The sequence below is a fragment of the Protomyctophum bolini genome (assembly GCF_963924005.1).
Source record: "Protomyctophum bolini genome assembly, chromosome: 19".
Classification (NCBI taxonomy): domain Eukaryota; kingdom Metazoa; phylum Chordata; class Actinopteri; order Myctophiformes; family Myctophidae; genus Protomyctophum; species Protomyctophum bolini.
In genome coordinates this window covers 18,371,539-18,493,434 of record NC_137880.1, presented here as the reverse complement: position 1 = coordinate 18,493,434, position 121,896 = coordinate 18,371,539, and the positions used below count along the sequence as shown (strand labels likewise).

Here is a 121,896-nt window from a genome sequence, read left to right as displayed (position 1 = left end):
CTCAAAAATGATGAAAAACGGCGTGCTATAGTATGCCGTACGGTAGGGGCTATAGCCCATGTTCAAAAATGATGAAAAATGAGGATAACATTTTTTTCAAAAATTCAAAAAACGATGGGCTATAACCCATGTTTTTTGAAATTTTGAATTTTCTTCAAATCCTCAAAAATGATGAAAAACGGCGTGCTATAGTATGCCGTACGGTAGGGGCTATAGCCCATGTTCAAAAATGATGAAAAATGAGGATAACATTTTTTTCAAAAATTCAAAAAACGATGGGCTATAACCCATGTTTTTTGAAATTTTGAATTTTCTTCAAATCCTCAAAAATGATGAAAAACGGCGTGCTATAGTATGCCGTACGGTAGGGGCTATAGCCCATGTTCAAAAATGATGAAAAATGAGGATAACATTTTTTTCAAAAATTCAAAAAACGATGGGCTATAACCCATGTTTTTTGAAATTTTGAATTTTCTTCAAATCCTCAAAAATGATGAAAAACGGCGTGCTATAGTATGCCGTACGGTAGGGGCTATAGCCCATGTTCAAAAATGATGAAAAATGAGGATAACATTTTTTTTTTTAATTCAAAAAACGATGGGCTATAACCCATGTTTTTTGAAATTTTGAATTTTCTTCAAATCCTCAAAATTGATGAAAAACGGCGTGCTATAGTATGCCGTACGGTAGGGGCTATAGCCCATGTTCAAAAATGATGAAAAATGAGGATAACATTTTTTTCAAAAATTCAAAAAACGATGGGCTATAACCCATGTTTTTTGAAATTTTGAATTTTCTTCAAATCCTCAAAAATGATGAAAAACGGCGTGCTATAGTATGCCGTACGGTAGGGGCTATAGCACATGTTCAAAAATGATGAAAAATGAGGATAACATTTTTTTCAAAAATTAAAAAAACGATGGGCTATAACCCATGTTTTTTGAAATTTTGAATTTTCTTCAAATCCTCAAAAATGATGAAAAACGGCGTGCTATAGTATGGCATGAATTGAACAAAGGGCATTGTTCAATTCATCAAAACATTTAGAGACAAACAAATAGACACTTATATGTAGTTAAAGCAACAGAGTTAAGCAACAGAAACAAACAATGGATTCTACAGTGTAAAGACACCAATTTAATTATAAATGTCAATAAAGTTGAATATCTAATAATATCAATTTAAAATGTATTATCCAATACAAATTTCCTTACCATTTTTAATGTTTTAGTTTTGTATTGCTATTTTTATTTGCTAATTGTAGATTGACCTACTTTTTGTTTCTGGCATTCCGCTGCTTGTTATTTTTTATTTTATTTTCATGTGAAGTACTTTGAGTTGCATTTTATGTATGACATGTGCTATATAAATAAAGTTTAATATGTGAAGTACTTTAGTTGTCAAGGATGCAGACAGAGTTGAACCCAGGAGCAAAGTCACAACAAACTAGAGTATAATAATAAAGTATTTAATAAAGAATTACGAGATATCTTACACAGGGGAATGCAGGTAGGAATCAGGCATGAATCAGAATGACATCAAAGTCAACACATGAACAGGCAGGACATCTGTGACACAGGTTATGAACTGACAATGAGTGTTTGTACTGAGTCCAGTTTTATAGTGAGCAGGTTGATTGGAGAAGTGTTCACTGCTGGGCTGATTAGGTAGTTGACAGGTGTGTAAATGGAACTGGGTGTGCTGGAATGGGATATGGGAGGCCAGTGTGGAGACTGAGGGAGAGACAGAATGTGACAGAGTTGCATTTTATGTATGAAATGTGCTATATAAATAAAGTTTACACCACTGACTGTCCCTCCATATAAAATAAAGGCGAAAGTCACAAAAGAAAATTGATCAGTTATAATTCCAGACTATGAAGAATCATTTAATAAAGGAATACTTCCAGATTCAGTTAAAGATTAGCTACAATAATTGTGATATTAAAAGTTAAATGCTCGTCATATGACATAACAGAGAGGAATGGGCCGGACCCTGCGTGCTTAGCGCTGTTGAGGTCTTCTTTTGTATGATAGTGTAACAGCCGGGAATCGAACCCTGGTCTCCCACGTGGAAAGCCAACATCTTAACCACTACTACAATTAGAGTTATCCTCGTTTCTCATCATTTTGGACCATGGGCTATAGCCCATATCGTACGGCATACTATAGCACGCCGTTTTTCATCATTTTTGAGGATTTGAAAATAATGAAAATATGAAAAAAACGATGGGTTATAGCCCATGTTTTTTGAAATTTTGAAAAAAAAAGTTATCCTCGTTTCTCATCATTTTGGACCATGGGCTATAGCCCATATCGTACGGCATACTATAGCACGCCGTTTTTCATCATTTTTGAGGATTTGAAAAAAATGACGAAATGACAAAAACGATGGGTTATAGCCCATGTTTTTTGAAATTTTGGGAAAAAAGAAAATCGCAATTTCCGCAATTTTCCGCAATTTAGGCTAACTTTTTTTTCCAAAATTTCAAGTTAGCCTAAATTGCGGAAAATTGCGGAAATTGCGAAATTCAGGACATTTCAGAAATTGAAAATTGCGGAAATTGCAGAAATTGCGAAATTGAGGAAATTTGAAAAAAATGAAAAAAACGATGGGTTATAGCCCATGTTTTTTGAAATTTTGAAAAAAAAAGTTATCCTCGTTTCTCATCATTTTGGACCATGGGCTATAGCCCATATCGTACGGCATACTATAGCACACCGTTTTTCATCATTTTTGAGGATTTGAAAAAAATGAAAAAAACGATGGGTTATAGCCCATGTTTTTTGAAATTTTGGGAAAAAAGAAAATCGCAATTTCCGCAATTTTCCGCAATTTAGGCTAACTTTTTTTTTCAAAATTTCAAGTTAGCCTAAATTGCGGAAAATTGCGGAAATTGCGAAATTCAGGACATTTCAGAAATTGAAAATTGCGGAAATTGCGAAATTGAGGAAATTTGAAAAAATGAAAAAAACGATGGGTTATAGCCCATGTTTTTTGAAATTTTGAAAAAAAAGGTTAGCCTCGTTTCTCATCATTTTGGACCGTGGGCTATAGCCCATATCGTACGGCATACTATAGCACGCCGTTTTTCATCATTTTTGAGGATTTGAAAATAATGAAAATATGAAAAAAACGATGGGTTATAGCCCATGTTTTTGGGGGGGAAAAAAAACGCAATTTCCGCAATTTAGGCTAACTTGAAATTTTGAAAAAAAAATTTGCCTAAATTGCGGAAAATTGCTTTTTTCATTTTTTTCAAATCCTCAAAAATGATGAAAAACGGCGTGCCATAGTATGCCGTACGATATGGGCTATAGCCCACGGTCCAAAATGATGAGAAACGAGGCTAACTTTTTTTTCCAAAATTTCAAAAAACATGGGCTATAACCCATCGTTTTTTTCATTTTTTCAAATTCATATTACTATGAAGACTGCCATGACCATTTCAATAAAATGCAGAACCGTTACAAATATGAGCTCAGCATCTGTGTGGTTATTTATTTCTCTAACCCGTAGTCATGTTTTCAGAAAACTTTATTACAAATTTCACAAATTAACCCACAAAGGAGTTTTCATCTATCCACATATGCCACTAGAAAAAACTTAGGGCTAACGTTTTATCTACAAGTAAGGATACACTTTTGTAAAGAGGGACAAACTATGTCTACATGAATCCAAGGGGCGAAAAGGCTATCTCATTTCATTTGTAAGGCAGGAGTTCTGGATAATTTTTTCCAAGACAGCCCATGAATTAAAATAAATGGTCAAGAAATCAGTCAAAACAAACCAGTCAAAATGCCTCTTTCCCTTCTGGCATGGATAAATATACATCTTGGCCAACTGGAATCATATCAAGTGCAATGAAAACAGCCAATTAATAATGATACCCTCAACAATTTCTACTCTTGTCATGATACTAGTGTGAAACATTAACGGCCATTGTGGAAGAATGTTTGCTAAATATTCCATGATAACAACTTTACTGTTGACAGATTTGTGTTAATCTTTCAAATTGAATCGTTAAATTCACTTTTAAATGTATCATTTGCAGTTCTTTAACAAAGGCAAATAATTGCATATGGGAAATATTTGAAACATACAGTGTATTCTTTACTAATGCTAACCTTCAGTGATGACATATACAGTAGACATAGTCAAAGTCTTTTAGAAATACCCTGTTTAAGCCCCCCTGAGTGCTGGAATGTACAGACGATAAGAAAAGGCTCCAGTGTCCAAGGTTTTCAAAGCCGCTTTCCTTAATTCAGAGCACATTTAGAGTCCTTTATACAGATTTTCATACAGTACTAGGAAAGACAATCCACAAGTGTAATAGTCTCTTGATAAGAATTAAGTCACATTAGTTCTTGGTCGGCTCAGTAGCATAGGTCCAACAACTGTAATTGTAGTCATCTTCGACTTCAAGTACATCCATGTACCAACCCAGAGCAAAGGGTTCCCAAAAAGAATCACAGTAAAATGGTCTTTCTTCCATTGTAAGACAAAGGGAGAAAGATAAGCTTGAATTATCTAAATTATTTTTGGACAAAGCCAAGTGCCTTTGTTTCAGTAAAGCTTAGGGGACGTTTTAAGACGTCAAGACACGGGCAGTTCCATCGGTTTGGCTTGCTGTAATATTAAGCCTCATTCTCTGCTAACCTGAAAAGATCGGCCAGGACGAGATAACTGTAAACAAATCTTCTGCAATTTTTGTTTGATCTACTTTTGTATATCACTTTGTCTAGTAGAGTCCATTTGTGTTCGCTTGAACCCATTTCCCTCTAGCTTATTATGAGGACATTCACATTCCTTAACTCAGTCGTACGAGAGAGGGAAAAAAAGCCTTCGTTTCCACTAACTTATATTCATCCAACCAATCTCATTAGATTTATGTGGATGTGCCAAAGGGATATCTCACTCCATCCCTGACACCCTCCTGTTCATTCTGTTCTTTGCAGACAACCTTTTGTAGTACTTGACCACTTCAGGCCATGGCTCCATCTTCTTCAAGGACCCTGTGGATTCCGTTTCCAGGAACGCTCTGAATGGTGTGGGCAGTGTTGCTAAGGTCTCTGATGCTGCTGTGACGTGACTGACTCTCCAGCCGCTGGGTGGAGCCATGTCGTGATAGGCCGTCCAGGCGGTTGGAGCTGCAGTTTTTGGACAGTGATTGGTCGTTGAGGCGAGGCATGCTTCCATACGGCAGCCGGTCTTCTGCAGCCCGGAAACTGCAGGCGGTGTATCTATGAGGAAGAGGAGTACATGTACCTTTATTTAGCAACGGAGATGGGAGACAATAGACGCAGATAGAGCCATCACAGATGTCACATGTTCAGCCATTTGTACTTTATTAGACACAGAAGTGGTACAATGCCTATCTGCACCCTCGTGGTCAAATCCATGCAAACATCCCCAGTCATTACTAAAAAATGCCATGCTACACTATGTCATCCAATGTAAAAAGCATAACAAATGCCATGCAACAGTTAAGGCTGTCCCCGAACATTCGGGGTTCGAACGTTTGCTTGTTAGAGTTGGCACTCGCATTAATTAATGGACTTGAACCATTGGTTTGTTTTTTTGTTTTGTTTTAACTCGAAAATGTATCTTGGCGAGAATGCGATATGCATAATAAGAGTACTATGTTCATGTTGTGTTTACATGATACATGTTTATTCAGGGGCACACAACCGGTGCGCTAGTGTGCATACGTACGTCGCCAAAATGTTTTCTGCACGGTAGATCAAAGGCATGCAAGGCGCATTTCTTTAATTAATTAGAAACGAATGGTTCGGATGTTCGCTCGAAAATGCAGGGCTAGGGTACAGCCTTAGCGACAGTACACTATGTCCTCCAATGTAAAGAATTAATACAAATACAAATAAAATACATGTTACACTATGTCGTCCAATGTAAAAAACATTCAAAGAGATGCCATGCTATACTATGTGGTCCAATGTAAATGACATGTGTCATGACATCCACCCCCATGCATTCACACTACTCCCTACCTGTGCTACACACTGCAGTGCACAGTGTGTCATGACATCCACCCCCATGCATTCACACTGCTCCCTACACACTACAGTGCACAGTTTGTCATGACATCCACCCCCATGCATTCACACTGCTCCCTACACACTACAGTGCACAGTTTGTCATGACATCCACCCCCATGCATTCACACTGCTCCCTACACACTACAGTGCACAGTGTGTAATGACATCCACCCCCATGCATTCACACTGCTCCCTACACACTACAGTGCACAGTGTGTCATGACATCCACCCCCATGCAGTCACACTGCTCCCTACACACTACAGTGCACAGTGTGTCATGACATCCACCCCCATGCAGTCACACTGCTCCCTACACACTACAGTGCACAGTGTGTCATGACATCCACCCCCATGCAGTCACACTGCTCCCTACCTGCCGTCTCGGGAGCGGTGGAGGCTGCCGTGGTAGCTGCTCATCTTGGAGCGGGCGCTGCGGACCGAGCCCGCGCGGCTGGTGCTGCCGCTGGGAGGCTCGTCCAGCATGGCCAGGTGGGTGGAGGAGGCCTGGGTGGACGTCCCCTGGGTGGAGGTGCCCCGAGACTTCCGCACGACGGGCGCACCGGGGTCCCGAAGCAGCAGCTGGGCGAAGTCGGGCTCCTGCAGCACCTGGCGGCTCTCATTCACCATCCGGCTAGTAGGGGAGGGAGGGGCGGGAGAGGGGGAGGGGCGGACGCATGAATCGGAGGAGGAGGAGAAGGGGAGCGGCGGGAGGGAGGGCAGGGAGAGACGCAGGAGGGTGGGGAGAGACAGGGAGAAGGTGGCGGGGCGCGGAGCGGCGTGGAAGAACAGGAAGGAGGAGCGGGTGGAGCAGGGGGCGGGAGAGGGAGTTAATGCTCTGAATACACGGAGGGTGGAGGTGGGAGTGAGTGCAGAGAAGGGTCTGCGGTCACTAGGACTACACAGAACCTGGAGCCATGTCACCCACAAACCGAGCCCTAAGCCCACACAGCCTAACAGAACCTGGAGCCATGTCACCCACAACCCGAGCCCTAAGCCCACACAGCCTAACAGAACCTGGAGCCATGTCACCCACAACCCGAGCCCTAAGCCAACACAGCCTAACACGGCAGACATGGTCCCACAACGTACGTTGACTCCACATTTTCATTTCAACACAGGAAGCAGTCACAACAGTATTTGTAAATCAGCATTTGAAACCGTCAACAAATGCCTTCTAAATCAGCAATTATCACACTAATGGGTTAACCATTTAATCAAAAATAGTTATTCTGTTATTTTTGCTATTCGTCATATGACAAAGTATATAGAGCTTAGAGCAGTGAGAATACCAGACATGCGGTAAAATAAATTCCAATATCACAAGTATAACTAATAAGTCTGCTACATGTCACGTTGCAGTGTGTAATTTCTGACAACATACAATAATAACCACGTCGTCCATGCGGGACGGATTTAATACGTACTCTTTGCGGCGGCGCTTGCCATTGAAGAAGCTGACCCATTCAAAGCAGGTCTTCTTGCTGCCAACCCAGAAGACAGAGGGGATGCCAGCGGTCAGCATCATGAGGTACTTGATCAGGAATAAGACCAGGTCTGGACGCTTGGTCCTCTCCACCTACAGAACAAACAACAGCACAGTATGATGAGACAGTGTTTAAAAAAAAAAAAAAAGCTATGACAAATGTAGGTCAAATGAATGAATAAGAACTCCATAATTTACATGCAAAATTTTGTAGAAATATAATTCCATCAGAAAACAATCAAGCGTCCCATGTCAAAGACATTGTGCTTTCATTCAAAGGTGCATTATTTGTTACAGAAAAGTAGTCTTTCATGTTAGTTTCCAGAGTCAACAAGGGTGTGACTACCCTGTAAAGTCCAGAGTTCTCATTTAACTCAGAGAGTGTACAAATGTAACAAAATGGAGGCTTGAGGCTCCATTTGAGGCTTTTACTGTGGATGTGTATACATAGTAAACCCCCTGCGGGTCAATTTTTACACTCTCAGCGTTAAATTAACAATCTAGATTTTGCTGCATATGCAGGGAGGAATAGATTTGTGTGTGTGTGTGTGTGTGTGTGTGTGTGTGTGTGTGTGTGTGTGTGTGTGTGTGTGTGTGTGTGTGTGTGTGTGTGGTGGTGGTGGGTGGGGGGCTGCAAATGCATGGGTACTGAATCGAAGCCCAAAATGCACCTTACTAATGTTAAGCAATGACAGTGAAATAAACTGAAATAAAGTAAAGATTGAATCCCTCTCCATGAATGCCTAAAGGCATTGGGTTAACATAGCGGTCATTTGGAGACATGTCTGTGGAAGGGAGTAGAAGAGTAACAATATCGTGTGAGCCATGCACTTTAGAGTTATTGAGTCATGAATGTACACTACTGTAAGTACATGTTCTGACGTAAGTTCACGCTTGTGGACAATAATGACATCAGTGTGTGTGTGTGTGTGTGTGTGTGTGTGTGTGTGTGTGTGTGTGTGTGTGTGTGTGTGTGTTCGCCCACATCAGTGCAACTGAGCAAGCTTTACGCTGGAGGCATCAACACAGAGACAGCTGACCCGGTGCCATCCCTCCATCTCTCTCTTCTCTCCAATCCCAGCGCACCTGTGCCGTGCTCCTGTACTGTCGGGTGGGAACCTTGTATGTCCAAAACCGTTCCCGTTTCACTACTTTTCTGTGACACTCTTGTATGTTCTATTCATTTCCAAAAAAACTATATGGAGATTGCCCGACAATGACGATATGCAAGCTCTGTGGCATAGTTTCCACCCTGTGTTTCTCAGCTGCTTAATGAAATGACAGACATCAGGCTCGGGTTATGGATAGGATATATAACTGTGAGTCACTCATCATCACACCCATACGTGCTCCAGAAGCACTCTGAATTTGAATTAATCGATGTAATGGATTATAATAAAATGTTATGTTTTTAATATACGGTAATGAAATGACAGTGAAGATAGCTGATCTACAACCTCAAAAAGTGTAGAAATGTAGAGACTCATCAATCAGACTAATCAATTTAGAAGATTATAAAATAATCTATTTGATTGATCAACAGAAGGAATTATCTTCGCTTCTCGATTATTCGACTAGTCAAAAACATAACATAACATAACACCGTAGTAATCGCTGAGAAAACAATTGATATTTGCAGCACTAAATCACTTGCAAAAGAGTAATTTGACATACCCAATTTTAACATCCAGAGTAGTAGCATAGCTTTGAGCTGCTATACTTGGGGTCCCACAGGGATCTGTACTTGGTCCCCTCCTTTTCTCACTGTACACTAAATCCCTTGGCACTATCATCTCTGCCCACAATATATCCTATCACTGCTACGCCGATGACACACAACTGTTTCTATCCTTCCCCCCTTCTGCCACTCAGGTGGAAGAGCGCATCACGGCATGCCTGGCTGACATCTCACAGTGGATGTCCTCCAACCACCTCAAGCTGAACCCAGACAAGACTGAGCTTCTCTTCTTCCCAGCTAAGTCCTGCCCTATGCGGGAGTTAACTATTTCCGTAGACAACGCCCTGGTAACATCTGTCCCAACAGCCAGGAATCTTGGTGTTGTCCTGGACAGTCAGCTCTCGTTCAAAGCTCACATCACAGCTGTCACTCGATCCTGTAGGTTCACACTCTATAACATACGACGAATTAGACCGTTCCTCACCCAGGAATCAGCCCAGCTCCTAATCCAGACAACAGTCTTGTCAAAACTTGACTATTGTAACTCCCTCCTTACTGGCCTACCAGCATGTGCACTTAAGCCTCTCCAGCTGATCCAAAATGCCGCAGCTCGCTTGGTCTGCAACCAGCCAAAATTCTCACATGTCTCCCCCCTGCTCCGCTCCCTCCACTGGCTCCCGGTCGCTGCCCGCACAGAATACAAAAATCTGATGCTGGCATTCAAAGCAACCAAAGTTATGGCTCCCCCATATCTTGCAAGTATGATTGAACCCTACAAACCCTCCCGCGCACTCAGATCAGCTAACGCAGGGAAGCTGGAAGTACCCTCACTAAAAACGCCGGGACAACGCTCCACACGTCCCAAACTCTTCTCCCTTCTGGCTCCAAAACTGTGGAATGCACTTCCCATGGCAGTCAGAACTGCAGCATCACTCCCAATCTTCCGCCGTAGTCTGAAAACCCACCTTTTCAGACTCCATCATGGCCCATAGCACTTACTCTACCCTAGATAGCACTTCTGTAGACTTAGATAGCATTTGAAACAGACTTATAGCATGTTATGTAGACAGCACTAGAATTGCATTGTATATAGTCATAGCACGCCATAGTACATATGTATAGCATAGTAGTATATATGTAAAGTTTATACGTATAAATTTCATTATATAGATATTCCACTGTTACTTTCTTAGCTTACGCATGTTTCATGATGAATGTTTTTATGTGATGTATTCCCATGCTTTTGTTCTTGCTTAATGTAAGTCGCTCTGGATTAAGAGCGTCTGCTAAATGCCTAAATTGTAAATTGTAATACTGGGTGCAACTCACCGTACATAAAGTCTGTTCCCATTACAGAGCCTGTACTGAAAATAGCTACATGAAACTGGAAACTCAGCCTAAGCCTTGGTTCTTTTGTCAAATCCCATCTGGTTCTAGCCAACCGCAGCTACTACAGTGCTGTATGGAGAATGTGTGTATGTGTGTGTGGGTCGGGGTAGCGAACTGTAGTCTGTAGCAGTGAGCTGCGTGGAAAAGTGAGTAAAGGACAGCCTGCAGGAGAAGCTTTTAAGATAAATATAGCCTCTGCAGTCTCCTGATGGACCTTTGCTTTGTGTGGGCATTTGCTTTTGTATGTGTGTATAGTGCGAGAGTGTATGAACATTAAAGTGTGTGTGCGCGCGCGCGCCATAAACGCTGCGTTCACGTGTGTGTGTGTGTGTGTGTGTGTGTGTGTGTATTGATATATTACGGATCAGACAAATCTCTACATACAGTAGCCAACATAGCACGTTTCATTCACCACACTGACACACCCTGACAAACGCTCCACAATCTGCTACAATGCTTTTTCAGGATCATTTTCTAACGCTCGTGTCCATTTTGACATTGCATCTTCTTGTCATTCATAATTTCCTATCCAGCTGAGCTATTATCACAGGTTTATCACAATCCTTTCGATTGTTTTCTACTTTCTTCCCTTTTATTTTTGGCTGTGGTGTTTAATAAGCGCCTTGTTGTTTTACGTTTTTAATCTCTCCGGTGCGTTTCTGCATTATTATAAAAAATAATTCTCACTTTGTGCATTGGGTTTAATCAATTCCGCTCTATTTATTCATTAATTAATCTCTTAAATAACCAACAATCACCCTTTCCAATCTGTACACTGCAATCTTGTGGGGTCCAGGCAGGGACCCCCCACCATTATGACATGTGCAAGCAAATACAACTATACAGAATATGGGGTGGCAGATTGAGAACTAAATAGTATAAAGTATATATAAACAATGTAGCTGACATGTCTGTGTTGTATGTCAGATGTAGTGTGGTCTTAATGTGGTTCAGCTTGACCCCAGTGCACCCATTCTATTCCAATAGAAAACACACAAAGGATTACTACTACTACTGAATGCCACGGCATTGCTCTTATTACGCAGGGTTTGCGTCGCAGATTAACTGACTGCATGTGAATGCACGTCCCCTCCTCCCAGCGTGAGGCTCAGCTGTTTGTTTACGGCTGCATGTATGCACACACAGATGCACAGATGCCCAACATGCAAACTTGAGTAAATGTACACACAAACACGAGATGACACGCCCCGAATATTCACGCTAATGCAGGCGCATGGAACACAAACACACACGCACACAAATGTACACACTAACACACACATCCCTTGTAAGCGATCTAATGCATTGTTGTGACATCATAAGCCATATTATCCCTGTTGGGGGGACAAACACACACAGATGTTGTGGTGGGTCATCATATGGCCATGTCTCTGTTCTCGGGGGTTGTGCAGCTACATAAGGCACTGTGCCAAGTCTCCTAAACCTGAACCACAGGGGGCGGGGCAGTAGGAATCAACAGAGACCATTCTCATGATAATCTACAAGGTCACAACAATGGCCTAGTCTCTACAATGTGTTGCAAGGCAACATGTTGTCTCAAATTGGTTGCAGAGTTTCTATTTTCGCTACTTTTACACAACACTGTCATACAGTACAATGAAATATAAAAAATACATAAATTCATGGAAAAACTAAAATAACAGAATTTTCTTATAAGAGAAATGTATTGTATTTGCATAACTAGATGCTTTGATGTATTGTATTATATTGTATTGCTTTTACCTTTCTTTGTACAAAGTAAAAGGTAGAAAAAAAAACTACATTGCTGGTTTAATTACATTTTGTTACATTATATTTCACCAAATACTCCATACATCTGGCCAGCTCCACACCAGCATCTTTCTTTAGCAAGTTCACGTCGTACGCCATCAATGCCTTTCCCTGAAGATGAAGTACTTCCAAGCTCACTCAACATTGGATGTTTGAATAGAAAGGCAACGTGGTGGGCTGGTCCCATGAGTGGACATGAGACCTGTCTGCGTCCCACAATGCTAATTCACTTCACATGACAGTCATTCTTTCTTACTGCACTGTGCCCCGTCTTTAATGACTCAATGGACATCGTTTGGTCTCAGTGTGTGGTATGTAGATAATCACCACAAACAGAGGCAGGATGTGGAGGCAAAAGGCCACACAGTAAAATACATTTTCATTTAACCACTTGAACCCAGGCATCACTATTCCGGGCATGTCATAGAGACCAACAATTTATCTGATCTACAAGCTCACAACGTGTTGTGAACTTCCACGTCAAAAGACTCTTAACATGGTTATCAGTTTAGGAACTGGCTTGTGTCCTACTGGCCATACACTTGTTTTTTACCCAGAATAAAATTACCTACTGCATGACCATGCGTCAACAGACTCAATGGTCACATTAAAAAGCATGAAAATTGGCAACAACACAGTATTCTAAAGATATCATAAAGCGTGAGACTGTGAGCAACATCTGGTGATCCACCTGCACTCTCCTCTACTGCCCAAAAACTACAAAACAACATCTGGTGATCCACCTGCACTCTCCTCTACTGCCCAAAAACTACAAAACAACATCTGGTGATCCACCTGCACTCTCCTCTACTGCCCAAAAACTACAAAACAACATCTGGTGATCCACCTGCACTCTCCTCTACTGCCCAAAAACTACAAAACAACATCTGGTGATCCACCTGCACTCTCCTCTACTGCCCAAAAACTACAAAACAACATCTGGTGATCCACCTGCACTCTCCTCTACTGCCAAAAAACTACAAAACAGAAAACAGTTAAAGCGAACACGGTGATGGATCTTGTGCGGAGTGGTCGCTGGCGGAGTGAGACGTACAAAGAGGAAAGGAAAGCTGTTTGAATTATTCACAGCTCCTTCACGTGTGAGGGAGTGAGTGTGGTACAGCCGTCAGCCAGAGGCCAAGTGCAGCTCTCTGAATCTATTTCAGACATGCAACCCGCGTTACCACTGGGTTCTTTCTCTCCCCGCCTGCTATACGTGTATGTTTACATGTTTGTATGCATGCATGTTTGTTTGCACTTATGTGTGAGAGAGAAACGTGAGAGAGACATGAAGACTGGGTAAGAGAAGGAGTAATGGTGTGCGTGCGTGTGTTTATGTATGTCTGTGCGTGCAAACACCTGTGTGCACACAGGTGTTTGTGAAAAGGCATCTGTTCTTGTATGTACAGCAATCTGTTCTACTCTAGGTGGGTTGGGAATAGAAACTTAGCTTAGGGGCAGATGGACATGCCAAGTTATATTTACCTCCTTTTAGTTCATGCTTGATGACATTCTGAAGCGCTGCACGCAACCTGAATATAGAAGGTTGACCTGCGGCACCTTGTGTGTTAACTATCTTCTACACAGTGCCTCTGGAGAGTGTTTGAATTACAGTGGAAAGTACAACGCAATGGCCTGATATTAGATCAGCACAATCACACACCTACTATACCATATAAACATAGCTCATAGGCACCGTACAATTTTACATACACATATAATTTATGTAAATAGATGCTTATATACATACACTGGATACAGTGTATTCAGTGTATGGATTACATACTGTAATTATGGACATACTATTTAGAAGTAGGACGCGTGCCTACAACAGGTCTTCAAAAGCACATCAAAGTGTGTTACGATTAATTTACATACTTAAATATTCTTCACCTTACTACTTGTTGTTACTAGTCTTAATTATTTGTTTTGTCATTGTTGCTATTGCTGGCAGAATATAAATATTGAGGTGAGAGTAAAAAAGATAGTGATATACATTTTTGTCCATATGACCCAATCCTACGGAGACAAAATACTACTACTACTACCACCACTAATACTAATAGTACCAGTAAGACGCCTAAGGGCGAGAAGCGACCTCACCATAAACGCTGCGTTCACGTGCACGCATCCGCCTGGGTGACAGCAGACTGCTGGGCGAGCGCTGGCGCTTTGGCATGGGGGGTCAGATCAACATACTGTATGGAATGAATTCTGTATTGGCCATATAGGGAGAGTCTTGAGTGTACAGGGTTTGATGAGGTCAGATCAACGTCACAACGTATGGAATGTCAGAACAGGTCAACTCCATATGGAGATCTAAGGGTGGCAGCGGAGGCAGTGTCTTGAGTGTAGGGGGTTTGATGAGGGCCCGGGTAGGGCCGACCGGGCCAGTTGAGAACTATAGTTGTCGCCGGCTGCCAGGCACGGCTGCACAAATAACTTTAGGGCAGGCCCGTCTAGAGTTTAAATGGACACGTATCAGTCAAAAGGGAGACATCGAAGAGGAAGGATGGATGGGGAAGGATCATCATATGGAATGTCAGAAGAGGTCAGCTCCATATATGGAGATGTAAGGGTTTGAGGTCAGATGTAGAGTTGCTGGTCAATATTGATGACATGATTGACATCAGGGACCTCCATTTATTTTTTCATAGTATTTGATTTCATAGTAAATGTGTCGCCTTACAAGACCAATAATACAAACAGCTTTATTGGGAAAAACTAGGTTTTTAAAAAGGTTCAAATCTACAAAAGAAAGGTAATCAAAAGGGGATTGGGACATAATAACAAATGTGTTTGAGTAGAGATGCAATCACCTGGAAGGGACAGGGGATGTGGTATTCCCGGCACTTCTCCTGCACCCACGTGGTCTCCCAGACGCTGCGGTGGGCGTTCTCGTACAGGAGGCAGGCCAGCACGCTGAGCAGGGGCACCAGGTAGAGTGCAGAGAAGACGCCGATGCGGATCATGAACTTGACCAGCTTGTCCTGGTTCTCCTTCTCCAGCGGGATCTCCATGCGCACGCGGTTCAGAGCCAAGATGCCCGCCAGCAACAGGCCCACACCCACCTGAGAGGGGGGGAGGGGGAGAGGGACCGGAAAGGTTTAGTCATCAGAAAGGTTTTGCTTTTAGTCTAGTTTTAGTCGACTAAATATCGTAAGACTAAAGCTACAGTTGATTTTGTCGACAAAACAATAGTTTGTCGGGCCGTGATGGCGTTGAAATGCCTGATTTATGCTCAGCTGCGTGCCGAAAATAGCATATCTACAAGCTCAGCACACACGTTGTGAGCTTGTAGATCTGTTATTTTCGGAGAGTGACACACCTACATACAACCAAGCATAAAATCACAAGATTAGTATTACTGGATCTCTTCTCCACTAGTCCATTTTAGTCTAGTTTTTATTTGTTGGCGAAATAGTCATTATATTTAGTCATAGTTTTAGTCATCATAGCCTAGTTATTATTTTGTTATTGTTTAGTTTTAGTCACAGAAATCAACACTGTTGCAGAGATGACTATTGAGAAATGTTTTAGATTATACAATTAATCTGCGATTGATTGAGACCATAAATGCAGGTTAAAAAAGAGGGAAATAAAGTACAAAATAACGGTAAATGCTCCTCAGAAGGCATCTGAAGTGAACCCTAACGGGGACATCTACAAACCCTGCAGTCCAAAACATGACTTTATTAAATGGAACAAAGACAAGCATTCACATTCTGCCAAAGTTGTAAATAGCACATTTGATTTGATTTGACTTTACTATGCCTTGGGGAAATTTGTCCATTTAATTTGATTTGATTTGATTTCATCAGACGTCATACAGCCAGGAGAAATACATGTTACATCACAGAAGCGTCAAGGATACAAACCCAAGAAAGTTGGGCGACTTATTTCCATTGCGATCCTTTGTCTGAGACAATTAAGCAGCATTGATCCTTGGTCTGAGACAAGCAGCATTGCAACACAATACATACAGCCAGACAGTAGGCCGAAGCAGACAGCCAGACACCATGCCTACAGCCACCTTTTTGCTGTGAGCCGATGTTGCTAACCACTGTTTGTGTGTGCATACTATAGATATGCACACGTGCGTGCATATCTATAGTATGCATAGATATGCATACTATAGATATGCGTGTGTGTGTGCGTGTGTGCGTGCGTACATGTACTGTATGATGTGAATGTTATTGTTTTCCATCTTCTTGCCTGTACTCTTATTTTATTTTATTCCCTCTGTAGATTTTGCAAAGCCATCTAGTGGTCATACTCTGCAGGTGCAGTGAGTACATTGGATTCTTGTTGTCAGATTATATTATAGCTCTATGCGGTGTTGAGAGCCATGCCCTAAGGAAGACCGTTTGTGCTGCTATGCAGGGGTTGTACAGTTCTGATTTAACATGGAACAACATATTTTCAGATGGGGGTCGGCGACCAATTACATATCCGTTTTGTTGTCCTTGACATTAAATAGTTTGAGAACCACTGATAAAGAAACATAGGTTTTTCAGAAAACCGTCTCAATGAGTTAACCATGCCTCTTACCAGCACGTCCAGGCCGAGTGGCAGCAGCAGGAACCAGCGCAGCGCTGTCGCGTCGTAGAGCCCCACGAAGCACACACCACTCACGCCGTCACCCTCGATCTTGTTGAGGGCCAGCAGTGCGATGGTGAGGGCCCCTGGGACCCCCCAGGCACACGCGTGGAATAGCAGGGCCTTCTTCTCGATGGCCTCGCTGCCCCACTTGGGCACGGCGGCCAGGAACCAGGTGATGGTGAGGATGACCCACCACACGCTGCCCGCCATGGTGAAGAAGTAGAGGACCATGAAGAGGAGGGTACACACCTGTTGGGTTGGATGAGATGGAAGAGTAGTAGAGGTTAAGTAATAGAAAAGCAGGCCCCTCAGTTATAAAATGGTAAATGGTGCATTTATATAGCGCCTTTATCCAAGGCACTTTACAGAGATTGTGCATTACATTCACCCAGTCACACACATTCATGCACCAATGGCAGCTGAAACCATGCAAGGCACCAACTAGCACATCGGCAGCAATTAGGGGTTCAGTGTCTTGCTCAAGGACACTTCGACAGTAACTCTGGGGGAGCCCGGGTTCGAACTGGCAACCTCACGGTTACCATCCAGACACTCTACCCCTGACCCACCGCCGACCCTATAAAATAATAAATAGTTAAAAAGAAATTTGAATTTTGGAATTCTGCGATTGGAAACTTACTTTTCTGTGTGATTCTGTGGCATCTAAAATATTCTGAGGAACTTTACTTTTGGGCAAAATGGGGCAAATAAATAACATGGCCAAAGTATGTTTAACCAGGTTGACAGGGGCCCTCTCCAGGGGTCTGTACTTTCCGCTCTACACCAAATAGGCGACGTACAAGCTCACAATGCATTTCGTTTCGACACAATGACAGATTGCAGATCATCTATTTTTGCAAAGTGTCCACCTATTTTCACAGAATGTTCTACTAAGAAATAAGAAAAGATTGTGTTTAGTAAATTTTGGGGCGTCAAAACAGTAGCAAAACAAAAACATTATTGCTCTGAATTACAGAACAAACAATTAACCAATTAGCCAAAGCGGTCTCTTTACCTTGTTGTGGGAGCCCTGCGTCACAGTGGAGGCTCTGAAGCGGCCTGGGCTCGCGGCGTTGCAGGAAACCTTGTCCTCCAACAGAAAGCCCAGGAAGAACACCAGGGACACCATCATGTAACACACAGCGTAGAATATAATCGGCCGCTCTGGGTATCGGAACCGCGACACATCGATGAGGAAGGTGAGGAAGGTGAAGAGGGTGGCGGAGAGGCACACGATGGACACCACGCCGATGAAGTAGCGAGCGAGCACCAGCTCCTCGTGCTTGAAGTACATGTTGGGGCAAGGCGGGGAGCAGTCGTGGACCCCCATGAAGCTGTAGCCCAGGTCGGGGTCGATTTTGAGCTCGCGAGGGCACCAGAAGCCGTAGTCCCGCTGGACGGAAACGGGAGATTCTGTGGTCTCGGCGATGGAGAGAAGGTCTACTGGGCGGGGGTAGGTCTCGTCGCAGTCTGGGAACCTGGAAGGCGGGAGACATTTCAAGATTGATCATCATGGATTCCTATTTGAATCGCTTAAACCCTATATGATGGCTTAGTTGAACTGGGTCTCCCAAGACTCACTCCATATTGGTCCGCACCTTTATTCCCTCAACACCAATCTTGGGCGTGCCTAACCCTTTCTCTCTCAACTTCTTTGCCATATTTTACCATCTTTTTTTTTTAATGTTTTTTTTTTTTAATGTTTTTTTGTGTGTGGCTTTCGCAGTTTTATTTAATACTTTTTATGGAGGGTAAGGCAGTAGGCTGACAGGAAATGGGGAGAGAGATTGGGTGGGTGACATGCCGAAAGGCTGTCGGGATCGGGAGTGGAACCTGCGGCACACTGCCAGACTGGATTACCAGCCAAGGTGCCTGGACTGCTGAGCCACTGCCCAGGCTTTACTATCTTGAATAACATTTTAAAATAGTTCAACTAGCCGATCTACACCGAGACGACGTGAGCTTGTAGATCGGCTATTTTAGAATGTTTTTCAAAATAGTAAATAATGGCAAATAAGTGGATAAGGGGTAAGGGCAAGAAAACAGCTATCTATTCTAAAAGCTCTAATTTTGCTGAATATTTCACCCAGAATAGGGACACTTGGGTTCATGTGGTTAATTGGCTGGCGGATGGCGACAAGAAACAACTTGAACCAAGAGGCCTGTCATTGCCATTACTGTAAGGGGCCAAAAACAAAATCAAGATTTTACAACATGCTCTTTATGCTACTGGAACTGCTGTCCAGCTGCATATAATTTCTTAATATTATCAGAAGTAAACCTTCGGCCACAGACGCAGTGTAAACACGATTATATAACAAGATTAGCTATATTAAAATGATCTTCTTCGCCTCTCCATCATCCATCCAAATTAGTTGTGTGATGTCCATCGCCTCAAAGCCAAGTGAAAATTGTTTAAAAACATTTATACTACAAAGGGATGGTAAAGTCTGCATAGTAGCTAGACCATGAGTGTACACAAATACAGACCTATGGCAGTCCATCTCATCAGGCCAGGTGACTCCAAACATGTCCATGAGTTTGTAGCAGTCGCTCTTGGCTTGCAGGCAGAGGCGACGGCAGGGTAGGGTCATGCGGCCATACTCTGTGCACACAGGGGCGTACAGTGCGCACAGGAACCCCCTGAGCTCTGGAGAACACTGCAGGTTTACCATTGGATGGAACGGCTGCAGGGGAGAGAGACAGAGAGGGAAGAGACAGGGAAAGAGTAAGGGGAGAGAGACACAGTTTACTGCTGTGCTTTATTGATGGGTTTGTGTGTTCTGGCACATCAGTCTGGGAACACAGAAAAAGAAAACTAATAAATCGAGGGGCGCTGCGGTAGCCAAGTGGTTAGAGCGCATACCATATGCGCACATTCCCAGATCAGAGAGTCCCGGGTTAGATTCCCGGCTGTCTGTCACTCCCCTGCTCTCTCTGCATTTCCTGTCTCTCGCCACTAACTATGTCAAACATAAGTGCCCCCAAATATAACACAAATGGGTTTTTTTCCAGTGATGGGGTAGGGATAATATTAACAGTACTCTTATTAACGACTTAGCCACGTCAACTTAATACAACATTAATACTGTTGTAGCAATGTTTTACTTTACCTAAGCACAAACTGGCGGGGTGCATACTTAGTTTAGACTAGTCATTGGTTAGACATGGGTTAAGGTTAGGTTTAGGTGTGTTGCCCCGTGGGAGGTTAGGTTTAGGGTGAGTGTTTGAGATAGGTCGTAGTTGTAGGACTAATGACTGGTCTAACCAATGACTAGTCTAAACCAAAAACTGTCTAAACTAAGTACTGCACCCAGCCTCAGCAGACAGTTCATATTCAGTTCAGTAGCAGCAGGTTAAAGGAGGGATTCTCTAGAATAGAAAATGCTGCACTCTTTTGTTTGCATCATCTTGCCTCGCTTTGCATTTTCAACATTTACTCAACGTGTACTCTCGCCCTACATCTCTAGGACCTACAGTAGCAGCACATATTGCATTTTACCATTAGTTTGTTCAATTTAGTCATGTGTGCCAACACTTTTGAATGGGCAATGTGCCATGTTGACTAAACAAAGTGGGCACTCACGTTTTATTACATCATCCTATTTTATAAATGATTACATAAAAACTTGCACACAGGAGTTGTAGAACGGAGGGCAATTAAGGACAAAATAGATAAATATACAGAGTGACAGAGAGAGAGAGAGAGAGAGAGAGAGAGAGAGAGAGAAATGAGCTCCATGTCATTCACCTCTAAGGAGTCTTTGAAGGGGAAAACGATTTGAGAAGGCGATTCATTACACTCAGCTTAGGAAATTTGTGTATTTTATTTTATGAACTTGGAACCAGTTCAAACAACTGGCTGGCAGAACCCAAGCCTTTTCCACCCACTCCCTTCTCCTCTCCTCCACACTCTCTCCCCTCCTCTCTTCTCCTTGCTTCCATTTCCTTCTCTAGTACAATACAGAGATAGAGGAGGTGTAGAACACGCCAAGTAACCCCCACCGAACCCCAACACCACACACACACACACACACACACACACTGTGGGCGGGGTTTCCAGTCAGAGGGTCTTTGTGTCAGAGGGAGGACCACGCTGTGTGACTGACTGGTTTGACACACGGATGTAGCGACACACACACACACACACACACACACACACACACACACACACACACACACACACACACACACACACACACACACACACACACACACACACACACACACACACACACACACACACACACACACACACACACACACTTTTATGGTGAATATTATATACTCGCATACACATCCAAGTATGAATGGACACAGGCTTCCTGAGCGTAGGGGGGGCATGTCTTTAAATATGTAAATCCCCAAAGGATGGGGTTGTGTGTGTGTGTGTGTGTGTGTGTGTGCGCGTGTGCGTGTGATGAGCAAGAGAGAGGGAAATGTCTTGTATGTAGTACTGTATTCCCCCACATACAAGCATTCATCTGCCTGCACTGCATGGCTGTGTATGTTTATGTGTGTAAAATGAAAGCCACACCCAGGCAGGGCCGAAGTAGACACACGTCCTTCTCCTGCTGGGGACAGAGGTCTTTATGACAGAGGCAGTGTGGGGGAGGGGTGGAGGTGGTTGTTTGAGTGGGGGGGGGGGGGGGTACTACTACTGAAGGGGACTGCACTCACTGCTGTGTTAAAATACAAATTAACATGAATGTGTCCACTCTACCATCTGTTAAGCAGAGATCTATGAGAGCATGATTGGATTTGCAGCAGCTTTTCTCTGAATAAATACAAAATATAATAAAGCTCATGATCCAGATAGCATCTTTTCTTTGTCTGCTAAAATAAAACAAAATAAAATAAAAACACAGAGAATATGACAATGTAATGACATTGGATACTGCTCTAAAATAACATTTATATTTAGAAAGTAGCCAAGCCAATAAAATTGCAATTTAATGCAACTGTGACAATGACGTCATATATGAAGGATTTCACATCAGTCTCTCTGCTTTATGTTCGGCAGCATACTTGGAGATGAATCTAGATAAAAGCCTCACAATGTTTGCCCTCGCTAATGCCTGATTTTTACTTGGTTGCACGTATGAATCAGCTTTAAGCCATGGACATTAATGACAGCATTACATGACACCTCGGCACTAGTCTTTACAGTGTGTTTGAGCCCAGCATGCCACCCACATGTGAGCTCTGTATGCAAAAAGGATTATAATGGCTGTTAGGCTTGGCCCCGCCAAGCACAAAACATGCACAAAATGCAGCCTTTGTTACACAGCTCACACGTTACTGACAAGCAGGATTTTTCAAACGTCTTGGGATAGAGACACATTGGGGAAAAGCATCAAGGTATTTAAGCGAGATAATTCACCTCGCGTATGAGGGATCAGCCGTTTTCCTTGAGCGATGACAGGGAATGTGATGAATGGGATCTATGTTCAGAGTCTACAAATGGAGGGCTATCTAAATGCACACTATTCATGTATAGTCTCTTGCACAAGGGAGGCCATTGATTTAACCACTTAAGATCTATATACTTTGACAGGGGTGCCCAGCCCACTCCCTTTTTACTTCTACCAGTACCAACTACCAACACCAAACCTATTAGGCGAAAATAGTATATCTATTCTACAAGATCACAAGGCATCGTAAATGCAAAACGTTGTGAGCTTATAGATCAGATATTTTCTCCCAATGTTCACCTATTATGACATGCTCAGAATAGGAATGCTAGGTTTCAAGTGGTTAAAGGTTCAACGCAATCTGACCTGTATAGGAAATAACTGCATCTACGGTGACTGGCGCGACTAGTTGTACTAGAACACACGAACAGTGCACTGTTTTGCACCTGCATGAGAGAAAATAACTCTCCATACAGGAGGTGGCGTCCGCACAGAGGATACAAACTAAAGCCAGGCTTAAGCCAGGCTTTATACTCCATCGTACGACAGTGCCAATACAGCCGATCTACAAGTATACAACGCGTGTTGTGTGCTAGTAGATCAGCTATTCTTTTTGCTATTCTTGAAATGACAAGCCAAAGATAGGGATACCAGGTTGAAAGTGGTTAACAGGCTATGTGGTTACATTTTAAGTTGTGAAAGATTAACCTTACTGACCAACTTCTAGGCGCCTTTGCCCCTTGTTGCCAGGCTGCAGTCCTGTGACATCCATTACCTCCTCAGTGGTGTGTTGTCAGGGGGAGCTAACCACTCGGACATGATCTAATGCAGCTCAAGTAAGTCTACATCTGCGCCTTCCCACTGCATTTACCCTGAAGGCCACAGGACGCAATGTACCGTACTATACAGTATACTGTACTGCGCTGTGCCCAGATAGTGTACAGAGATACAAGTTATACAGTATATAGTGTGTGTGTGTGTGTGTGTGTGTGTGTGTGTGTGTGTGTGTGTGTGTGTGTGTGTGTGCGTGCGTGACTGTGTGTGTGTGACTGTGTGACTGTGTGTGCGTGTGATGAGCAAGAGAGAGGGAAATGTCTTGTATGTAGTATTCCACCACATACAAGCATTCATCTGCCTGCACTGTATGGCTGTGTGTTTATGTGTGTAAAATGAAAGCGTGTGTGTGTGTGTGTGTGTGTGTGTGTGTGTGTGTGTGTGTGTGTATGTGTGTATGTGTGTGTGTGTGTGTGTGTGTGTGTGTGTGCGCACACAACAAACACCGGCATCGCCGGATAGTGAAAGAGAAGAAGGAAATTCCCTCAGCATCCATTTGCCCTCTTGCATTTATCTTGCTGTACACCATCTCTGCCTTTTTCTTTCTTTCCATTTTCTTCTTATCACACCTCAGCTCATTCATCCATCCATCGATCAATTCAAATGCCTCTTTCTTCCTCCCTCTCTGGTCCCTCCATCCCTCCCTCTACCGCACCCTCCATCCTCTCCTGTCATCTCATCCATCCCTCCATTCACCAGTCGTACTACCATCCAGATTCCAGGCATCGGTCATAACCAGCACATGATTCTGTGTGTGGTGCATCTCTGGTGTGAAATAGAGCCTGACCGATATATCAGCCATACTGTATATCGGCCGACTGCGCATATATATGCAGTCGACAGGCTCCAATTTCTAAATCTGGCGTCGCCATTTTTGACATGTGATTGACTCATTATAGGCATGTGCGATGCGAGATCTGCTTTTCTTTTAATTCCATTTAGGACTTTAAATAAAATAAAGTTCAATGTGTATTTTACTCGTTTGCGGTAAATTTCAAGTCAAATGTTCTTAAAACACCATCGGTCGGACACTCCACTGTTAAATGGAACATATGGTCTAGTGATGTCTTCACCCACCCAGCAATACTAACATGGCGAGACCGACATCTTAAGGCCATATATATATATGCATACATACACACACACACACCCTAGTGCTATTAACCCCTATATCCACACACAGCAAACAGCTGGTGAGCCTCTAGTTGGTCGGTCGGTGGCTGGATGGATGCTGTTGCCCCAGAGCCCATGTACGGAGAATCAAGCGTGTAATACAGAATTCTGTGGAGTGCTGTAGGCCTAGGGGAGGCTATGCTAATGCAATTTCCCTTTGCAACGGTCTGCCAACGTCGTTACATATTCATGGGAGTTAGTTATGGGATTTTCTGATCTTCGTATGGAATATAATATGCCACAGAGGAAACACAGCCTGGCTCACACGCAGTCAGACATATAAATGAACAGACATAAAGCCATAGCATGTGCGTGCGTACGCATGTCTGTGTACTGTACATGCACGCGCGTCTCCTCCGTAATGCTAACGTAATTAGAGTTTGATGAGAACCAGCTTTGCAGAGTGCTGTCGACACCGGTCGCTGCAGTCCGGTCGGTGATGGATGAATCATCCACAATGAAGGCCATCACAACCAACTGGTCTCCAGTGATCTACTCTTCTATAAATGCATCGGAGTCACCTCGCTTCTCTTCGCCTATCGCCTCCCTCCCTCCATCCATCCCTTGCTTCATTCCCCCTCCCCTCTCGGTTCTCCAATTCTCTGCATTCTACACCTCTGCACCATGGCGACGGGTGATGCATCAGCAGGGAGGAGAGGTGGGGGAGGGGGGGGGGGGGGGGAGCAAGGGTTCGAGGAGGTCAGCATGCGGGGCATAGGGGGACCACCTCCCGGCAGCCAAGAAAGCCCCTGCCTCCCTTTGTTAGCAGTACAATCAGGAGTGTTTCCTGGGCAACCGGTATGCCTCACGTAGGGGGGAGGGCAAGGACAAAAGAGAGAGAGAGAGAAATAGAGAGAGAGAGACAGAGAGAGAGATAGAAGAGAGAGGGAGGGATGGGCCTTAGCGACTCATCCGTGTCATTCACCGCTAAGGAGTGTTTGAAAGCCAAGCGCACTGATTGCGTGTAACAAATGCACACGGCTGGCCGGACACACACACACACACACACACACACACACACACACACACACACACACACACACACACACACACACACACACACACACACACACACACACACACACACACACACACACACACACACACACACACACACACACACACACACACACACACACACACACACACACACACACACACACACACACACACACAGTATAGTTGTAGTGCAGCAAAAGGACTCACTGTCTTCATTGACTTGGAGGCCAATAAACATGGTGTTGGACATTAAATAAAACAAGAGGTCGCTTTATGCCACGGGTCACGCTGAGCAGGATTTATCAGACCACAATGTGTATGTGTGTGTGTGCGTGTGTTTATATGTGTGTGTTTATGAGACTAGTCTACCGCCTACTTGCTAGCTCTTAAACTGACCAGTGGATTTTGCTCACTGCACTGAGCATGTCTGACAGACTGACAGCCAAGAGGGAGCCAAGTCAGCATTTTAAACACGCGCACACATGCACGCACCACACACACACACACACACACACACACACACACACACACACACACACCTTGCCTCTTTAGAAATCCATTCACACCACATGGGTGGGGTAACTAGGTTATCCTATACAACAGCTGTGAAACAGAACACGCTTTATCTGCAGTCGCTGTAAACCTGAGACAAGCAGCTAATAACATGACCCCAAACGACAAGGAAACGGGTGTAAATGGGGGCCGTTTAGAGACCATGGACTAAACCTTTGTCCTGTCTGTGTACATCCTCTGCTGTCTGCGACATGATGAACATTAACCACTTAAGCCCTAATATACACACAAAAATAAACAATTTGTAAGCTTGTAGATCTGCCACTTTCGCAATGATTGAAAATATCAGAAAACTGTGAACCGATGGCCGAGAGGTACCACATGGGATCAAGTACCAGCGAGGCCCCGGATTGATTCCTGGCCGGATCATTTACTGCCTGTCATTCCTCTACTCCAGTAGTTCCATGTTCCAGGTGGTCCCCAGCTAAATGATGGAGATTTGGTATCCAAATGGACACACATAGATCTTTATCTCTTGAGTGTAAAATGAAACCAAATGGACCCGTTTTACGCTCTTAAGAGATACATTATTGTTAACATGTGCATTACTTAATTTACAAGAAGTCTACACAATTATAGAATGTATAATAATTGTTATTTTGATCAACGTTTGGCTGTTCCAATATCCTATGGTACTAACACTTCAACCACCATCATATTAACATATTCTAAGTCAGAGACTAAATGTCATCAAATGGTCGTCCGTGGCTCAAATGCCGAATAAATAACGGGCCTTGATATGAAAAGGGTTAAAAACCACTGCCAACTCTGTCTCCGTGTTAACTGCCTCTATCAAATAAAAACATTTGGAAACCTTTCACCTATAAAATGACGTCATGTCCAAAACAGCGAAGGCAGGTCTAAAGTGGTTAAGTAAATGATCACAGAGCAGCGCATGGCATGCATGGCGGTTTGGGGTGTTGTCCATTATTCAGTGTGGTGCCCTGGCTGTAGGGCTACAGGCCATATGCCAGGTGCCATGTGCACACTGAGCTGACAACAAAGGCAATCCACTTGCTGGAGAATTACCACTGTAAACAACTCATTGTACCGTGGTGTGTTTGCCAAATCTATAGTCATAATGTGAGCGGAGGTGGGCGCCCGCTGGCCAAGTGTTCCAGGCACATGCCACATATAGGCTTTGGCCTGACAGCGCGTCGCGTGTTCGAGTCCCGTTCATGACGACCTTTGCTGCATGTCTCTCCCCTTCTCTCTCACCCTCTTTCCTGTCTCTCTTCACTTGATACTATCAATAAAAGGCGGAAAAGCTAAATAAATAAATAATAATAATGTGAGTGGAGGTTTACTTGCACTAATGTACAGTACATAGATAAACAAAGTGTATTTTACTTGATGTACCTTACATTTCCATGCATTCTATTCTATTCCCACCTCTTCTGCACATTCCCTATTGATGATTGAAGAGGTTTTTAAAGAGGGTTAGAATGCATGATGTGCAGATCAATACTCAGTATCAATATATCGATATTCACAAGCTACTCATTTGGTATCGATTTTCATTATAGAAAAACTCTGGCTGCCTCATGACGTCACATGCACTGTTTGTTTAACTGCGATAAAGTCCATAGACTTGGCTACCATATGAGGTCATTTCAAAAGCCAGACGTTGGTTTTATGCACGACAGTGGTGAATCATTTTGTGCGGCACAACCTCCAATCACCTATATAGTCATAAGCACAGTTATGACTGACAACTATTTTACCATAAATGACGCCAACATACTGCTTCACAGCTAATGCTAGCTGGCTGGATGAAAGCTCACACATACCACAAAAAACTGTAAAATCCACAGTGTTACAGTCATTTAACCACATTAACCCTCTCGTTCCTATTTTGAGCATGATGTCATTATAGGAAAAGTTTTAAAAAACCTTTAAAAAATGTTCACATTCCGACCTACAATCTCACAATGCATCGAGATGCAGCACATTGTGAGCTTGTAGATAGCTAAAACTATGAATAGCCCAACTATAAAATAGAGCTTCAGTGTTTCACTTTCAGTGTTAAAATGAATGCTCCGGATTTAGGACCTCTTACCATATTCTTTCCATGCCAAAATCAGCACACACACACACACACACACACACACACACACACACACACACACACACACACACACACACACACACACACACACACACAGACACAACTACCCGTTTACTATGTACTGCCATGACAACTGAATTTCCCTCATGGCATCAATAAAGGTCTATCCCTCTATAATCCTTAGTTTTAATTGAACTGTGATTTGGTTTAATTTGTACACCCTCAGTCTATTCTCCTGTCCCCCACAGCACTTCAGTCAATTCAAGACCAACACCTATACAAGGGAGGTTCTATCCTCCTTCTCCCCATGTGCCACTCAAAACAGCACTTATTACTAAAGGAGAATAAACAGGGGGTGGGGTGAGGTTGATGCTCCATTTCCCTGTCCCCGTGTACCACTCAAATGCGCAAACAGAAATAGCAGATTCCCATCCCCACAGTCCCTGGGGCGGCGAGGCCGCTGTCCCACTTCAGCTAGGAGGTCGTTCAACGGTCAGAGATGAGAGACAAGGCATGGATTTACACCACAGAAAATCCTGCTTTTTGTAAATAAATCTTTCTGTGTGGCTCCACCATGTTCAGACAGCCATGAGAAGAGGAGATCTGTGCAACAAAAGAGTTTAAGAGGCAAGAAGAAAATCCTGCCAGTGTTTAAATCAAGCCTATTAGTGAATTTCCATGCATGCACATTGTGTTGCCAGCAGTCATAAATGTATCGTGCCAAAGCACTAGATGAAACAAATAATCATTTGAATGGCACCATTCAGACAATCAGTACACTTTCAATTTCCCTCGAAGATACTCTAGTAGTGTTTAAATGGACAAATTATCCCAGGCTCGTCAAAAAGTGTTCTTGAAAACCAATAGGCCTGGAAAAAAAAGAACACATTCAACAGAGGGACACCACTTCAGGGGGTTTTGACAGAAACTGTGCAAGAATGGCAGCCGTTGGTTCACGTCCAAGTCCTGGTCTCTCCATGGTGCGAGGCATTCATCATCATTATCATGGCTATTCAGCAGACTTAATTCCCTTTAAAATCGGCTGTCAATTCTCATTTGGCTGCATTCTCCCTCTCAAGGGCTTTGAATTCTCTCATGGACTTAGTCTAGAGAGAGAGCTGTTGGTGACACAACGGCGGGAGAGACAGAGAGACAGAGAGAGGCGTAGTGTCTGTGATTTGGAATCCATTTGGTTTTTTTCTTTTCTTTTTTCTGGTTTCCTAACCCAATGAGCGCTTCTCAGCATTAAAAGAGTCTTAATTGTGTGTCCATGACCAATCAAAGTGAACAGCGTTTAAAACCAGAGGCGCCTCTCTATGTTTAGCATGTCCACAATTTTTAATCAGGCATAAAAAGCTAACCTGGTCCGAAAACACAGGATTGGGTTATTACATGTCTCAGGGACGTAGGGCCAACAATGCGAACAAGAGTCGAAAAGCTAGCACACCCCTAGGGGCTGTACTGTTCCTCACACCCAACGAGACAAAAGTGATTTGAACCAACTGACAAAAAAGCTGAATTTGCTATTATTTGGAACCAACAGATTATTTATTACACTGCACTAGAGGCAAGGTGATGAGGTCACTCAAAGAGCTATAGGGTTCTTCCTAAATGGAGAATGATCAACCAACTGACAACTGCCATTGCAATCCTTATTCCCAATCCTTACAGTGCGTTTTAACAATTAGACTATGGTGATACCATTTATAGTTTGGTTAATTGTAATTATGATTGCAAGTTATTACAGTAGCTTACACAGCCATGGTATAACAGTTTGTTTCGTTGAGGTGTATCATGGATGTATTATTATTAGCTATTGTGTAATTTGACATGTACGATGTAGCATTGAAGGGTAATTTTATTTCTGCCTCTTGGCCAGTTCCCACTTGTAAAAGAGACTCAGTCTCAATGTGTTTTACTGGTTAAATAAAAATGTAATAAAACAGCGGGTGACAGCCGACAGCCTGCCATATTTATATTTTCCAGAGTCGCCGCTGTTTTGAAATTTAGTCTAAAACTTTATTCACCAATGTCCCGACACTGGATATAATAATGATAAAATAAAACAATAAAACTACTGTCACCGTAACAGTGTCGCAGTGTACCGTCAAGGACCTGTTCACAACCGCAGAGTCTAGACTCTAGTCTAGAGATTACAATGCACCGCAGTGCATTCGGGTAAGCAGATCGCCTGCCCTATTATGAACACAATTGGCCCGTGTTCAGGGGAAGAAAGCCGGGTGGGGAAGGTGATCTTTGTCGCTGCACAATACTCTAGGCTAGGGCGACACCTATCAGTGGGTTGTTGTTGAGTTGAACGGGAGGAGTGGGATGGAGATGCTACGTCCTCTCGGTAAAGGCTCCTCACTGGCAGGTGAGCCAGTAGGATAAACAGCAGTAGCAGTAGTATAAGTATGCAGAGGATTAATTGGCATAATGACAATCTTTTTAATTGGGAGGTAAAGGGGCAAAAAAAAAAAACCTTCTCTCTGCCATTCAAATGATTGGTTCTTTTAACATTTTCGACGCGTCGCATTGCTTATAGGTTGGCTATTTAAAAAACAACTTTTAATTTTGCATGGAATCTTTGCATGGAACACTCTTATTTGTACAGTGCACTCTGAATAAAAGGCTGCTCGCCTCTGCTCTGCCAGGCTCAGTGAGTACAGATGCGTGCTATGGTGTAATGTGATGCATGTTCACAGGGGTTACATAACCCCTGGATTTTAATGGCACAAAACTCCTCCTCCCTCCATCACTCCATCTCTCCCTGTGTAGCTGGAGTACAGTTGAGCACAGAGCCAGGCACAGATGGTCGGGCAGACATACACCATAGAGGTCAGAGGGGAGAGCTGGGAGAGGAAGGCAGCATACAATACGGATGAATAGACTAAAAGGATGGATGGGTGAATGGAAATTAATACGAGGACATAACGGATGGATAAATCAGTTCGGATGAATAGTTTAGACAAATAAGATGAGGAAAACATGGACGGATGGGTAAACAAATAAATAACATGGACGGATGGGTAAACAAATAAATATTTTGAAGTACGGATGAATAGTCACAAACAGTGGCAGGTGGAAACAAAAGCCTGAGTTATACTTTGCTCGCAGGTGTCGTGCATTGAAAATAGCCGATCTACAAGCTCACCACGTGCAGCAGCGTGATGCCCTGTGCGTAGATTGAGCTTGTACATCTGTTATTTTCAGTGCACAACCAAGTATAAATCTGAATAGACAAAGAGTGTGAAAGACCTACAGAGTCAGACAGAAAGGGAGATGGACAGAGAAACAGAGAAAAAGACAAGACGTGGAAATGTGTATCATGTCGACCAGTAACTGCTGGTCCATGGGACCTGCATACATAAAAGATATGGGATTAATCTAACGAGGTGATGCATCTGCTCCGTAATTGAGTTCAAATGCCTACATCGACGTTTCAAAGAGGATAACACTAAACTACAACATTCAAATACTATGAGCCGTAAATCTATAGATAATCTAGGAGAAGCAGGAGTGAGACAATAAAACGTGGGATCATTTCAGGAAACCAGGCTTAACTCTATCAGAAGCAAAGAGAAACTAAAATAATGCCGCGTCTTGTTGGCAGTGCGTTTACTAACTTTACTTCGGCCCGTTGGAAAGAAAGCCATGTTAAGTCGCCACAGACTGCTATAAAGCCTGTTATGTAAAAGGTTTTAGACTAGAGACATTGATTTTAACAGCCTCTTCTAGATCAGTGGTGCCCACACTTTTTTTTTTAACTTGAGAGCTACTTCCAAAACGACCAGCTCAACAAAATCTAACCACTGAAAAAAATATTATACCATTGCTGAAAATAGTTTAATATGCATCTGAGGGGGCTTTGGAATAGCGGAGCTGGCATTACATTGCTGACACTTGGAATGGGAAATAGTTGTACATTTACAACATCTATCTAGAGTCTAGAAGATGTTGTAAATCACCATCATTGCAACAAGCTCACCGGGACTGGATACCATTTTGGAATAAAAAGATGCTGCCTTATATACTGTAGCACAACAGTGTTATATTAATAATGCACCACCACCAACTGAAAACGCCACACCCCTATCCCACACAAATACCTCCAAGAGAAATCTAAATTTCTACTTAATGATTTGGAAATATGCTCACAGTCCCTGAGGCCAGATGAGCCATATGAAAAGTAGGCTAGCACGAAAGGAGTCAGCTGAGGTGGTTCGGGCATCTGGTTAGGATGCCTATCGGGCACCTCCCTAGGGAGGTCCTCGAGGCATGTCCCACTGGGAGGAGACCCCGGGGCAGACCAAGGCGCAGTTGGAGGAAATACATCGACTCACTGGCCTTGGAACGTCTCGGAATCCCCCAGGAGGAAGTCACTAATGTTGCTCTGGAGAGGGAAGTCTGGAGCACTCTGGTGGAGCTGTTGCCCCCGCGACCCGACTACGATTAAGCGGTTGAAGATGGATGGATGGATAGCAGAAGCCAGCTAACCATGGTGTGGAGTGAAGTTATCTAGGCGGCTACGGTGCTAGTGCTATACCAGGATGTCCATGGGGCAGAATGCACAGCAAAGAAAACACCCTTGACCTTTAACTCGATCGCGTGTGTGTTTGAGTGAGGGAGTCAGTGAGAGAAAAGGAATAGGCCAGCGTCTCCCAGGCAAATACAGATACAAAACAAAATGTCTGTGACCACAACAAATGTCACGTTCCTTCGGTTCTTATATAAAGCAAAATGTGAGCGACTCAGAAGAAGATAGGGGTGCCTCAAAAGGTCACAGAGAGAAAAAAAACAACAAAGCAAGTAAAAGAAAAAGGGGAACAGAATAGGTCACAGTATGCCAAACAAAATTAAAGGCACTATTTTCAGAAAACCCTGTATATTTAAGATAAAACAGCAATACTTTTGGATGTACGGTCGGTCTTTGTTTAGCAGCACACTGTCACTTTGTGTTGTGTTTCAGGGCTCAAGTCACATGTCTATGACTCAAACATAAAGGCGCATTAAAGCTTCTTAACCTACTTCTGCTTGGACCCAAATACAAAAAAAGAAAACTCTCTCCCCATGAGACCCAAGCTCATTAAAATTTTAGTTGTGCATATGCAGAGGCCCATCGGATGCCAAAGGCCAGGGGGCCTATTTGGGTCACCAACTATAGTTTTAACAGTCTTAAACCTAATATTCAATATGCAATTAAGTTGGTCCCCACCTTTTTTTTTTACCAAATCGCTTTCTCTTCACTGGAAATGGCATACTCACAACAGCTCAGTACACATCACTTTGTGGATCAGATATTTTTGCTGAAAGTCTACCTATTATGACCCAGAATAGGGATGAGGTAGGTCAGCGTAGACTAGACTAGAGAGACAGGACAGAGAGAGAGGAGAGCAAGAGGAGTCGGAGAGGAGCTCACAAGGCACATATTATGGTCTGTGTGTATACCATTACTGACTTGAGCCCCCAGGCAACCAGAATCTTGGCTTTATATGAAAAAATAAAACAAACAAAAACATCAAAACTAGTGTCACATGCTTTCCCTGTGTGAGCATTCAGAACCTTACCTCCATGGCGAGAGCTGCAGTCTGCTGGTCATAGTGGTTCAGGATGTTGGGCATGAAGGTGGCGTTGTATGGGAGCCCCTGGCACATGCGTAGGGTGATGGGCTCGCAGGTGAACGTGCTGTGGCTGCCTGCCGCTGCGTCCATGGGTATGGCCACGCACGCCGCGAGCATCGACACCGACAGCACCCACAGGAGACCCATGGTGGGTTCGGTCAGCACAGCACAGGGTACAGACCAGACCACCAGGGAGGGGATCAGGGAGACGGTTGGACAGTACCAAGGTACAGCATCGGCTTTGTTCAGCAGGAATCGCTGCAGAGTGAAGGCCAAAGGCTGGTTTCACCAGAGCTCAGCGACGGTGATGACGGGACACCAGGTTTACGGGCCGTCTGTAGCGGCGAGTCTGTGACCGCTCCTTCTCTTCGAATCAGAAAGAAACCGTCGACATCGTCGGTAGGCAAAATCCAAGATGGCCATGGCTGAGGGTGTTCACATCCATCACCAGCAGACTTTCATTCACCAATGAAGAAAATACATTTCCATCAACTGAGAATTATGAAGGTCCCTTGTAGTTGCAATATATAGATTGGACTTTTCTTCCTTCGTTTTCTTGGAGACAGACCAAGACCATGGAGGCAAAGAATTGAAGACAAATGCAGAGTGAGATGATGTTTGGTCTGGGATCTGAAAAAATAATACATACAGAAATCTAATTTTAAAAATAGCAAAATACGTCTCTTCAGTTATTCAACATAGCCTATGTTGTACTTGACCTGAAAATGACACCAATTTCATAATAATTGTAATAAGCTAATTAGATTGAGAAAGCAACCCACAATGGGCTGCTGCATGTTTAAAGAGGGTTGGTAATTGCTTTCATGGTCTGTTAGGGGGGGTGGTGATATGGATTAATGACTAAACATTATTAATTAATATACTATTCTGCTCACAGCTTAAAAATCATACATGGTTAATTGCATTAATGATTGCAAGTCATTGCAGTAGCCGGCATAACCCTAGCCAGAATAGTATAGGCTACTGTATAACCCATAAAGTCAAATATAAAATGTAGATTGGAATACATTTAAGTTTGAGTCAACAAAACCTTAAGCTGATAAGCAAAGCAATATTATTAGCCAAATTTGAATTGATGGTTAGGAATAATATATGCATACACGTAACACTGTATATAAATATATCCTATATTATATAGGCTAATATAAATATAAGGTTATTCAGTGCGCCCATTACCTGTGCGTAATGTTATGGGCGTGCTGGCTATTCCTGTTCACGGACCGCTGCTGCTGCCGGGCAATTTACGAATTAAAGCGCTCGTGTGAAACGTGTAACTACTATGGATCATGTATGAATCATCATAGGTAAAATTGTGTCCTATCTATCGGTCATAGCTGTCGGCTCATCATCGGCTCGATCAAATGCGCGTACAGAGATAAACATTGAGGCCCCGATAGCCTAAAATAATGTCATGCAAAACGTAGCGGAACAAAAGATGACGGTTAGTTCGTGTGTGTGCCGATAGTAGCCGTATGGAAGCTCGTCTATCTACGTCCCGACCGGCGGCTCCGCTGTTTTCATTTACACGCTGATCAGTGATTCCAAAGAGCGACTGTGGCGATTAATACGCAAAATGTCCGCTTTGTGAAACGCGTTAATTTCTATATTCTATAAAGGAACTTTACCTTGATATTTTGTAGAAGATTCACGTGTGGCTGCGTGCGGGGTCTTCGCTGCTCCTCGACTTGGTAACAATGAGTGAATGACCCACCCACACCACCACCTCCTCCTCCTCCTCCTCTCTCTTCAGTTCTCACAGCAGGTTTACGATGTCCCCGTTCCGCGCGGCCGCGCATCGTGGACGAGCATGGCTATTGAAAGTAAAAACGTTAATCTATGGAGAAAGTAGGCTAGTACTAGTAGTAGCCTATATATAGTTTGTTGTCTGACTGCAGTGACTACACAGTTCTAAAATGTACACATTTCGGCTAGCATTTAGGTTTAGGCTATAGGCTTATATAGTCCAACTCCCAAGCAAGCTATATATGCTCCCAAGTAAGCACTATTTAGGCCTAAACTTAACATCGCAATGAGAACATAGCTACTGGCAATTACTGTCATCATACATTTTTCATTAATGGCGTCCGTAGGCTACAAAGCACTTCATATCCAGGCAGAAACAGCCCGCCAACAACAATGTTACAACCTAACAGCCCGTCGACAACAAATGTTACTGCCTATCACTGATATGTTATCAGTAACAACACAGTTGTCAGCATTCACACAATGATCGAGTCACACATGGTGTAGGCCTGTAATGTATATCTCATCTACTCTACACTGGTTCACGACGGGTCCGGGGACCTAATGGAGTTTGGACCCGGCCCATTTCCATTTGCAGTGCACGCACAAATGAACAGTTTTTTAAAAATTAAGTAGGAGGTCATGTGACCTAATGCAAAAAGGTTGAGAATCACTGTAAATATTATTAGTAGAGGCTATAGTATCCTAATGTGGGTTATACTGCAGCGCCCCCCTGTGTGAGCAGCCGGGCATTATGGTCCCAGCAGGCGGTTGTCGCTCAAGGCAGTGTTGTGTTGTCACTCCGGACATTGGGACAACGCATGAGCGCCAGATGACTACGAGAATAGGGGGGGGACTCTGGGAGGGAGGGCAGTCAATGGTGCAAGCGCTCAACGACGTTACTATGGTAACATGTAAACTGTTTAGTGGTAAAGTCAAAGTGGGAATGGAGGAAGCCTCAGAAACAGTTCTTGCACAGTGCTTCTGAGACTGAGGATCGATCATGTGCATATATGCCTGCCATCGGTGCCAATGCCATGATGTAGGCATGTAGATAAGAAGAACAGATGGTGAGTTGAATGAGACAACTTTGCTTTCAGAAATGTACACGTCAATGATCAAGTCAATGAAGTCATAGTATTGTGTGTTGCATGTATGTTTCTGCCTACTGGTATTAATCATAACGAAGCTGTAGAGCCGCAGACACATACAATAACAAAGCATGGTACAACTACATTCTTCATTGTTTTAAAACGTTTTAGTTTGTTAGTTCATTTCAATGCATTCTATATACGTGTTTAGGGAAAACACTACACTGTGATCTACCTCAATCACCGAACAGAAGTATGCCACTCGCACCCAGAACATCTCTGAGCTCTGCAAAGATGCAGACCAAGATGAGTGCCTGGACTCCTCTCAACCACCAGCTGTCCAACAACTATGTAAGTCAGTCATCTGGCATTGTATCACTCTTTGCTTTTATCCACTTAAGTCCTATATAATTCACCTCATGACAAAAAGCTAAATTAGACAATCTACCAGCACTCACCATCACACTATTCTCTAAATGTTTGGACAATTTGGAAAATGTTAGTATTCTAAGAACAATGTCCAAAATACGGCCACTCGGCCAGGTTGAAAGTGTTTAGTTGTGAGGGCAACATGGAGCACCCGTGGGGCCATCAGGGAGCATATGGTGATATACAGGTTTATTTAATTTGTTTGTCCATAAAAATACTAATCAACAACATGCAACAACATACGGTAAGCAGGAATGATAGTGTGGTTGAATGTAGCATGGTTAAAAAGAGAGAGAGAGAGAGAGAGAGAGAGAGAGAGAAAGGAGCACATATTTTTATCAAAGAGTGAAAAAGGCACAGGAAATGAAAAGGCTTTATTTTAATGGCTAATGCATGGCAAGAATAAAAATGTAAAAAACGCGTTGTGTTGCAGTGCGTTGGCAACAGCGTCCTTTTTTATTCTCGCCATGCATTAGCCATTCAATGAAAGGCTTTTAAAATTGTCCCATAACTTTTCACTTGTTTTGCCATTAAGCATTCACAATATAATTCCTTCATTATAATGTTCATGATATTGTGGGAACTTTAACTAACAACAGTTGACACTTCTTCCTCAGGTATTCATGGAGAGACGAAACCTTTTGGAAAAGTGGGTAAGTCAAAAGCACATATTCAGAAATAGCATCTGTCTTACTTACTTACACTCCTCTTCGTCGTGGGTATAAGGCTTCAATGAGCGCTCTCCGTTGCATTCGATCCCTGGCAGCATGTTGCGCCTCTACCCCATGACAGCTTCATCTGTTCCAGCTCTTGTGTCACAGTTCTGCTCCAGGTGGTTTTGGGCCTCCCAGGTTCTTAGGCTCTTAGCATCTGTCAAGTAAAGGCTTTTAATTGATGTCTTATATGCTCACTGAAAAAAGAAGAAGAAAAAGCAAGAACAAAAATCATATTTCTGGCGAACAGTTTTACAGCATTCTATGAATTCTGTCTTCCTTCATCTCAGTTTGACAAGTGGTCTGACAGCCAGAGGAAGGCCGTGTTGGAGGACTTCCTGTCCAGGTGTTCTGTGGGCCAGCTCAGGTACCTGGACCACAGTGTGAGCAGCAGACTGCCCCAGGAGGCCGCAGACTTCACCTGCCTGCTACCCAGAGTCCTCTCCCTCTACCTGTTCTCCTTCTTGGACCCCCGGAGCCTCTGCCGCTGTGCCCAGGTACTGATCTGCTTCAAAGGTGGAGGTATTTGTACTTTTACTAGTGATGGGGGTATCAATGTATTTGTAAACTGTAATCAATAAGAATAGGAAAGAATTTGGGTGTGAGAATGACTCGGCTGTGTGTGTGTGTGTGTGTGTGTGTGTGTTGTTGATGAGGACAGTAGAGAAGTGACCATTTTGGAAGTGGCATGTACATTTTACCACAGTCTGGAAGAGGCATTCCTTACCAAGGTGCTTAAGTACCAGCGTCTTAAGGATGCTATTATACAGCTTGTCTACAAATGTAAACTACTTGTGTTCATATTTGGAAGCCTAGGTAATGTCCATAAATCAGTCGTGAGGGGCCTGCAGATTGCAGGCATGCCCAAGCCGAGAGCTCATCGGCTAAATTCTGTTTAGTGTCTGCAATAATTGGCAGTCGCCATATATGGAGAAGGCGATGCTTTCTGTACCCGTGATCTGTATCCTGAAGCAAGTTTGCGCATCCACTATTGTTTGTGTTCAAGCATTTCTTGTTAAATGTGAATGCAAATAAAGATGTTGTGTGTGTGTGTGTGTGTGTGTGTGTATGTGTGTGTGTGTGTGTGTGTGTGTGTGCAGGTGAGTTGGCACTGGAAGGCTATAGTTGAGTTGGACCAGCTGTGGATGTCCAAGTGTCTGAGGCTGGGCTGGTGCATCAGCTTCTCCCCGACGCCGTTTGAGCAGGGTGTCTGGAAGAGACATTACATAGAGATGGTACAGGAACTGTGGATCAACAAACCTCAGGTCTGGAGATGAAACTAGTGGGATTGTAACTATCCATTATCTTCTTAGCTATACTTAAGTTCTGATTACTTTTTTGTTCAATTAATTGAATAATCAAGTAATAGTCTGACTAACCACATCATACAATGGTCACGAAAAAAAAGAAGCTAGTTTACAAGCTTACAACACGTTGTTGTGAGCTTGTAGATCTGCTATTCTACGATTTGTGTCGTATTTGAAAATCGATAATTTGATTTAAAAAATCCATATTTTTTATAATCAATTAAATCTATTAGTTTGATTAACTGACAACTGTTGCACCCCTAGAGACGTTTGCTTGCCAGTGTCAGAAATAGCAGTATCACAACATATATTTGTGAGTGAGACTCTTCGTGGGGTTTTAATTTTTCCAGACCCCTTCTGCAAAGCAGCAGTTTGTGGTTCCAGAGGTGACAGCCATTAGCAGCAGACGGCCAGAAGCGGCTGAACCAGCCTCCAGTAGCGTAGTGCGTTCAGCACCTGCCACCCATCGAGGCAGGAGCACCCCTGGGAGGGGCTTAGGGGCAGGGACAGGGAAGCCCCCCACTGGACTGCCACCGTGGAGAGATGCCGACAGACACCCCAAAGACACCCTGCGCTTCAACTACCTGGCCAACATGGACCCCAATGAACAAGCACAGTAAGACAACTTCCCTCAGGTCTGATAATCTCCCCTTTCAGTTGATACATTTGATTTTATTGCTGTTTTGTTTTATACCACTTTGAACACACAGTAACGTCCTCAGTCTCAATTGGAGATTGTATTGGCTATTCAAGAGTGTAGAACTGGCAGTGTGACGGGAAATGAGTAGTTATTGGATTAATTGTTACCTTTAGGAAAATGTCCCCATTAGCTGCCTGCTAAGCAAAATAAAAACTGTTCTCACTTGTGTGAAGAATGTATCGGTTTGATACTCTATCCAAAGCACACTTCACTGGTAATTTACAGATTTTGTTTATATTGCGTTTAATTGTGCAGCAATTACTGTAACTCCAGGGTTTGATTTGCTGTGGGGGGGTCGGTCATCCATTTGTATTGTCGGTGGAGATGTTTTATCCCTGCTTCTTTTCAGACTAAATACATGTATCTTTTTTAGGGAAATGTATACCCTCTGATATGTTTCATATTCACGGTTGATGTTATCAAAAATGTTTGTTAAAATAGTTAAAAATTACATTTAAGGTCTTTCTTAAATAGTGAAAATAACAAATATACAAGCACACAACACGTCACTTGTTCGCTATTTCTTGTATGACTGTTAATATGGGCTTAAGTGGATCTCCCCTGCTTTTTGTTTTGTTTCCACCTCCCACAAATCGAACCTCATTAATGCTTTATTGCTGCATATAGTGAGAATTGTTTCCCCTAGTTGCACCACTCACCAGCTCAAAATCTCCATCCTCAGGCAAATGAGAAGCAGATATGCAGCCCCCACCACCACAACCAACAGAGCTGAGCCAGACAACACAAGGAAAAAAACCTTGTCGGAGGCCAATTATAAACTACGCAAAGCCAAGTCACTGGTAAACCAGCACTCCTACATCCATTATGATGATAACCTGACTAACAGAGAGACCCCCATTACCTGACTCTGCAGGGGAACTCCCCAGAGACACCAGCAGCAATACCTGCATAATGCACTGTGTGTGCATTATGGTAGAGCCGTTACAGGGAAATTAATGCTAATTACGAGTTCCACACAGGATGGAGGATGATGGAGGACAAAGGAAGACCAACATAATAATGATGATGACGGTGGAGAGGGGGGAGTTGAAAGAAAGGGCACATTGAATATGCAATAAACATTTCAGTCTCTGTAGTGCTTTCATTGGGTGTGTTTTTAAGGGAGTAGGAGTGTTTTTCATTCACTTACAGTACCTCAGACATTTCAAATTGGCTTTGAGTTAATATATTGTTCTGATGACTGCAAATGAATGTACCCATCTAATACATGTTATTGTTCTTCTTTTCTCCTCTCTCAGATGACTCTGTCCCTTGATCTCAGCTCCAGCTCGAGCCCCGCACCACCCTCCCAGCCTCCTCTTCATCATCATCAACATTATCACATCCAGAGCAGACCCGACTGGGCCACTCGCAGTCTGGACTATCCCATGACCAAGGACACGGCAAGGAGCCTAGTGTGCTCAGGCCAGTGGAATGCTGGGATACGCCCGGGGCCAGTGAGGTCAGCAGTGCCTCGGCTGAGTGCGGAGGGACTGAGGGCATCATTGCGCTCACATCGCACAGCTCCCAGTAAGACTACACACAGTGCATACTTGTATATTGAAAGAAGGGCTGCAACTATGACATTTTCTTAGAGATTATTCAGTTGATTACTTTTTCGATTAATCTAATAATCGAGAAAAGGCTACGCAAGTAAAATAACATAAGTTATTGGAAATTAGTTGCTTTCTACCCGTGCCAATTAGGAGATGTGACTTTCTGCTAATGGCATAAATATCTCCTGGTCTCAGGTACTCCACTGTTTGAATGCCAGCCATGGATATTGCATGCCTCTTCTAACCAAAATGAGGAGTGAGTCACATTGCCCCCCTCAGGAGGATTTCAGAACTACAACACACACCTAGGAGGACTACTATGTACTTGAAAATGTTCAACTGTGGCAGTGTTCTGAATGAAGAGTGATTCATTAGGTTAATTATCTTGACTTGGAACTTCAGTATATTTCTAAGACTTATTTTAACAAAAGGATATCACTTATGTCACCTTTAACTTGATACTACTATAGCTTGTCCTTGCTTGTTGTATATTTCTGTATTTGAGAGCGAGTGAATGATCTGGTTTCGATGTTTTCCTAAATGGATCATTATGAAGACTTGTTTAATGCTTACTGTAAAATTAAGCCAAAAGAACCATGTCCATGTAAGAAATGTACCACTTTTATTTGTCAGTCCACACATCCCATCCAATATGCAATACAAAGCCAATGCAATTCTTGAACATCGAATCATCAGACATAAAAAAAAAAAACACAACACAGCTGCTTGCATGCTGAATGTTACACAGTAGCATATAGCAGGATTTATACTTTGTCGTACAGTGTTGTCACACACATGACAGTCATAGCCCATACTACACAAGCTCACATGACAGTCATAGCCCATACTACACAAGCTCACAACGCATCACGGATGGGACATGACACGCACATGACAGTCATAGCCCATACTACACAAGCTCACAACGCATCACGGATGGGACATGTGAACTCCATACTACACAAGCTCACAACGCATCACGGATGGGACATGTGAACTTGTAGATAAGCCATTTGTGGTACGCAAAACTGTCGTACAAAAGAGCATAAATTGGCCACGGCCATAACAGAAAGCATGTGTTCTTCAACCGTGACCGACCAAGTTGAAAGAGACTTTTTCCTCACTAATTGCAACTCTGGAAATCACTTCAGTCAGTGGATGTACACTATCAATATCATACGTACACTCTCTTTACATCTCACATACTCCACGTGTACAGTATTCATTCATTGCATATAAAAAACAATTGCATCCAAAAAAACAAAACAAGTATGGCGCTCACACAATATATTACTAAATACCAGGATGATCACAAAAATGAACAATCAACATACCTATCTAAAATGAATGGTAGATAACTGATGCATTAGTAGAAATGTGAGTAGGGTACAAGGCAGTGTGTTCCATTATATGGCTTATGGGGTGAAATACAATATAAAGCTCAATGAAGCAGACGTCACTATTCAACAAGAAACTGCGACACAGATGATATAACCATGTTACAAATGTAGAAGGTTAGTCCCATTATTTACCAGTTTACAATAATGTTTAATTTATTCGTACAATGAAATAAAACTTAAGGATTTAAGGCAGCTGGTAGTATGCACTGTAGTTCCTACACCACTGATTAGAAGCAATTGATTCAAAATGTAGCCTGTATTGTGGATAGATGACACGGTCTAACGTTGATTGGCCACACAAGTTCATTCTAGACGAGAAATATTATTGGTCCAAAACAGACATTATTGTATTGCCTTTGTGTCTGCCATGCCTGCCAGCTAATCTGGGAGCTGGTGACCTTTGTTTCGTCCCCTACTCCCCGTTTTAATTTATTTTAAAGGTATACATCAATCTCCAATTCGGTGTTCTTTGGAACCCAGTAACTCAATTATGATTGATTGATCTCCAGTGATGGATGAGCGGTGAAGCTTCACCCATCTCAATATATACTGTACCAGTACTGCAACTGCACTGAATGATTTGTGCCAACAAAAGCCTTTCTATCCCTCTGCCTCAAATCACTACCTTGGTTGAGAGACACCGAGTGTTATTCTAATGGAATACTCATACTCAATACAAAATGGCTTCAGTTGTTTGATTTGCAGTTGCCGCCAGACGGTTCTTTGAATACAAATGAGTTTGTGTCTTTTGTCTCTGCATTTGCCATTTATTAACTAGAATATGAGACTTACAAAAGCAATATTGACGCACAATATGCTGATGAATGCAAAAGTATGACAGTGAATAATAATGAGATTGTCTGATTCTGCAAAATGTTGTTAAAGGTCATTATTTATTCATGGAGAGCTCCATTAGAGCAACCTTGAGTTATAATGAAGGGCATATCTACAGTATATATATATATCCTTTATTTACCCTGAGTGAGTGGAGTGAAAAGAACCAAGAGGGTGATAAGCTTGCCCTGGTTGGTCAGCGGCCTTATCTTTCCTAGGGGTTATACGGCACCTGATCAATCATGGCAAGTCACTGTGTGCTGAACTGGCACTATGAGCGACCTCTCACAATGTAAAATATGGACAAAACTCGACTGCGACACATGGTTGCTGTGGATGGTTTGGTAGAATTCACAGCTAAGCCGACTCTGTACAGTATGTCATTCAGTCACAAGAAACCAAAACACAGCAGAAAACAGCGACTTATGGTTCTATATGGTGCAGAAGAAAACAACAATGGTACCAGAGACAATAGACAGAATAACAACAGATCATTGAACAGATCATATAAAAGCTGAATGAAAAGACTCAAAGGCATTTTGGGGGTATAAAATAAAGTGACATAATAATATGTATGCCCCGATTGGCCATTTGGCCCCTGCTTTGGAAACGAGGAATTACTTATTTGTTAGTTCCCCTTCCTGAAAAATTAAAATCTTTCAAAGGGGCCTAACCCCAGCATCCATTAAGGGGGGAACATTAGCCAAAAATAGCCGATCGGTAGATCAGCTATTTTTTTGGTTAAGAGATTCCCTCTAAGAGATAGAGGGTTTAAGTGGTTTTAAAAAAAAGAACACACATTATGGAACACCATTCATTACAATTACAAATCCCTACCCGAGCAGAGTATTCATGTTATTCTTTTTTGCTCATACGAGAGGAATTTATTCAGAATTAAAGCTTGTGTATTTTGGAAATAACTTTCTTGTTAGATACAAAAGCCACACGCACGACGAAGAGAGGAAGAATACGCACATACTTTAAACCAGACACAACACTTAAATTCATCACTCTGAGCTTTGCCATACAACAAAAGAAAAAACTTTTGGTTGGTAGATACATTTGTCGCGGCGCACATATTATACAGTAGGCTGCCACCTCTTCCGTCATCACAGCCTCTACCCAATACACAACAAACTGACATCAACTGATTGGTAACATTTAATTTGCAAACTAGCAATGACATGACAGACAACCTTTATCACATCATAATAGCGGTAGGTATGTTTGATTGTTTTGAACAGGTGAGCTGGATGGCAGGGGGCTTGCTCTAAAAAGTCGAACCCAACAGCCGGAAAGAGTGCAACATGCCGGTGACACAAACGCGGCAGACAATAAATCCAACATGAATTTTCTTTAGAAAATAAGTGTCATGTTGTTAACAAGCTAATTCACTGAAACTTGTTTCAAGATAACTCAGTCACCCTTTAATCGCTAAATCACTATTAAAATCAGAACTATAGTAAATTGTCTCACTCCAAGCCATTTCCCCCACAATCATTTTAAGAAGAATGTGTTGGTATTATGCTATACATTATGTTTAACTTGTTTTGATGGACATTTGTCATCACACTCAACTCCTCATTCATAGAATTGGCGTGCAAGTTGTGTGTGTATATAAGGCTGAGGGTAAGTTAGGTATGTGCTTCGGCAAACAGTTTTTGCTATGGAAATGGTACATGTTCTGTGGGTTTCAGAGACTTGGAGAGAATGACTATGTAAATACACACAAGTATTAACATCGAGTCTTTTGTTTTCTTTAAATAATGTAAACATATACATCTTTCTGAGGTCAGTAAATCGATCCTCTTCATGTTTATTAATATATATATATATATATAAAAAAGGAAAAGTGTTACTGGAGCATTGTTCGAATGTTCTTCGGTGTGGATTCGTCGTTCAGGTGTTTTGTGGTGAATCTAAATACAAAGAAAAGCAATGCTCAGATCAGAACGAAACCAAACTCAACACCTGCAACCTCCACATAGTTTGAGAGCACGAGATGCGTCGCTACAGGGGCAATGGCTACTGCTGTACTCTTGGTTATCCCCATTCTGGGGTGGACATTCTGCAAGAATAGCACATCTACAAGCTCACAACTTTTAGTTTTGCAATGCTTCGGCTATTTTAGCTATAAGTATATAAAGCTGAAGCGATTCAAAAGGAAGGTTGAAGAAGAACCTACTTGAGGGCGTTTAGAAGGCCTTCTACATTGTCTGCTGGCTGCTCCTTCAACACCTTGATGCAGCCTTTCATCTGACAACAAAGAGGAAATGCATCAACTGGCGCCCTTCAACAAAATGAACAGAGCCGTGACAAAATAAATAAATAAAACAGGTTTCGCTTAATCCCATTCATGTAACAGCAGTAGCGATATTGATCGTTTTTTGATGGACTAAATGAAATTGTATGTTTATTTGTGTGTGTGCGCTCGCGTGTGTGCATAAATCTTACATCTATTTTAGACGACTTATTGAAGGCTCCGTTGGGATGGACATGGTCATAAAGTATGATGACTCCAACCATGACCCTCATACAGAATAGCAAGGTGTCCTCACTGTTGAACCGACTCGTATACTCCCTAGAGAGAGACAGAGAGACTATACAGTGAACACAGAGCATCTACCTGTCTTAACACTGCATATATATTATTTGTTCTGTGTTAATGCATATATTTGTCATTGGTTTATTTTGTATAAATGCTTTTGAATTGCACATCTATAAACTCACAACACCTTGACGATGTGAGCTTGTAGATGTGCTATTTTCAAATACACTGTTCATACGACATGACATAGGTATAAAAGTACCATAAAAGAGTATAAAATAGGCTTTAAGTTGTAAACAATACGCCAAGTGGTGTAAGACATGTTAGATAGGGGTATGTGAGTAACAGAACCATGTACAGTTAGAAGTTGACTCACGGTGTCTCCAGCATGACTTTACACACACTGGCCATGGTGCTGAGGCAGTCTGTTGTGTTCTCCAGAGGAAGAGTCTTATTCTGCAGACAAACCACCAGACATGTTATTAACCACATGAACCATAAGTGTATCTGGGCTTGTCATAATAAGTAGATAATAATAGTCATAATAGTCAAAATAGACGATCTAAAAGCTCACAATGCGTTGCTGTGTGTTAGGGGAAAAAGGAGGGGACCAAGACTCCTGGGCCAGGGGAGTATAAATGAGCTTGTATACAAGCCCGAAGTTTTACTTATGTGCTGTAATATTATCACCCTCCCCACGCTTCCCTCCCCCGAAACAATTGTGTTCGTGTAGACGCCGGATGGACCATGGTGGATTCAAACCTACAACCTCCGTGGTGGAGGGCAGGCAGGCACTTTACCACTGTGACACCCAAGCGACATCTTCTAACTTTAAAAACTTCACTAAATGTTCTCCAAGACATTCAAGGACGCGGCCTGCCAAAAATGTTTACACAAGCAACTCTATCCTCTATCGGCACCTGTAAAATGTGATTACACACACGGTTCTAATCGGTATGCAGTTATACTAAAACTTTTATAGAAGATGTTCTGGGAGGTCATCCAATGGCTTAGAAAGAAATTGGCCCGAGGCCAAACTTACCGCTGGTATCAGTGACGAGACTCTGTGGGGGCGGCAGGGCTCGAGACCTGAATATATCATTACTCTATGGAATATATTCGCCTCGGTCCGTCCCGTTTGTACCGCGCCAGGTCGTGCCGCGACCGTTCGCGCAATTCTCGTCTTTGCATTGAATTTATATGTAATCGCGCCGCTCTAACCATCCAAGTCTGAACGCACCTCAACACTTTTTTTGTCCTGGCCCGGGGGCAGGACCGCGTTGCCTGTCCTATTATACACATGCAGATCAGGCATTTAAATGCTAATCTGGTGGCTTGTTTTCACCTGCCAGGTAGGGTATGCATAGTACTGTAGTCTGTACTCAGCAATAGGCTACTTGTTCACAATGAGAAGGAGTAGCACTAGCCAGATGACTCAGTACAATCATGGTATTTAAACATGCTCTTCCATTTATAATCTAAACCCTGACGTGTGTTACAAATTAGTGTTTAGAACCTAAAACGCTTGGGTTTAGTGTGAAACAAAACAAAAAAAAACTTTTGGGGGACTGTATAAGCGGGGGAACGGATAGGACGGGCGGGAGAGGGCAGGCCCCCATGACGATTATAAAATCTCGTCTCTGGCTGGTATAGACAGCTGTAGAATCCTGTACTAAATCTAATCCAACGATAAAAATCTTCTTTTAAGGGAGTCCTTGGTACAAAATCTTTTCAAATAGGGCTCCACAGATTAATACATAATAATGGGTCCATGACATGAAAATGTTTATGAACCACTGCCATATACCATGAAGTCTAAAGTCTTGTGATGTAGAACTGTACTGTGTACAGTTCTACACGCTACAGTTCTACACTGTACTGTGTACAGTTCTACATCACTCGCTAAAAAGAGGAAGATGTTATACAAGGTGACGACAATAGCATCACTCTCACCTCTGTCACAAAGTTTGTGGTTGCATTGCTGAGTGTTTTCAGCATGGGCGTGGCCTCTGCGTAGAACAGGGACATCCTATTGGCCATCTCGTTGTTGACCTCACTCTCAATGTCCAACTACAGACACAGCAGAACACAATGTTACTCCAAAAGCAGACAACTTTTAATTCATTTGACAACTGCTTTATTGGCAAACTGCCATCTTCACCTTGAACACTGAGTGAAAGTGGAAACTATTGTCACGTAGCCGGACGATCAGTGACCTCTGCCTACAAAGATAAGGCAGGCAAAACCACTGCTAACAAACCTAATTAAACTGCTTTGAAACCAGTCCTGTTCCCATCCCAGTATGAAGGACTGACCAGTTTCCACCCAGTTCTAGCTCCTACATTGAACTTCATTAGATGTCGCTAGACATCTAATCATCAGTAGACAGAGAGCTCGATCAACTGGCTATGCAAGACTATTGACCCATTCTGACCTGAGATCAGATTCTAAAAATGTCTGTTTGAAAATGACAGTTGTTTCTATGCGAGTCGTTCAAAAATAGCTGACCTACAAGCGCATAGCGCGCCACTCGTAGCGCTATGAGCTTGTAGATCTGCTATTTTTAAATAGCTAAAGCATAACGTAATGCTAACACCAAAAGGGGTTCCCGCCTAAAATGGGTTAAAAGACATGTATTACTGTCTATTCTTAGGTTCCTTCCTGATTTTGAGTGATTGCAGTACAGAAACCAACATAAATATCAAAAGGAAGACATAACTTCGATCTAGCTTCTGATTGTGGGTGTGGGGAAGGAAGCAGTTGTCACTTTGAAGGCAGATAATGAATTAAGGATCCAAACAGACTTAAAGATATAACTTAATTGACAACTCACGTTCATGTTATTTATGCGGTTTCGACTGATTGTTCTTCTGTAGTAGCTGAAATCGTTCTGGATGGCAGGAATTCTCATCTGAAGTGAGATGAGAAAATTATTAACAGGACAGGTGCTTCATTATATTATAGAGTATATCCCCATGTTTATCGGTAGGCATTTTAAAGCATATTTTGTGTGTGTGCGTGTGTGTACACAACAAACGCCGGCATCTCGAATAAAAATATAGATATTTTGTAAACTGAAACTAAATATAAAATATAAATACTAATACTAAAAGTTTCTAGTGTGTGTGTGTGTGTGTGTGTGTGTTCAGAGAGAATGAATGAGTGCGAGAATACTTGTACTTGTACCGGACCCGCTTAAGCTACTGGCTTACACTTGACTACACTGTAGTCTCACTGTAGAGTTCAGTCTGAATTGGGAAAAACTGCTTTCCACTATGATGCTCCTATTTCATGGAACAATCTACAACTCGCGCTAAAGAATAATGCCCCAATACCATACGAACAATTTGATAACCTGCTCTTAAATTTCCCTATCTCACTATGACATTATTTTGAACTTATTATGGTTTTATTTCGTTGTTTCTCCTATGTCTTAATTGTTGTTTAATCTCGACAGAATTGCAAAAGAGGGTAAACCTCAATGCTCTTTTCGAGAACAAATAAAGGTTTTGATCAAAATGTCTAGTAAGTATGCTGTCCCGCAGCATGTCCAGCAGACCTTGAGCTCGTCGAAGCGCAGCGTGAAGTGGAGGATCTCTGCAAACTGTTTGGCCAGCGCCTGCTCCTTCTCCAGGTGCTGCGTGGGCGTGTAGGGCGCACATGTCAGGCATTCCAACAAGCTCTGCAGGGCCTCCTCTACAGATCGGAGGATGGGGAGACAAAAAGGAAAAGTAGTGAGAAATAGCTGCGATCGGGTAGTTTTTGCCGAGAATTTCGTGCACGTCGGCCAGTGCTGCGCTTCGATTGGTGCCGATAAGTTCCTACGGATGCATCCATGCAGGAGTGCTGTGGTTTGGGGATCCAGCCTCTCAACTATGCGCCTAATTGTCACTGGAAATGCAGATGCTTTAACCCCTAAAACCCTCTATACTTGGTAAAAAATAATACTTTGGTCGGCTACAGTATGTACTTTTTTTCGCCCCTTTACACAAAATCTGTTTGCCAAAATGAGTTGATCTACAAGCTCAACACGACACGGTGCTGTTAAACACGGTACCTAATCGTAGTGAGAAGCTGTAGAACTTCTTGAGTCTGATGACCAGCGGGCAGACAGAGTTCCAGGCCCTCTCCTGCAGCAGCAGGTCACTGGGGTTCTGTATAGCCTGGATGGACGTACACACAGACAGACAGACATCACAATCATAATTCAACGTCATTTAAACACTGTAGTCTCAGTGAAACGGACTTGAGTTCCAGCTGTATCGGCTTTTCTCGCGCAATGTAAATTTGTATAAAAATTCACGGCACATTTAACCATGGAGCACTACACTTGTACACATTTACAAAAAAAGAAAAGCCCAAATGCACATCCCTGTTCATGTATGTATGTATTTGGGCTGTGAATCTTTGGGTGTCCCACAATTCGATTCGATTCCGATTCTTGGGGTCACGATTCGATTCAAAATGTAATTCTAAAGCATTTTTTTCCAGATTCAAAATGATTGTCTATTCAAAACGATTCTCGATTCAATACTACAATACAATACGTGCTGATCTGAAGTGACTAGTACTGACTACAGTAACTTGAAAATGACTGAAAACATGTTTACTGTGATTAGGGTACGCTTACATTTCATATCACAAACACCATGTAGTGAAAACTGTAACTGTAAGCAGAAAAATAATTCATTGGGTGGGTGATAAAAAAGATTATTTGAAATTATGAATTGATTTTGAATTGTTCATAATGGGAATCACGATTCTAATTCGAATCGATTGTTTTTGACACCCCTAGTATGTATGTATGTATGTATGTTCCCTCTGTAGTATCTCTGTATCTGAAATTCTGAATATGCGTCTGTGTGTGTTTGTGAGGTTGTCAGAGAGTGTGTGTGTGTGTGTGTGGGGGGGGGGGTGTGCGTGCGTGTTCTCCTTACATCTCTGATCTCCTGCCCTGCTCCCTTGTATGCCTGCAAGAGTAGCAGGATGTTCTCAGCGTCCTGAAGGACTGAGTTCACCTGGTTCCACACCTCACGTTCTCCCTCTGTCGGCTGTGCATCTAACACACACACACACACACACATCCAACAAATTAACCAAGGGCCACGTGCACGGACACACACACACCCCCCCCCCCAAATAAACCAAGGGCCACGTGCACGGACACACACACACCCCCCCCCCCCCAAATAAACCAAGGGCCATGTGCACACACACACACACACACACACACCCAACAAATAAACCAAGGGCTACGTGCACGGGCACACACACACACACGTTAGCTAATCTAACAGTCAAGAAGAAATAATATAGTCATTGTACACCGCTACATGGCATTTTATTCAAGCCTTTTCACATTAGGACGCGATGTCTCTGTAGTCTGTGCGTCAAAGCAGATTCAAATTTATTTTTAATTCAACTGGCACATTTTCAGACACAACACATCTTGACCGCTCTAATGTGAAATGGCTTAATTCGTTTTGATTAAAGTTGTCTTGAACAAAACTCTACAAACATGTACGTACGCAGGGAAGCAATTCTCCCACACAAAATGTCAACAATCACATTATTCATACAATTCTATATGGAAGCATGTCACACATACACCCAAAAACATTCAGTGCAAGCGAGGAGATATTTTCCCTTAGAATGTTCAACGGTACAATGAAAATGTATCATCATAGCATACTGTTTTGGATGGTCTAGACTAGAGCTACTTTATAAACTAGCTTTAACTAAATCCTTGAGGACAGTTAACTGGGCAAAATTAAATAAAATGTATTGTCAAATGTATTGTCATTCTGAAGGCATCACAATGCTAGATTTATACTGCATTGCGCGCCGATGTCATGTGACAAAAATAGCCCATCGACCAGCTCAGAATGCAATGTGTGAGCTTGTACTGTAGACACCAGCGAGCAACGAAGTACAAATCTGACTTTAAACAGGGCTGTTGGACAATGACAAATACAGTAGTATATGGTACACTGGCATAGGTGAAGGCCGATAACATATTCTAAGACAAGCTCTTATTTACATTATAGTCTGCATATAGGTCATTATCTGATATTACAATGTGTGTCTGCAGTCTGTTTAGCAATGCAAAAACATTCCATTCTAGTCACTTCCTCCATGCTGAGTAAACACATGTGCTTGGCATCATTTGTGAGAGAATGTTAAAAATGCCACCGAAGGAAGTGGAAGCAGTTTTATTTTTCCTGTACAAAATATTTATGAAAAAAGGCCAAAGTAGATTTTGATGTTAAAAGTTTGGTTGATTTTGTCTAGGCCTGTGTAAGGAGAATATTACAGGAAGTAATGTTATATTATTAAACAAAAATAACATTCATGGTTAAATATTATCAATATAAACAATGGATGTACATTAGACTAGTATGACAAAAGGGCATGCAACATGAAATACGGCTGAATGATTTTCTGTGACTATGTTAGTAGTTGGACATATGGACATTTAAAACCCATTTTGGGCGGGAACCCCTTTTGGTGTTTTAAAGGCGCAGTGAAACGGAAATGGTGAACAACATGAAAATGGTGTTTCCACATGAAACACCGGTCTGAAGTTTCTGAACCAATCAGAGTGTCGCATCCCTTCAGGCGATGGGACGGTAGCTAGGGACGGTGGCTAATGCTATGCGCAACAGCGTGGTGTTGTTTGTTTATAAATCAGACAGTCGCCCAGCACAACCAGTTTACTATTATGTGGCTTATTTCTACCCTATAATGTTTTCAGAAACATATTTTAGCGTGATGATTAAGTTGAAACCGAGTAATACACTGTCTGAATGTTATCTTGAATGGAAATAAAAACGGAGTAATCTGTAATCAGAAGCAGCTGTGTTGCATGGATGCGCAGACATGGGGAATTAAACATGTGAGCTTCATTTTTAATGGCTTTTATCGATGTGTATCTCTACACGTCATCACGCAGCACGTTTTCGTTTTAATAAATAAATAATACAATCGTTTTTATGGACCTTTGATATAAAAACACACAGAAATGAGAATTTTCCCATTTTTTTGGCATCCATTGTTAGGTATGCCCATATGATGACCACGGATATGGTCTAAAAGTGTGAAAAACGTATTTTTCATTTCACTGCGCCTTTAAACATTGTTATAATTTAGCTATTGAAAAATAGTGAAAATATTTATTTCAGAAAACTGGAGGATTTAGAAGAATCTTTTAAAATTTCGAGATCAGGCCTAAATGGGTTAAATAATCATTATTAGAATTTTACTTCTGAATATAGGCAACACTACTACCCAGGAGAATAGGTAAAAGCAAGGATATAATGACAAACAATGAACATGCTGGTAGATGAAAATAGGTAAAAGCAAGGATATAATGACAAACAATGAACATGCTGGTAGATGATAGCAAAGGCATTCTTCTGTTATTAGAACACATGTTGACGCATGCATGGGAGTTAGTAGTGGCACACAGCAAAGGTCAGGGGTCAGCTCATATTGAGATGCCAGTTCCAGAATCATATACAGTCAAATCAATCCATCCATCCATCTGTAAAACTATTGTGAGTATACATTACAAATATAACCAAATTGACCTGTAAGCATAAGGGATGACTTATATTGAGATATGTACTGGTCAGGTAGAACCACTGCTGGTTGACAAGGAGGTATTCTACAAAGATCAAAGAGTAGCATATCCTCTGCCCAAACTATGTTTCAGCAGTTAACAGTTTAGACTTGAGGAGGGCAGGGGGTGGGGGGATTTGGGGGTCCGGGGTAGAACATAAAAGTTACAGACTGTAACTTCAAATAAAAAACTGGGTATTTTACAGTGCACTGACATCTAGTGTGAACTATAAAAACAGCTGTCAGAGCCAGTATGAGACATTTTAACTTTTAGGTTGGCTGAATAGAGTGACCATTGACCCCGGGTTCTAAAAAGAGATATTTAAATTAAGGGCGGGGGGGTTGGTGTAAAGAAGAAGAACGCAGGAAGCAGAGAAGCCAGGCTGGAGGGGCATGCATAAGCTGTGCTCACTTTCAAAGTCAAGGAAAAAGTTTGGCCCCTGTTCAAGTTCTGTGCAAGTGAGCACTTTTAACAGATTCCCCATTTGGTTTCTGTAACAAAGAAAAAGGGGGAGAGAGAAAAGAGAGAAATAATATGTGGTGTTAAAAACAGCGACCCAAAAGTTTTTCAGTACAGGGCAGGAAGGAACGCCAAATCTGACAGCCAAAGGAACGGGAAGTCACAAGAGAGAGGAGGAGAAAGGGTAAAGGGGAACGGAATAGAGAGGAAGCAGAACCCCAATCCCAGCTTCCACGTCCAGAGTGCTCGGTCTGCAAACATAAAACCACCTGCTGATTTAGAAAGAAAATAAATATAGTAGTAATAATAGGGGAGAAAGCTGAGAGAGCCGTCCACCTTCTCCACCTCTCTCTTTCCATCCTTCTCTTTTCCTCCTCTGCTCGGCTGCCAGACTTACTTTCAAAGTCCAGGAAAAAGTGTGGATAGTTCTCTATATCCCTTGTTAGGACCTTTAGCAGGTTACCCATTCCAGCAAACCTAATGAGCAAAATACAATAGTACAAGAACAGGCATGAATACATTATTATTATTATTTATTTAAAACAAGGCAAGATTTTCAAGGCTATTTTCACAATATTTATCTGTGGGTCACAGCCCGAAAAGGTTGAGAACCAGTGGTCTATACTATCATCACCCATCACACAGGAGTACATATTCAATGTCATCAGCCCATTCCCAGCAGAGGTTGTTTCAATTAGTTACTACTGGTATCATCTTTTCATGTATTTATTTTTGAGTGGTGCTAGCGCAACAATATATATGCAACAATGTGTGTCTGTATGTATGTGTCCGAGCATGGCAATTTGTGTCTGTTCGTCCGAGCACGGAAATAGCGTGATATATAACACACACACACACACACACACACACACACACACACACACACACACACACACACACACACACACACACACACACACACACACACACACACACACACACACAGGGCTAGCCTTCTCCTTTCCTCTGTAGCAATCCGACAAATACTGTTCTAAATAAACTCGGTGCCTCTCAGATCAAGGCCTTGTTAAACGTGAAGAAAGGGGTAATTAAGTCCTAAACGCCAGTTAAGACTCTCCATAAAGATTTCATGGGAGGCAACATGCTGGAAGTAGCAGTTCCCAGAGGAAAGCCAAGCTCCTGATGCATGGAGGGTGGTCAGCTAGGACTCCGTAATAACAGCAGGAGTTCCAACATTACGTGATCACAGGCCGTGGTTATAGTAGAGGACTAACTTACCTCATTCTTATATGTCACAGAGCTACTACTGGGCCAGGGGCCCAGGGCCTAGCCCGGCTACTTTATCCAATCACAGAGCTACTACTGGGCCCGGGGCCCAGGGCCTAGCCCGGCTACTTTATCCAATCACAGAGCTACTACTGGGCCAGGGGCCCAGGGCCTAGCCCGGCTACTTTATCCAATCACAGAGCTACTACTGGGCCAGGGGCCCAGGGCCTAGCCCGGCTACTTTATCCAATCACAGAGCTACTACTGGGCCAGGGGCCCAGGGCCTAGCCTGGCTACTTTATCCAATCACAGAGCTACTACTGGGCCAGGGGCCCAGGGCCTAGCCTGGCTACTTTATCCAATCACAGAGCTACTACTGGGCCCGGGGCCCAGGGCCTAGCCCGGCTACTTTATCCAATCATGTGGATTTGGGGATCCTCATGGGAACAGCAAGGAATCAATGTGGATCTGGTACTTCATGTGGCCAGCCTGTGATGTCATCTAAGAATGACTTCATGTGGCCAGCCTGTGATGTCATCTAAGAATGACTTCATGTGGCCAGCCTGTGATGTCATCTAAGAATGACTTCATGTGGCCAGCCTGTGATGTCATCTAAGAATGACTTCATGTGGCCAGCCTGTGATGTCATCTAAGAATGACTTATTGCAATTTTGGGCAAGGTTACTGCCTGATCGGAGCTCCATTGGACTTAAAAAGAACTAGAACTGCACTCTGCAGAGTGCATACTTGCTTGTTGCACACTAGTAGGCCATAAATGGCCTACTAGTGCGCAAGCAGAGCGCGCAAGTACTTTCGACCGCTGGAAACTATTACATCTCAGTATCTCTGTGAAGGAACGTTTGAAATGTATAATCATTACGTGTAACTATTTGCTACCTAACTACTTTTTTACAGAAAAATGAATCATTGATATGTGATGAAAAAAAAGGTATATAAACTGAATTAAAATATATTATACAGTATAATTATTTTATTACTTATTGTAAATTGTCAATTGTTTTAAATGTATTTCATTTTGTACTATAGTGATATTAATACTAAATCATGCTAGCTCTCAGTGATGACGTAAGAGATATGGTCATCTGTGTAGTCTGGTCCCAGCAGACCAGGCACAGATTTACAAATTACAAATCACATTACAACTACATACAGAGTATGTAGTTGTAATTTGATTAGCAGTATACTGTGGTTACTTGGTTCCAAAAAGTGAAGCCAAGTTTTTTTCAACCGTAGGTTTGTGCCTGGTTTGCTGGGACCAGTTACAACATTACGTCATCGTTGTGAACTGGGACCAGAGTACATGGTGTGTATATGACGTAATGTTGTAACTTGTAACTTGTAACTAGTCCCAGCAAACCAGGCACAGACTGTATGTAGTTGTTCTAGTTACAACTACATACAGAGTATGTAGTTGTAATTTGATTAGCAGTATACTGTGGTTACTTGGTTCCAAAAAGTGAAGCCAAGTTTTCTTCAACGGTAAATCTGTGCCTGGTTTGCTGGGACTAGTTACAACATTACGTCATCCTTGAGAGAGTACATGGTGTGTATATGACGTAATGTTGTAACTTGTAACTTGTAACATTACGTCATATACACACCATGTACTCTCTCAAGGATGACGTAATGTTGTAACTAGTCCCAGCAAACCAGGCACAGATTTACCGTTGAAGAAAACTTGGCTTCACTTCGAAGAGACCAAGCGAAACGATTACTTGCGCGCTCTGCTTGCGCAAGTAAATACATTTAACTTTTTCAGTTAACTATTCGAAAATGTATACCCCCGTATAGTGACCCCAGTTCATATTCATGGGTAGAAACTTAAACGAATATTTAAGTATTTATATATTTAATTATTTTCAGTCTACATCAAATCTCTTCGCTAAAAATCTACAAATAGATCTTGTAGATCGGCTATATTTAGGTAATGTTGACCCCAGAATATGGTTGCTGAGGTTCACATGGTTAAGTTGTTGCCTTGTTGGGAGCTTTACAGGGTAAAAGAGCATGCCTGATACAGAGTCCAGACCCACATAAACACACGCCTGCACCTACAGCGAACCTCTCTCCTACTAACTTCGGTCAGGCTCTGAAGTCACAACAAAAGAGAGACTGTGTGCTGTGTACACATGATGATCGCCCCATGATCACTGCCACTTCTTTACCCTAATCATCAGGTTTTATCACGCCCTTATCATCAAAGGTGGTCTTATTATGCCAAATTTATGGACTGCTGTATGCCGACAATTGCTGATATACAAGCTCACAAACACGTCACTGACCCAAAATACACACTTTTATCACCAACCATTCTTCATCTTTCTAAGTATTTTATTTCACCACAAGGGGGTAGTGTTGTACCATAACCCGTTCACATGGTCCACATTACCAATACCAAGGCAGTTACACAGGCACCAGTGTGGCCATGTCGGGGCATGTGCTGCAGCCTGCAGTCGACTACAAGCTCAATTATTGTTAAACATAACACCCACGGCTATATATATATATACACACAGTAGGCCAGTGTTTCTCTACAATCGTGTTTTAATCTAATTTGTCTTGGGCATCTGCCAAGCTAAGATGTTAACTTCAGGTACCGTTTGAGATTGAAACCTCCAATATACGTACCTCTATAAGAGATATAAACGATGCACATGTTAACACTAACTCATCCACACCTCCAGTGTGGTCTTGTTCTTGGCAAGGCAAAAATAAGAAAAAGTGAGCTTCAAGACTGAGCATTAAGATCAAGTGACACATATACTGTATTGAAACCGATACTAGTAAATAGTAATGAATGATATTATACTAGACTGTGCCGACCTCCCCACCCCACCCCACCCCACCCCTCCTGCTGAGTAAGATAAGATAAAATGTTTATTGATCTCCAGGCGGAAATCAGGCCATTGCAGGAGCCTCTGTATCTCTACAGAATGTACTGTATGCAATGCATTATGCAACGATAGACAGTAAAATTTGTAGTTTTGATTTATCCATTTGAGAGTGTAGACATTTAACTGCATTTGTCAACCCTAACCACATTTGTACACTCGGTTGTACACTACAATGTAACCACATTTGTTTGTCAACCATTTGTTTGTCAACCAAATACAAAAGTAACCGCATTTGTACACCCAGGAGTTAAATTAAGGTCTCCCACACCAAAATGTGACTATTACACCCCATGCTGGGGTATAAGTCATGGGTTTTCAACCGGTGGTCCGCGGACCCAGGTGAAAAAAAACTAAAAACTAAAAAATCTCAATTATCAACAATGGTCAACAACAGCTTGAACAAAAGCCAGATGTAGGCCATTTGACAGTGCAATGCACAAACATAATTGCCTCGATGATAACGAGCATCACAGCTGAATACAGACACACTCTCACACACACCTGCCCTCTGAGAGTCTGGAGTCATTTCTTTCACCTCGAATATGATGTAATATGATTAAAGATTATTGTGATTATGGTATCACATGCTCAATTGTTTTCCCATATCTTTTGATTTGGGGGATGACTTGAAATGAGTGAAATGTGCTATTTCGAGACTGTCCCATGAGATGCGGGACGGGTGGTCAGCCCACCTGACACAATAGTGGTGGTCCCCAGGTTGCTCTTAGTCAGAAGAATGGGGGTATGTGGGTCAAAATCAGTTGAAAAACCCTGGTATAAGTGATTACATTTATTAGTTTTATTAACTGGCGATTAACCCCTAGTCTAATCTGAGCTTGTTTCATTCCGAGCAGTATATGACACTTCTGCAGACAAAATCCAGTGATGTCAGAGTCCACTCCTTGTTTTGGGGGCTCAGCTTGAGCTTACGTTACTATTTCCTGTCTCTCGTGAAGCCGAGTCGGATATTCTTTTTTTTTAAAGAAAAAAAGAGAGTGAGTGAGGAAACAAAAACATGCTTTCCCAGGCGGGCCTCCAAACCAAACAAACTACAAGTACATAATATCATGCATTATATTCAGGGCATTGAGGGGAACATGAAAACCAGGAGCGGCCATATACGAGGATCAGGAATTGGGAATGAGGAGTGGAGGGTGATGTCATAAGGTTCAGAATTATGGTGGACAGATTTTGTAAGTAGGAAGACTTTCTAACAATCCAGGCATTGTTTTTTCCATACTACTTGGATAAAACATGCCACTGTGAATGCATCATAATCAAAGGTCTGTATTCCTCTTACACGCCATGCTAATGCTGATTTCAGGCCTGCTGCATGTCACAATCATCATACTATAATTCTGACAATGTCTGAATGTCTGTGTGTCACTGTGACTGCCGTAGCTGCACCAATCACTCCCACTTTTCACACAGGCATTGACAGTAATAATATGGAGGGCGTAACGAAGCCCTTTTTCGATTTCACACATTAATGATTAATAATGAATTTATTAGTGAATTAAAAATGCAAAAACGCACCCATGGCGGGATATCTCACAACGGGTAAGGGCTAGTTCACATAACAACCAACTTGTGGTTTTAATCACTTTCAACCTGGTGTCCTTATTTTGAGCATACTATTATAGGCAAACAATTTCAAACATTTTCGAAAATAGACGATCTTCAAGCTCAGTGCTTGAAGTGTACCATTGTCAATATTCATCATACAAACTTTATAAGGCTTTATAAGTGATTAATAAATACAATCCTTATAATCTTGGAATTAAAGAAGCGGTCCAAGTACAGTAAACTCAAGTCAGTTTCTCCGTCTACGTCGGATAAAAGAAAATAGTGGATTAAAACATTTGTGGATCTACAAGCTCACAACGTGTCTCGTTGCGACGCGTAGGGAGCTTGTAGATCTGCAATCTTTGGCTAATGTTCAACGCAGAATATGGACGATGGAGTTCAAGTGGTTAAAGCTGGGCTAAACAAAAAAGGAAAAGCATTCATTGACCCAGGTGTTGTTTTGAAACCTGCTGCAGAAGCCTCAAGTCCCTGCAGGATCGCTAAATGATCTGAAATCCAAGCTTGCTGTCTCCATGCACCTGTGCTTCTGGCGGGACATGCCGGCTCCCCCAAGCACCCCCCCACCCCCAACCCCCACCCTGACCTGCCCCGGACCTAGACTGACCTCTTGTCCTCAGTTTACCTCCATGTGAAATGTCTCCGTCTTGCAGAAAAACAATGCCTGAGAGACAGAGCTGCCATCGTGAGCCCTGTGTGCTTTGTAATTAAAGCGGGTGCCATGCAATTATAACTGCAAATAAGTGGAGTTGCATGAACAGCTTTTTTTCTGTCGTCCAGGGAATTTGAAACAACCTCTGTTGGGACTCAAGTGGTTCTCTTTAAGCGGAACAAACCGGCCAGATGAGATTTTGATTGAATGGTGGAATTCAGTGGGTGCATATTTTATACAGTTGAGAGAAGGCATGTATTTGTATGTATCTCCAAATGTCCTAGTCATAACATGCAGAAAATTTGCATTCAATATATTAGAATTATGTTGCCAAATATGAAAACTGGCCTGTCAACTTGCAGCCACAGTGTAGCAATTTTAATCTTGGATATTGTCCATCGTAATGTTGATTTAAATGTAAACAGCCCAAGCAATAATTGTGAATAGAATATATTATTGGAGAACTAATATTTGTTACACAAAGAAGAAGAAAATAGGTAGAGTGAAATCTTGTATGTACCCAAATGGAACTGTAACAGTCCATTTGTTTACATTTGTACACACTCATGAGTTACAAATGGAATATTTTTAAGGTGTGCAATAGTTGATCAGTTATGAAAGAGATTACCCAAAAATAATTTATGTTTTAATCAGAAAATAAAAGCAGGCAGCATGCACACTTTGTAGCATGTCCTTTTATTAAAATGAGTGAATGCTCGGAGGGAGATTGTGGTGAAAGTTGATCTAAGCCAGCTAAGGTCATTACAGTAATTACAGTAACGGTATGAGTGTGAAGGTGGTGCTCTTACACACCCTCAATGGGCAACCGACTGACACTTTTGCGCGATATGTTCTACAGAGCAGCTCCTTCCTGTACCACTAATGCCTGGCCCATGTTAACTATACATCAGGCTTAGACAGCATGCACCGTAATGCTCAGGCTTTAGGAAGACAGATGTGTTCACAAACACTGCCTGGCCTCTCCTCCTCCTCCACATTGCAGGGGTTAAGTTTGCATTACAAATTTCAATTTAAAATGCCATTCCTCCTTAATAGTCACCATCACTCACTCCTTGCAGCCGCAGAAAGTGAAAGTGTGGGTTTTTTAAATAAATGCAGTCTAATCCCAGCCTGTAATCATTGATACCGCAGCACTGTTGCACTGCTGTTCTGCACAATAGAGTGTGGCTTTGCTCAGGCGTCACTGAACTTGCTCTAATGCAGTGATTCTCAACCTGTGGGCCGATGCTCGCTGGTGGGCCGTGGGGATATTGCATGTGGGCCTGAGTCAAAATTATTGGCAAAATACTAAGAAAAATACTGCACATAGCCCACCCATCTGACTACTAAACACGGTATGATCCGAGAGAGAGAGTGTGTGAGTGTGTGTGTGAGTGTGTGTGTGTGTGTGTGTGTGTGTGTGTTGCACCATGTACCTTCTCTGGTGGAGGAGCCTGGGATGCTATCTATATCATCCGCTTGCTTTGTTTCTGAAAAATAAGAGAGATGAGGATAGTGAAAAAGTGAAAGAGAAAGAAACGAGTGAAGGACAAGCAAGAGATACTTCATTTCCATTGCTATGTCATGAATGTCACGGATACCAAAGCAGAACAAAACCATGCACGCCACGGTTGTTTTCAAAACAAACACATATTTAAGCCCAGTCTGGCCTATGTACTTAACCACTTAAGCCCTACAGCAAAAACTAAAATAACCGATCCTCAATATCACAATGCATAAAAAAGCTATTTTCGCTACTGTGTGTATGTGTGTGTGTGTGTGTGTGTGTGTGCGCGTGTGTGCATGCGTGTAACACCAATGTTAGCACAGTTTTAATCAAGCATGCAAGTTATTAAAACTTGCATCCTGGTCTGTTGTTGTTGCTGCTCATCTGCCCATTTAGCAGGAGTATTAAATGTCATGTGACACACTACACCTGCCAACCATCACAGTCTAGGATGCACTCTCATCGTCTAAAGCAAGAGCAATAAATATGGATTATGCATTTCTGACTGGCAAACAAAAGTTGAGGTACAGGAAGTTAAAGGACCACTTCACCACTTTCCAAATTATCTTCATATAATTGGTCCTCAGTCACTAATGGTCATGATAAAATACCACACTACACAGTCTGTGTCTCATGGGAGGGATGTGCGCAGTTCATAAACCCGTCCACCAGTGACATCATCGTTAGGCAGATTATTTTTAAAACAAGATTTTTTTTAATTTTAATATATTGTTTTATCCCACGATTTTGTAACCCATTTTTCATCCCTGTGTCAATCATCTAATTTGATCCTGGGCTCTACACACCCTCCACCAACCTAGTCCCCATATATGGGGGACAAGGGGAGAGCAACGGACTTGAACTCATGCTTCCTTCATGCCTGAGTGTCCAAGTTGCTCCTTTACACCTGACAGGGGGGAGTTTCCCTGGTTGGACGTAGCGCGTGGAAGGAACACGTTGTTCCAACCAGTTCCTTTCCCCTCCATCAGGCGCCCCGGCTGGCCAGGGGGAGGCAGTTTAGTGACCAGGATTTTTTTTTTAAACAAGATTTAAAAAATATATATTTACATTTTTATTATTGTGAGACCGATGGCTTCCATTTTCGCATTGCAACAGTTTCTATTAGCTTGGATTCCCTATCTATGATGTCACTGTTTCCCACAGCCCTCCTATGAGAGACAGACTGAGTAGAAAAAAATTGTGACATTTTACCATGAATGAGGACCAGTTATATGAATGTAGGTTGAAAAGTGGTGAAGAGGTCCTTTAAGCATTGGACACATTATTTAGTGTTCTGCCTCGTCTATGTTAAAAAGGACAAGATTGGATTATGAAAGTAAATGACTACAGGCCCTCAGAGCGGGCAAAAACCGTAGGCAGGCTGTAAATGAGTTCTTTTTGTGCTGTTTCAAAGCCTGGTTTCAGGATGCAAAAGTGGGTCACAAGATCATTTGGGGAAAATCCCCCAAAAAAGGATTTCATGCGACTTTATGCCATTAGATCCTGACTAAAATCAAAACACATGGTTGGAGTCAAAGTGGTAGCTAGCTACTACACCCACATGTGTACTATGTACGGGGCAAAAACCGATATGGTAGTTGGTAGCTTCTGTATGGAGAGAATGCATGCTCACTCACGTTATGGTAAGCATTCCTAATCCTCACTGTACCTTGTTGCACACACCACATTTGCAATGTCAAGCTTCCCCCCCACACACACACCTACTACTGGCTTCCCCCCCCCATCTGTCACAGTGAATAGTCTTCACCCCTCCTCCCGGCAACCTGCATGGTAACAGATCAAGTGAACAAAGTGGGATACCGAGGATGGATGGATAGAGGACTTCTAGAGGGATAGGCTGGGTTGAAGCAGACATCCTTATAAGGGCATGGTGGTGTGTGTGTGTGTGTGTGTCAGTCATATCCCCCAATGGGCCCAACACAGTGGACCTCTCCTCCACCTCACACACACCTCCTGTGTCCTTCTGGGCTCCATTAGACACATAGACGACAGTGAGAGTGCGGCACACACACGCATGCACGTGCCAAAACACCATGTGTAGAGCACAGACCATTGTCTGGTGATGATAACTGACACCGGCTCATCCTAACACACACTGCACTAGCCAAACCGCCAACTTGTCTCTCTCCCTCTCTACCCATTCTTTACTCTGGTCTTTCATCTCTCTATTTTCACTCTCTCTCTCATGCCTCTCTCAGAGGAATGTGGATGGATTTTCTATGTTAGTCAGTCAGAAACCATGAATCAGCCAGCGTGGCAAATAAGTAAATAGCAAGTAATTTAATTAGCCAGGCGGCAGCCAATCAGCCAAGCAGAAAAGCAGCCAGGCAAACACATGGCCATTAGCAAAGCCAACAATCACTCAGTGAAATCCTGAATTTAACAGAGCGTAAAAAGAAATGGCTCTGTGATGGTACATATTTACACTTTATACTGTAAAGCCAGCATTGGTCGTGTGAGGGTAAATCTTTACACTACTGAAAAGCCAACAATTACCAGTCTAACAAATCAGTCAGTCACAAACCAGCTAGTTGGTGAAACAAGGTACGGTAGTTGGCCAAACAGTCAGCCGGTCAGTAAATCATTCAGCCGGGAGCAGCAGGTAGTGGAACCAGCAGGAAGGGAGATGTGTGTATAATCAGAGAAAATAAACATGTTTTTTTCAGGAGCCTCCAACCCAGTGCCAGTGGAATTTTCCAGTGACCCCCCTCTGCGACAACACACAATAATATGCGTATTTTATGTTCGGCGGTGACTTGTTTTGTCGAGTAGGCTAAATCGACGTCAGGACAGTTTTTATTTTTTACATTAACCACTTAAACCCCATATGGTTGAGCGGAGTCCCTCAGGGGTCTATACTAGTGTATTGTTATTGTGGGGAAACATTTTGCTGAAATTAACGCTCGACAAGCTCACAGCGCGTCGTCAGCTTGCCTTGTCCATGTGCTATTTTCTGCTACTGTAAGGCTTTCCCCACATGACGGATGATGAGTAAGTGTTAAATAAATAAATGTCTAATTCCCTTATTAGCAGCAGGAAAGGATGTTGCTCTTCTAACATTGTATTGCTTCAAAACACCCCATGCATTTTCATGTGCTGTATGAAATGTGTGGGAATGGACAATGGCGTATAGACTATTCAGTCATAAGGTACATAAAGTGATCGATAGGCCTGTGTAGTGTGTAGCTGTAGCTGTGTCACCAAGATTGACGACAGATTGGCAACAGGGATCAGCCTGTTGCGTTCAGCCAATCAGAGTTAATTTAAATATTAAATTGTAGGTACATGGCTGAACAATTAATCAAAATGCAATTTTGAGTCTAGTTTCTTGACCTTGCGCTTTCACCATGGTAATAAAGTCCATACCATCTTAGCCCTCCCCCTGAGACTCCATCAGAAGCAGACATTTATATTATAACACATTTTCATTTTATAGTAGTAGTAGTTGCATGGACAGTATACTTAAAAAGAGGAAACGAAAAAAGCAGAAGGTTTGGCAGGGTTCCTTATCTTCACACATGTCAAACAAAACTACTGATAACTTAAAGACAAACAACCGTGCAACGATTACAAGCTGATAACACTGCACTGGAGCCTGCTTTCATTTCTGTGCAAATCATTTAAAATAGGAACTCGGGAATTACAAGCCAGAGTACTGATACAGACTCCCTGTCTGTCTCTCAGCTGTCTGTCCTCTCATGATGCTAAATAAAGCAGAACACCATTAGTTGGCTGTTCTATGTAAAACTGTCACCATGACCTTTTGACTCCAACGGTGAGCTCCTTGTGGTCATGAATTATAGACAGAAGGCTACAGACAGCATTCTGGGGCATCAGTTCGCAGTCACACTCGCACAGACACACACAAACAGACAGATGTACACACAGCACACACCATATGCAGGCAGGCAGGCAGACAGAAAACTCACAGCAACATATGGGCACACACACACACGTCTGCAGGCGGCTCCTGTCTGGGCGCTAACTGTTGCCATGGTGACAGCCGGCGTAGCCGTTAAAAGACAGGGGAACCGCATGTGGCTGACAAGAGTGGAAACGCAGAGGAGAGACACACACACACACACACACACACACACACACACACAAACTCTTATAGTGATTGTCCAGAACAGTGAAAGGTGTGGACGGACTGCGGTCAGTCACAGGCCGGCTGTCTGACATCAGGGGAAACAACATATTGTCTGGATAGATGCTGAGGAGTTGCTGACAGCTCTCAGGGCAGTGAACAGAAGCAAACGCTATGCTATGCCATGACAAAAACAGAAAGAAAGCAAAAGCACAACTAACAAAAGAAAGTTTAAATAAAATAAAAAACAACAAACTGAACCTGAACCTACTCCTTGACATTATAAAAATGGAATCAGGGGCGCCCGCTGGCCAAGTGGTCCGGGCACATGCCACATATAGGCTCTGACCTGACAGCGTGTCGCGTGTTCTAGTCGGACGAGTCCCGTTCATGACGACCTTTGCTGCATGTCTCTCCCTCTTTCCTGTCCTTATTCACTTGATACTATCAATAAAGGCAGAAAAGCCAAAAATAAAAAAATTTATCTACAGTGACTCAGTACATTACAGTTGAGAATAAAACAGTGCTGAATATCACTTCCACTTCATGTTGTCACTCTGAAGCTTTAGAATGTGACTCATATGTAATCTGAGAACAAACCATTTCACTGACTTTTACTGACATGACAGACGTGTGTGTGTGTGTGTGTGTGTGTGTCCGTGCGAGAGAGATGGTATTTATTGAATTTTGTTCTACATGTCATGTCTATGAATTGATTGCATGGGCCTAAATGGAAACAAGACTGCACTTTTTGGTGCTATCCCTTTTGGACTAGATGTTTGACTGTACTTTTCTATTTAATAATCAATCAATGCCATGTGTACCGTATCTATATTTATGAATTCTGTCAAATATACTGTATTTATTAGAACACAATATAGGCCTATGTTATGTATAACCTCTTAAGAGTAGATTATATACTGTAGCCTGATAAAAACATATATTTGTACATTGCAAATGCAAGGAAGGAAACACACACACACACGCACACACACACACACACCCCCCCACCCGCTCAATGGTCTGTATCCAAAGTTTACACAGGAACACAAAAGACCCCAAATCCCAGAGTTCACTCTGTTAAATGGACTGGAAGACTGCACATTGTAGAGGTCCTCCTCTCATCTGGTCCCTCACCGTGAGTTTACCTGCAGTGTAAGCAGCCGCATTCCCTTTAGTTCACATTCAAACGTTTTCACAGTTGGCACCGGTTAACTTAAAACCGACCGGATGATGATGGTGCACCGTCATGACTGTAAACAAAGTCCTCGTCCCCGAATCACACATTTTACTCACACACATCTCCATAACCTGCTTTTAACTATTTAATTGACATAAATTGTAAAACAAAATTGCATAAATAGTAGTTCCTACGACACGTTGTGATGCGACTCTTAAGGCCTCGACATAGACCGTTTTGTTCCTTGTGTGGGGGAGTCAAACGGACACAAAAAACGCAAGCTTATTTTATACATACATACAGTAGGCCCTCATTTATCAATGGAGTGTAAAATCTGCCCCAAATTTGAGTGTAGGTTTTGTAGTACACTCACGTCGCCACGGCATTTATAAAGTGATCGCAATCAGCTGATCCTTCCTTAATTTCGTTCCGTTAATAAATGACGGCTGAAATCTATCTGGCACGCCCTATATGAAATCAAGCCTCGCCCTCTTTTTGCGACATTAACAACTGCAGTACGACCTGGAAACCATAGTTACGTCTTACGTGACGAAACCCCCCCCCTGCCTCTCATACACACACGCAGACGCACGCACACACATGCAACTGGTGTGTTTGTATCTTAAATAAAAAAAGAACGAAAACATGCATGAATGAAATAAAGCTGTAGGCCTACCCTGTCTGTTTCTACTCTCGCCTCGCTTGCCTTGCTGCCCGCCCCTCTCTCTCTCTCACACTCTCACACACACACACACACTCTCACACACACACACACACACACACTTAATTGCAAACTGTCACTGTGTGTCACCGGCATAGGGTCCATTGGGCCAGCAAACCACAGCATGCAAGCCGCCTTTGTTAATAAGTGGCTTCCCTCTTGCTTCGGGGGTAGGAGCAGAGCAGGAAAACAAAATCTTGCTCTCTGCTGCCTCCAGGTGGGCAGGGTGTCCTCGACGCAAGGTACACACTACGCAACGCAAGCAATATGATTGGGTAGGCTCAGGATCAGATCTCAACCCGACGGAACGAGACGGATCACGTAACTGACGTGACGCAGAGGGGAGACATTTCTCTCACCCTCCGTTGCATATGTATTCTTGCGTCGATTACGCTCGACTCTGCAAGGCACTTTAGTAGTAGCTTGGCCATTTGCCTTATTATTAAGGCTTATGTATGTTGCTTAGATGTAAAAACATGGATAGTGTGACAGATATGTAGGCTATCCACATGAACATCCAGGGATTCAACCAGCAAATCAATTATTTACATCAACGAGCATTGAGCATTCCCAACGTTACTACTTCGTGAGGCGTGTCACACCGAAAATAGAAGATCTACAAGCCCACAACACTTGTGATACGTTTGTAGATTGGCGTGCAGGACGCTGGCATGCAACTGCATTTACTCCAGTTACTTTAAAATAGGCTTAAGGTGCAGATCAAACTTGCAATGTATATATACGTGCAAAGGAGAAATACAGTGTGTCTGTCTGTTACGGGTAATAAATGGAAGTACATTTCCAGGTCATGGAAAGTGAAACATGGATTTAGGGGTGTCAGAGCGGTGGACAAGGAACGAAGAGAATCAAGAGATGGATGGAGCTTCAGTCTGGTAAAGCAGTCAGTGGACAACTGGACACCCATCTGCAAAAAAAGGAAAACTCTGAAATCTGTCTGAGAGCGTAAAGTGACAGTCACATCAACATGCACTGCCTTTAGCAGACACCCTCTGAGGGGTCACCCCAAGGTTTCGTTCCCGATGGAGGGCCAATGGGCGGTTGAGGGAGGTGGAGACTGCAGAGAGAGAGAGAGAGAGAGAGAGAGAGAGAGAGAGAGAGAGAGAGAGAGAGAGAGAGAGAGAGAGAGAGAGATCTTAACTCCAGGAACATCGTTTCCTGTTCTAGTTTGCATGGCAACAGTGAATGGATGAATGGATGATGGATTCATAACACACCAATGAACAGAGGGGGAGGGTGGGACTGGGATGGTGTGTGTGTGGGGGGGGGGGGGGGGTCAGTCCTTTACATTCAGTCAATTCACATGTCTAGTGAAAACAGGAAAGTGCATTGAAGACAATATACTGTAAATACTAAAAAGTATTTAAAAAAGAAAAGATTGACCTTGAATAATTTACCTTATTTTGAACCAGGTGACAGCTTCACATACACAGTTACACACACACACACACACACACACACACACACACAGAATGCCTCAGACAAGAGACCTCAATTTGAACCAGCCATAGCAATAATGGCGACAATGCTGTATGACGAGGTCTAACTAGGCCTAGGGCATACTGTAAAGTGGTTTAACTGTCATGCTTCATATGAGGAAGGGTTGCTGTGCTGTGTGAGAGACAGGATTAAAGGCCTGACTCACATCAGTTCAACTTTAAAATGAAAATGCTCAGACAGAGACTATGCAATGAGAATAAAATGGCATTCAATTGTAATCTGTGGGGTTTGTTTGCTGTGGTCACACTGGACTTCATTTGATATGAAATAAATGTAGCATTCAACAGAATTGTGATGATTTCTCTATTAAAAAAGGGTGACACTGCAATTGATTTGGTCTGACTGCTGAATACAGTACATTTCCGGTATTAGATGAAGCCGTAATGACTTCACGATGGTTTCATTTTCAAACACAGTTTGTACTTTGTACATTGGAAACCTGTCCATAAGGCTAATGTGTTCAGCCAGTCTCTCATAATTCCCAAGACTCTTCCCTCATTAATTTATCAAAATACATATCCATATCCAATATCTTTCTTTTTTGCTTTCTATTCTTCTCTGCTCTCCAGTCTCCACCCGCCCACCCCCCTTTGGTTGGTTCAATTAATTGTGTCGTTGTTGTTGTAGTTGCTGCTGTTAAATGGGTGTAACGTTTTTACTCGAGTGGCATACTGCCATTCACAATTGAAGTGACAAAACTTGAACGCTGACACACGAGCAAAACAGGAAAGAATGGCCCTGAGCAGCCCTGATCCAGAGTCTGTCTGGAGACACGACATTCCACAGCTGCTTCATAGACAGACCAGGCTATGTCATGCTTGTTGTGTTATGGCTGTCATCATTGTCCCAGTTTAAGTGCAGTCTTTCGGTTTCATGTCGGCTCATGGAAGATGTCATACGTAGAAAACTGGTAAAAATGAGTGATGAGTGGAAATGGTGGCACTCAAAATATATATATATATATTTAATCATTTTATTTTGTTACATCAGGCTGCTTATGCATTTCAGCATAGAGCCTTCGTCAGAGCATCATATGATTATGTTTATCTAACAAAATTAAAAAAATGGTTTTAAATACACATACACATTATATACACAACACAAGTATATATTTGTATATATATATATATATATATATATATATATATGTATATAAGTATATGTATTTTATCATTATATTTATAATATATCAATGCATCAATGAGAAAACAATAACTAAGTATAATCAACCAAATCGATTTGATCTGATAAGCCCTTGACACACAGCCATGGAGGCAACCAGAGGAAGCACACATTCATTTATTTTTAAGTTTATAGCCACTTTCTTTTTTTACCCCGTTTCGTTATGCCAATTAATTCCTCAATTTCCTCCCCATGCACACTGCCGTTGCGTGTTGTACCCTACTGGGTACAACCCTCCCTGCTGACAGGTGCCACCCAGCGACGAACCCTCCCTGCTGACAGGTCCCACCCCAGGGACCAACCGTCCCTGCTGACAGGTGCCACCCCAGGGACCAACCGTCCCTGCTGACAGGTGCCACCCCAGGGACCAACCGTCCCTGCTGACAGGTGCCACCCCAGGGACCAACCGTCCCTGCTGACAGGTGCCACCCCAGGGACCAACCGTCCCTGCTGACAGGTGCCACCCCAGGGACCAACAGTCCTTGCTGACAGGTGCCACCCCAGGGACCAACCGTCCCTGCTGACAGGTGCCACACCAGCGACCAACCGTCCCTGCTGACAGGTGCCACCCCAGGGACCAACCCTCCCTGCTGACAGGTGCCATCCCAGCCTGTAGTATTACGTGCAGAGAAATATGTATTTTTGTGACCAAAGCAATTATGATGGTGCTGCCTCACGGATTTCTGCTCACACCACTACAAGCTCGTTTGACAATAGAACTGCCTCTAAAAACACACACTATGCTGACCCCAAGAGCTCTGAAGAGTGAAGACTTCAGTTAAGTTAAGCCTTTTCCTCTGAGACAGAGACAGACAGAAAGAAAGACTTTGTTTAAACCACAAGGCCCAAAATCAACACCAAAATGACCCAAAATAACTTCTGTTTGAGAGTCAAGGAAAAGTGCCCCTGTGAGTGCAAACAAAACGTTTGACACAACTACCACCAGCCAGGCCTGTGCTGTGTGGTGGTTCTCAGGAAAGTGTATGGAGTATGGCCACCGAGTGCCCAAACCCAAACTAAATAAAGGATTTAAGATATTTTTGTTAATGCTCGCTTTGTGTCTTTTATACTCTAAAAGAAACAAAGGGAGCATTAACAATTAAATTAAATCTTGATTTACTTCAAGATTGTGGCTCTAAAATGTGTGGCTCTAAAATTTAGAGACACAATGAGAAAACAGCGGCGGCTACAACTTGGGGCTCTTTTCAAAGCTTAAAAACATCTGCGAAGGGAGGGGAGGGCTATGTCATAGTAACTGGCATAGACAGAATGTTGGCCTCAGCAATGAAGAGAGAGTCCCACACAGACATGACCTCCATGCCAGGCAGTTAACAGGATTTCAACAAAAAAAAAGCTAGGCTAATAAAATAAAACAATGCATAAGCCGAGGAGCATTGAGTTAACAGCATGTGCAGTGAGACTGTGGTCATTAAGGCCACCACCATGTGAAATACACAAACAACCACAGCTCAAGCCAAGCCTACATTATCCCAAGTCAAAAACCCTTAACAATGCACCCTCGTTAACAAGATGCAGGCAGCAAAAACAACACAACAGAGATAGCGAGAAAAAGAGGTAGAGGGGGGGGGAGAGAGAGAGAGAGAGAGAGAGAGAATGATCTGAGGCTAAATTTGAGAATGAGTTTCTGACTGGCCCCAGAAGCAGGCCTTCAAACTGGGTTAGGGGAGCTGCATCTCCCCCAGGCTCACTTTACTGGAGCAAACGTGACATTGGAGTGGGTGGGGGCGAGAAGGGCTTGAGGGAGGTTCTGATGGAGTTATGTCCCAATATGGGCATAGGGTGGAAGAGGGGGGGGGGGTTGCCCAATGCCACCACTACAATGGCAGCCCGCTTGACTCCACTGAATCGACTCGCATACTGTACGTGTGAGAGTCACACACACACACACACACACACACACACACACACACACACACACACACACACACACTTCTCCTGAGGCCCTGTCTGAATACAGTCTGTCCAAAGGGACTTTGTTGTCATGAAACAGATGCAACACACAACCACACTTCCCACTGTGGTTTACTCGCCTTTCACTAGAACACACCCACGCTGGAGCCTCGTTTTTCATGGCAAGTATCTGTGTGTGTATAATTCATACATACACAGAACATCTATCCATTCTTACACTTTCAAAGTCAAAACAAACACTGGATTTTACTGTGTACTGTACACACTACACACACACACACACACACACACACACACACACACAACTCTGATCATCAGATGGCGTTTCAGTCCTCTGCCTGAGCCAGCTGGGCTGGCCCCCCACTACAAAATCACTACTATCCCCTTACACATCTGGCCTCGTCAACACAGACACCCAAACACCGGTTCCTCCGGGTCAGCGGAACGGCCTTAAAGAAGGCTCTTTCTACGGAGACTGACATGATGAGGGGGATGCAGAGACAGAGGAAAAGAGAAGAAGAGAAGAAGAGAGACAGAGGGAGGGGCTCCGGCACACAGTAGTAAACAACTCTGAAAGACGTGTGTGAATGGCGAGTGTGTTACTGTGTGTGTGTGGGTGTGTGTGTGTGTGTGTGTGTGTGTGTGTGTGTGTGGTGGTACGTGTGAAAGAAAGAGGGAGAATGTGTGAGAGTGCTAGAGAGAGAGAAACACTGGGAGCCATTGCTGCTTATAGCTTTTAAAAGATTGCAAAATAACCATGCACGAACTTCTTCTGACAAGAAGCCCAGAACGTCTGTTAAGAGTGAGAGAGAAAGAGTGAGGGACTGTGGAATTCAGAGGCCGGAGGAGGAGGAGGAGTGGCCGTTTGGGCTACTACTAGCCGTTATGGTGTAGCGTGGGACTCCAGGCGTAGAATTCCTCCTGCAATGCTCTGTCAATGCCACTTCTGTTCTGCAGCAGAGCCCTGCCATGTCAAAAGCACTGCAGATACAAAGGAGACCATGTCTGTCTGAGTGAACAACATTTTGTGTGTGTGTGTGTGTGAAATGTATGTGAGTAAAATCTCTCCCTCTGGGCGTGTGCGTGTGTGTGTGTGTGTGTGTGTGCAATGTGCATGCGCGTAAATCTCCACACTACCACAGGCTTCTCCCCTCGTGGGTGTAGGCTGCTATGCTACGCTAAGCTCACTGATGCTAATAATCTGACAGCAAGTGGTGAAAAAGCATCCACTACAACAGCTCACAAGTATCATGGAACCTGCAGAGCGCGCACACACACAATGCAGGAACTATGAACAATTTGCAAATACAAAAGCTACTGTAACTTGTTGAGAGCAAATAGTAGGCTATGTTCAGAAGTATATGAATCGCCACAAAGCCCCCTGTGTGTCCAATGCCGAGGGCTCTGTGGGGTGTGCCACATACAGAGCCAGGGCACCCTGGGAAGAATGTCTGCTTTTCTGCTAAATCTGCAGAAATATCTGATGATGCTCCTACCAAGGGCGAGCAGGTAGAGGGCGACCAGAAATATCCTACAGCTGCAATGATACTGTATACTGTATATGGTACATATGGTTCTTGCCCAGATTAAATACAAATGCATCTTCTACATTTTTAATAAGTCACACATGTTCTCCTGTATGGATTGTGCTCAGAGCAGCTATGCTACACAAACAGTACAGCTAGTTACTACAAAAGACACTAAAATAAACTTTTAATGGGGGGCAAGCTCTGTTCGTTTTACTTTTGTGTTTCATCAGTAAGTATTCAATTATCTTAATGTGACATGTAGGGGATATTAAATTGAATCAAAAGGTGAGTTTCTTAGAGTGTGGACTTTATCTAAAGCAGAGTATGCCCTCATATCGGTTCTGCACCTGAGCCTGTTTGGATGTGCCTTTTTTGCATACCAATATCACGGTGATCATTCTCAACCACAGTCACAGCGATCATTCCAAATGTCGGCACAAATAGGCAAAATGAACAGAAAATAGCAGAACTACATTTACTACAACTTCACAATGATTAAACTTGTAGATCGGCTATTTTCGGCAAAGAGATTTGAACTTGAGGGAGAAAATGAGCGGTCCATGGATGGACCCCAGTCGATGAAGTATAGGGTTTAATAAAGCTGGTCTTTTATATATTGCAGTTTTATAATGGGTGTTTTACCATTATCCTAATAGGTATAGTTATAGTATGTTTCCTGTGTATCATCAGTCTGTAGACAATTGAATAATACCTGACCTTTTAGAGACAATACAGGCCAGTTGAGTACAGGTGTTGTTAACCCTGCTATTAAACCAGCTTGCCGTGCAAAGCTAGCTCCACATAAACATAAAAATGTGCAATATAATGCTTGGAGGAAGCTATTTTTGTTTCTTCCTTAGCCTATTCTATACAGTAACTACTTACTACAGTTACTTACAGTCCATACCTGATACCTATAGCTACAGTTCTGATGCTCTCTCTCTAACCACATGAACCCTAGCATCCTTATTTTTGGCAGGGGTTAACATTTGGCCAAAATAGCAGATCAAGCTTTGAGATGCGTTGTGAGTAGGCCTGTAACAATTACATACATCGCAATTATTTGAGATAATCACTTTATTTATTTTTTGCATAATCGTGTTGTTGAAAAATGTGCATATTGCATTTTCAACAAATAGCAGAAATAGCTTACAACACATCACTTCGTTGTAAGCTTATAGATATTTCCACTATTTTGTAAATTCTTAAAGTAAAGATTATTAAATGTGTCAGTGATTTTCAGTGAAACTATGCCATTTGTAATCACGAAGCCGAAAAGGAAAACAGAAATACAAATCGTAACTCCCCAATGTTCAATGCAAAAAAGACACAATTAAATCATTAATCGCAATTATTTGTTTCTCACAATTAATCGTCAACTTAAATTTGCAATCGGAGAACTAAGGGAAAGGGATGCCAAGCCTTAGTACAGCCCACTGGGGACACTGAATGACTGGTCAATGAAGTACATGGGGTTTAAGTGGTTAACGTGTGAGGTTTGCAGCGGTTGCGCAAAGACCCTCCCGGCAGCACTGTTTAATGCAATTTATAATTTAAGTATTTTTTGTTATTATTCATGACAAAGTTGTACAGTATGTATATCCATAACATAAACAAGCAACACGCTAGCAAACAATTAATTCTCTAGTTCTTTGTTTCAATCATTTTATTATTTTCACAATTATATTACCTGATCATCATCTTCTTAAATACACTAGTTTACGCTTTTGTCACATGCAACTCTATACCGTCATATGCATACATCTGTCCCACGAATTATCAAAACATGATAATTCGGCTAGCCGGCGTATCTGTGTATCAGATTGTGAAAATATAATAAATAATAATAGGCCTAATAATAAAATGATTGAAAGAAAGAACTAGTGTATTGTCTGCACGTGCTGCTTGCTTATGTTATGGATATACATACTGTTGACTTTTACAACTTTGTTATGAGTAATTCAACAAAAAATACTTATAACTTTCACAAATAAATTGCATTATACAGTGCTGCCGGGCGGGTCTTTGTGCAACCGCTCCGTTATTTAGATATATGCGTAGAGTACAGGGTTCACCATCTCCCTGCTCAAGAGCACTCTGGACAAGTTCGGAGAATGAACCAGGTCACGTTTTGTATTATAAGAGTTCATGGTCATTTTGCTGACAGTCTGACCCCAAAAGGCATAACACAAGTAGAAGGAAAACAAGAAACTGAGAGCCCAATGACAAACAGCCAGTAATGAAAGTGCTTTGTTCTCAAAATACATTACTTATATTCCTTCTAAAACAGATCGGGCGGGTTGGTGTCAGGAACTGCAGACCACAATCTGTTACAGTCATACACACACATACACAGACAAACTGTAAATCAATTTCAACATTGTTACTGCCCGGCTTTGAAAAAAGCTGTTGATGTTATGGGTCCTTCACTGGTTCCTGGATTGCTACACACTTTTCCTCAGAGCATGACGGCTCTTTTAAATCGCTTGGATATTCTTCACTTCACAGAATGTTAGCTTATCATGGATAAGCTAAAAAAAGGGGGAAAAGAAAGAACACCCATAAATCCTGCACCTGCTAAAATCAATGACTTTGCTGCTGAGCCATAAACAATCAGTCAAGCCAAGCAGCCAGTGGCTCAAGGACCGGTTGGCTCTGAGACGACTCTACCAGCTGTGAAAAGTAGAGCTTTGAGCAACAGGCAGGCCAGTAGCACAGAATCCCTAATTGGCTCATATGCACTAAACTAAAGGATGGCCGACAGGTTTGCTTTACTGTAAGCCAGATAGTGTGATAAAGCCGAGTTCCATCTCTAGTTGAAATAACTACATTATGTATCTTGGGTTGACTATACATAAACAACTGAGGGCAGTTTAGGAGAGCAGACTGATTAAAAGGGATACATGAAGAAAGGGAATGTGTGTCAATACCACCAATGTTGTACACGATCTCAAAACTATTGTAAATGCAAAAATGTAGGCCTATTCTATATAGAAGACTAGAGCAAACAGCTAATGTTACTCTTGAAAGGATGCTGCTGCTTGGTTTTTTTGTATATATATATATATATATATATAGGCCTCTTTCATCATCAATATCGTAAGTCATGTCGGTCGGGCGATACCTAACTGATCCAAACTTCCTCCTTAAGAACCTTTTGCTTCTGCATCATGACCTTGGCAACCCAGCAGTCTGGCAGGTGACGGGGAAAGAATGTCGGGCAAGGATCCCAAAAGGAAAAAAGAAACGGTATCGTTGCATTTGTGTAGTGTGGCCCACTTTCCAAGGCTTTCCTGTGGCCTACAAAAGAACACCGCTTCAGGCAATTGCACAGAAATAGACTGTACCAAGAGAGATCTGTTGCTCAGGGGAGTCTGCATGGCCATCAGAAGAACGAATCGATAAGGGCATATGGTGTACATGTTTTTCAGGAACGCAAGCTGTCATACACAAAACTCAGGTTTCAATGCAACTGTTTATCTAGTCATTTAAAATTTTAATTCTTGTGCACTATTAAGTTAGATAGATCTTGAATTAAGTTGTGAGTTCAGTTATTGTACGGTAATTGTCCAGTGTAATTTGTCATATTTGTGAACTCTGCAAACTATCGAATGACACAAAACTCATGGTGACATAATGCCTAAAACCACTATTCAGTTCTGACATTGTCTGTGTTATGAAAGAGCAGGGAGTGATGCTGTCAACTTGAAAAGCCTCAATTTCATATTGAAGACTAATTTCCTCATGCACGCGGCAGTTGTGCAGGCTAAAATCTCCACTTGCGCACACAACTCAGAGCTGTTGTCTTCGCTGACAGGATACGAGTATAAAAGTGAAACGTGAGCAGGAAGTGTGTATGGGTCATAAAGCAGCACGGTGTGAGCACACACACTCATTCTCACAAGCAGAAAGACAAACACGAGAGAAAGACAGACAGGCAAAGGACGATAAAGCAGCCCGGTATGATTTGCATAGTTTCACTGTGGCTCAACATTTCCTCATGGGGATTTTTTGATGGGGAGGGGGGGGGGGGGGGGGGGTGTCCTGGTCAGCTGTGAACACAAACAAATATGTGAAAAATTATTATGGAAAGAGAAGCCTGGTGTGCATTGGACACTAGCGGGCGGCTTTTGTGGTGATGACACTTATATTTATAGGAAGCTGTTATGGATTCATCTGTATTACTATTACTAGTAATTAGGCTAAAGTGGACAATGAGATATTACCACCTACCAATGAGCTAAATAAGGCTACTGTCACCGTGTGAGAGTGTACAGGCAAGTGAAGGAAAAACAATACCATGCTATGCATCAATGCATGCTATGGGCATACCCTGCAGCATACTATGGTGGCATGTACTATGGTCACACATATTCAACATTGTATGTATTTGTAAGTATTTGTGAGCTCAACATTGTGGATTTAAATCTGATCTCGTCTCCTGTGGCGTCCTATTCTATAGTGTCTAATAATGCATAAATATGATTTTATATTAAGGTCTGTTCTGTTACAACACACCCACACTCAAAGTCTGTTGGACTCCGTCTAAACCCAACAACTTGCATATTGTGTTCCAGCCCAGATGGTAGTATTGACTGAGTCAGCTGTGTACGATGGACCATTGTTAACTGGATGATTAGTGGCAGGAGATAGAGGATGAGAGGTGGAGGCTAAGGAGCCAACCTTCTTATACTTTAGTAATGCTAGCTTAATGAGCTAAATCAGACTTACAGATAAGAGCTGGGATACTCTTAATGGGGATGTGTGTGACCAGTATAATTAAATTACTGTAAATGTTTCAATGCACCATATATGCCAACATGCTACTACAATTAGTAACTAGGAAACGGCTAATAGAGCAGTCCCACGGTACAGTGGATGGCAATGCATTAATATAGTGGTCAAGTCATGTCCTCCTCCTCAGCAATAATGCAGTATATTGTTGAGCTGAGATGTAACATGTTCACAAGGTGTTCTGTATGTGCCACAACCTAAACATTTCATATTTTGTATCCGAGAGTGACTTAGCAGGCCGTTGATTGTGATAGCCCTAGTTGAACAGAAGGATGCATGGGTAAAGGAACATCAGCTTGTGGAAGGAATCACTACAAGGTCCAGTAATTTATTAAGAATGTGCAAAGTTGTCTTGTGACTCCCCGCATACAGCTGAATGACCATCAAACACCAGAATCCGTGAATGAATGCAGTGGGAGAGTTTTGTCCGTGCAACTGGCTAACTGCATGTTCAGCTAATACTGCAGTCAGATATTTGGGCTAGGCGTCTGTACAGTACACTCTGCAGCACAGGAAGGAAATCCTGTGGGATTTCTCAGTTTGTGTCACAAAGCAGCTTGTGATACATAGCTCTCTGGCTACCAAATGAAAGTCACTGTTGCAAGTAGATTAATTTGGAGCTATGCAACTGCTATATATACTGAATATCACATTACCCCACCTAGCCTGGTTCAGTCTTGATTTCTTGAATCAGCACTTTTTGTTTGATGGACACCAGCAGATGCCATAGAAATCTGTCTTCTGTGAAAAATACTACACTGAATACTAAAAATTTCTGAGGGCCCCAGTAAGCCCAGGACACCTGAAATATAATGAAATTTCACTGTTGCCCTGTTACTGGATGCTTAAAATTGTAATAGTGACTGTATGGTGATGTAATATAACATATTACACGTGACATGCATTTATTTTCACATGCTACGAGCTGAGGTGGAAGCTCCTACGAATGGAGTGTAAAGCCTTATTCATACTTACATGTACAGTTACTGTTATGTGCCAGTTAGTGTTGTGCACCCAAAATCTACAAGCTCACAAAACGTTGACGTCTCACACAATGTACAACTAGCCGTTCATAAGTCTAGCTTTCTCGAAGTGCATTTTAAAAGTGTTATTACTGTATCACCGAGTCAAAGTTTATTTTCATTGCACAGCTAAATCTATCTAATTGGATACTTTTATCATTACATAAATAAACAACACTCGGACAACTCAGCAACGGCTGCCACCTGTTTGCATTTCGGTAGGAATACCACCGAGTCATATTTGCAGGCTGGCCTGGCACTGATTACACTCGATTATAGCCGTCTCACCCTCCTGTCCCTGCTGCATAACAGCAGCAGGTTAAAACGGCACACATGCATGCAACCACACACACACACACAACTGTTCTTAGAACAAAAGCTAGCATTTCCTCTCGTGGGCAAGTGAAAACTGAGCTGAGAGTGAATCAAGCAAGCTATGATGCTTTAAATTGTGAATTTTATAGACAGAGCGATGTGCAGACGTACAGGGATGACACACATAAACACACTATAACCCACCGTCTTGGCAGGGCATGAATGATATGTGTGCACTGTGTTGGAGGCTGTGCTGACAAGCTGCATAACAGCAGCAGGTTAAAACTGCACACATGCATGCAACCACACACACAACTGTTCTTAGAACAAAAGCTAGCATTTCCTCTTGTGGGCAAGTGAAAACTGAGCTGAGAGTGAAGGAAGCAAGCTACGATGCTTTAAATTGTGAATTTTATAGACAGAGCGATGAGCAGACGTCCAGGGATGACACACATTAACACACTATAACCCACCGTCTTGGCAGGGCATGAATGATCTGTGTGCTGTGTGTGCACTGTGTTGGAGGCTGTGCTGACCCATATGTCGGTCTGGCCGATATATCTCCCATTTTCTAAAAACATCGGTATCAGTAATGAGCTGATGTGCACTGATTCCCGGTGTTTAACCACTAGGCCCTGGCCTATATCAACCTCACCTGCCTGCCATCCCTATTTTGGGCATGTCATTATAGGCGAAGATCTTCAAACGTTTTCCAAAATAAATTTCAATAGGGCTTAAGTGGTCTGACCCAAAAACCTGGCATTTGTCGGGCTACACATACAATTCAGACACACACACACGCTCTTCAGGCCCTTCCAAGGGACATTTGTAAACGTGTACATGTCTTTGCTCTCTTCAATGGTTTCCCCAATGCTTGCACCACATCACATCAGCATGGCATCTTGCAGCCTTTTAAATGTTCAACAAAAGCCCACACAAAACACAACATGAATTGATTAGTCACTGTAAACCGATTAGTGCTGGCAGCACGACGTGAACAAAGGCTCTGGGAAGGACATCGTTATTACTCAGCTACTACGGCTGATTATGTCGTCAAGTAACCAAATGTTATCAGCTTCATCAAACACTACCTCTGGCCAGAGCTAACAATGGTGACGATAAGGTCAGCAAACTAGTAGAGGCACACGATAGCAGTGTTTCTCAAACCACGGTCCATATCCCAGATATGGCCCATGGAATGTTGCTGCCGAGTGTTCCCAGGAGTCCGTATTTTAGAAATAAACAGTAGTTTGTGAAGTAGACTATGTGAACATCCACTATGTGAAGTGGAAGTGCAGAGATATTTCCTTGCTGGTCCTCAGGAAAATATATATATTATTTTAATACAACACAATACAATTCTTTGGCTGATTTGGCATGAGATACATGAAGCCAACTGAGTATACTATTCACATAAACATTACACTACACACACACTAGTTAAGCAGACAGCATGTTCTATAGTTAGGCTAGGGCTAGGCTATGCACACCACAAGCAACGCATCTTCCAACCGAGATAATCAGATCATGCACAACAGCCATTGTCTCGTCTTAGATTCGTGAAATTCGTCCAGCATGCCAGAAATGTTGCTATAAGATCCTTACATTCTCTCTGCGCACACACACACAGTTGTTGAAAACTGCAGCTGTCACTGTATGTCCTGCACAACAGCAGCAGCCAGCATTTTAATGGATCATGAGCTTTAATATATCAGATTGCTCTACACTGGGAGTTCTTTAATCAAAACCACTGCAGCCCTGAGACAACGTTGAGAAATTTCAATCTCACTTTTGAAGACAAATCTGAGCAATCGAGCTTCCCCATGGGACCCAGTCTAAACAAAAACATATGAATATTTCACTTGTCTTCTTCAAATGAGTACATGCGACATGATGCGAGAAACAATCACCTGGTCAATTTTGGGTCCAACACAACATTAGGAACCACTGATCTTGACTGGTTGGTGCCTGGTGTTTGTGTGTTAGAGAATTCACTGAAGTCATTACAGCAAAGTGCTTCAAGGGAATCACCAGTAGAGTTGTGCTACCTGAACTGAACACCCCCACACCAATAAATACTTGTAGGGAGTGCCCTAAACGTGAGTAATCACACCAACTCATCTCTGCCTTTACATATGAATAGAATGTACCGGTATTTAATGTATTTTATATGTATAAAATATATATGTATCGCATTAATTTGCACCGCACAGTACTTGGTACACTGAATTGCAAATGTGTAAGTTATCAATTTTATTAACCCGCCCAAGGAAGGACTACAGATTAAAAAGAGCACATTTAGCAAACTCTTGCACATTGACATCGGCATGGAAAAAGAGGATGTGCATTGTCGCTGGTAAATAAAAATGAATACGTAAAGATAACGATAAAGAATACTGACCATGACTTTTGCTCCCACCCTTAATGTAGGACCTGGTGAGAAGTTTATTGATCTAAACTTTAAAGTCATTCAATACCATACCCCCATGGAAGAGAGAATAGAGTCATACATTAGCAGCCCATGTCAAGGCAAGACATCGAAACAGCTGCTGTGGTCTGACATTTGTGACAGCAACCTGAGACCACAAACATTTAGAAAAGCCAGGGTGCAAGAATCCTCTACCGGTCTGACAAGTAGTGAAGTCACTATATGAACTGCAATTCCATTCCATTGTGAAGCGTTCACAATAGGAGATGGGTACTTTGGCTGTTAACCTGGGGCCTGAGGTAGTCATTCATTCTTTACTCTGCAAAAGTTTTGCCGCAAAACTTAGTGCATGGTGGTCTCTCTGGCAACTTTTCAGAAACAATAATTGGAGATATTTCAAAGTGCAAATTAAGTCATCTAAATTGCGATTTATTTAATAAATAACTAACGTTAACGTAGACAGCCATGTGTTGCCAAAATATTGCCCAAAATCAGTATACACTGACTGCAGGCTTTCTAATAATCCAGTATTACAGTCAGATCAAAGCAGCTTCCTTGAACCTTGCCAGCAAATTATCGATCACATTTGTAGCGAATTACAATGCACTCCGCGCGCGCGCGCGCGGGCGGACACACACACACACACACACACACCCACACACACAGGCTAATGCTAACTAGCAAGTTAGCACTTCCTCCGGCATCTCTCTCTCCATGTGAACTCGTTTGACAGCCACTGATTTCTCAGCCCCGCAGCGCCAAGTAGCCCAAATCTAGCCGACGTAAATCAAAATACTGCACTAAACAGGCGTCTCGAGGTTGACGCAAAGTCGCAAACGCTCCCACTCACCTGTAATTCTCCTAGAACTGTACTTTGTTTTGGGACGGAGGAAATGGAAAATGAGAACTCTGTACAAGAGCGTTACTTTCCTGACCAGCCCAGCTCAGTCCCCCAGTGGCTACAGACAGAGACAACAACGGTTTCTTTTTTTGCACGCCCCTCCCCTCCCTCCCACCAGCCCGGACAGGAACCACTAACAAATGCCTATGAGCAGAGTGTCCGCCCATGGCATTTGTAATTGGCTCCTATTGGGGATTTGCCTTCTTCTTTGTCCAATAGTGACGCTGGATGCCTCTTTTGGGCGTTCCTCGCTCGGCTCGCTGCAACCCCTGGCCCCTGGCATTAAAAAAGAAGAAGTCAAACTAGAAAAAGTGACCCGCCTCGGAGTCGGGGCACAGGTCTCCCACCAAGCCAGGTCAGGTTGCAAGTAAGCCTGGGACCGAGGCTATTCAGGTTGTGGCCTCCTGGTGGCGCTATAATAGGCCAATGTGAAAAGGGTGCCATTTCATTGAAATTTATTGAAAAGATTTCCAGCACAGGATGAAATCCTCTACGCCAGACTCATAACAGACATAAATACATATTCAAATTCACAAGTACATACAATACATTAATATTTATATATATTTTTACACTTTAAAATAAACAAAGTTCATGTGGACACCCACTCTGTTTTTTGATTTTTTTCTAGCTATACTGTACAAAGTGTACATAATACAGTTTCAAAGTCCCGTATTTACCAGTTTATGACCACAAGCCAGCCATTTAGTTATACAAAAAATATTTTGTTGACCAAAATGTGTCAAGTCTATTCTTAAAAGTGTTGACTGAAGGAGCCTGCACTTCCTCCGGAAGTTTATTCCATGCTCTGACAACTCTAAGTGTAAAGAAATTCTTTCTCTTTTCTGAATGACAATTTAGTGGTTGTCATTCAGAGTCATTAAGAGTTTAAGAGAATTCCCTCTCAACTCATACCCGTTGTCCCAGAAATGGACAACAGGCTCGGCTGTAAAGTCATATACTGTATCTGGTGAACAAGTTTATAGACCTCAATCATATCTCCTCTGTACCTCCTGTACACTAACGTTGGTAACTGTAAGTGTCTTAACCTTTCTTCATATGACATTTCTTTCAACCCTGGTATTAATTTAGGCTTTTTGTTCAAAACGGGCCAATCTTGGATGGAATATGAAATATCGGACAGATCAGTCTTGAGCACATGACTATAGAGATACTGTGTAACGATTTGAGAGATTTTTGGACAGAATCTGGAGGAGTAATATAAAAAATGTGTTTTACAAAAGTCAGCCTCCTGGTGGCACTATAAAAGGCAGATGTGAAAAATGCAGGTCAAAGGTTTGTCCTTGGTCTCTAGGGAGTGTGCATGCAACGTTTCACGCAGATCAGTGCAGTTAAAGGTAAAAAATATGAAAAGCTGCCTCATGGTGGCCCTATAACAGGCCGTTCTGGAAAATGTGGGGCAGAGGTTCATCGTTGGCATCCAGGGAGTCTGTGTGCAAAGTCGATCGATTAGCTGGTAACGGACGGAAGGACGGACGGACACACACACACACACACACACACACACGGATGGAGTGCAAAACATACTCTCTCTCATGCCTTCGGCCTGGTGGAGACAATTAGTGTGGTCCTGGGACCCCATGGGGTCCCCTGCAGCTAAATGATAGTTACGAACCAAATGGACCCTTATGGGTCTCTAACTCCGAAAGTGTATAAATGGAACCATTTGGTTCCATTTGTACACTCTCAGAGTTAAATTAACGTGTCCTGGCCTCTCTTCACTGGCTCCCCATTCGTTTTAGAGTTGATTTTAAGATTTTATTGTTTGTCTTCAAATCACTGAATGGGCTGGCCCCGCTGGCATCTCTGTGATCTTGTAGAGGTTTATACCCCCTCAAGGTCATTGCGGTCTGCAGGCCAGTTGAATCTTAAGGTCACAAAAAAGGCACGTCTAAAGACCAGAGGTGACCGAGCTTTTGCTGTCGTAACCAATGTCAATCTGGCCCCCACCATCGAGACTTTTAAATCTTGTCTTAAGACCCACTTGAGCACTTGCCTGGAAAGCCTTGCAAGTTGCACGGGATGAGGAGTGTGGAAATCAGATATGGAAGAAGACCTTAAGAGCTGTTCATATATAGCTACTGTGGAGTCAGTACTGCTGTATGGGGCCGAGACATGGGCCCTTACAATACAACAGGAAAAAGCCCTGGATGGAGTCTACACAAGAATGCTACAAATGGCACTAGGTGTCACATGGACGGACTGCATCAGAAATGTGGACCTCTATGGGGACCTGCACGGGTCAAGGACAAAGTCAGAGAGAAAGGGAGAAGGGAACTGCGTTAGGCACCCACAACTTGAGGCAAGTGAATTGACCCTATGGGAGCCAACCCAGGGCAAAACCAGGAGGGGAAAGAAGCGTACCACCTATGTAGACGTGCTGCGGTGTGACAGCTTGGCTGACAACACTGCAGAGCTCAAGAACCTGATGTTGGATAGGAAATTGTGGAGGGAAGCAATCCAGGTATCCCGAGTTGGTGTTGGCTAGACCTTACTCTCGCAGCTACACCTTGGCTTTTAATTCCGTTTGAGTTCTCTGTGTTTTAGTTTGGCTTTGTTATGTGTGTGTTTTTGCTGTTTTCTGTTTTAGCTTTACAGTGTATTTAGCTTTTAACTTTCTGTACGGCACACAAACCTGAGTTGTGAAATGGGCTATATAAATAAAGTGGATTGGATTGAATTGGAAATTAACATTGAATTTACCATATAAATAATAAGGGTCCCAGAGATAAAAATGTCATTAAATGGGGATCCGTAGCCTAATGCATGTCAATGTCAATCTGGGAGGTCCTTGAAATTAAAATGGTTAAGAATCACTGCTAGAGCCTTAAATATCTTCTCTTATGGGCATCCCTGGCAAATCATTTCAAATGGGGGCTGCAGGCTAATAAGTGTCAATATGGGGGTCCTTGATATGAAAAAGTTTGAGAACTACTGTCGTACTATACAAAGTGTCACGCACTGAGGCGCACAATAAGCGAAAATAGCGAATCTACAAGATGGGACATGCTGTGGGCCAGTACTAGATCTATTTTTCACTAAATAGTTGTGAAATGTCTGAAAATGACCACATTTGGGTTGAAAATTAAGATGAATTTGATTTATAATATATACTAGGTTGTAGTAGGATTCAGAGGCAAACACAAATAAGTACATTAGGTTTGGGTATGACTGAAGAAGATTAAAGTATTACGCATGTGGTCAAGCTCTCTGAAATATGAATACAACTTTTTGGAACATTTAAAATAAAATATATTATATCGGCAAATAAATTATATCAGTTCACTGTTGCTTTCTTGGTATTGCCACGTGTAAATTATTCGTTATTACAACATACCGTATGATGAGTTCTTTATAGTAGCAGTTTCCCATAAGGGACAATTAAAACGAATTATTTATTTATCTTCAACAATATGTTCTCTAGCATTAGTCGTCTTAACACAGTTGTGCTTAAGCTAATAATGAGCAAATGTTTCTTTTAGTGTCAGTGTTGTTCATAACAAGGTCAACATGCAATATCCCAGTGGAAAGCACCACATGGGACCTCCTGCTTGCAGTGGCTGCTTCATCAGTAAGACAAGACAAGACAGTGAAGAGATTGATGGATGGATTTCAAAGGCATGTTGCAACATGCCAGGATTTGGGCATGTATGTATGGCATTTGGGCCTGCAATGTAATGAAACGAAAATGTGCGCACGCACGCACGCACGCACACACACACACACACACACACACACACACACACACACACACACACACACACACACACACACACACACACACACACACACACACACAAAGACATGAAGAGTATTTAAAAAATCACACACGTGTGAACTGAGTGGTGCAATTCCCCCCCCCCCCCCTCTCTCTCTCTCTCTCTCTCTCTCTCTCTCTCTCTCTCTCTCATTACACAGCACTACCCCTCCCTCTGTTTCTGCCGCCCCCTACTGGTATAAATCAGTAACATACTCAGGCTCATACACACAGGTGTACACACAGGTAGGTACATGGACATTGCTGATTGTAGGAGTGGTTGCACCACTCAAAAAAATGCCAAGCCTTTAGTTTACAATCAAAATATGGAGCCATTTTAGTGCAAGGTCACCAATAGCCTGCACAAGTGCACACGCTTTTCCTATGGTGTGTTATGTAAGTGACATGTTGAAGTCATGCAGCTTTCAGGATGATGTAGGCTATGTCTGGCTATTGATTTATTTTTCACATAAAGACGAATCAAATGTATACAGATAAAGTGAGACAAACTAGAAAGATAACTTTTTAATTACACATGATGAACGAAGATGAATACTTTTTTCGACTACTTTTATTGAGAGATTATTGATTATTGAGAGATTATCATGATGTCTCTGTACATGTAGTATGCACATTTCCACTAAAACCATCCATACTAGTGTAGGCCTAACTTATTACGTCCCCTGGAGTACCCGACTCATATAGACTGTAAAGACCTGACTGCATGTTAATACTTTTTACAGTCTATGGTTAATACACAGGAGCTAAACTGACCCACAGTGACACCTGGCGGTAACATGTAGTACAAATTTAAAGTTTATTTGTTACATGTTCAACACTGAGGCACTGACTGTGGGTGCAGGCTACTGTGGGTGTGGGATGCAGCCATCAGGATCACAGAAAGCTTTGGGGCGACATAGCATTTCTATGACATAAAGTTAAACTTTTTGCACTAGTGGCGGTGCCCCCTATGGGCAGAAGTGAAAGTGCTTTTGGAAGAGCGCTCTGAGGCCCTTCAATAACAACATGCAATTAGATGCCAGTAGATTATTTTCTTCCTTTTTAAAATGACTCACAGAACAGTAGTTTTGTGATGAAATTCAGGAAGGAAGAACTCAAGTGTGTTTGATCTCTGCTACCATAGCAACCGTGATGAGGAAAGTTTGGAGATATATAACTAAAGGTGTCAGTGCTGCACTGACATTAGTACATTTACATTTCTAGTAGTTTATTTGTTTGCGCTTAATGTCAACTGTAGTTAATGGGATACCTGTCCAGTCACTGCACGATTGCAGAGCTAGCTACACTCAAATCGGGTAGCATGGCAGACTCCACCTCAGAGCCGGTAGCAACTCAGATAATGACATGTTCAACTGAAAATCAGAAACAGATTATTGGGTCACTTCTTAAAACAACTCTGCGAAAAGGTGACGAATGGTACCTGATAGATAGTCAGTGGGTCCGACAGTGGAAGAAATATGTGGGATTTGACACTGTCGGAGAGCATAACCCCTATCCAGGACCCATTGATAACGCAGGGCTGTTCTCAGACCATGAGACCCAAGTCCTGAGAGAGCATCTTGTAGATGAGCGTGACTATGTCCTTGTTCCCACTGAAGCATGGAACAAACTGGTCAGCTGGTATGGTTGTCATGAGGGCCAGAAACCAATTGTCAGGAAGGTGATTGAACTTGGAATGTATTCCAAGCTCTGTAATGTGGAGGTCTATTTGTTGGAACTGAAATTGTGTGAGAATGACAACATGAACAATGCTGTAACGCGTTATTTTAGTATATCTGACACTATAGATACCATAGAGAAGGTGATGAGGTCAGTTTTTGAAATTCCATCTGAGAAGGAGACGCGGCTGTGGAACAAGTACGAGCAGCTAAACAAACCAAACAACACTGTTCAAGATGCTAATCTGTTACAAGGACAGGAGCTTGTGATTGAACATAAGAACAAAGATGGCACTTGGCCCAGACAAGCATCCCATAAACCCTCAAGCAGAGGGTCCTACAACTACAACTATCGAGAGCCACAATCTCCGTCTGGCCTGTGTGGTCTCACTAATCTGGGCAATACATGCTTCATGAACTCTGCCCTCCAGTGCCTGAGCAATACACCCCCACTCACAGACTACTTCTTGAATAACCAGTATGAGGCAGAGATTAACCGGGACAATAAACTGGGTATGCAGGGGAAGATTGCAGACACATATGCCGACCTGATCAAGCAGATGTGGCAACACCGCTCCAATTATGTAGTCCCAAGCAGCTTCAAAACACAGGTTGGCCGCTTTGCCCCCCAGTTTTCCGGCTACCAGCAGCAGGACTCCCAGGAGTTGTTGGCCTTTCTGTTGGATGGCCTGCATGAAGATCTGAACCGTGTAAAAAATAAACCGTACTTGGCTATGCAAGATGCAGAGGGCCGTCCAGATGAGATTGTTGCTAAAGAAGCCTGGACTAATCATCGCTTACGCAATGATTCCATTATAGTTGACATTTTCCATGGCCTCTTCAAGTCTACTTTGGTGTGCCCAGAGTGCTCCCATGTCTCTGTCACATTTGATCCATTCTGCTACCTCACACTGCCTCTGCCCGTTGAGAGAGACTGCACTATGAAGGTTTCCGTGGTCCGATCAGACCCTCAGTCCAGACCCACACAGTACAGAGTGGTGGTCCCCAAGATGGGTACAGTGATAGACCTGTGCAGTGCCTTGTCTCAACTTTGTAGATTCCCTCCAGAGAATATGGTTGTGGCTGAAGTTTCCAGTCACCGTTTCCATAAAATGTACAAACGTGATGATGGCCTCAACCAAATCAAGGATAAAGATGACATCAATGTGTATGAGGTGCAGGAGGAGGACAGTGAAAAGATGAACCTAACGGTGTACTTCAAGGAGCGATCGAGATTCTACTACAGAGGTTATTTCGGCCAGCCTATAATCATTACTGTGCCCAGGCAGAACCTCACAACAGATGTTCTGTACAACAAGGTCCTGGATAGGATCAGACGCTATGTGAAGAACTCCCAAAGCCCCTGCCCCAGCCGTAGCCAGACAGCTGAATGTTCCATGTCGTCATCCAATCACAACACTAACCTGAGTGGGTCTGGCAGTCCCACATCAGATGGCGCCTCATGCGGTTCCTGCTCCACCAACGGCAGCAACCACTCGGCGACCTGCAACAGCCCTAGTTCCCCTTATGAGACTGAGAGTGAGGACCACAACGACGACGATGAGTCAGAAGAGGACGAGGAGATGTCTGACTTGGAAAATGGACCCAGGCCGAGGCTCTTCACCTTCACCGTGGTCCACTCTCCTCTCTCCTATGGAGCAGCCAGCACCAGTCAACTGCCAGATGATGGAAAGGTCCTTCAACTGAATCCAAATTCCACAGTGGAGATCGACTGGGAACCTGACACAAAGAAACTGTATTATGACGAGCAAGAAGCAAAGACCTGTGAAAAGCATGCCAGCATGGTCCGAACTCGAAATAAGTCCACAGTTGCTCTGAGGCAATGCATTGAGCTCTTCACAACCAAGGAGACACTTGGGGAACACGATCCATGGTATTGTCCCACATGTATGAAACATCAGCAGGCCACAAAAAAGTTAGACCTTTGGTCATTGCCTCGCATTCTGGTAGTTCACCTAAAACGTTTCTCCTACAGTCGATACTGGAGAGACAAGTTGGACACAGTGGTGGACTTTCCTGTCCGGGAGCTGAATATGTCAGAGTTTGTGTGTGATACCAAGGCTGCCTCTTATGTTTATGACCTCATTGCTGTCTCCAACCACTATGGTGGATTGGGGGGAGGCCATTACACAGCTTATGGGAAGAATCAATTGGATGGAAAGTGGCATTATTTTGACGATAGCACTGTTAAATCTGCCTCAGAGGACGAGCCTGTGACTAAGGCAGCCTACGTACTGTTTTACCAGCGTAGAGACGAAAGCCCCAAGCCCCAGCCTAATTCCGCCTTTGTGAGGAGCCCCCAGCCTGCTCCCACCCCTAGCACCCCTAAGAGCCCCCAGCCTTCCACATCTAGGAGCCCCCAGCCTTCCACATCTAGGAGCCCCCAGCCTTCCACATCTAGGAGCCCCCAGCCCTCCACCCCTAGGAGGAAACCCCGAACTAGCAGATGATCAGATGGACCGTATAAAAGTGGTGCAAGAATCCAGCTTTGGCTCTGGATGAACTGGCTTTGGCTTATTATTAGATTATTCATCATGGGATGGTGTCTTATTTTTTCCTTTCCTTTCCTTTCCTTTAATTTCCTTTCCTTTCCTTTAATTTCCTTTACTTTCCCACAGTTAATGACTGGGCATACAGTAGCTGAGTCTCTGTTTTAGCAAAGAGTTTACTTTATATTTCCTGTCCTATTCTCTCCAAATGTACAGTTATCATACAGTTAATATAGTGCATGTATACATTTGTAAGCTTTCTCATCAATTCTTTTGTCCGTTGATGGAACTGTCCTTTCATAAATGATTATTTTGTGGTACAAAGTAGTCGTTGCTCTGACTTTGACTTTTGCCCATTGCGTAATTAAATGTGCTTATTTGGACCTCTCAATCATTCATTTTTGTTTCTAGTTTTTAATGCTTTAGGTTTTTTATTCTTGTTTTGTTTATACAATTTTATTCATTTTATTTATACTATGTTTTTGTTCATTGTACAGCACCTTGTAACTCACTTTATAAATTAACTAGAAAAGGGCACTCCTCCGAGAGCATATCTCTGCCAGCTGGGTTGCCTAGCCAGGGCTGTGTAAGTCGTGAATTGCAGCCACCAAGATGCGAGGAAGCTGTGAAGGGGAATAGGATTTGTGGCACCCCTTATGGGCAGAAGTGCTTCCAAAAGCAAGTTATAAAAACCCATTCATCATGACATCACCACAACCAAAAATGTATTTTCGAGTAGATAAAGCATTCGAAGTTCTGGAACTGACTTTTATGATATTGCCATTTACTATTATAAATATATTATTTTGTTCTAAATATCCATACGTTGTCAAACTAGACATAGATGTTCATGTTGTAGACATTTTCTTTTATACGTACAAAGTAAAGTGTAATGGTATAGCGGCAGCATGAGCCATGGGGCCTATTTGAAGAATTTGGGGTGGATGGAGTGTGCATTCAAAGTTTGACTCTGTGCACAGACACACAGAGACAGCAAAGCCTAATCTTCACTCATGCTCCTTGCAGCCGGGGATAACAGGGACACAGCAGCGCCAGAACAAGAGGAGAGGACAATGTTACAAGTTATTGAAATATCCCTGTCTAAATATATATTTAGACAGGGATTATAATGAAGTGGCCTCCCAATGTATCTTATATGTACGGTATGGCACATACCAAAAAAAAAGGTTCCATAGCAACAGCAATAATGTGGTAAACTTAGGCCGATGCATATATTTAAAGAGCAAGGGTGGACGATTCAATGAAAATGTTATCATGCCTGGTTAATACACACATATGGACACTTCTGATGTCATAGTACTGACATCATAGATGTATATCAACAGTATATCACACAGTAGTTACTTCATAGTTCTGGCATCATTGATAACTGATGTCATAGACTGGCCCCAAGCACTTTGTGCCTGAAAACATGAACATGATCATTGTCAACGTGAACTTAAAAGTACAGTCTACTAATTTGTAAATGACACTTCTTCTCTGAAAACGTAGCTGTTAGATCAGCTATTCTGCTAAAATATCCATGGGGAAAAGAAGGGGTACTAGTATAGACCCCTGTGGGACTCCGGTTAACAAAGTATATAGGATTTAAGTGGAAGGTGGCAGAGGGAAAAATAAAACAGTTCACTAGAATCAATTGTGATGTGGATATGAAAAGATCCATCCTCTAGGTGGCAGTATCTCACCATACTGCTGCTGGAAGGCCTCTACTACCAGCTAGAATCTAGCTGCTAGGTCACACACTTTCCTGGGGTTTTTATGTGTGTGATATGTGTTTCCCCATTGAAATGAATGGGAAAATTCAAATCACATTCAAGTATTCTTTTCTCTGAGACTGTAAGCACTATAGTTACAAAACTTATAGCGTAGGTTCATAATAATTACTACAATTAATTATCTTATAATGTTATCGGTCGGCCTCATGGTGGCGCTATAACAACCCACTTTACATTAAGCCTTATAACTCTTTTTCTATAACTATTTTTCCCTGGATTCCTTGGGTCATGACGCATCTCCCCATATAGGCCACGCCCATTTCCATCCGAATAGATTTTCTGCCATTTAAAATCTTCTTCAAAACACACATTTTGGTCCTTCAGTCCTTTAGTCCGTATCGTTCGGCCAATCCTCATCCGAAATTAGTGAGAAGGGCCTATTCTACAAAAAATGCCACAAATCACAAACGGAATGTCCATTCCATCCCAAATTTGAATCACTTGGGTGGTTTAGTCAACACAGAGCAAAAAGCAATTTTCATCCATATGGAGTGCCGCAAATGCAAAAAATGTAACTCCGATTTACTTACACATGATCAGAGGGGTGACGTGACATTGTAATTGGCTAGCAAAATGAGTGCGACCCCCTACGTAAGCGATTGCGGCAACCACACTTTACAATTTTTCAAAATTGTGACTTTTCTAGTTTAGTCATGGTGCCATGTTCATGACCAAATCTGTCACGAAAATGTGGTCTCACTTCCTTCCTGAACTGCAGCCAAAACACATCATTACACACCAAGTATTCATTCACAATGACAATTTGTGGATTATATATTTTTCTACCCACTAGTATACAACAATATTCACTTTGTTTATACAGCTCTTGTGCAGAGCATCACAGAGCGTTAATTAACATAGGAATGAGTGCATATCATGGGTCACACATGTGACCTGTAGTAGGCGTGACCTGCGCATGACTTCATTACAATAGACCATACCTGTAGATATGTGACCTGTAGTAGGCGTGACCTGCGCATGACTTCATTACAATAGCGTACCACAAGAGATAAAATCATCAATGCACCCTTTAATGATAAAGGGACACAGATATCATGGATAGGGAAACAACATAGTGCCCATGTAGCAGAGTGGCTCTCAGCCTATGCCTGATGGCCTCAAAAGTCTAATATCTCCCCTTGGGCGTTACATTGGTGCCGTGACCCAGTGGGAGGTCAAAGGGGGGTGAGTGTAGCAGAGTGGCTCAGAGCCTCTGCCTGATGGCCTCAAAAGTCTAACATCTCCCCCAGCCTCCCAGTCCATAGGGATATATCCCTTTGGTCTAGTCTAGTGGTTAAGATATTGGACTTTCACATGGGAGACCTGAGTTCAAATCCCAGGTGTTACACACACACACACACACACACACTCACACACTCTTTGGGGATTTCATTTTGTGAGATCATCTACAGCACAGGTGATTAGCCTAGTTTTACCAGAGCCCTACCTGCTTCCACCTCTCACGGCGAGGACGTAGGGTTGGATTTTGAGAGGCATTTTTTGTATTGGGTGCCTCAGTGGGTCACTGAGTAACAGCTGACTTTGAGGTACTTGACTCTGCATATATCATCATGGTATTACTTACTCAGTGAGCCACCCCACCCACACTTTATGTTTATTTTCATAGATTTTTATTTATTTTGTTTGATGTTTTTAGAATAAATGCGCATCCTCTGAATCACATGGATCTAAAATATCTCGCCCATATGGCCAGTTGTTTTATTTTTATACATTTTATGAATTTGTTTGGTCAATATAATATTGGAAATGTATTTAAGATTATGGAATCTTTACTGCCCTCCCCTCAGACGCAGCACAAGGTGGAGTGTGGATTCTTTCTGGATGTTGTAGTCAGACAGGGTGCGACCATCTTCCAGTTGCTTTCCAGCAAAGATGAGTCTTTGTTGGTCAGGGGGTATTCCTTCTTTGTCCTGTATTTTGGCCTTGACATTCTCAATGTTATCACTTGGTTCAACCTCCAGGGTGATGGTCTTGCCAGTGAGAGTCTTGACAAAGATCTGCATTCCTCCTCTCAGACGCAACACAAGGTGCAGGGTGGACTCCTTTTGAATGTTGTAGTCAGACAGGGTACGACCGTCTTCCAGTTGCTTACCAGCAAAGATGAGTCTTTGCTGGTCTGGGGGAATGCCTTCTTTATCCTGTATCTTCGCCTTAACATTCTCAATGTTATCACTTGGTTCAACCTCCAGGGTGATGGTCTTGCCAGTGAGAGTCTTGACAAAGATCTGCATTCCTCCTCTCAGACGCAACACAAGGTGCAGGGTGGACTCCTTTTGAATGTTGTAGTCAGACAGGGTACGACCGTCTTCCAGTTGCTTACCAGCAAAGATGAGTCTTTGCTGGTCAGGGGGTATCCCTTCTTTGTCCTGTATTTTGGCCTTGACATTCTCAATGTTATCACTTGGTTCAACCTCCAGGGTGATGGTCTTACCGGTGAGGGTCTTCACAAAAATCTGCATGTTTGTGAAATTTGAGTGGCTACTTATTCTGAGATATTATTACTATTGTAACACTTGACTCTAACAAACTGAACATTTTGCACTGTCTGACTACCTTTTATTTAGGTGTTGATGTCACAGTTATGTCACATTTATGTCACAGTTCCTTGTGTGGTTATCGGCTGAGGGGCATTGTAAAGTTGAAATACTAGACTGGTGCACCAGCTTACTTGGGAACGATGCAATCAGGAACAATTCAGGATGCCTATAGGTCGGTTTAGCGGTTCTGACCAGATCTACATAAATGCCTATATATGGGTATATCGGGTTGGATGGGCAGTTCTGCATGGACAACTGCCGACAATCTGACTCGACAACGGACACCACACTCCTTCGGGTTCTCTCCAATGCACGTACGCTCTTGTGATCATACATCATCATGTTTCGTGTTTGTGTTCACACAAACGAACAAGCTAGCGCACCTCACAAGTAAAAATAAAATACATTGGTGTTACACAAAAAACTTAGCTTCCCATCATGCACCTGTAACCAGTTGTATTTCACAGTGTAAGGCAAGCTCAACAGTGCTGGCCCAACAATCACAAAGGTGTGTACAGGGTTGTCACTCACATGATAAATATAGTGAAAGATTAAAACAGGCAAAATAAGCTCATGAACAGATTCAAATAAATGTTCTGCTTTACCTCTGTTGTATTAGATCCTCACATTTTGAGAACCACTGCACTAGGCCATCGGCACCCGCAGTGGTCCATAGGAACAGTTTGTACCTCAAGTACAAACCTCTGTACAGAATTGTCTGTTGCTGTGCAGTCTCGCTGCTCGTGTTGGGCTATTTGCTTATTCAGTTTGCTTTTACGTTATTTGGATCATGGATTCTTTGTTTCTTGACACTACTGTGGTCAAACTGTATGTTCTGCTGCCTCATTACATTCCTTAAACCTGATTTTCCCTGTCTCTGTGTGTCTTTGACTTTGGGGTCCTTAATTGGCACATTTGGCTACACGGTCGAGGGGTAACACACCACTTTCCATTTTGAATTATTTTGCATTACAAATACACGTTCACTGTTTCAATTAAACTCAGTTGTTGCTCCAATTACCAATCTTTGTCTTATCTCGGATATTTCAACTCCTCATCATGGGGTGACTGTCTGCTTCATGAAAGATTTGAGTTGTGCTGCAGAGTTTTCACATTGTATTGATGATGGATGAACATTGGTGCCCTGTCAGAATATGAGAACTATTTGCATAATAGTACACATATATACAGATATGTGTGCTGTGGACTGCAGGGCACACAGACAAAAGGACATCACAAGTCAAGGTCTGACTTCAATTATTATATCTAACATTTGTATTTTGCTAAGTAGGCCTATTACATTTTGTCTTTTGATTAAATATCCGTCATAGATATTCTTTGATTAGTATTACTATGTTTTGTTTTGATATTCAAAGTGTGTCTTCACTATGTTCCTCTCTCTGTTTATTATTTGTAATGTCTGTTCATTTGTCCATCTCTCTAAAAAGACTTTGCTGAACTGGGTGAAAACAGAGAGCACATTCAAATCAAACTGAACTCTGTGAAAACAGAGAGCACATTCACATCAAACTGAACTCTGTGAAAAGCTGCCAGGAAGATGAACACATCAAATGAGTCCTCCATCTATTACAACACTGACATTGTAGCATCACCAGCACAACAATGAACCTGGTCCTGGGAGTGCCCATCAACAGCTGGGTTCTGGGGCTGGTATTAACCGGACCAGCTGGAACAATGGCCTCAGAGTTCTTCACACTCAATCTGAGTGTATGTGAGATCATCTTCAGTTGTTATATCTCGCAGCTGTTATCAAGCGTAATCCCCTCCTTAAACTTCACTGCTGGTTTCCCATTCAATGGCCGTCCGCTCTTCCTATGCTATGTTTATGTTTATGCTATCTTCTTACTATGCTATGTTTCTTGTTTTGCTGTAATAATTATCATGTTTTGTAAAGCACTTTGTTTCAAAAATGAACAATGTCTTTATTGTTATACTGTCATTATGAACACTTGTGTGATGATGTGTTTTGGCTGCATCAGTTGTGTTCTTTCACTAACTGTACCAGCTGGTGTTGCTATGCTAACCTTCACAAGTAAAGTGGCTATGGCTAGTCTCTTGTGAAAGAAGAATATATGTGTTGGTTTCCACAAACAATAGCCTATATGTCATTTGTTGTCATACTCTTGTTTCTAATGAACAATTTGCTGCTGCCATGAGTTAATGTCTTAAAAATGCTGCGTCTTATCGAAAATGTGCAAACTTTAATCTATCTCTTGTTTGACCTGTGTGTTGTCAGTGTCACTTATAATAGTTCATGGGATGTGATGCGGATTTAAGTTTTGTGCAGAGTTTTGACACCCTTTTTTTTTAAATCCCACTTTGCCAACTGATAGGCAGCTAACAGTGTCTGTGTTGGTGTTAGAGCTGGGGTGGGTGGGTGTTGCTGGGGTGATTGTAGATGAGGGGCCCAATACCCGTGCCCCGTCTACGGAGTCTTTGAAGATGGATGGATGCCGCCCAATACTGCTGTGATCTAACCACATAAAGGGTAGGCTACTGTACTTTAACAATACTACCACCTAGTGGACAAAAGAGTGAATTCCGGGAATAAAGTGTAATAATAAACAAAAAATAAATATACAAAAGATATATTGTAGCCTTCAGCCTTCTATCAATTACTGTGTCTTTTTTATATAAATGATTTTCTAAAATCCCTGTATTTCATGTCCTATGTGAATAGTAAGTACCCCAGGTGATACAGTGTTGTTGTGTGTTGTGGTGATGTATACAGCACACATTTGTAGAGGCCTACTACAGCTCTCATTTGCATTTATTTCATTTAATTGGATAATGATTGCATAATGGTTTTGATTCGCTGGTGCACTGCACGTTAGTAAATAATATGCAATGTGCTGTGCAAACAAAATCATTATTGATTACTAATATATGTCCAGGGCTACAGCCAAATACATTGTCCAGCACAGTGGGAGAAGAGTTTGTAGCATCCTAGGGTTGTAGCATGATACAGCAAAATGGAAAGTGACTTAAACAATCTGTGGACTGGACAGCACTTTGAGGCAGTCCCACGTTGAGAGAATTGCTGGATTGATTGTCGGTGCTGACAGCTCACTCCAAAATACTGGCTGGCCCTGCGTCAAGACACTTAAAACTAATTGATGTGTAGGCTACTATGCTGTTCCAAGGACAGGTGTTGAACTAGCTATAGCTGTGTCCTTGCTGTCCTAAGTAAAACCATTCATCTTTATAATATTAATATTCAATCCCTACAGTTAAAAGGCATCAGTTGACGTTTCATTGGCATGGAAAGTGTTCAAGAGTTAAAAAGTTGTAAATGGTCCAATAAAGCCATATCTATGTAAATTATTTCACAGTCCAGATTTGAGCAACTTATTGCAAGATAATTAATTGGTGTGATTGATGGAAATGTGTTTTCAATAGCTTATAATGTCAAACGTAACAAGTTATAGCACAATTAGTTTCATTGATCTGATGATTTATTTATAGTAATTTCCGTCAAATGGCCTGTTTTTAGATTTTAATTGCTGCATGCTGTATGCATTGGTTTAAAACAGAGTGAAGAAATGTTTAAATGTGTCAGCTTTTCCATTTTTCTGGGTCAGAATCTAAATGCTAGCTGTAGAGTTGTGAGTAATACAAAAATATACATGGGTTTTAAATGTCATCAGTGCTATCTGATGAAAGCTGCATACAAATGGGATGGCCACATTCCTTTTCATACTCATAGCATGCAGTACAGAAATGTCACCATTTCTCCTTTTGACTTTAGAAAATGTTGTGATGTTTTTGAATCACAACAACGACCGTTCCTGGCAGGCAGAAACTTCTTATCTCCATCTTTGTGTTTTTTTCGTAAATTAATTCCCTTGTCTGATCATATTAGCGTCACACAAACAGCTTTGGACATATGAGGTTTCCACCCGAGAGAGAGGATATTCATGTTTTACCTCTGTTTTGTTGTTAGATGTCAGAGCTCTAGTAGAGCAACTACAAAAGCTTCCACCAATGGTGATTGTCTAGTCCCAACAATGCACAGGACCTCATTTGGTCAGTTTGTGTTTTCAGTAAAGGGCTGAACATGTTTTAGGTTGTTATAGAGAAAGTAAAAGATGATTGTTCATTTTGTTTTGTTTTTTCATTTGCTGCTTTCTTTCATTTTAACGATTTTAGCTATTTTTAACAGGGGGGCATTCAAAATAATATAACATTTAGCCACTTGTACTTTGCAAGCCAAAGAGTGAGGGGACGGGACGGGGGGGGGAGTTTTTATAATTTTCACACAACAACTCTAAGGTATAGAGCACCGAAGTCTGACGTCACTTTCAGTAGAGGGCGTCAGTCCCCAGGTTCATGTATTTGTTTAGTTGCATTGAAATCCCCATTGAGGTGATTTTAGATCGCCTCATATAACAACTGTGTTTGAAAAATAAACATGTCACCCCGGCCGCTTCACTCATATGGATATGAAGAATCAACTGACTGAGAGAAAACGCTAATGTTACTGCTGCTGAATTAGTTAGATTTAGAAGCAGACTGTATCATATATGAGTGACTGACTGTTGCAAACTATACTGTCAGAGACACCTTCCTAACAATAACGCCGAGACAGCTTGTTTATTTTCGGACCACAACGCTTATAGTAGACGATATTAAGATCACCCCATGTTATTCTCCATAGAGAAATTACTTCCGCAAACCAGGGGAATCGTCGGGATGAGCGAGTTACGTCAGGACTTCGGTGCTCTATATTAATGACCTGAAAATGAGTGGTATTTCCCTTTAAACCATGTCAACCTTTTCTTTGCCCTTTCCTTCAAAAGATCAAAATACTGGTGCACATAAAATACAAAACAATACTGTCTGGGTTCAAATACTGGAACCACCTCACAGTGTGTGCAACCACCTGGATCCAAAACTGGGTCTCCCACAACGGAAGCCAAACATCTAATATACCACTCAACTGGACATGGGAGATATTAGGCCTCGATCTGTATGGCCTTGATAAGGCAGACCTGATCTGCTACTGCCCTGTATCCTCACAGCATGGCAAGTTGCCATAATGAGGGACATAGTGAGTTACGGCATAAACGAGGGCCAACTGAGGCTCTCCAAACAAGGTCACATTAGCCCTTGCTGGAGGCTGCCTCCACACACCTGCTGCTGCTGACCAATCTGAGAGTTTAGGACATTCCACAAAGGCTCTACGCCACGGCGTACCTCCATCTTGCAATGATGTTTAATAAAAAACGCACGTCCCCTTACAACTTTTAGATTTTAATTGGCTATGGAACAGTACATACACGGGTCGCACGAACACATGCACACAAGCATGCACACAAACACATTTCCCCCCGACAGTAAACAGCCTTTCTCAGATCTGCCAGGCACTCCAGACTCTGAAGCACTCATTGAGTCTTTCTGGCCATTTTCATGATTCATCTAATTAACTTGGTCATGACCCCCTTCTCCCTCTCCCTCTCTCTCTCTCTCTGTCTCTCTTCCTAACTGTTATGAACCCCTCCCCCTCCCACACTATCATTGTTATCAAAGTTGCCTTCCTGCCGACCCTGCTCAAAATGACAGCTGTTTGATGCTGCTGTTGGCTCTTTTGTGCTCCTCTCTTCCTTTTATGCTCTCCCCTGTAAGTACGGTGTATATATAGCTGTTTTTGTTGATTATTGTTCACTTCCAGTCCCCTTCTCTGTCTGTCTGTCTGTCTGTCTGTCTCTCTTCCTCTTCCTCTACTGTACAGCAGAGGTTCCCAACCATTGGTGGTACACAGAGGAGTCGCCCAAAAAAGGAGAAAAAAGACAAAAGTGGAACGATATGAAATATTTATATTACTACAGGTAGTTCTTCTGACCAATCAATTGGTTGAAATAGGCTATCCAGCCGCGCTGAAATGGGCATGACAGCACGCCTAGCCATTAATAGAATATTTGAGAACAGATGAATATCATCAGTTGTGCTGATTAGTGATTAGACTGAGTTTTGTCAGAGCAGCAGCATTATTGGCTTAGGAATGGAACAAAAAGGCAGGTATACGCTCCTGTAGTTTAACTAAATAAATAAATAATGAATGTTATATGGTGGTACATGGAGAGGCAAATATTTTCTTAGGTGGTACTTCAGTATAAAAAGGTTGAGAACCAATGTTGTACACTACAGTACCTCCATCTCTGTTGGCTCCCTGACCTGGGTGTCCATCTGTGCAGGATTCCAGTGATCTCTTTTTGTGTCCCGATCAATGGCCTTGCAGGCTATACTATAGGGCCCACAGTGGAATTACTGCTGTAGAGAGATGTCAGAGATGAGAATAGCTGCAGACGCCATGGTGGGGACTGACTGATTACCGTGTGTGTGAGTGTGTGTGTGTGTGTGTGTGTGTGTGCAGCTAATCTTGCATACTGCTAAGCTGATCAATGTCATATTTCATGTGCACACTGACAGCAAGCAAATCATGTCATTTTCAAATATTTTTCAAAATAGGCACATTGACAACTAATATGTAAAAAGATTGCCAATTGCAGACATGTGCGTTGGGCTGCAATCATGTGCCGGATTTCATGTTCGACTATGTATATAATGCCCAGTGGTGGAATAAGATTTATTTTACGCACACACACACACACACACACACACACACACACACACACACACACACACACACACATGCGCACACACACACACACAGGCACATTCCATCTGTGATGCGAGTGAGAGACAGAGGGACAGAGAAAGAGAGAGGATGAGGTAAATAAGATGTATGCAGAAAAGAGAAAATTCAGCAAGGAGAAAAAGAGCTTAAAAAAAGGATATAAGACAGTATGACAATAAAGAGAGCGAGGGTGAAAAGAATGAGAATGAGAAGACACAAAATGAAAAAATAAGTAATAGTAGGCCTATACAGTATACTTAGACAGTACATCAACGATTCAACGCTGATCCTGGGCTCTGAAAAACCCTCATAGTAGTTACAGACCTGTACGTGTCCATTTGGAACCCCCCCCCCAAGGAACCCCGAGGGTGACTGGATGCCACTTTGAGAACCACTGGTCTCAGACAATACACCATTTGAATCCTCTGCGGTGCTGGGTGTACAGTACATACCAGCTCACTTGGCTGTGTTCGCCATAATGAAGCCAGGCAGGGAAGATAATCTTTGCAGCTGCACCACCAGCAACAGGTTGGTGAAGGAGGCGCCTACCAGCAGGGCTGCTGAACTGTGAGTAATATACCATACGGTGTTCCTCCACCCGTGCCAACTCCACCCTCCCATCATGGAGGCTCCTCACTGGCAGGTGGAAAGCACCGGCAGGCGATTCGATTCCATATGTATCAGAGGAGGAAAAGTGGTTTCGACACCATCCCATCCCTGGGACCAACAGTCCAAAGAACAACCGCTGGGGGTCAGCACTTAGCAGTGACACAAAACGAGTCAGACTACACCACAGCTGGGGGGGCTGTAACAGAGAGGTCCTCTGTTACTTGTACTTTGTACACGGCCATTGTAACCTTTATTTATTGATTGATTAATTGCATAGCATATGAGCACTTTGGTATTTGCACGGCGTAATTTGCACATTGCAGTTTGCACAGTAAACAAATGCAGTCCTGATTGAATTGTTGATTACATTGAACTGAACATTTTGAGTCGTTTCCTGTCCAGCTGAGCTGGCCACTCAGCTAACTAGGAACGCTATGATTCCCGTGGCTGCCCCTTCCCCACTCAGCAAAAGAATAGACTGTATAAAAATAGAACATCTTTAAGATGCACAGTAAACATGGCCCCATAGCTGGTATCAGTTGTCCCCTTGGCAAGTGTGTTCTGCAAACCAGCACAAATTGAAGTTCTGCAGTTATGTGCTGTGTTTTAGAATTAGGCCACTCTGGAGAGTTGGGACTCGGGAAATGAACGCGACATGGCTGCCAATATATCTTCTCAAAATGTCCCATTCTAAAACTGGAAAACAGTTCATATACTGTAAGTCAAAGTAACAACCCACTGGGGCAACTTAACGACTTAAAAATAGTGCTATATGTTATTAGTTTGTCTCAACGGAAGTTTAATTTATAAGCTTCTTTTGAATTAGCATCAGAGTGCATCCATGCCTGAATGTGTCATTCGATGCCCCCGACTGCACAGTGCAAAAACATACTACTGTACTCTATTGTACATGATATTTCAAATGCAATCCACAAGAGACCTATAATCTAGAAGCGCTAGCGTTTCTGCTTAAAGAAAGCTGGATGTTCATGGGCATCTGCACAAATACTGCTATTGCTGGATCCATTGCTAGTGGATTCTGCACTAGTTTAGTTGAGGCAGGCATAGGACACCAAAATTCCCTGTCTTTCTGCCGATGTCCTGCAGTCATCATGGACCAGGTCAGCTGATTCAGAACAGAGTAGACCTGTATGACTCCTGATGCCGAATACTGGCCCTGTGCTAGTGCTATTTAAATTCACCCCAAGTACGTATGACATAAAAGCGGTGAGATCACAGAGGTAAAAAAAAGTGGCTTCTTTATCTCGTGCCTTTGGGATTGAACAACAGAGTCAGCAGCATCCAGGCTTTAATACTTCTTCCATCAGGCCATGTGGTATACAATCTAGGTTTGTATGCTGTATGAAGAGTTCAGACGTACGTGTTTGGGCTCTCCCAGCATTCCATCATCCCAGGGGTATTTCCTCCTCTCTGTGTATATAGGATTGCCAATGGTAATCTATTTATAGCCCACTTATAGCTCACGCTTGGGAACTACAGAGGGGAGAAGGGAGGACGTGATAGAGAGAGAGAGCGTGAATTAGAGAGAGGGCAAGAGAGAGGGAGAGAGAGAGAGTCGGGATATGGGGGGGTCAACAGAGAATGACGATGGGAGACAATGGGATATGTGAGTTAATATATTTCATGACACTGGCACGTGGACTGGGTTTGCATTTTGGATTGGGTTAATTTGGACATTATAGCACACTTCATCGTGTCGATCACATTATGCCAGTGCTATCCTCTGTGTAATCTCCTACCCCCTCCTATACTAAGTGTTCAGCACTTCCCCTTCTGCCAGGTGATTCAGAGCCAATGTAATTCAGCAGTGCAGTGCTGAAACACGTGCATATGAAGTTGCTGAGCTTTCAGTCAAGCCAAGTGTGATTCCACTGTTGATGAGGTTTGCAGAGAGGGAAACAATTGTCACGTTGTTTAAACAACTGTTAATTTTCCTAATACACATTTGTGCTAAAGCATAAATAACCGTAGGAGTAAATCTTCATTTCACAGCATGACATGGGGTTAAATTTAGCTTGCTCTCTTCTGAGAAGGAATTCTCATTAAAATTCTGAAAACAGCATTGCAAGAGAGATGGAGCAGGGAGGGGGAATCATACTCTTCCTATTGTTAAATAATGGATAGACCCTCTTCTGAAATATACATGAAAGACTCCATTCCAGATGAGCCTCATGCTTCACTTATGTAATCTGAGGTCCCTGGTGGAGCAAACATTCCAATTCCAGCCAGAGCTTTTGAGATTGTTGCATAACCATCAAGGCGAGCAAAGGATTGAAGACTCCGAGGCCCCCTCGTTATGACGTTATAAAACAGCCTTTAGTTAAAAACTGCTCTTCCGATTATACAACCGAATTGAATAATTTGTCTAATCTGTCTTTCTTGTTTGACATATTTGTAACATGTTTACAAGATGTTTTTAACACGTTAGCACAGGAAGCGTTACGTAAAACTGAGCTATGTAATTGACATTCTGTCTTTCTCTGTCTCTCTCACACTGACTTTTGTTCCCCATCCACATTGCAAGCATAGCCTACTCATATCTAACCTGACGCTGCCAGATCCAAAAAGCTTGCTACACAAATTTGTTTCACAGCTTATTTGGATCTGGGATCGCGGAAGCAAATTCGATGACGGGGCTGTTCCTTTTTTTCAAGATACATGGTAGATGATTGGATGGGAGCGTCTGTCTATCACCGTGTGGGCGTGCAAACACAACCAATCATATCGACGCGTCTATATACCGTCACATCCGCATCCCGCCTTTAGCTCACGCTGATTGGTTCGGTACGAAGCAGATCTGACTCAGGGCTCAACTCCGTCAGAGATCCCAGATGAGTGTTGTGTTGGGGAATATGTTTCCGCAATACCGCCCTCATCTGGCAGCGTCAGGTTAACTCATATCTGCCTTAAGTTTGAACAATTAAGGGATAGCTACGTAGTTGTCTTTAGTTCAACATGGATTGGCCCGCAGCTACTGTCTGGTGGCGGTGGGTATTATTAGACCCTCTGTGGTGTCAGAACATCTGAGACCTGCTACACCGCTGCTATTTGTAACCAGACACCATGACCTGCATAAAGATTCTGAAAAATGCAAAAATACAGTATATCAGTTGGAGAATGGAGACTATGCTGAATGTGCCGGGAATTCACTTTCTTTTCCAATACTGAATAAACTGAGTTACAGAGTTATAGTCTGCTGGGCTTCAGAGCCACCTGCGTTTCTGAAGACTTGCTTTCTAAATAATGTCTGCATGCATGCACATAAAGAACAAAATGTTTTGCTGGTGATTATTATTTTCACAAATATGAATCTGGGTTTACAAAGTCCAAGATGCTCTACAGGAGAACCAATACTCCTTTCACTAATGAACCACTTAAACCCTAGGGTCCCTCTCTTCGTTGAAAATAGCTAACAGCGGGTCGTGTTGCCATGCATTGTGAACTTCTATATCTGCTATTTTTGATGAATGTTTGCCTATTATGACATGCCTCATTGCCATTGCATTGTAGGTACCTGTACAGCCACACCTCTCTCTACAGACTCTTATGCACATCCCTGTGCACACGCACACATTGTCAAAGTCCAGAATAGGGTGGCTAGGGTTTAAGTGATTATCAAAAGGCAACCTACGCAGTGGTGTGTGAATGTGTTCTACCGTTATACGATGCCGTGCAGAATTTAAAAAGAAAATATATATTTTTTAAAAGGATACCGTCTGCTAACCATTTCATCCATTGACCACGCGTGAGCATATAGCCTGCCCTACAGTATACGTGCACATTTCATGCAGGGAATAATTATCGTATGCGCCCTCTGAAAAAAACAAAAGCACATCCGTGTGAAGTGAGGGGAGCTCTTATCATCGTACATCATCATGACGTAACATGTCTATTTGCTCAGACAAATGACGTAAACTTCTCCATTCATTGTCAATGTGAATTTAATTTGTGGACAAAAATCTACACTAATAGCTGAATATAGGAGGGACTAGCGCCCCTCAAAAACACACCACTGTACGTACTGTATGGTCACGTGTGTAACCTCTGTATTGGCTCACAACACATCGCACTGTGACACATAAACTTGTATATTGAATATCTATAAAATAGGGTTATAGTGGTTATAACTGTTCCTCATTTTCCTGGGGATCCCCTGGAACCCCCTCAAGGACCGCTGGGGGTCCCTGGAAGCCACTTTGAGAGTGTATGAAGTTTTATGGCCTGTGCAACATTATCTCTGGACTCACACGCACATACACGTCTCACACACGCACATACACTTGAAAACATATAGGGCCTGATTCTTCAACGCGTTTACGCTGATATAATGACGTGAAGCTAGCGGAAAGGCATTTACGTGGATTTCCCACATTAATTTGGAATTCATGGAAATGGCCGTGAACTTGACGCTCACGTAGGTTGGTCGGAAACTCCGTAAAATCCCACGGGACCTCTTTAGGTGGCGGACGAATTTACGGATATATTCAGAAGGCTTTAGTCTTCATGCTGAATCAATAAATAGTTCCCAAATCACAGATAAAATATGTAGGCATGTGTCCCGACCCTATAACATTGTTCAGCACATAAAAAAATGATATATAAAACTTGCACTTGTATGCCTATGCATGCATTCTAGAGGCAAGTCCCATAAGGAAACTGCCCCTGCAAGCGACACATTTTTATTTATTTATTAGGATATTTCTATAGCATGCGCGATTGCGCTGCTCACTTGACAGCCTTCTCTAGGCTACTCGCAGTGCAACGTGTTGTGAGCTTGTAGATCGGCTCCCGTGGACTCACGCTGCATGTTAAAAAACAAACTCACAATTATAATAAGAACATAGGCCTACACTTATCTGCATTCTGCACTGTACGAATCCAACATTGTTTAGTGTGTGTTAGTGTTATTTAGTGAGTCAGTTCTCTGACTGTCGGTGTGTGTGTGTGTGTGTGTGTGTGTGTGTGTGTGTGGGGCGGACAGCAGCATGCGGCCGCTGAACAGAGTCCAATCTGGGTGAAATTTACATTGGAAAATTAATATAACGGCGCGGTGAGCCCGGCAAGGACAGAACACGGCCCGGCCCGACTGTTATATGGTCTATCTATGGCATTCTATGGTTCACAGACATGCCGGTCTGACAGACAGACAGCAGTCACGACGAGGGCTATAAATCCACATTATGGCATCAGCGCGTGCAATTTGGCCAGTCAGTTTTAAGCCAGCTCACCTTAATTAATTATAATATGGGCAACGTTGTAGCTGTGTAGGCTATATGCTGTAGGCTAGCTACTACATTGATCTCATCATGAGATGAATCAAGTTTGCCGTGTCCCGCGAATCATTTTAATATGACGACATCATGAAATGAATTTACATCTGATACATCGGATATCTATTTTACTTCTGCAGGCGAGTGTTCTTTCTTTTTTTATAACCCTGCAGTGCATTCATCAGTATCATTGCCGAGTTGTATATAGCATTTGGTCGTGTGGTGAACAGTACAAATTAACTTCTTTCTCATTATGTGAAAGTAACTGTAACATATCAGTTAACTCTGACATTTAAGGATCGAGTGAAGCAATGCGTGCCAAGTTGGCAAGTTTCATTTATAGTTATTTTTATACATATAACTCGCGCTGTTTGCTTGAAGATCTGTCCGTGCAGAGAACCTCCTGTCAAAATTAACTACTCTACAAGCTCATCGCGCTGTTGTATAGAATTTAAAGTTTGGGAATCCTCTGTGCCGGCTATGATGACGTATTTCGAGATTTCCTGTTGCCTTATATGGTGTAGAATGGGCGTGGATGTTCCAACTAACCAGGCGACAACAGGCGAATCGCTTGGGGAAAATGCGGAAAGGACACACTCAGCGATCCGCATAAATGAAGTGATTACACCAGCTTCTCTGAATAACACGTCATCTCAACGTAGCTTGATCGGACGGATAAATACGATATCTGTTTCCGCCACAGTGCAACGGTGGCGTATTTCTTTTTAATGAATCAGGCCCATAATCTCTGCCTCCCGGCCTTCTGGCCTGGCGGAGATAACAACATTTTTCATCTCAAACTATCCAGCAACATCTCGAACATATCACTGAGTTACAAAAGCTTGCTGATGCTGAGTGATGATGACTGTTAAAAGGGCAGAATGATTTCATCGTCAGGGTAAAGTAAATCATTGTCTCCGTCTCAGTCCCCACCTCATTGGAGCTCAGTCTCCTCAAATGATCTAGCACGCCTTCGGCTGACAGGGGGACAAATGAATCAGAACATGGCGGTTCTTTATCTCACCTCATTTTCTTCCCTGGCCATCTTCTGTGAGACTGATACGCAGTATCTGTGAGGAGCTATCACCCCCCACCCCCACCCCCAGATGTATTGGCCTTAGTCCAAGGATGCAGGGTTGTATGAAAAGCATCATGCTTGGTTTTGTCCTGCGATGAGTTGTACCCACTTTTCTTTTTATCTCTATGGAAATGTAGCATTTTACTGTGGCCATCGCCCAGTTAAAGGTTCCACTTAGAGGTGGAGTGAGAGGGAAGGTGCATAGAAAGTTAAATTCGTATAATGGCTACTCAGAGGTGCTTAGATTCCAGCTCTGACCGTGAATCAAAAAGCTGTTCGCCTTTTACAGTCCCTGCCCAGCTTTTATGAAGATCATGATGGAGTTTGTTAGATAAAAATTGAATCATTTGGAGATACACATGGGAATGGCATGTGACTTTAGTCTGTGAGGTTAGTCATCTATATGACCTACTGTATGACACATTATTACTCATTGGCTTCCATTACAAAAATCTTCTTTCTAATGGTTTGAGCCTAAATCACCACTCTGATATAACCAGTCCATGTCATTTCTGTCTTTTAGCTGCAGGACAATGTCCTGGTGTGGTGGGGGCACTGTCTATGCAAATTCTCCACCACACTCATGCCAGCTAATCCCCTCCCACATCTTCAACTCATTATAATATATACAATTAGATGATATTGGTGAAAGGACAGGCTGTAACCCCCTGTGAATGTTCTGTGTACTGCTAGTTTTTCAGATCTTAAGCAAACACACCCGTTTGTTTTAGGTGACAGTAGTAGTAATAATAGTAGTAGTAATAATAGTTCCATTCCAATCTGGTCAATAAAAGAGGGGTCATTTGGCTTTTGGAAACAATCTAGATGTGTTTCCTATGAGTGGACAAAATATCCAATCCAAACACATCTAGTAGAGTGGTTTGCAAAGAAACCCAACATCGAGACCATACTAATTTTCTTTCTTTCCTTTTTTCCTGTTTTGGCAGAATGACTTTGTGGCCAAGTACAAATCCAGCCTAATTAAAGCCCAGCCGAGGGCTGGTTTACAACGGCGGTTATTCTGGGCAGCTCCCAGGTGTGCAAAAGTCAGAATGTGATTATGAAGCATTTGTAAAAAATGTACCGTTTAATTTGGTGGGGGGGTAGTGCAACCACTCCTATAGACAGCTATGTGTGTCCCTGGCTGCCTGAGTCCCTGGCTGGCTGGCTGGCTGCCTGTGTCCGTCCGAGCCTGAAAATTGGTTGGTTTTCACCACCAAGTGTCACTGTTGTGCAGCCTAACACAATCACACACATATTAACTGTATGATTTTGGGTGTGACAGTACAGTACAGTGACAGTACAGTACAGTAAGCTACAGTAGACCTGGGGATCCCCACACGGTAACTCGGACACGGGGAGGCTCGCCGGAACGGCCGGCTCCCTGGGCGTGTTCCTGGGGGTCTGGATGTTCCGGGGACCCCCTGGGGACCCCGACACGGTAATTCTGTCATTGCTGGACCGTTTCGGACGCGGGTGGCTCGTCGGAACCGGGCCGGCACCGTTCCTGTGGGTCTGGAACTTCCGGGGACCCCACACGGAGTTGCACCACTCACTTCATACGGGTGTGATTGTTTTCATTCAATCAAGTCCTCCTCCCATTCAACATTCCCTCTGACAGGCACCGCAGTAGCCCATATACGAGTACATCCAGAACACGGCCAATTGTGTTCGCCAAACCACGTGCACTGCGATGGAAGTAACCCTATAGACTCTGCAGTGGTGGGCGGGTGCTTCACCACTGCACCACCCAGTGGTCGGCGGGTGCTTCACCACTGCACCACCCAGTGGTGGGCGGGTGCTTCACCACTGCACCACCCAGTGGTGGGCAGGTGCTTCACCACTGCACCACCCAGTGGTGGGCGGGTGCTTCAACACTGCACCACCTGAGCATATCACAATTTAACAATTAAAAATGTATGTTGTTAACCACGTTAAACATGACCATTTTCAATACTCAAAAGTGTTTTTTATTTTAAAAAAAATGTATAAACAATGAAAATTGCACATCTAGAAGCTCACAATGCATCTCGATGCGACATGTGACCTTGCACGATTTGTCGTACGCATTACGCAGAAGTACAGTATATAGCCAAGTATAACCCATGCAGCATGTGCATGGGTGTGTTCCTTTCACTTGTCCCCATGTATCTCCTCGGTAAATAGGAGGTCTGCGTCCTATTCTCCAGCCATAATGGGTTTCTATACCCATTCTCCACCCATAACCCCTCAGCCCCCCCACCACCCAGTTCCAATCAATGCCAGGGCCATTTTTAGAAGCGGTCAATAGCCTTATCAAGACAACGCAGAGAGCCTCTGTGTCACCTGACTGCCATGCATGCCGGCTCTCCTCTCTCGCCTCCTGCCATCAACCACCCCCCGCCTCCCTCCACGAGGGGAAAGCATCAACCACCCCCCCCCGCCTCCCTCCACGAGGGGAAAGCATCAACCACCCCCCCCCGCCTCCCTCCACGAGGGGAAAGCATCAACCACCGCCCCCCCCGCCTCCCTCCACGAGGGGAAAGCATCAACCACCCCCCCCCCCGCCTCCCTCCACGAGGGGAAAGCCGAGGGAGGAGAATCCCTTTGTATGAACTGTGGTGCTTTCTGGAGTAGCCGTCACTGCATCCTCGGCACGATAGACAGACTGCAGTGGTGGAAAAAAGGAGGGGTCTCAGGGGGAAAGGAAAGCAGGTGGGGGTGCTGGAAGGGGACTTTCTCCACCTCACACCCTCTATTCTTTCCAGTATCTTAGTCTCCCTCTCTCTCAGCTCCGTCTTTGAATATAATTTTTCATTTCTTTCCCTCTCTCTTTCCCTCTCTCTCTCCCTCTCACACTCTCTCTTTCTCAATTCAATTCAACTCGAGGGCTTTATTGGCATGAGAAAACATACGTTTACATTGCCAAAGTATAAAAAGTGGAACAATACAATACAATACAATACAATCAAAACATTTATGTACATTTGAAGGTCAGAATCTCCAATAACACAATTTCTATGTACCAAGATCACTCGATGCAGATATTGCAGGAATACAATTAGTCTTTAGGGTGGTTGTGTTACATTTGATATCCTTTCTCCCAGTGTCTTGACCTGTCTCTCTCTCATGGCTCTCTCTCTCTCTCTCTCTGCCTGCCTGCCTCCCTCTCTCCCCGTGTGTCTGATTGGTATGCAGGGCCAGGCTTGTTCTGTTCTGCAGTTTGGCTTTGTGAATGCTGCTCCATGTGTTAGGGCGAGGGGGAAATCGCATTGCAGTGGCACGCAAAGACGTGAAAACGCACTCACACACACACGTGCACGCACGCAAGCACGCATGCATGCACACACGCACACACGGGTAAAACCCCCTCCTGTTCCAGGAAACCCTTTCCGAGATGTCTGTGTCATGGTTCCACTTTGATATATATTATTTGTATCGACAAAGCTTTCACATTGCTCCCCTCTCTTTCATTCCTTCAACTATGTAATAATGTTCACTTTAGTGCACAACATGCACTGCAGCTCGTTGCTGTCGGGCAGAAACCTCTTATCTCCTGCATATTTTTTACTTTGTGTACAGTATGTCCTACTTTTTCATATTATACTACAGTGTCAAACAAAAGTAGCAAAAAAAGCTGATCCACGAGCATTTGTGCTATTTAAAAAAATATATATACAGGTTTAATGTTTGCTTTTAGTTCAATGTTTGTTTTAAAAACGCCATTGACAATGAAGAGAAATTAATGTTTGTTTTGTCCCTAACACAAACATTAAATCCCATTAACAATAAAGAGAATTTAATGTTTGTTTTGACACCGTTTGATTTATATCATTACATCAGATAAGAGAAGATGATAAGAGCGCCCCTCACTTCACACGACGGGTGTGATTTTTTAATTTGAATCCTATAAAGTAACAGTTTTGGACATAAAACACAATCCATGCCAGTACACTACAATAGAAGCGTTTCTATTGTAAAGACGCAAAATTACATCCTGGCACAGGGGGTTATAGTGCTTAAAACGTAACCTGTCGTTCCTTGGCTTGGAATGGGTTAAGTTTCCACACGACAGCAATGAACTGCAGTTACAGCAGACAAAACTCAAAAGTGAAGGTTAGCACAGCCCCCCCCCCCCCCCCTCTCCACCCGGCTGCCCCCATCTCAAGTGTCATATTGTCGATAACCATTTCTTTATGATACATGCGTGTGGAAATGTGATCTGTTTTGTAATACAGTAAGATGATAGAATGTCACCACTACAGTACTATGGATGCTGCATGATGGAGTTGTTCACATAGTCGTGGTCCTTCAGCGTATCGGGTGTCACCAGCTATTGATAGAGTAGCATACTGTAGCATACTGTAGCATACTGCCGGCTGGTGTGAAGAGATATTTCTGGAATTGGATAGAGTTATTGCCAGGCTCCGTGGGGGGAAAACACCACTTTTGAAACAATATGGTTTCAGCGGCAGCAGGCCTAATTAAGTTAATCTCTGTGGAGACAATGTATGCACGCTTTTCTTTAGCACCCATTAGCACTTCATTTTCTATGTCCATGAGCAGTATAGCAGCCTAACTATCTGCCATAATAGCTCTGCTGTAATACTAGCACCCCATCTCCTTTATGGGTGCTCGCACACACTACTTAGGCCTGTGACTGTTTTAGTGCTGATGGGTGGCGCACGCTATGACGCTATGACGCCTCGCCCTGCAGCTGGCAGCCTGGCACTCTGCTGCGGTACAGCTGTGGAGCAGTCGCAGCCAATGAACACTCTGCGGTACAGATGTGGAGCAGTCGCAGCCAATGAACACTCTGCGGTACAGATGTGGAGCAGTCGCAGCCAATGAACACTCTGCGGTACAGCTGTGGAGCAGTCGCAGCCAATGAACACTCTGCTATGCAGATGTGGAGGAGTCACAGCCAATGAACACTCTGCTATGCAGATGTGGAGGAGTCACAGCCAATGAACAGTGGGCTCTCCGCCGGCAGCATCGGCAGGGAGGCTTCGATGGATTTTCTCTCTAGGCGGTGGTTGAACCCAATTACACTTGAAGCAATAAATCCTTAGCAATGCAATTTCCCTCCCAGACAAGATCTGTTGGTCCTCCCCTACCCTGCCCTGCCCTCTCTCTCAGTATAACCTCACACACACACACACACACACACACACGCACACGCACACACCTCTCCACTCGTCACTTTTGTTCTGCTTGACTCTCATTCCTCAATCTATCTCTGCCTCACTCTCCCTCTCTGTCATGCTCAGTCAATACATCTTGCCACTCTGCCTCGGCCATGTCTTTTTTCTACTCTCTCTCTCTCTCTCTCTCTCTCTCTCTCTGTGTTTTCCTTGTTGCTACCCGCTGCTTTTATTGGATCTTTTCTATCCTCTCTCCTGTCTTGTGGACTCCCTCAATCTCCCCCCTCCCCCCCGGACTCTCTTCTCCTCTCCATGCTTCTTTCATCCTGCATGACTTCCTGTTGCTGTGCTTGCACCTGCCCCCCAAATTTGGCACACACACACAGTCACTCACACACACACGACCGCACGCACACGCACACACACACAAACGCGCATGCGCGCACAAACGCGCATGCGCGCACACGCACGCACGCACGCACACACTTTATTTATGTCCACACAGAGGAGATGCATACAATGACACAAATATTATAGATGCAGTAGTAGAGAGTACATTTACACATGGCACGTGTTTTGCATGGTACAATAGGCATGTCACTCAGTACTCAGCATATAAGTACCAGTGTCTCCGCCATATGTGGCTGCTGCCAATTATAGCATTATAGAGTCACTACAATACTTTGTCAGCCTTTTTGCCTCCTTTTTGGGCATCCCAAGTTGTTGGAACCATCTAAAAACCAGTCTGTGCATATTATGGGCCTAGGCTGCCAAATATAAAAAACTAATATTCTGCACCTATAGCCCAGCTCTGAGATGGTATGTATATGTGGTTGGTATTTAATGACCTCAGTCATAAAGGCTATCTCTAATACAGACACTTCCCTGGACTCTTCATCAACCACATCTGGTGTATTAGCTGTCAAAGATGTAAAGATGTCTGGCTTATCAGTATCACAGAGTTGAAACATGGATGGAATAACACAGGAATGTTTGTACATTCTCACTGAGCATGCATGACATTTTGATATACCATTTGATATGAGTTCCACTATTCTACGATGGCGTGCTACGTATGTATCCCTTTGTATGCATAACAGTGTCTCTCTCTCTCTCTCAGTCTCTCTCTGTCGGCTACTCTCTCTCTCTCTCTCTCTCTCTCTCTCTCTCAGGGGTATAGTGTTCCAATTTGGCCAGTACAAGTAGGCTGTTATGTCATCTCATACACCTAGGTCACGTGCCAGTGCCCTGGGCTGTCTGGTGTCTGGTCAGTATGGCCTACTTGATAAAGGAGGAATCCCCCATGCACTCCTGCATAATGTACATGAACCTTAAGGGATAAGAGCAAGCTCTTCACCGTGCGTCCCTCCATCCATGCTCACTGCTGCAAAACGCTGCTAAACAGACAGTATGCTGCTTAGCACGGTTAATAAGGCCAACTGTGGCCGAAACGTTGTACCATGACATTTTTAAACACTTGCTGCTAGCAATGCTGTTGTGCAGACCTTTATTCTTTGGAACTGACTGAATAATTTCCAAAAATGTTAAAAATTAACAGATGTACAAGCTCGCAGAGCGGCACGAAGTGACGCGCCGTGTGAGCTTGCACATGTGCTTAAATCTTAAATGACACAGTTGCTTTCGCGGAAAAATTATATAATATATTATATTATAAAATATAAAATAATAATAACTGAAACTGTAATGTTTGATTACAAAACTACATAAAATCTGAGAAAATGTCCCTAGTTTATAGTCTTTTAATTCTTAAAAATTAAAGATAGCAAAAATAGCAGATCTAAAAGCTCAAAACATATTAGTGTATGAGCTAAACTATAGTAGATGAGCTATTTTTGCTATTTTTCTGTCCTCGTTGAATCTTTCCTCTGACTAAAACATATTGCAATAAAAAACCTGAATGAAACTAATAAAAACTAATCTACAACTATAAGCCTTTTCAAAATAATAAATAAAACTAAACTAAACTGGCAAACCCACTTCACAAACTAATGACAACTATACACTGAAATGTAAAACACCCAAAGTAATAAGAACCCTTAATAACCTTGCTGCCTCCCTAGAACACCCTACTCTATATTTTTTAATCAATTTATTAATTGAGAGATAAATACAAAGATAGTCACAGGCATAAAGCAGTATACGCAGTTAGCTAGACAGATAAAGCCACACTTTTATCTCTTAAAACCTGATTTATACTTTGTCGTATGTCATAGCAGCCAGCTTGCCAAAAACAGCATTGTAACCTACAAGGTCACAATGCGCTGTGATACCTACTGTAAGCGATGACACCAGCATACGATGGACTATAAATTAAGCAAATGTCTATCTGTAAATAAACTCCATTAAGTTGCCCAGCATTAAGTTACACTGCAGTGTGCCTATTCTGGGGGGAACATTCACCAAAAATAGCAGATCTACAATCATGTCACAACTTGTTTCACTAAGAATGCATGTAGAAAACGCATGGGCCATTGTATGGACCACTGGTCATACAAATGAATGACCAGAGGGGGGCATATTGAAAACACACAAATCCAATAGTTTACTGTATGCATACCTATAACTATATAAAGAGTATCCATTAACTAACTATAGTATTGCAAAACTCAGTTTTTGTCTCTAAACTGAGAATTATAGCTGTGGCTATTTGGAAACATACACTGAGACTCGAGAGGAAGCACTAGGGTTCACTCTGGTCCCGAGGAGTAAGTCAAGGTGAGTACACCCCATCATGGTCACTGAGCTCGACTATGCAGATGACATCAGCCTAATCTCGGATACAGTAGAGAAAGGAAGGGAACTACTATTGGCAGTAGAAATGGAGTGCAGGAAGCTCAATGCCAAGAAAACAAAAGGTAATGACAGTCAACACAGAGGACAAAACCATTGCCACTGCAGAGCCAGCTCGAGCCAGTCAAGGACTTCAAATATCTCGGAGTTTGGACTGCCTCAACTGAACAGGACCTGAAGTTCGGGAGAGCACTTGACTGGAATGTCTTGCATGGGATGAGGAGAGTGTGGAAATCAGACCTTAAGAGGCGGCTGTTCATAGCTACTGTGGAGTCAGTGCTATACGGGGCAGACATGGACCCTCACAGCACAACAGTAAAGAGCCCTGGATGGAGTCTATACAAGAATGCTACGAATGGCACTAGGTGTCACATGGATGGACCGCATCAGAAATGTGGACCTCTATGGGTCACAGACAAAGTCAGAGAGAGAAGGATGAGGCACTTCGTCAGGCAACCAGAACTTGAGGCAAGTAAATTGACTCTATAGGAGCCAACCCAGGGCAAAGCCAGGAGGATGTAGACGCACTGCAGTGCGACAGCTTTTACATGTAGCTAACAACACTGTAGAGCTCAAGAACGCGAGTTGGTGTTGGCTAGAGTTAGACCTCACTCTCGCAGTAATAACTAACTAATGGCTCGTACACACTGCATGATATTTCCTCCGATTATGCTGTCGGGGACCATTTTTGGCACTAACTCCCGAGCTGACGCAAGATCGGGCTTTGATCGCCAAAGGTTTTGCTCGCTGTGTGTGAAAGGCTCTGTGAGAAGATATAGTGCTGATAAAAGTGCTCGCCAACGCCTTCCCGACCATTTCTGAATATCAAGCAGGTTTGATATTTGGCTCTGTCGCCGACATGGACATCGTACAGTATGAAATGGGTTGCGACCGCGTCCCAAGAAGTCCTGTATTATAGCCAATGAGAGCACAGGACAGCTGTGCTCACTGTCTGTCTGTATCGATGTATCAGATGATATATATAACCTTTATTCCTTGGGTAAATCCCTGTGCTAGTCTATAAAAAAACAACTCATTTCACTTGAACAATGTTGATAAAACCGCATCGGAGCAAACTTTTGGACCTCATGTGCTCTGTTTGTGCGTGCGTGAGCGTGCGGGGAGAGACGGAGAGTTATTTCATGAAAATCAAGATTTAACGTCCTATCTCGCTGCAGCCCACATAGGCTACACGCTGTCACAAACATTTCGCCGTGTAGCCTGGCTATTCTTGTGTGTGTGGCATGCACGAGAGAGAGAGAGAGAGAGAGAGAGAGAGAGAGGTGTACTGTGTCGGTCTCGCGCTTGTAGCACGGCATCCTGTACATGTGTGAGATGTCAAAATGAATTGGAATAAAAAACAAATTATATAGCCTATATCGCATGTATCCTGTATGTTGCTAAATGACAGCTGACATTTTTCTTCTTTGTTCTCAACTATTTCCCCGGGGTCAAAGCAGTCAAGTGGAGATGAGGTCTCATTGTGACATTTGTCCAAAGGGAATGGAGGATACAGCACACTGATACGATTGTTCTGACAGGACAAATTGTTAGTCATTTGTATACTGTCACTGTGGCACGAAGAAACCACGCTCAATTTAGCCTCCTGTCAATAAATCTAACAACCTTTCTCAAGTATTGCATTAAGACAAAACACATTTTGGGCATGTCATTATTATATTTCTTCTTTATGTCAAAAATAGTGAATCTGTATTCTGTACTGTATATGTTTTACACGGAATGTATGTAGAACTTGTTTTGTTGTTTTAACCCATTTTGGGCGGGAACCCCTTTTGGTGTTATGTTATGCTTTAGCTATTAAAAAATAGCAGATCTACAAGCTCGTAGCGCGCCACCGAGTGGCGCGCTACGAGCTTGTAGGTCTGCTATTTTTGAAAAATCGAAGAACGACTGACATAGAAACCTAGCTTTTTCAGAAAACTGTCAGGATGTAGAAGACATTTTTAGAATCGGGATCATTCGATTCAATTCATTCCAATTCAAATGATTGTCAGGGCAGAATGAAAGAGTGTTTCAAGAGATGAAAGTGTACCAAAGTGTATTATTAGACTGAGATTATTTATAGTACCGGTATTTGCATTATTTATAGTATTTGCATTGCGCTTTGATCTCTCAGTCATACTAGGAGTGCTTAATAATGATGATGATCCGCAGCAGCAGTCAAACCAGACAAACACGTTTCGGCGCGCAGGCCTTCCGTCAGCGTCAGAATTTGCATAGCAACGGAAATGACATGGTTATATAATAATTTCTGTTCAATTAAAAGGGACTATACAGCCGTGTCTCATTATTAAAAAGGCATAAATAGTAGTGAACATATATTATTATAAGAAATCATTATTGTCTCATTTCAACTCACAGAATCCAACATTACAAAAAGGATAATCATAGAAAACAGTTTAACACCAATTCTTCAGTTAGACCTTTAGGAAATACAGTGTTTAAGAAATGGATCCAAAATGCTTCACGTTGCAATAATAACCGATCTCTGTCCCCACCTCTCTTGGGGTTAATATATTCTATGCCTTGAAACCTCAGGGTACAGTACATACAGTATATCATGTCCAGTACTGTTAAAGTGTCTGGCTATGGGATTTTTCTTCTTACTTACTTTTATGTTCAGTGATTCTGGTTCTTAATACTCTTTGAGTGTTTTCTATCATTATCCTTTTTGTAATGTGGATTCTGTGAGTTGAAATGAGACAATAATGATTTCTTATAATAATATATGTTCACTACTATGTATGCCTTTTTAATAATGAGACACGGCTGTATAGTCCCTTTTAATTGAACAGAAATTCTATATAACCATCTCAGTTCCGTTGCTATGCAAATTCTGACACTGACGAAACACGTTTGTCTGGTTTGACTGCTGCTGCGGATCATCATCATTATTAAACCCTCCTAGTATGACTGAGTGTGGATTTTAATCTCTTTCTATATGTTCTCTTTGAATCTAGAAAACTAGAAAACTCCACACTGAGCACGTGCACCCCTCTGGTGGTGTGGAACGCGTGTGCCGAAGTCGGTGGGGGGAACGGTTCCCGAGTTACGTGGATTACACACACAGAGACTTGGTGCATTCATAGTTAGATAGATACATAGATAGATAGATATCGATACAGAATAAAGTCACAACACCAACATTGATGAGGCAGTATTGCTTTGTTTTCAAAATATAAGGTTTTCTTCATTTTCTGAAAAATGAACATTTTGGAGTTAGGTGGTCCCAGTATCGAACCAACTGTGGGCATGGTCTTAACCACTACAGTACAATTTGTGAAAATGTTTCAATTGTTGACAATTTTAGTTTATTTTTATGTTGAAACTTTGATGATAATTAAAATAGTGATGCCAGGTTGAATGTTGAAGCTCAGTGTAACTTTTCCATATACACATCTGAACCTCATCAGATAAAGGGTTATGTAATGTAAATGGTATTCCTCCCATGGGCGTTCTTCATGTGGAATCAGGATGCAGAAGGAGTCAGAGTGATAGCTCCGCTCTGCTTCCCTATCAGCAGGCAACACTTAAGCTACAGCTCTGAATATTTAATAGGGCCACTTTTGAACACCTATTTTTATCAGCACGGCTTAATAATTCAAAGAGCACTTCTCCTCTTCTCTACTGCAATAACTAGCGTGCGTCTTTCTCTCTGTGTGTGTGTGTGTGTGTGTGTGTGTGTGTGTGTGGGTGTGCGTGCGTGTGTGTGTGTGTGTGTGTGTGTGTGTGTGCGTGCGTGCCTGCAGCTACTGTATTTCTGGTGTGAGACAATACGCAACAAGTATACGGTATATGTACTGTAGGCCACATATGAACTGTGAGACAGGCAGAGAGAGAGAGAGAGAGAGAGAGACAGAGTGTGTGTGTGTGTGTGTGTGTGTGTGTGTGTGTGTGTGTGTGTGTGTGTGTGTGTGTGTGTGTGTGTGTGTGTGTGTGTGTGTGTGTGTGCGAGTGTACGTGTGTGTTTTCATTTGTAAATTGATGGGTGAATAATAATTCATGTGCCCACCCGCTGGGCTGACAGAGTGAGACCAACTGCTGGGAGAATAATTTGAATTAAAAGTTATGTTTCAAATGTCGAGGTGGTGAGGCAAATTAAAAGTTCCCTTTACGCTCACACAAGCATCCTCTTTCATTTAAACGAGAAGCAGATGAAATTGGCATAATTTCCCTAAAGTCGATTTCAGACATCGATGCCGCCCTTGAATCAGCATTCCCGGCGACAAACTATTCAATGAAAAGGTCGTCTTTTGAATAATATCCTCCCAATCAACAACACAGTACCTGACCCAAAGTTAAATAACCACATCAAGTAGCTTGCCATTTATCCCGACAATCCAATCAGGACTGCAACAAGTG

The 121,896-nt window shown here is 42.7% G+C and overlaps 5 protein-coding genes across 6 annotated transcripts; 2 read left to right on the top strand and 3 right to left on the bottom strand.

Annotated features, from left to right (window-relative positions):
- Positions 1 to 3,529: 3,529 nt before the first annotated feature.
- On the bottom strand, positions 3,530 to 35,430 carry fzd3a (frizzled class receptor 3a). The gene is made up of 9 exons (XM_080791232.1): positions 35,332 to 35,430; positions 33,632 to 34,315; positions 19,494 to 19,690; positions 18,019 to 18,481; positions 16,953 to 17,252; positions 15,221 to 15,472; positions 7,485 to 7,636; positions 6,434 to 6,691; positions 3,530 to 5,243 (listed from the first exon to the last, which is right to left on the bottom strand). The coding sequence occupies exons 2-9, from the start codon at positions 33,830 to 33,832 to the stop codon at positions 4,985 to 4,987; spliced, it is 2,082 nt and encodes a 693-aa protein (XP_080647358.1). The 5' UTR covers positions 33,833 to 34,315; positions 35,332 to 35,430; the 3' UTR covers positions 3,530 to 4,984.
- Positions 35,431 to 36,795: 1,365 nt separating this feature from the next.
- fbxo16 (F-box protein 16) lies at positions 36,796 to 41,505 on the top strand (the record flags this gene model as incomplete). The annotated part of the gene is made up of 8 exons (XM_080791398.1): positions 36,796 to 36,891; positions 37,587 to 37,622; positions 37,973 to 38,179; positions 38,783 to 38,947; positions 39,340 to 39,605; positions 40,372 to 40,489; positions 40,949 to 41,219; positions 41,441 to 41,505. The coding sequence occupies 8 exons, from the start codon at positions 36,796 to 36,798 to the stop codon at positions 41,503 to 41,505; spliced, it is 1,224 nt and encodes a 407-aa protein (XP_080647524.1).
- A 339-nt stretch (positions 41,506 to 41,844) lies between these two features.
- Positions 41,845 to 83,681, bottom strand: fam49a (family with sequence similarity 49 member A). 2 transcript variants are annotated; one of them, XM_080791064.1, is made up of 12 exons: positions 83,572 to 83,681; positions 61,922 to 61,975; positions 54,505 to 54,584; positions 50,965 to 51,086; positions 50,085 to 50,190; positions 49,587 to 49,723; positions 48,861 to 48,938; positions 47,981 to 48,097; positions 46,404 to 46,483; positions 45,934 to 46,060; positions 45,665 to 45,735; positions 41,845 to 45,398 (listed from the first exon to the last, which is right to left on the bottom strand). In XM_080791064.1, the coding sequence occupies exons 3-12, from the start codon at positions 54,572 to 54,574 to the stop codon at positions 45,335 to 45,337; spliced, it is 972 nt and encodes a 323-aa protein (XP_080647190.1). In that variant the 5' UTR covers positions 54,575 to 54,584; positions 61,922 to 61,975; positions 83,572 to 83,681; the 3' UTR covers positions 41,845 to 45,334. The 2 variants fall into 2 exon arrangements, with proteins under 2 accessions (XP_080647190.1, XP_080647189.1); XM_080791063.1 differs by lacking the exon at positions 54,505 to 54,584 and adding an exon at positions 54,060 to 54,139.
- Positions 83,682 to 88,718: 5,037 nt separating this feature from the next.
- On the top strand, positions 88,719 to 91,550 carry LOC308334594 (ubiquitin carboxyl-terminal hydrolase 4-like; the record flags this gene model as incomplete). The annotated part of the gene is made up of 1 exon (XM_080791397.1): positions 88,719 to 91,550. The coding sequence occupies exon 1, from the start codon at positions 88,722 to 88,724 to the stop codon at positions 91,548 to 91,550; it is 2,829 nt and encodes a 942-aa protein (XP_080647523.1). The 5' UTR covers positions 88,719 to 88,721.
- A 3,625-nt stretch (positions 91,551 to 95,175) lies between these two features.
- LOC308334593 (polyubiquitin-B) lies at positions 95,176 to 95,865 on the bottom strand (the record flags this gene model as incomplete). The annotated part of the gene is made up of 1 exon (XM_080791396.1): positions 95,176 to 95,865. One exon carries the CDS (start codon positions 95,863 to 95,865, stop codon positions 95,176 to 95,178), a length of 690 nt encoding a protein of 229 aa, XP_080647522.1.
- Between the last annotated feature and the right edge of the window lie 26,031 nt (positions 95,866 to 121,896).

Excerpts from the sequence above, each read along its gene's own strand:
- fam49a (XM_080791063.1), bottom strand. The coding sequence starts at position 54,132 with ATGGGGAATCTGTTAAAAGTGCTCACTTGCACAGAACTTGAACAGGGG. Across the intron at positions 51,087-54,059 it reads CTTTTTCCTTGACTTTGAAA|ATGCACAGCCGACAGAGGGA; the intron begins GTGAGCACAGCT and ends TGTGTGTGTTAG. Across the intron at positions 46,484-47,980 it reads CCACAAACTTTGTGACAGAG|AATAAGACTCTTCCTCTGGA; the intron begins GTGAGAGTGATG and ends GTTTGTCTGCAG.
- fzd3a (XM_080791232.1), bottom strand. The coding sequence starts at position 33,832 with ATGGGTCTCCTGTGGGTGCTGTCGGTGTCGATGCTCGCGGCGTGCGTG. Across the intron at positions 17,253-18,018 it reads CGCAGGGCTCCCACAACAAG|GTGTGTACCCTCCTCTTCAT; the intron begins GTAAAGAGACCG and ends CCAACCCAACAG. Across the intron at positions 7,637-15,220 it reads ACATCCCCTGTCCCTTCCAG|GTGGAGAGGACCAAGCGTCC; the intron begins GTGATTGCATCT and ends TTTGTTCTGTAG.